The 121,842-nt window shown below is 41.1% G+C and overlaps 2 protein-coding genes and 1 long non-coding RNA gene across 4 annotated transcripts; 1 reads left to right on the top strand and 2 right to left on the bottom strand.

Annotated features, from left to right (window-relative positions):
• Window positions 1–13,680: 13,680 nt before the first annotated feature.
• Window positions 13,681–16,884, bottom strand: LOC100355021 (lithostathine-1-alpha-like). Of its 2 annotated transcripts, none has more exons than XM_070069504.2 (6): window positions 16,857–16,884; window positions 16,460–16,569; window positions 15,375–15,541; window positions 14,910–15,047; window positions 14,134–14,245; window positions 13,681–13,931 (listed from the first exon to the last, which is right to left on the bottom strand). In XM_070069504.2, the coding sequence occupies exons 2-6, from the start codon at window positions 16,521–16,523 to the stop codon at window positions 13,864–13,866; spliced, it is 549 nt and encodes a 182-aa protein (XP_069925605.2). In that variant the 5' UTR covers window positions 16,524–16,569; window positions 16,857–16,884; the 3' UTR covers window positions 13,681–13,863. The 2 variants fall into 2 exon arrangements, with proteins under 2 accessions (XP_069925605.2, XP_002709740.2); XM_002709694.3 differs by having other exon boundaries at window positions 15,375–15,493.
• A 7,410-nt stretch (window positions 16,885–24,294) lies between these two features.
• LOC149128047 (uncharacterized) lies at window positions 24,295–117,387 on the top strand. Its single transcript, XR_016229675.1, has 4 exons — window positions 24,295–24,823; window positions 24,920–26,093; window positions 26,757–26,804; window positions 117,264–117,387. It is a non-coding gene; the product is annotated as an uncharacterized LOC149128047 (long non-coding RNA).
• Window positions 33,910–36,615, bottom strand: LOC100344298 (regenerating islet-derived protein 3-alpha). Its single transcript, XM_070069689.2, has 6 exons — window positions 36,582–36,615; window positions 36,177–36,286; window positions 35,500–35,618; window positions 35,172–35,309; window positions 34,450–34,576; window positions 33,910–34,184 (listed from the first exon to the last, which is right to left on the bottom strand). Exons 2-6 carry the CDS (start codon window positions 36,238–36,240, stop codon window positions 34,117–34,119), a joined length of 516 nt encoding a protein of 171 aa, XP_069925790.1. The 5' UTR covers window positions 36,241–36,286; window positions 36,582–36,615; the 3' UTR covers window positions 33,910–34,116.
• Window positions 117,388–121,842: the final 4,455 nt, after the last annotated feature.

Below are 121,842 nucleotides of genomic sequence, written 5' to 3'. Positions count from 1 at the left end.
GCTCTCACAGGTCATAAACTTGGAGAGACACGTTGGCAAGGAGATGAGGAAAGCATCCAGCAAGCGACCAGCAAAGAACTGAGGCTTTCAGTCCACCAGCTCATGAGGAAATGAATCTTACAAAAAATCCCATGTCAATGAGAATATAATTGTATCTTTCTCCCATAAAACCATCAGATGAGACTGCAGTCCTGGATGACACCATGATCACAGCCTCATAGGAAACCGTGATGCTGAGAACAAAGCCAAGATAAGCCGAGTTCTTGACCTACAGAAATTAAGAAGCTCTGTTTGTTTTTAAGCTACTATGTTTGGGGTAATTTGTTATGACACATAAAAAACTAATACAACAGTTTCCTAGTATGAAAAAAGGGAAAACATGAATTATCCTGTTTGGTCTATTTGATCATGAAAACTGAGTATTTGTTGTTGCAGTTATTTGTTCCTGAACTTTGTTTTTCTTTTTAATTGAAAGATGTATCTGTATGTGGATTGTTGGTTTTGACTACCCTATGCCTGTTCGTTATGTTTTGTTCATTTATTTATAAAAGTGTTTTGTGTTCATGAGTGTGTGTGTGTGTGTGTGTTTGTGTGTATGAGAGAGAGAGAGAGAGAGAGAGAGAGAGAGAGAGAGAGACTCTTGTTCATAATGTTTGTCCAAGAATGTCAAAAGCTAATCCTCATTTAAAGCTACCAGTGAACAAAGACTGGATTGGAGCTGACCAAGTACTGTTCAAATCAAGAAATAACATCTCATGCAAACAGTGACCATTTTTAAAATATGTACTTATTTATTTGAAAGGCAGAGTTAAAGAAAGAGCAAGAGAGAGAGAGAGAGAGAAAATTTTCCATCCATTGATTCAATCCCAAGTGGGTTTCTACAGTACCCTCCCCTACTCCATTCTCATAAAGGAGTTGATGATGGAATGCATCTACCTCTTTTTTGTATATCCTCACTATGCTTCTTTGCAAGAAGGTGGAGGATGATAAGGCTTGAGCAGGAAAGGAAATGATGGCACATGGTACTGATTTGCTGATTATAACTGCAACTCACTAGAGAAGACTTAAGAATTCACTAAAGTACATAATAGCTTACCATTAAAACAACAAGAAGTGACAAAGCATATGCTTGTGACTTACAAAAACTGCTAATTAAACAAAATACACACATGCCAGCAGCTTACTAAATGTAGTATGTCATCACTTAGATTCCTGGCACCCACAACACCCCACCACCCCCATCTGCCAGCAAAATCAGAGCTCTGCAAACATATATCCCATCTGTTTTTGCATCCCAGCAGTGCCAGCTTTCCCTTGAGTAAAACTCAGGAATGCTCACCAAGAAAAAGATGTGGGAGATCTTTCCAGAAGACTCCAGCCCCTCTCTGGATCTCAGTATTCAGTGAGAACAGCTGGTGCAGATTCTTGCCAGCTTCATGTTGACATCTCCCAACACCATCAGGCTCCAAATGAACTGCCCTCTGACAGGGAAGAAGCAGTGATTGGAAGTGTTTCAAAGTCTACAAAGGCTGTTTATTTTTCCCAGATCTGAAAGCATCCACTTCCAGATGCCAAATTTCTAAGGTGTTTGAAAACTTACAGATTCTCTCAGGTAGAAAACTGGTTTCCCTACCAAACAAGACATTGGGAGCTTTGTTCCCCTCTTATTTCTGCATCTCAAGTGTTTTCATTATATTCTACCCTTCTCTTTCCTTCATTCTGCATCTTGCACCAGCAAAACATTCAGTTTAAACTTTTCCTCTTGAAACAAAAATTAAAACATCTTGTTTATGGCAAAAAGAGTCCAGGATTTGAAGCAGTTAGGGAATGGGTCAGGGTCAGGGTCAGAGAAAGAATCCTGAAATAGATTCCAGTAAATTCAGTGGACTCAGAGTACTACGATCCAAAGGTAGTGCTGTAATCTGACTTTTAGGAAAACAGAAATACTCAAAGATGAAGTTCTCTGTTTACCGAATGTTCTTGAAGTGGATCCCTCTCTCCAAGGGACCTTGCAGAAACCAGATTCAACAAGGGAGAAAATCTGTGATCTTGAAACACTTACAGCAGGTCCCATAATTCTACATGAACATCGGTGCAGCTCCTCCCCTAAGTTCTGCCTTTCAGGCCCAAAGTGTATTAAATCACAGAGGAAAAAGAAAAAGGCCTGTAATGTCGATGCTTTGTTCTTTGAAGACTGTGCAGCTATAGTTCTTATATCTCTAAAGGAAAATACTCAAGTAATCATTCATAAGAATTGTCCTAAAGCCTTTGCCTATAGACAAAGACCAACTTACATTCAGTCCTACCTCAATAGTTGTCCTATTGCAATTGCTGTGATTATCCTTGGAATGGATTGTCTCTCAGATTGTTTTCAACTTTGGAAACAGAAGACATAATTCATAATTTATGAAAAGGTGGCCATTTTTTATTACTTCAAAATGGACATTTCTCTTTCCTCAATAATAATAGTCAATATTTATTCAATGTTGAGCAGGTGCCAGACATGTTACATAGTCTCTACACTAACATAATTAAGCATCAAGCCCAACCCATGAAGCAAGTACTATGAATATTCTGATTTTATACATGATGGAACATGAAGGCATAACACAGTTAAGTAACTTTGCTAGATTATGAATATAGTAGTCTTGGATCTGATTCTGGATTATAAGATGAAGGAAGAAAGAACTCAAGATTACCTCAGGTTTATTTCTTTATTGAGTAGTCTTTAATAAATAAGCAAATTACACAGAAGGATCAGAATATTAATTTATAATGACTTTTGCCTGTAACATAAAAACCAAAGATTTTAGACAAAGGTAACAAATGTTAGTATTGCTTATGCTGACCAGCAGATTCATATGTGTTTGCTAAGTTAGCAGATTTTTTTTTTTAAATTTTTTTTGGATAGGCAGAGTGGACAGTGAGAGAGAGAGACAGAGAGAAAGGTCTTCCTTTTCCATTTGTTCACCCCCCAGTGGCCGCTCCGGCAGCGCGCTTTGGCCGGCGCACCGCGCTGATCCGAAGCCAGGAGCCAGGTGCTTCTCCTGGTCTCCCATGCAGGTGCAGAGTCCAAGGACTTGGGCCATCCTCCACTGCCTTCCCAGGCCATAGCAGAGAGCTGGACAGGAAGAGGGGCAACCGGGACAGAATCCGGCACCCCGACTGGGACTAGAACCCCGTGTGCCGGTGCCGCAGGCGGAGGATTAGCCTATTGAGCCGTGGCGCTGGCCTAAGTTAGCAGATTTCTAAATAAAGCAAATTAGCTAAAAATTGTTATGCATTCTTAAAAGTGTACACTGGGGAAATATGTCTCTTTTTTTCTTTAAATAAAAGATTCAGTCATTTTCTTCAAAGTTATCAAAGGGCACTGTAGGGAAGGGTACAGCATGCTTAGTACTATGACAACGTTATCTTGCTTAGAACAATTACTCAATTACCTTCTAAAAATTAAATGAACAAATACTTTGTGGCATATTTTTTCCAAAATATGAGCATTTTTCTTTACATAAAGGATATTTCCAGCAATCAAGGGCATTTCGATTAAAATATCCAATACTTTGTTAACATACGTAACAAAACAAACAGCAATAAGAGAGAGAAAGCGATTCTCTAAAGAATAATGATACTTGTTCAGGAATGGTAGAGCGTTGCAGTGGAAATCCGCATGCCATAATAAACTACAGGTATGCATACAGAAGCTGAAGCCCATGAAAGTTTAAAAGGCAGAAATGAGGTGAAATACACCAGGTATTTTGAAATAATAACTTTCGCTATAATAATTCACAAGCAACTGATGTTAGACAAACGTTGAACGACAGTCTCAGAGAGATGACTCTGTAGAAGTAGTTTTGGTATAAGATTTTATATGGTCTGCACTGTGAATATTGGTTCTGGTAGAGTGTTTTATGACAGTTACTATTACAAGAACTCTTTTAACATCTGGCTTTATTTATTTTTGTTAGAGTGGACCTGGCTGAACCTGTCATAGTCCTTCACAATTTTCAAATACATAATAAAATATGTTATAACTAGCAAGATATTAAAAAGATATGTAAAAATAACAATTGACACAAATCTCTCATAAGAATATTTATTGACCCAATAGCTACATATACACTAAGATAGTTACCCATTTTTTTTCATAAGTCGTCTATCAAATTCCACATGCATGGTGACAAAATTGAGGACCTTGGTGCTCTTTTTGAAGGAAACCACATTTACCAATCCTTGATGATTTACCTCCTTGTCCTTAGAATTCTCAAGATCCTGTCATCCAGCCTAGTTTTCCAATGATCCCACAAAGTCATTTCAGGCCTTTCCCATTAAACTCTCTTTGGAAGTCTTTTGACAGCAGAAAGAAATATCCTGGAAATCCAGTACTAACGTGCCCCCAGTGGAGCAGTTTCTTAACAATCTTCCAATAAGCCTTAGGAAATTTCAGTACTGTACCTGACTTTTAGTGGTATTGACCCTCTTCCAGTAGCTCTTCCCTGCTTTCCACACTTGTAATAGATTTTAGACTTATTATAAAGAAATCATCACATTCTTGTCTGGTTTTTGTTTTTAAAGATTTGTTTATTAGAAAGTCAGAGTTACACAGAGAGAGAAGGAGAGGCAGACAGAAAGAGAGAGAGAGACCTTATATCTGTTGGTTCACTCCCCAATTGGCCGCAATGGCTGGAATTGCACCAAAACGAAATGAGGAACCAGGAGCTTCTTCTGGGTCTCCCAAGTGGATGAAGGGACCCCAGGATTTGGGCCATCTTTTACTGCTTCCCCAGGCCACAGCGGAGAGCTGGACCAGAAGTAAAATAGCCAGGACTTGAACCAGTGCCCAAATGGGATGCCGGCACTGCAGGTGGCGGCTTTATTCACTATGCCACGGGGCCAACCCCCACCCTTCTTGTTTTAACTGTTGGCAGGGATGTTAATAATAGTTTGCAAAAATTGGATTGGATTGGAAAGAAAAGAAACTGAAGAAGTATGGGATGGACCAAGGACTTCTTATGGTCTATTTGTGCTCTGCAGATACAACAGAATCCATGTAGAACTTAACCTTTTCTGCTTCTAAAAAAAGCTTTGACTTGCTTAAACCAAGCTTTTGTGGCGTGCTGTATGTGTCAGTCACTGTTCTAAAAGCTGTACAGAATTTCCATGGTAATCTGATAATATAGGTGCTATCGGGAACCATACTCATACTTAACAGATGAAGAAACAGGTCAGAAAAGGACTGAGTAACTTAACCAAGATCCGAGAGCTGCTATGTATTGGAGCTTGATTCAACACAAGTGGTTTTGCTCCAGAGTCATTTCATTACCTTAACCAAACTTGCTGACTTCCTTCTATTTAATTATCTCTACATTTGTCTGGCCAAACTCTCTCAAGCCTGACAGATTTCAGTAAATAAGCACCTATTGATCACAGCTTTGGAGAAGAGCTTAAAAGGGGAAGTGAGTATAAGATACCAAATGTCCAATACTTAGCCTTCAATTGAATTTGTCTTTTACAAGCAGTAGAATCTCAAATATGTGCAAGATTTGGGGCAGAAAGTTCTTTACTCTCTTAGCATAGATTTGAGTAAGCCCTACCTGTGGTCACAAATACTTGGGATCAGATAATCTGAAATTTCGATGGAGTCTGAAGGACAGAGTAAGTCTGGGCCCCACCACCCTCTTCCCCATGTCTCAGCACATGTCTGTGGAAATAAAGGACACCAAACATCATCGAACAAAAGAGTTATTACAGAAAAACATCCATAACCTTTCCCTCCTCTGTATCTCACATCCTTGAATACTCAGAAACACATTTTCTACCAAGCCACCAGTTACCTGATAGAATTTTTGGGGTATGGAGTTCAGAAAACTGCACATTCCTCAAGTGCAGAAATGGAAGATATGTTTCAATTCCTAATCTCTAAAGAAATCCTTGAATTTTAATTCCAGGGAAGGTCAAGTGTGAAAACTCGGAAGCCCTCTAGAGGGCACTGACACAAAATAATTCAGGAAGAGCCTCTTCCTGGTACACCCTGGGAATCGTCGCAGGTGAAGTACCCTTCCCACAAACAGGTGGGCCAACTGCCCAAGTCCAAGATGGGCTTTGCCCTTCCCCAGAGCGAACAGGTGCCCAGTTCCCATGGCTCTGAGCAGCCCAGGAATGGGCAGAGACCTTCCAGGAATTGTGATGGCTGATATGACAGGGCAGCAGGAAGAGGACAGAGTATATGTGTGCTTGGAATCAGATAATCTGTTGGACACAGGGATGGGGACAGGGAAGGCGATAGTACTGGATATGGAGCATCCCACCTTGGAGCAGGGGAAAGAAGCAAACAGAATTTGTTGGCTTCCTGACATCATTCTCTGTGGAAGCCTCCTTTCCAGGCCAGACAAATTCTGAGGAGAGCCTGTGGAAAGAGAAATTCACTCAGAACAGCTGAACAGGACCTTGGTTATTACCTTACACCTCGCTGCCTCAAGTTAATAAACTCTAATATCACCTCAGAATTATTGCCAGATGTGACGGGGAGGAAGAAGAAAAGGAGAATGGGCATGATGACGATTTATTCACCTTAAACTCTTGAAATTTCTAACTTTCTGCTAAGCACTTGATATTGACTATGAAAGCCTAAACTATAATTCTCTATGTACTTGCATAACATCTTCAAATACACCATCTGCTACACTACAATATTTCTGTTATGCCATCCTATTAGAGCAAACACTTGCATTGTAATTTTCACATTCTGAGAAATATTTTAAGTGTGTTAAACATGCTAATTCCTTTTTAGTAGATATCTTATAAAAGAGATCTTAGGCAAAATATGGCACACTTTCCCAAGGTCACACGGTAATCACAGTAAGTGAAACAGCCAGAAATTGAGTCCAGAGAGTCTGACACCATGCTCTGCGCCCTTTGCCTACCTACACCACTTACCCTTATCAAAGCTATAAAATTCTGACATATCTGAAAAGAACGGAATGTTGTAAGTAGATGAGATCACATAATGTTCAACCCTTCCTCTCACAAGGAGACAAGTATTTAGATAATTTAAGTGACTTAATCATCAGCCAGTAGTGGAAATAAATAAGCTAAAACTCCCATCAACTGCCAAGCCCATGGTGTCTAGCACCACTCTGCTCTCTTTTTTCTCTGCACATTCCAGCAGTTTTTATTTTTGCTCCATGTGATTTATGAAAGTTTCCCATCCATACCAAGTCCCCATATTAACTTGCTCACATGTTCCCTAACCACCACACCACTTCTTCCATTTTTCCTCTGTCTTGTGGAAAGACTGCCTCAAGTTTCTCATATCTGGGTCATTAATTAAGCAGCTTAGGTTGCAGATGAGGTTATATTTCTTCCTTTGAGACTTCCAAGGAGAAATCATTCTGACAAGAACTACTATCAGATGTCCAACATATTTCTACATGTTTGTTTTGGATACACGGGAGCAAACTGCCAAAGGAAGAAGGTTCCACGGGACTGAAGAAAGAGACAGAAAAATCCAGGATTACATGTAGTGTAATTATTATGGGTTTATGGTTTATAGCATATCTTTGGTGATTGCAAGACAAAAGGACCCTTGAGCCATGAGACAGGAGAAAAAGGGTTTTATAGATAAAGGTGGCCTGAGGTCAACCAAAATGTACCTAGATTTTCTCAAAAAAAATATTAACATTTAATAAGAGACATTTTAAGCATCGGGTAAGAGCAGCAGGTTACTTTTTTTATCCCACAGGAATTGGGATGCTGTCCAGGAACACACAGAAGGCAAAATAGAAGTGACCCCAAGATGTCTCAGTCATGTCACGCTGGATCCTTACAGATTGGAGGGTCAGATTTGACTTGAGGAAAGATCCAACAATAATAAATTTCAAGTAAATTGCCATAGCTATGTTTAGAGCCATTTGCACACACACATTAAGATTAGTCACAGGAGCAACGGAAATATAAACTGCTCTAAGATCAGAGGCTTAGGAATATGGATGCGGTTTGGGGGTCCAGGCTAGGTTCCCTCTCATGTGAAAAGATCCTTTCCTTGGAGGAAGGACAGGAAATCCACAAATCCAGGATTTGGGTGCAGTGAACCTGATACCAGAGTTTGTGCCTTTTTTTTTTTTTTCTTTTTTGACAGGCAGAGTTAGAGAGAGACAGAATGAAAGGTCTTCCTTCTGTTGTTCACCCTCCAAATGGCCGCCACGGCCGGCACGCTGCTCCAATCCAAAGCCAGGAGCCAGGTGCTTCCTCCTGGTCTCCCATGTGGGTGCAGGACCCAAGCACTTGGGCCATCCTCCACTGCCTTCCCGGGCCACAGCAGAGAGCTGGACTGGAAGAGGAGCAACCTGGACAGAACCGGCACCCCAACCAAGATTAGAACCCAGAGTACCAGAGTTTGTGCTCTTTACCTGTATGGTCTACTACCCACCAAGTAAAACTATAAACTTGTGACATATCTGGAAAGAACAGAATGTTGTAGATAGATGGCATCTGAACCTCGGGGTATCTCTGGCTATGTAATAATGGAAAGAGAAAAAGAGTGTGCCAGATAATCATTTAACAAATAGCCATCGTGCTAATATAGGACGTGGATATCAACCAAGACTCAAATTATTCAAGAGGATAGGAGAATCAGGAGCAAACTATGTATAACCCCTCCAAAACTCATGGTAACATTTAATTGTCATGCAACAATGCTAAGAGGGGGGACCATGAAAATTAAGATATGAGGGCTCCACCCTCACGGGTAAGGACTAAGGTCATTGGTAAAAGGGCAAGCTCAGCTCCCTTTTGCTTTTTTGCCCTTCCATGCTTTGTCATGTGATGATGCAACAAACAGGTTCTCCCAGGTGCCAGCATCTTGAACTGACATTCTCAATCTCCAAAACTGTGAGAAAATGAATTTATATTTATACAAAATTGCCCAGTCTCTGGGGTTTTGTAATAAGAAATAATAGACTAAGATTAGTACCAAAAGTAGAGTTGTAACAATAAAAAATATTCAAAAATGTAGGAATGGCTTTAGAACTTGGACATGAGCAAAGACTAGAAGAGTTTGGAGGTGCAAGCTAGAAAAAGCCTACACAAAGAGCATAGGGCAATTCTGGTAAAGGATCAGAAGACAGCTGTAGAGAAAACCCAAACTATCTCAGCAAAGGTTTAAGTAATTGTGAGCAGAACGTTGGAAGAAATCAGAATGGTGAAGAGAGTTCTCACAAAGTCTAATATGGAAATGAGGAGCATGGTATTGCGTTCTGGATCTGAATTCGGCACCTCTGATACCTATTTTCTCATTATGTAGCCTGGTAGTAAGTTTTGAAATCTGCAAGTGTAAGTCCCCCAACACAGTTCTTTGTTAATACTGCATTGGCTATTCTGTATTAAGATTATTTGGGGTATTCTGAATTTTCACATGCATTTTAGGATCAGCTTAACAATATGTGCAAAGGAAAAGCTGGGACTATGAGGGAGGTTGTGATAAATCTATCAACTAGATTGGGAAGTATTTCAACTTTATTATCAAGTTTTCTAGCCCACAAGCATGATATATCTCATCATTTACTTAAGTCTTTTATAATGTCATTTAATTTTTTTAGTTTAGAAGTTTTTAGTATACAAGATTTTCGTTTCTTTTTAAAGATAAATTTTCTTTCTCTCTTTTTTTCTTCTCCTTTCTTTCTCATTTCTCCATTTATTTATTTGAGAATGGAGAGAGAGAGAGAGTTCCCATCATTAACTCATTCCCCAAATATCTACAATGGTTCCTGACTGAGGTTGATTCCTAGAGTCAGAAAATCAATCTATGTCTTCCATACGAGAAGCAGAAACTCACCTACTTGAGCCATCACTGCTGAATCCCAGGGTTTGCTATGCAGAAAGCTGAAATTGGGAGAGAGCCAGTACTCACACCAGGCTCTCTAATACGGGATATGGGTCCCAGTTCGTGCCTTAAATGCAAGGTAAAGCACTCATCCCAAAAATGAATTCTTAAAAATTTCATTATTTTTGATGTTGTCAAAAAGTCACCTTTTCCTAGCATTCTTTTTAATTCTTGATTGCTGGCACATGGTTCTTTGTATACTTGCAAATCATATTTTTCTGGCATTGGGTGAGCATTCTATAAATATCTGTTCTAATTGGAATATTTTGAAGTATTATGTTTCTATGTTTATTATCTAAATGTTTTACCCACTTTTGAAAGAGGAGTATTGAAGTCTCCAACTACTATTGTTGAATTATCTGCATTTGGACTATAATCCAAAAAAAAAATGTGATTCCTGAATGTTCTAATCCCAAATGTTGAAATCCTGAAAGAGCAAAAATCCTAAAAATGGCCTACATCACCCAGACCTCATAAGGCTGTTGCAGATAAAGAATAGAGCAAACAGAGTATGTATTCTGATGGTAAATGCAAGCAGGTGAGAACCTCAAACAGTATTGGCAGAGTGTTGCATGTACAGAAGGAAGAGTCCTGTCTGGTGTTTAATTGGATTTTTTGTGCTCTGCACTATTGCTATAACCAGTGCATTGTGCATTGAGACTTGAGATTGGAAAACTACTCTTAGATGTTATCTGAACATTAAACTAACTTTGGGCTTTGGTCTGACTGAGGAACAACTGGACACACTTCATGGGACCCCCAAGAACTGTGACCAGGAAGAGCTCCTGGGCGAGGAATTTGATGACTATAAAGAGGATGTTTGGAGCCTGGGGTGCCTCTATATACAATGGCGACTTGGTTTCTGCCCCTTATTTGGAAGACTTGCATTCATCTGGGAGACAACATCCACCTAGATGTTAAGGTCCCATTTTATATAAGCTTAGCACTTGAACATCATTAGAAAGGTTATTGACCTATGACCCCAAGGAAAAGCCCACAGTGGAAGAAACTGTGAGCCATGGGGTCCTGGGCTTTCCACTGTTGGGAGGGTCTTTATTACCGATTCAATTTCTGTGTGGCTACCTATCTGTTTAGGTTTTCTGTCTTCATGGTTCAGTTTTGGTAGACTGTATGTTTCTAGGAATCTATCCATTACTTTTAGATTTTTCAGTTGGATGGCATTTGGCTGTTTGTAGTAATTCTTGATGACTCTTTTTGTTTTTGTGATATCCATGCAGCATCCCTTTTTCATCTCTGATTTTATTAATTTGGTTCTTCTCACTTTTTTTGTTTAGTTGGGCCAATGTGTATTTTTTCAAAAAAACAGATCTTCATTTCACTGATCTGTTGTACCATTTTTTTTGTTTCGATTTTATTTGTTTCTGCTCTAATTTTAATTATTTCTTTCCATCTACTAATTTTTGGTTTGGTTTGTTCTTGTTTTGCTAGGTCCTTGAGATGCATTGTTAGATAATTTATTTGTTGCCTTTCCAATTTCTTGATGTAGGCACTGATTGTTATAAATTTCCATCTTAATGCTGTTTTTGCTGTACACCATAGATTTTTTTTATATTGTGTTGTGGTCTTCATTCATTTCTAGGAATTTCTTGATTTCTTCTTGGGATGGATAAAAAGCAGTCAATGTGCTCTCCCTTCATGGGTTTAGGTGGGCCCTTTGGCCTCCTGCTGGTGCTCCAGGCTGCCCTCAAAGTCTGTGTGGTTCAAAGGGTTCTCTCAGACAATATCACCAGCAACACTAGATGCTGCAGTCTCCTCTCATTTCTCTTTAAGAAGACGGCATCTCCGCCTGGTGCTGATTCTGATGCTGGTAGTAGCAGCACTGAGGAGTACTGCCCAGCTTTTCCTTGTCTAGTATGGACCGCTGCAGGAGTGGGGTTGGGGAAGAAGCAGGGCAGCTTCCCTGCTCCAGGCCAGGCAAGGGCTGGGACCCCAGTTTGGTCCCCAGGCAGGAGTGAAAGTCAGTGGGTGACTGTGGTGGTCTCTCTCAGCTAAACTGCCAGCAGGAGGGCATGCAGGCTGCACAGTGGTTTCTTCCTACCTGGTCGTGGTACGACAGTGGCTCACAGCCAGCAGCTGACTGAAGGATGCAGCTGGCTGCAGCGGTGTCCCTGTCCTCTCTTCTGTCCCATGGAGTCTGCTGCTTTTCCAGCTCTTTGCCAAAAATTTCCATCAGTCAGCTCCTTGGAAACATGGTCCACCTTTGTTGTTTTCATATCCCAGAGCAGCTGAAGTTAGTGTAGCTACACCATATATACCCATCTTGGATTTCTCTCTCTCTCTTCTTTTTCTTTAGTAAAATGTTTCACTGTAAATCTAGTATGTCTGATATTAGTGCAAACACTTCAGTTTGAGTTGCTGCATATGATGTACATTTTCCACCCTTTTTATTTCAATTTGTAACTCTGAATCTAAGTCATATCTCCTATAGTAAGCATATTTGTGGATTTTGTATTTGTTGTAATAATGTAAGCTTTCAACCTGTGCCTTTAGAATGTACTGTTTAATAAAGTCACATTGAATGATGTTAATGGTATATTTGTGGTGTTACGGCCTGAATTATGTCCACACAAAATTAATTTGTTAAAATTAAGTTGTTAAAAGTCCAGTTCTCAGAATTTGAATGTATCTGGAGCTAGGATCTTTAATGTGGTAATTATGTATGCTTGTATATTTTATTTATTATTGTATCTTTTGTTTACTCAAAGAGTGTCCTTTCACAAGCTTTGCTGGCCTATAGACCTCTAGGCAGTCTACCACCAAGTCTATGCCAGACTCAAGCTCTTACAATTCTCCTTAAGTGATCACTTCAGTCATGGCTTCAACTTGCATAACTGAGCACAGGTATGGCTCAGACCCTGAGGATGTGAACTCCTGTAGAAAATCAAATGCACCAGTCATATGTGGATCAATACTGCAATAATTTCCATAACTCATAGTGGGTCCAGGCAAGTATGTGGCTTGTGGTGAAACTTTTATCTTCAAAAAATGTTTATTTGAGAAGCAGAGAGAGAGAGTGAGGAGAGAATTTATTCCTCAAATGTGCACAGTGGAGGCTGGCTTTTGGAATAGTGACTTAAGTCACTGCTTGGAATGCCGCTTTCCCATTTTGGAGAGTTTGGTCTGAGTTTCAGATACTCCACTTCCAATGCAGTTAATATGCATCCTGGGAGGTAGCTGATGATGGCCCAAGTAATTAAGTCTTTTGCATGCATGTGGAAGATCTGGATGTAGTTCCACACTCCTGATTTTGTCTTTATGGGGCATTTGGGGGAATAAATTCGTGGATGGAAGATTTGTCGCTGTCTATGACTCACTACTTCTCAAGAAAAAGGAGAAAATTTTTGTTTTAATGTGCACAATGCCTACAGCAAGGCAAGGCTAAAGCTGGAATTCAGAAACTCAACCGAGGTTTCCCACATGGTTGTCAGGAGTCCAAATACAAGAGCCATGACTACTGCCTCACACTGTCTACATTAGTAGGAAGCTGGAATCAGGAGCCAGAATTCAGAGTGAACTCAGGCACTCAGATGTGGGAGTGTGGAATGCAGGCATCCTAACCAGCATCTTAACTGCTTGCCCAAACACCCACCACTTGTATCGGTTTAATCATCTCATAAACAAAGCCACTGTATATTCATAACTTCTGGAGTCTATCACACATGATTTGTGGTTAAAGTCTTAAAAAGTTACCTTGACCAAAACTAGCTCCAGTATTACAATCACTTCTATCCCAACCATACAGGCATCAACAGTGGAAATGATGGATACTAAAGACCACAGAACAAGGGAAAATGTTTTTATTTTCATTATTTTAAGGCTCCAGAAACAGAGTTGGTAAAGATACTGAAGGTCAATAATGAAAACTCAGTAGAGAAGAGAGTGTCTGGTTGAAGAAATGATTCATTTAATTTTTAACTCCATTTCAAATATAGGAACAATTCCAGACATTCATTTTTCAGCTGCCTCTAGTTTTTAAACTTGCAGACAAAGGATAACTTTATCTCACAAGACTCATCCTTCCATTTCTTGTATCCTACAAACCAATGAGAAGAGTCAGAGTTAGAGGACCCAAAAGTGTGTGTTCCCTCCTAGCTCTAGGACTCAGGTCCACAAGCAAAGGGAACCACTCATTTCCTGGATGAAGAGGTCCCATTCTCTATGCCCCCATCCTCTGGTCATCCCCAGAGCTAAACAGGAAATTAGGGCAACAGATGAGTGGACTTTCTAAGCCTCACCTGAGTCTGAAGACAAGATCACACAATAGCCAGGATTAGTAGTTCTTGGGTATCCAACTACCCAGGATCTGTAGGAGAAGAGGGAGCCACTGCTCCAACGCCAGCGGCGGTTCTAGAGCAGGAAGGACCAGAAATAGGGACAGAGGTTACTCAGGAAAAGACAGAAACACTTGGTCTGGATGACCACTCAGGGGCAACCCACCAAAAATGTACAGCAAAATAACCCTCACTGTCCTCCTGAATATCATCAATTCCTCTGTTTTTGGTCTAAGCTTCTCCATCCCTGGAATGCCAAGCCCTTTTTCTTGTCCTACCAAACAATAAGTCTTCTGAATTTCACTCAGAACTCCATACAATTTCATTATAGAAAGTGGGTCTTAATTTCTCTCTCTTCGGGCCATAACTCACAATCCAGCATTCCATTGGCTGTTCATGAGCCATTGATCTATTATTTAATGTAGCACCACATGCCCAAACACCAGGAGTATATTCAGTATACTCTCTTTTACTAGCTTGTTTTTCTAAATAGTCTCAAAGGGCTCTCTTTTAAGCTGAGAATAACACAGTCAGTAACTGGTTGCACAAAAAATTCACCAGGAAAGTCACCTTCAACTTTCTTTCCAAGCCTACAGGGAACCTCAGTACCCCACACGTTGAAGAATCCATAGAGAAGCAGCTTTCATAGGAATATTACAAAAACTGGCTTTTGAGGTGTGAGATCTCGGACTTCTGGGTCAAACCTGATGATAAGGGGATAATAGAGGATGCAGACTGACCTTGTTGGGATCATGAAGGCCAATCCACACCTTTAAGTCATTAGTGCCACTCTCCTTAATTAAGGAGGCCACAAAGTCACCCTCAGCCTGGTTGATCACAGACACCAAGTTTCCTGAATGCATATTCTGGCAGAAGAGCTGCAGTGGGGAAGAAAAGAGATGATTCAATAGAGGAGGAAGATTTGAGGAGCCTATTAGGTCTGTCCAGAGGATTGGGTCTATCCAGAGGATTTATCAGGATGAGGACAGAAGACACCGCTGACAATGGTCTCATTGGCCACCAGCAATTATGCTGGAAAGGTGCAAAATGGACAGGACAAATTAAAGGAGTAGGGTTTGGGTAAGTGATCAGACAGGCAAGTGATTAGACTTTGCTCACTGAAGCCACAGAGGACATTGGAAAATGACAGCTGTCCCTACTTTGTTATCTCTCCCTCCTCCACACTGCTCTCCTCACACACGTACATCTGCATCAACCCAGGTCTCGGGGTGTTGGTAAAAGAAGTAGCAGTAGGATCCATAAGCATTGGTGCCTTCTGGGCATCTGTTCTTGGGGGAGGGCTGCTGTGGTTGTTCCTCCTGGCCTGGAAAACGAGAGGGATTCAAAGGAGATCCATGGGGCAGGATAAATTCTGGAAAGTGAAGTAGGAGATTTTGAGATTCCTTTTTGGGAACATAGTAACACAGTTCAGTCCTTTCCTACTGCATACATGCTGTTCACTCTCAGACTTGCTTTACTCAAGATAAGACCACACGCCGGCGCCGCGGCTCACTAGGCTAATCCTCCGCCTAGCGGCGCCGGCACACCGGGTTCTAGTCCCGGTCGGGGCGCCGGATTCTGTCCCGGTTGCCCCTCTTCCAGGCCAGCCCTCTGCTGTGGCCAGGGAGTGCAGTGGAGGATGGCCCAGGTGCTTGGGCCCTGCACCCCATGGGAGACCAGGAAAAGCACCTGGCTCCTGGCTCCTGCCATCGGATCAGCGCGGTGCGCCGGCCGCAGCGCGCCGGCCGCGGCGGCCATTGGAGGGTGAACCAACGGCAAAGGAAGACCTTTCTCTCTGTCTCTCTCTCTCACTGTCCACTCTGCCTGTAAAAAATAAAAAAAATAAAAAAAAAAAAAGATAAGACCACACAATGAACAACTGATGAATGTACCAATTTATCTACCTCCACTATCCCATCTTTTCTGGAGCTCAGGCTACTACCTTTTCCAAGGCTTTCCTGGCGTTTCCTAAACAAGGCTTTCCTTGGTTCTAAATCCCATTAATTTCTACATATACATCTCCCCAAACCTACAGTCAGGTCTAGATTTAACCCAATGAACTAACTCCGATTGCAGTGTTCATGGACAAAGGGTAATTTTAAATTTCATCTGAAACCTTTTAAGGAGGTAAGGATATGTTTCAATGGGATTAGAGCAGCAGTAGTGACTAACAAACAATGCTAAAACAACCTCTGATGATGGCTGCCTTTTTGTGAGTGGATCAATATGCATAGGGATGGAGTGACAACTTGAGGGTTAGATTGTAATGGACATGGTGGGAAGATCTCACCTTGGCCCTGAGACAGACACATTAGGCAAGAGATGAGCATCAAGTATGAGGTGGTCTGCGCCATGCTGAGCAGCAGTGAATCTCTCCCGTAAGGAGCAGAGCAACAATCTCTATTGAAGAATACAGGCAAGAGAGTTGTGAGAGGGCAGAGTACCTGTAACCTTACTGATGGCCTGCTCTCTCACAGTTTCTAAGATCAGAAAGACATCTGTGCCCTCAAGTACTTCTCTGGAGAGTTGAAGAATCAGGCAGACCCAGTAATGCAAGGCAATTTTAGCTCTGCGGTGGCTTCATTACTGCTAGAAGACTTTAGACAGAAAATCACCCTGTATCTTCCCCCAAGACATAAGGGGACCAGTCCATTATAGAGGTGCCCTGCCCCTGTAATGCCTCTTACCTGTTGGCTGGTTCTGAGGTGGTTTGTCAGGTCAGGAAGTAGTAGGGCCTTTATAACACGGTGGCCCTCAGTGTTTGAGCAAGGGGAGGGGCAAAGAGTGAGATTCAAAATGCCTACACAGGGTACTGATACAAAAAAATTGGCATCAGGAGTAGCCTCTTCCTGGTAAAGCCTGGGAGCAATCACTTGAAGCCCCCTTCCAGCAAACAGGCTGGCAAATATCCCAAGTCAATGTCAGGCTTTGTCCTTCCACAAACACAACCAAATGCTTGGTTCCCATGGCCCTAAATAGTCCAGGAAGGAGCAGATACCTTCCAGGAATCATGATGGCTAAGGGGAAGGAGGAAGAGGTACAGAGCATAAAGGAGCCAGGAGCTGGGAACTCTGTGGGACAGAAGGACAAGTGAGGTGATTGGAAAGAGATGGAACATCTCTGGGAATATATGGAAAATGAATTAAAAACTAGATAATATTTTTGACTTTTTCAACATCAGACTTTGGAAAAAGTGAGGGGATCAAACTTAATTCTTTGCTCTTCCAATCTTTCGTTATCTCTTTGCTTCCACTTCTTTTTAACATGACATAGCTCTTGCTTTGGTCTCTGAACAGCTTCCACTTGTAGGTCCTGTTCAGTCCATGCTTTGTCAACCTTCACTCTGTTGTCAAGTTTCCTGACAGTACCTCACTGTGTTATGAGCTCCCTGTACTTCTTAAATCATTCATTGCTTTGAACTTTGACCTTCTCATAAGTAGCTGGAAAGCTCACGTTATTCTCCTGTTGAGCAGTTTAAGATCAATCAAGATCATGCTCCATCTGGCATGAAAGGACCCCCAGGACCCTTGTAAAAATCTCCCTATTTGGACCACCTGGCTTACACTCAGATCCTTCCATCTGGTAAATTTTCTTTCTTTCTTTCTTTTTTTTTTTTTTTTTTTTTTTTTGACAGGCAGAGTGGACAGTGAGAGAGAGAGAGAGAAAGGCCTTCCTTTGCAGTTGGTTCACCCTCCTATGGCCGCCGTGGCCGGCGCCTATGGCCGGCGCACCGCGCTGATCCGAAGCCAGGAGCCAGGTACTTCTCCTGGTCTCCCATGGGGTGCAGGGCCCAAGCACTTGGGCCATCCTCCACTGCACTCCCTGGCCACAGCAGAGAGCTGGCCTGGAAGAGGGGCAACCGGGACAGAATCCGGCGCCCCGATCGGGACTAGAACCCAGTGTGCAGGCGCCGCAAGGCGGAGGATTAGCCTAGTGAGCCGCGGCGCCGGCCCAGCATCTGGTAAATTTTCTATTGAGTCTTTTCAACATGGATGCTTTGTCTTATTTTTGACTTAAAGAATACAACAAGGTTGGACCTAGGAACCCTCATTCACATTGTTTCAACTCATTGTTACGAGTTGAAATGGGCTTAGGATACACCAGAAGATAGTGAGATCAATTAATTAAGAGTCTAAGGATATACAGTTATTGATTCTGAGAGAGGTAATTGTGATGCATAAGGGGGATTCCAGCCCAAGCCCCAAATAGGTATTCCCCTGTGAACACAGTGTATTAGATTAGCATTATTTTGTGATAAATTTGCATTTCTATTCAGATTGTTGACTGAATTCTCTCCCTTAAATTTGTAGAGTTGTAGCCTTTAGGCCACCATTTCCTTGCTAGATGTCACTTAGAGGTGTCACTCTCAGCTGCATTTTTTGACATGAGTACCCCTCCATCATCCAAGCCAGTATTGGAGCAATAAGTCACTTTCATTCTTTAAATTTCTTGACTTCCCCTTATGCTGTAAGTCAAAGAAATTGTCTTCTTTTAAATAGCTAATGTGGGCCAGCGCCACTGCTCAATAGGCTAATCCTCTGCACACCAGGTTCTAGTCCCGGTCAGGGCTCTGGATTCTGTCCCAGTTGCTCCTCTTCCTGTCCAGCTCTCTGCTATGGCCCAGGAAGGCAGTGGAGGATGGCCCAAGTGCTTGGGCCCTGCACCCATATGGGAGACCAAGGAGAGGCACCTGGCTCCTGGCTTCGGATCAGTACGGTGCACAGGCCACAGCGTGCCAGCCGCAGCAGCCATTGGGGGGTGAACCAATGGAAAAGGAAGACCTTTCTCTCTGTCTCTCTCTCTCTCACTGTCCACTCTGCCTGTAAAAAAAAAAAAAAAAAAAAAAGCTAATGTGATTAAATTGGACCCACCCAAATAATCTAGAAATCTCTGACACAAAGCCAGCTGATTAAAGATCTTAATTGCAACTTTAAGAATCTTTTCTGCCATATAACAGCATAATTTAGGGCTTCATATCAACTTGTATTTATAGCTCTGTCTGTACTCACATGAAGCATATTATATAAGGATCATTGGGGTTCATTATTTCCTGTGTTTCACAGTCCCTCTTTTTCAGATTTATGTTTCCCTGAGATAAACCTTTCTCAAACTTATTAATGGGAAAATAACTAATCTATTTCTCCAGTGCAAAAACTCAGAGAACTTGAGACCTAAGGAATTTCCTCTGACTTTGCATACTTGTTGATCCTTTAGCCATTCTCCCCTTTCCAAAATAACCCCCTCAAATAAGGACATTATCCTCTGGATGCTTCTCTCTACCTCTTTGGAGCAAATTCAAATTGCTCAAGTTATGGCTGCTAATCTGTAAGAACAATTCCTCTCTCCATAGTAGCTTAACCTCAACCTACATTCATATGCTAAAGCTCCAAGTCAGGATGGTTCTTAAGCATTTTATATAAAGGCTTATGCTAACGGGGCTCTGCTGGGTTTTATTCCAGGTTTTGATGCTCTGACTTGGGAAGGGCTAGTGGAATTAAATAATTCCACTACTTTCATGAAGTTAGTGACAGGTGCCCATTTTAGAGTCTCAGAACCTGTGTGCCTGAGAAAGGCCTCTCCTGAGTAGCATTTTACTCTCTTGGCACTGAAGAGCTATCTAATCTTTTACTCTCTCTCTCTCTGTTTCTCATTCTCTCTCTCTCTCTTGCCCATGGCCTAAATCTCCTGATTTGTTTCACTATTCATGCTTCCAAGGACATGTGGGATTGTAGAGCTAAGGATATCTGATATTTTTGTTTCTTTTCTTTTTTTCTTTTTTATTTATTTTATTTATTTGACAGAGTTAGACAGTGAGAGAGACACACACAGAGAAAGGTCTTCCTTCTGTTGGTTCACCCCCCAAATGGCCGCCACGGCCGGCGCTGCACTGTTCCGAAGCCCAGAGCCAGGTGCTTCTCCTGGTCTCCCATGCGGGTGCAGGAGCCCAAGGACTTGGGCCATCCTCCATTGCTCTCCTGGGCCACAGCAGAGAGCTGGACTGGAAGAGGAGCAACAGGGACTAGAACCCGGCGCCGCAGGCGGAGGATTAGCCAAGTAAGACACAGCACTGGCCCCTGTTTCTTTTCTTGTTCTCATTATTGAAATATGAGTAACTAACAATCATTCAATGAACTCCAGATTTATCCTCTGTCTTTAAACATAATCGAAGATTCTGGTGCCAATAGCACTAAACATTAGAAGCTATGCTAGGACCTTATCAGAAATTTAGAACTTTGGTGGTCACTTAGTGGAATCTGAGGGGTGAAAATTTTACCTCAAACAGTTAAGCTGCAGGCTCAGCTGCCACATCCCACTATGGAGTGCCTGTTTTGAGTCCTATTTCTGCTCCTCATTCCAGCTTCCTATTAATGCCCACCTTGGAGATAGTGGTGATGGCCCAAGTAGTTCAGTCCCTGCTACCCACATGGGAAACCCAGTTTGAGTGCCTGGCTCCTATATTTGGCATGGCCCAATACTGGCTTTTGAGGGCATGAGGGAAGTGAACCAGCAGGTGGGAATTCTTTTCTTTCTATCTAACACTATTTCTCTCCTTCTCCCAAATAAATACATAGAATTTTTTTTAAAGGTACTCTTCTGGGGCTGGCATTGTGGCATAGCCCGTAAAGCTGCCGTCTGTGAAACCAGCATTGGATATATGGCCACCAGTTCGTGTCCCAGCTGCTCCATTTCCAATCCAGTTTTCTGTCTCTCCCTCTCTGTCTTTGTTACTGATTTTCAAATAAACAAATCTTTTAGAAAGAAGAAGGTATTCTGTGTGGTATGTTACATGTTATGTTTAAAGACTTCAAATATCTGATAGCCAGCATTTTAAATATTGTTAGGCAGATGGCTTAAGATTGAAATACAAAAATAAAAAAAAAAAACTTCTAAAACAAAACAGTGAAGGTATAAAATGTTTTCCTTCAAGTATTATTGAGGATAGTCTAATAAACAGATAGAAAATTAGCCCAAAATCATAATGGTACTCTAATTGATTTTCTTATAAATTAATTTGTCTTTTATAAAAGTTGTAGGGGCCAGCATTATGACTCAATGGGTTAAGCCACAGCCTGCAATGCTAGCATCTCTTGGGAACTCTGGTTGAGTCCTGGCTGCTCCACTTCCAATCCAGCTCCCTGCTAATGCGCCTTGAAAAGCAGTAAAAGATAATCTAAGTGCGTGGGCCCCTGTCCAGTGACGGAGAGTCAGATGAAACCCTTGACTCCTGGCTTCAGTCTGGCTCAGCCCTGACTGTTGTGGCCATTTGGGGAGTGAACCAGCAGATGGAAGATATCTCTCTCTCTCTCTCTCTCTCTCTCTCTCTCTCTAACCCTGCATTTCAAATAAAAAAAGCTTTATTTTCATTTTTTTAAATTGAATTCTTAGTATAAATTCTTTAGCAAAATTATAAATGAGTGGGGCAGGCATTTGGAATAATAGTTAAATCACCACTTGGGATGGGCTTCAGTCTTGGCTCTGCTCCCAATTCTAGATTCCTACTAATGCACACCCTAGGATGGGTACCAAGTGATGAAGACTCAAGTGGGTGGATCCCTGCCACCCAAGTGGAGACTTGGATTGAATGCCTTCCTCCCAGCTTTGTCCTAGTCCAGCTCTGGCCATTATAGACATTTGACATTTAGGGAATGAACCAGCAGATGGTATTTTGTCTATGCATGTCTAGCTTTTAAAGAAATAAAGTATATAAAACATTTTAAATGGATTGATCTACATTCAAGCTACATTCCAAGCACAGTGAATTAAAAGTCAGAATCAAATGTTCTTTAAAAAAAAATAAGGACTAACAAAGGAGGCTTAGGTCACAAGTATGGATGGTGCAAAGAGAGTTACCATTGGAACATGGCATCTCATATAAAAAATAAATTGTTTTAAGAAATACATTGACTGATTTTCAGAAAGCTGTTTTAAAAAGTTTTCCATACTGGTATAGCATTTTACTATTTAGGTTGATGTTTATGTGCTTTGGTTGGGGATTTGGGGTGTATATCTATTGTATTATATTTTTAAAATATAAATAATGAAATATAAATTAGTCTGAAGTCAGGTCTTCATGGAATATCTTTAGTTAGATTTATTGGAAGAATTTCAATCAACTTTTACTTCTTTTTTGTCTTCCATCTGCTGATTCACTCCCCAAATGGCCACAATTGTTAGAACTGAGCTGATCTGAAGCCAGGAGTCAGGAGCTTCTTCTGGGTCTCCCATATAGGTTCAGGGGGGCCCAAGCACTTGGGCCATCTTCCACTGCTTTCCCAGGCCATAAGCAGAAAGCTTGATTAGAAGAGGAACAGCCAGGGTACAAACCGGCACCCACATGGGATGCTCCCACCATAGGTAGAGGCTTATCCTACTATGCCACAGCACCAGCCCATCAATCATCTCTTTACACATTCTTGTTATTGCTGGTGGATTATATATAGGCAAGTACCAGTCATTTGCATCAATTTGTGGACAAGAATAAAATCAATAAATGAGATAGACTTTCAGTTGGAAGAATACTTGGTCTACTGTTTTCTAAGCTTCTCTCGTCTGTGAATCTCTCTCCAGATGTCCTCAATATTCCCATACTTTTCCCTTATGGGCCACTTCATCACTTCCTTTTGCAGTCTCCTGCAGGATCTCTTCTTGTTCCCTCTGCTTCCCAAGCACATGAGAACTTGGCACCTGGGAGCACTCTGAAAGCAGGAATATTTCACGTTTGACTGATGGAAAGTTTCTTCTGATTGTGTAAATGATATCTTAGACTGGGCAGTCCCAGTCCCTGCCTGGAAGAGCACGTCACCATGCCAGGAATCTCTCTGAGTTCATTCACCTGTGCATTTTCTCAGTACCCTAGAATTGCTCTGCTCTCCCCCTCCTTCAGATACGTTGTGACTGAACTTCTCGTGTACCCTGGAAAAGCCATTCAAGCTGGCCAGTGAGTGAGGGGACATAAAAGGAAACTCTCCAATGTTTCCACCTCCTTCTCCCACAGTTTCTTAAATGCATCTGGTTTGTCGGATGTCTGTTTTAAGATTAATTTTAGAAAAGGTGAAAATGTTGGTCCATGTTGTGGTGTAGTACATAAAGCCTGCTGCAATGTCAGTATCCCATATGTGTGCTGGTTTGAGTCCCAGCTGCTCCACTTCTGATCCAGCTCTCTGCTAATGGCCTGGGAAAGTAGCAGAAGATGGCCCAAGTATTTGGATCCCTATCATCCATGTGGAAGACCTAGATGAAGCTCCTGGCTCCTGGCTTGGGTGTGGCCCAGACCTAGCCATTGTAGGCATTTGGGAGTGAACCAGTGGATGGAAGGTCCCTCTGTCTCTCCCTTTCTCTATTTAACTGACTTTCAAATTAAAAAAGAAAGAAGTAAAGAAAGAAAGAAGCAAAGAAAGAAAATGTAAAAATAACATGCTTTTAAATAAATTATTTTAAATTCCCACGATGTTTTGTAATAGTGGTGCTTTTTGTTTTTCATTTTGTTTTTGTTTTTTATTTTAAGAGACTCACATGACATTTCCTTCTGTTAAAGTGATTTACAGCCAAGGGTCAGTTACAGATTCTCTTCATTGTTAAGGAATCATTCAACAGTCACTTGGTTTATAGACCTAGAATGTGAATACTATATGATCTTATTGGAGTTTTAAGTAGATTAAGTATAATAATGCTGAACACATAGTTGCAAAAACAACAATGTGTTAAGCCTGATTTAGAGATAAAAACTTTAAAAATATTTAGCAAGACGTAATACCACAAAATTTACCATCTTCTCTTAATTCTCTGATCTTTTGTTACTCTGAGCAGTGGGCAGGATTTGATTTTATCTTCACTAGACAGGTTTTCTCCCATCTACATGTCTGAAATGTACATCACCAGCCTTATGTTTAGAAATTGTGTCCTCTAAACCTTAGCTGTCAGTGAGGCTGCTTACTTTCAGAGGGAGACTGGGAATAAACACAGCTCGTTTACATTATTTTTTGAGTAAAAAAGAAACTATAAAGGAGCATTGACAAAGTTGGCTTAGAGAACTGAAGAGGACCAACAAAGGCTATAAGGAAGAGTGAAAGTAATAATTTAAACATGTCAGATGTCGAGGGTAAACTGATGAGGAAGTGGCTCATTGCTGACGTGGGGACTCCTGAGTTATTAAAAGTCTCCAGGCATATTTGAACCTTGATTTTTTTTTTTTTTTTTTTTTTTAATCTCAGAAATACGGTGCTTGGTTGTCGAGAAAAAGCAGCCGTGTGGTTTCTGCTCTGGGCTCTTAAGTTTTTCCCTCTTTTACTCTTTGCACTTTGTACTCGGGTCTTGCAATTCCAGGTTTTCCTTCCTGCTGCTCTGCTGTGCTCACCCTCCCCACCCCCTCCACCCCCGCCCGGTCGTGCGTGGCTGGAGATTCTGAGGTAGTTACGGATCTCCATTAACTAAGGATTTCAACTGAAAGGGGAGTGAGGTATTCGTGGTGAGCTTTTTGTAGTAAGTTTTATTGGAAAGTCGGTTACAGAGAGGGAGGGGCAGACAGATCTGGTTCACTCCCCACATCGCTGCAACACCTGGGGCTGGGCAAAAGCAGGAGCCAGGAGCTCCATCCCGGCCTCCCACGTGGGTGCAGGGCCCGAGGCACGTGGACCATCCTCCTCTGCCTTCCCAGGTGCACTGGCAGGGGCCTGGATGGAGCGGCCCAGCCCGCAGCGCCACAGCGCCAGCCTCTGTGCTAAGTTTTCTTAACATCCGTCTTATTTTTCAGGACCGGGCAAGCGTTTGCCCTTGGTGCAGCTTGAGGAAGCTCTTCAGCTTGAGGAAACGTGCCCCTCAGGACCCCGTCAGCCTGTGGGACCCAGGCCACTTTCTGGCCGACGGAGGAGAGTGCCTCCATGTTTGGAGTGTCGCTGGTGAGGGGACGCGGAGAGAGGTGCGTCCCCGGAGGAGGCCGGGAACTGGGCCGTGCTGTGGCTCCCTGGCCTTGCACAGGTTCTCGGGGCAGAGCTGCTCAGCCCGAGGCACCCAGATGCCCACGCATTTCTCTGAGGTCCACGTGGAGAGTGCTACAACACTTGGGTGACCCCGGTGGGTGTCAGCGGCAGAGTTATTAGTGGCCGGAGTTTCTGAACCGCCCTGGGGTCTATTTGCTTAAAGCGATTTATTGGAGCCTGCGTGGTTGCGTGGTAAGTTCTGCCTGGGACACTGGCCGCCCCCGGGGTCTGCTTTCGCAGGGAGAGGGCCCCCCCACCCAGGTGGAAGGCAGCCCAGGTGGGCGTGATGATGGAGTCCGTCTGCGTGGGGAGCATGAAGAGCCACGCAGGTGCCGGTCGTGTGCAGCAGCTGGGAGGCGGGTGTGGCCACGCGGCCCTCTGCAGGCACAGCTGGGACATTGGCCCGCAAAATGGGAGCACTTGCCTTGCTCCGGACTGGAAAGTGCTTCCCTTTTGTGTCACTGCCAAGAAAGCCTCACCGGGAAATCCCATCTCCTCGCTGGCTGCTCAGCTGAGCATAACATACTGGGGTGGGGGCAGCTTCCTGGCCCTGCCTGTGCCGGGTGGGCGTCCCCTGCAGAGCTTACAGTGTAATACCAAGGTCTGGTCTGGTTTGGGTTGGGCAGGGGGGCCTGTCGTCCTGCCGTGCTGTGGGGGTCGCAGTACCCCAAAGGTGCTTTCCCAGGTCTTGGGAGGGTGGCTCAGTGACACTGCCAGCAGTGGGGCTACCAAGCCCACCCAGGTGTTTCTGTTAGAAGCCGGAAACTTGGGCCCGATGCTGAGGCCTGGTTGGTGGAAGGAGGTGGGAATTGAACCCAGTCACTCTGTGGGTGGAACTCTCTCAATGGAATGAGTTGATCTTAAGTACAGCTGATTTGTAGCTGGAGTGGGCAGAGAAACCACAAGCTGAGAGTGGAAGCCACTGGCACCGCCTCTTGAGTTCCTTGTGTAAGTTCCTGTCTACTTCTGTGTTCAAGCCTCCTGCTAATGCAGCCCTACTCCACCTCCTCCCCATGTCACCCACCTGGGATCAAACATTTCCCTCCCTCCTCCAGGGCTTTGGCCCTCCCTCTGCCCATTTTGGGCCTTTGGGGGTGGCACCAGCAGATGCGGGGCAGTCTCCTTTGAAATAAAAGTTTTAAAAGTAAACCAAAAAAAAAAGAGTGGGGACAGCACTGTGGCCTAGTGGGTAAAGCTACCACCTGCAGTGTGGGCATCCCATATGGGTTGGAGTCCTGGCTGCTCCACTTCCGATCCAGCTCTCTGCTATGGCCTGGGAAGGCAGTGGAGGATGGCCCAAGTCCTTGGGCCCCTGCATCCATGTGGGAGACCCGGAGGAAGCTTCTGGCTTTGAATGGGCACAGCTCAAGCCATTGCAGCCATCTGCTCTCTCTCTTTCTCTCTGCCTCTCTGTAACTCTGCCTTACAAATAAATAAATAAATCTTTTAAAAAAATGATGTTTGAGGTCATTAACAAAAGAGGCATGAATTAATTTTCATGCTCTTTAATTCTAATTATGATGTCAAGTCTTACCCACTTCTGATTCTTTGCCTAATGTGCAGGTGGAGATAACTCCCTGGCTTCATTGCTCTCCTCACTTTCTTTAACAGGACTTGGATGGTTCTCTGGGAAATCCAAGCCTCTTCATCCTCTTAAAAGTAAGCCTCCCTGAGTTTAGTTAATAATAACTGTACCTCAATGTCCTAAACAGCTTATAAGTCATATGACTCAACCTATGTAACATAGCCTCTTTGCTGTATGATGGTTCTAATAAATATAGGAATTTGAGGTGGGTGTTACGGAACAGCAGGTTAAGCCACCTCATAGGATGCCTGTATCTCATAACAGGGTGTTTAGTTAATGTTTTGGCTACTCCATTTCTGATCCAACTACTCGTTAATGTATCCTGGGAGGGGTTACTCAAGTATTTGGACACTTGAAACCCATGTGGGAGACCCAGGTGGAATTCCTAACACCTGGTTCTGGCCTGGCACAGACTAGTGCTGTTGGGGACATTTGGGAAGTGAATCAGCAAATGAAATTTTCTCTCTCTCTCTTTCTCGCTCTTTCCCTCCTTCTCTTTTATTCCGCCTTTCTAATAAATAAATTAAGTAAATCCTTTTTTAAAAAAGCAATAGAATTTCATTGGCCTTTCTATTTTTCTAGTCTATGTTTTTTTCTGCTGTTTTTATTTACTTACATCTACCAAATATGAACTTAGTTTTTTCCTCTTTTACAAGTTTCTTGAGTGGTAGAGTTAGGTTGTTTATTGAGCCTTTTTTAGGATGTTCTAACCAGAATACTCTGTGTGTACTTGAGAACAATGTGCATTCTGTTGGATCTGATGGAATGTTCTGAATACATCTGTTTGATACATATGTTCTAAACTTTAGTTCAAATTCTATTTTTTTTTTAATTTCTATCTGATGTAGTGCCTAGGTCTCTTATTCTTATTGTACATATTACATTATATGTCTCCTTTCATAGCCATTAATATTTGCTTTATATATTTAAGACTTACAGGATTGGGTACATATATATATATATAAAATTATTATATCCACTTGATAAATTGACCCGGTTTTACCTATGTAAAGATATCTTTTGTCTCTTTTTATGTTTTTGAATCTGTTTTATATGATATACCTATAACTACCTCTACTCTTTTCTGATTTCTTTGTACAGGGGATATTTTTTCTAATCTATCATGTTCAGCCCACGTTTGTCCTTAAAGCTAAATAGAGTTTCTTATATGCACTATCAATTCAGCAATTCTAAGTTTTAGTTAGATAATTTAAGACATGTACGTTGAAGTAAAGATTGATAAGAATTTAGTACTATCATTTTGTTAATAGTTTTCTAGTAGTTTTTTGGGGATCCTTTGTTCCTTTTTTCCATATTCCTTTTTAATTAGATGATTTCTCTTGTGATATGCTTTATTTTCTACATTTTATCCTTTGTGGATTTATTCTAGATTTTGCTTTGTGGTTACTATAAAATGTCTCATAGTGATAGCAGGCTTTTTTAAGCAGATAACAATTTGAAGTTGATTGCATTAAAAATTCTACACTCTTACTCTCCCCCAACATGCATTTGGTGTTTGAAGTTGAAATTTACTGCTTTTCATATTCTGTATTACTTGACTAATTGTTACAGCTTTGATGAATATAGTTGTATCTGTTGCCCTTCATATTAAACATATAAGTGATTTTTATACCACTACTAGAACATTAGAGTTTTCTGAATTTGACTATGTACTTTCTTATACAAGTGACTTTTGTAGTTTAGATGTTTTCATATTAATGATTTTTTTAATTTGAAGAATTATCATTAGCTTTTCTTGTCAAGCAGATCTATCAGTAATTAATCCCCCCAGCTTTTCTTTGTCTTGAAAATACTTATCCTTTCTGAATTTTGAAGGACAGCCTTGTTAGGTGTATTATTCTTGGCTAACAGAATATTTTTTTCATTCAATATTTTTGTTACATTATTCCACTCTCTCCTGACCTGAAAGGTTTCTTCTGAGAAATCTATTGATAATCCTATGTGCATTCCCTCATGTATTAATTATTCTCCATTGCTATAAAAAATTCCTGACAATGGGTAAAGTTTAACAAAAATGAGTTTATCAGCTTCCAGTTTTGGAGTTCCACGAGTGTGTCATTATCATGATAATCATGCAAGATGGAGGATCACATACTGAGACAAGAGCTTAGAAGAGGGAAGGGGCCAATATTTCTTGTACGTAACAATCTACTCTCATATGATCTACCAGATTCCATGAGAACTACATAATCCCTTCTGAGAGAGATATTTTCAATGACCTAATTACCTCACATTAAACTCTACCCCTTAATGGTTCTACACCTCCAAACATCATATTCTCTCTCTCTGTCTCCCTTGCTCTTTCAAATAAATAAATAAGTGAATGAATATTTGAAACAAATGTACCCATGGGGCACGAATCACATAGAAACCACAGCATTTGGTATGTGATAAGTTGCTCTTCACTTACTGCTTCAAAAATTTCATGTTTGTTTATGGAGAATTTGATGATGTTGAGTCTCAATGAAGATTTTCATATTTACTTCATTTGAGAGTCTGTTTTCTTTTATTGGTGTATTTTATTTATTATTTGAAAAACATAGAGACAGAGATCTCGCATCTGCTGCTTTACTCCTCAAATGCTTGTAACTCCAGTACTGAGCCAGGCTGAAGGCAGGGGACAAGAACTGGATCCATGTCTTTCCCACGTGGGTGACAGGAACCCATTTATTTGAGCTATCGCTTGCTAAATTTCCAAGGTGCTCATTAAAAGGAAGTTAGAATGAAAAGGATAGCCAGGACTCAAATCTAAATACTGTGATATTGGGATGCAGGCTTCCAAACAGTGGCTTAACCACTATGCTAAATGCCTGTCCCTATTTGGGATTTTCTAGACTTCTTATATCTGGATCATTTACTCTGCAGATTTGGGAATTTTTCTTCCATCATTCCCCTTATACATGTTTTATTCTACCTTGTCTCTTCCTAATCATTCTGTAACACCATAATACAAAAATGTGTTCATTTGATGATGTCCCACAATTCCCGTAGCCTTTCTTACTCTTCTTGATTCTTACTGCTTTTATGCCTCTGTGGATAATTTCAAGTAATCTTTTTTCAAACTAAATGATTCTTTCTTTTGCTTGACTAAATATGCTATTGAAGCTCTGTACACAATTTTTCTACTGATTCAGTATGTTCTTTTTAAAGCTCATTTATTTGAAAGTCAGAGTTACAGAGAGAGAGGGAGAGAGAGAGAGAGACAGGGAGAGAGAGAAAAACAGAAACGGAAAGTTTCCCATCTACTGGTTCATCCCCCAAGTGACCACAACAACCTGGGAAAGACCAGGTAGAAGCCAGGAGCTTCATCCAGGTCTCCCACTTGGGTGCAGGGGCCCCAAGACTTGAGCCATACTTTGCTGCTTTCCCAGGCACAGTAGTAGGGAACTGGATCAGAAATGGAGCATCTGGGAATCAAGCAGGCACCCATATGGGATGCTGGCCCTGCAGGTGGCGGCTTTACCCACTATGCCAGTATGTACTGCAGACCCAGAAATTCTCGGCAGTTATTTTTTCTTATTTTTAACTTTTATTTAATGAATATAAATTTCCAAAGTACAGCTTATGGATTACAATGGCTTCCCCCCCCCCCATAACGTCCCTCCCACCCGCAACCCTCCCCTTTCCCACTCCCTCTCCCCTTCCATTCACATCAAGATTCATTTTCGATTCTCTTTATATACAGAAGATCAGTTTAGCATACATTAAGTAAAGATTTTAACAGTTTGCTCCCACACAGAAACATAAAGTGAAAAATACTGTTTGAGTACTAGTTATAGCATTAAATCTCAATGTACAGCACATTAAGGACAGAGATCCTACATGAGGAGTAAGTGTACAGTGACTCCTGTTGTTGACTTAACAAATTGACACTCTTGTTTATGGCATCAGTAATCTCCCTATGCTCCAGTCATGAGTTTCCAAGGCTATGGAAGCCCCCTGAGTTCACCGACTCTGATCATATTTAGACAAGGCCATGGTCAAAGTGGAAGTTCTCTCCTCCCTTCAGAGAAAGGTACCTCCTTCTTTGATGACCCATTCTTTCCACTGGGATCTCACTCGTGGAGATCTTTCATTTAGTTTTTTTTTTTTTTTTTTTCCAGAGTGTCTTGGCTTTCCATGCCCGAAATACTCTCATGGGCTTTTCAGCCAGATCCACATGCCTTACGGGCTGATTCTGAGGCCAGAGTGCTGTTTAGGACATCTGCCATTCTATGGGTCTGCTGTGTATCTCACTTCCCATGTTGGATCGTTCTCTCCCTTTTTTATTCTATCAGCTAGTATTTGCAGACACTATTCTTGTTTATGTGATCCCTTTGGTTCTTAGTCCTATCATTATGATCAATTGTGAACTGAAATTGATCACTGGGACTAGTGAGATGGCATTGGTACATGCCACCTTGATGGGATTGGATTGGAATCCCCTGGTATGTTTCTAACTCCACCGTTTGAGGTAAGTCAGCTTGAGCATGTCCCGAATTGCACATCTCTTCCCTCTCTTATTCCCACCCTTTTATTTAACAGCGATCACTTTTCAGTTAAGTTTCAACACTTAAGAATAACTGTGTATTGATTACAGTATTCAAACAAAAGTATTAAGTAGAACAAACAAACAAAAATACTAAGAGGGATAACTTATTAAGTTGTTCATCAACAGTCAGGGTGAGGGCTGATCAAGTCGCTATTTCTCATTGTGTTCATTTCACTTTAACAGGTTTCCTTTTTGGTGCTCAGTTAGTTGTCACCTATCAGGGAGAACATATGGTATTTGTCCCTTTGGGATTGGCTTATTTCACTCAGAATAATGTTTTCCAAATTCCTAACAGGGATCACTTTTCAGTTAAAATTGAAACACCTAAGAATAATTGTGTGTTAATTACAGAGTTCAACCAATGGTACTAGAACAAAAAAATACTAAAATGGATAAAGTGTTACATTGTACATCAACGGTCAGGACAAGAGCTGATCAAGTCACTGTTTCTCATAGTGTCCATTTCACTTCAACAAGTTTCCCCTTTGGTGCTCAGTTAGTTGTCACCGATCAGGGAGAACATATGATATTTGTCCCTTTGGGACTGGCTTAATTCACTCAGCATGATGTTTTCCAGATTCCTCCATCTTGTTGCAAATGACCGGGTTTCGTTGTTTTTGACTGCTGTATAGTATTCTATAGAGTACATGTCCCATAATTTCTTTATCCAGTCTATTGTTGATGGGCATTTGGGTTGGTTCCAGGTCTTAGCTATTGTGAATTGAGCTGCAATAAACATTAATGTGCAGACAGCTTTTTTGTTTGCCAATTTAATTTCCTTTGGGTAAATTCCAAGGAGTGGGATGGTTGGGTTGAATGGTAGGGTTATATTCTGGTTACTGAGGAATCTCCAGACTGACTTCCATAGTGGCTTCACCAGTTTGCATTCCCACCAACAGTGGGTTAGTGTCCTTTTCCCCCACATCCTCTCCAGCATCTGTTGTTGGTAGATTTCTGAATGTGAGCCATTCTAACTGGGGTGAAGTGAAACCTCATTGTGGTTTTGATTTGCATTTCCCTGATTGCTAGTGATCTTGAACATTTCTTCATGTGTCTGTTGGCCATTTGGATTTCCTCTTTTGAAAAATGTCTATTGAGGTTCTTGGCCCATCTCTTAAGTGGGTTGTTTGTTTTGATGTTGTGGAGTTTCTTGATTTCTTTCTAGATTCTGGTTATCAACCCTTTATCAGTTGCATAGTTTGCAAATATATTTTCCCATTCTGTCAGTTGCCTCTTCACTTTCCTGACTGTTTCTTTTGTAGTACAGAAACTTCTCAATTTGATGCAATCCCAAATGTTAATTTTGGCTTTGACTGCCTGTGCTTCTGGGGTGTTTTCCAAGAAGTCATTGCCGGTACCTATATCTTGCAGGGTTTTTCCAATGCTCTCTAATAATTTGATGGTGTCAGCTCGTAGATTTTGTTGAGTGAATTTTTGTGTAAGGTGTAAGCTAGGGGTGTACGGACAGTCTATTCAATAAATGGTGTTGGGAAAATTGGATTTCCACGTGTAGAATCATGTAGTTATTTTTTAAGATTTCTAGCTAAGTTGAACTTCCTTTGCTTACTTTTATTTATTTTGTTTGTTTTCTTGATTTTGTGAGTGTCAATCTGGATTGTATTAAACTTCACTGAGTTTCTTTAAGGTAATCATTCTGAATTACTTGTCACAATTCACAGAACTTTCTTTGGGGTCGAGGGTCAGTTACTTATTTTGTTCTCTTGATAGTAGTGTATTTCCCTGGTGTTTCATGGGCCTTAAGGTCATATTTCGGTGTTTGAGCTCTACAACAAAGTAGGCATTTATTCCACTCTTAACAGACTAACTTCATCCAGAAGCCCACCAACCATCAGCCACACAGAGATTCTAGAATCTAGAATTCACTGTGACCTGTAAGCAGACTTGTTGCTGCAGTCCTCAGGGGGACTGCTCTGATGCCCAGAGGTTTGGCCTGGACCCTGGATCCCCCGGTGATCTCCTGGAATAGGCCTGGATCTTGGGTAGATGAATACAAGACTGGCACCAGAGTGTACTGGAATAGCCTGGGCCTGGGCCTGTGAGGGCAACTCTGGCTCTAGAGCAGTTCTTGGGCCTGCATTTTTGGAAGTCGAAGCACAGGGATAGAACTGATACCTAGTTACATGGGAATAGCCCTGGACTCTCTCCTATATACTTTAACAAATATCTTCTTAATTCTTGCCACACTTAGATACTGTAATTTCCTTCCTAAAAGTCCTTAGTTCTTCTGAATGCATTTTCATACATGGATGGTTTTCACATTGATATTGAAGTAAGAGGACCAAAGCCAAAAAGTCTTATTCTGCCAACTTGCTCATGTCACTTTCTGAGAAATAACATGGTAAACACCATCAGTGCCTCTTGAGACTGTCACAACACCATTGGATGGATTGGGAAATGCATGAGAAGTGAGTATGGGAGAGATGTGTTTTTGCCTGTTTCCAACACAAACCTTGTGTGAGCAAACCCTACACTCTCATCACATTATAGTAGAGTTATCACACTTTTCCCAGAGGTGTAGGTGAAATTAGGCGAAAGCAAGACCATCAGTTTCCTTGCTGAATTACTCCCCTTTAGGGTTTGACTATGACACTGTAGCGCACAACACATTCAAGTGCAAACTAAAAATTTTATTGCTCTCCAAAACTCAGGCCATGGAATGCATAGAAGTACCTGAAAAGAGTGAGGAGGAGAGAAGAGGAGATAAGATGAAAAAAAGAGGAGAAAAGAATGAATTGCTCAGGTATGGAGGATGTTGGGAGAATAGACTCCTCTTCCGTTCATCTTCAACAAGGTTCCACAGACTTCCCACCTGATTAGTACCTGAACTTGCAGACATAGGGAAGCTGCAAATCACAGTTAAAATCTCGCCACCTAAGAAATTCTGGAGAAACAAAAGAAACAAAGTGAATATGGCTAAGGAAGCTATGAACAAAATGAGTGAGCATCCCAGATTCTGATCTAGGTTATAAAGCATCTCCTTCATCCTTGCTAGTGTACTACTCAAGGAGAAAGTGATTCAAAGAAAGAGTGGGGGAAGACAAACCAACATTGCATTGGCAGCTCAGGATGGTTCCACGAAGGCTAGGCCTTGGAATGGGGGATGAAGGGTGGAAAGTTTGAGCAGAGGCGACTGCTCTGTTTCTTACTTGAGGCATACGTCAGGCTTCCACAGTAACCTCGATCCGTGGCAGTGGAAGGGTTTCTCTCCCAGGCAGTGTAATGCACCAAATCGTTACTACTCCACTCCCATCCTTCTCCACTGGACTCAGTGCCCTATAGTAGTTGGTGCAGCAGGGTAAGGGGAACGAATGGCAGAGGGAAGCTTGAAAAACTCCTCAGCTGTAACACTTGATTTCCTCACTGGCTTCGTGGAATTTGTTCTGCTTGTCCAGGGCTTTCCCATAGACTTCTGCACTGAGAAACTTCCTCATGAACTGATCTCTCCTATTTGTTTGCCAAATCCCAGAAAATAACCACAAGACCTTTGGAATGACTCAAATTAAAATGTCCCTACTGAAAAATAATTGGCAGTGCATTTTTTAACTGGACTCTTAGCATTAAATATAATATCTATTCCATGAGGAGCCAACATGCATCTTATCTTCATTTACAATTGCCTCAGAATATTGTGTGAGACTCTCCGAAGTCCTGAAAACTGATTTACAAGGCCTCCTGGGAAAATTGGGTAAACATCATGACATGAGGCAAATTAACTTCACCTTAAGACAAGGGGCCTCCACAGTAATCAGATAGTCAACTGTCCTCAAGAACTGTGCAGCTCCCTGATTTCCTTCCTGAGCAGGCACAGGGAAGTGGACCGGTAGGCAATAGCCTCTGGTGCTGAGGAGAGGAGAAGCTGGAGCCTCACCTGTGTGGGGTCGTGGAGCCCCATCCAGATGTTTCTTTGGGAGTTCCCAGTTCTCCGGATCAGGGAGGACACGAAGGATGCCTCGGCCGCGCTGTGAATAGACACGAGGCTACCCAAGGGCCTCTTCTGGCAGGCCAGCTGTGTGGAAGGAATGAAAGCAAATCTGATTCACCCCTTGGGGAAGGGCAGGGCAGAAGGAGGTAGAAGGAGAGTTGTGTTAAAGATAAGGGGGTTCGTTCTCATTCTGAAGGGACACAGTATTGGGGACTGACTGCCGTGGGACCCAGGTGTGCCTTTACCATCCCCAAGTCCACTTCAGCGCACTCACATCTGCATCCATCCAGGATTTTGGAGTAACAAAGACGGCATAGCAGTGGTAACCATAGGCCTTACTGCCCGGGGGACAGTTGATCCTTGGAGAGGCCACATCCTGTTGAACATCTTCACCTGTAGGGAAAAGAGATAAAACCTAGGAATGGGATGAGAGGAAGAGTGGGGGTTGAGGGAAGGTCACACGGGAACTGGCTGTGGACTCTGTCTTTGCAGAGGAAGACCTTATTCCTGACTATCACTCTTCTCATGCTTTCAAGAATTCTTGATTGCAAAGTTATGCTACAAAGGAGGGGAGCATCTCTGTTCATTTTAATCTTCCTCCTAATTCAGTAGTCCAACACTTCCCCACTCGGGGATGACTGTTTCTACACTGGGTCTTCCAGTTACTCTGTTTTTCATTGCCACTCGTTGGCCTTCCTTCTCTATCCACTAGCATAAATTACAAAATCTTGACAAAATGAGAAACCATCTCATTCCACTATTCCTGGTCCACGGTAGTGCCTCCCACCACAAGTTAACCTGTAGGAAAGCAGGATGATGCAGGAATCGCGGCCAAGCTCAATTGTGTGCAAGCTCAACCCTCCACTACTGCATGAGTCACACAGGAGCGTTCCTCCTATTACTGAATTTCAAATTTAATAGGAAGCCAACTGCTAAGGAAGATACTCTCACCTTGGACATGAGACAGTAGCATCAGGCAGGAGAGCAACATCCAGGACGTTCTTGGGAGGGCCATGGGAAGCAGAATGGTCTTAAGACTTGAGGAAATAATCAGAATTCACCTAAGGAAGGGTAGTTGCGGGCAGAAATGCAGAGAACTCACTGCCTCTTTTCTTTTGTCTAGTACCCCAGGAAAGCATCAGTCCATTAGTCTTGGTCACATCTATCCCCTTCTGTAATTGTGCAAGCAACTGAAGAATCTGTGCACCCTGTCACCCCTGAGACCTCCCAGGGTAGTATTAGCTTAGTCTCAGAAACCTTATGTTTTCCAAGGGCAGGTACCCTCCTATACCTCTCGTGGTAGGTGTCGGGCAAAGCCCCTGCCAGGGCAGTGATCCTCTCTCAGCTCCCCCTTACCTGTCGTGCAGGGATCTGTGATGGTTTGTCAGGCAAAGGAAGACTGGGCTTTTATAAGGGAATCTGAGGGAGGGGTACTGACAACATAACGGGAATGTATAGGCAGCACAGCTGTCGTGGGTAGGGCTTGGCATTGCTTCAAAGAGATTTCCACCATGGGGAAGAGACTCTTCCTGGAAAAATTGGGGTTTGCTACAGATGTTGCCTCTTTCCTTGTAGCAGGCCAGCTTGTTCAGATGGACAGGTGAAGGTGCTTTTTTCAACTTTTTCCCTGTTGGGGGCCTACAGCTTCAAATGTAGTGTTAAACTTTCAAAGGTAAACCTCCACACAAAGATTTCTTCTGATACGTCTCAAGAACCCACTTATTTGGGCAAGCATGTGTATTTATTTCTACCGTATCTAGTAAGAAAATTAAATGTCAATGTTAGTGAAGGTGACTACAGGAATAACAAGTAACACAAGTAGTTTAGGGCACAAAAGGAAGCTAACAGCAGGAGTGATAGTTCAGGGTTGCTACTTCAACATGGTGGTGAATAAAAAAAAAAAAAGGATGATCCAAAAAGTCAGCAGATCTTCTTAATGAAAATCAGTGTATACACTTGCATTGCCAAGCTCTCTGAGATGGAGCTTCCCTGATGTTTAGTGACAATGTGATAGCACAAGAGGCAGTGTAGGAACACAAATATCAGGTAAGAGAAAAACTGAATAATGATTAAGGAAGCATCCAAGAAGGCACTGTATGAAACCCTAAACACTGTCCTGTATTACATATGAGTCAGACTTCTACTTCCGCAATATGCTCACTGCCCTTCTGGTACCCATGAGCTCCTATGCAAGATATCCTTGTTCCAGTCGATTAAAAGCCATTTCCTTTATGTCCCAATCTGGAGAATGGCCAGCTTCACGTGGATATATGAGAACAAATGTTTTCAATCAGGTTTACTTCTGAGTTGTAATTTGGCAACTCTGAAAACCATATGTATTATATAGCTCATAATTATTCAGATTAATGTGTCCACTCCAGAAAAATGTTACACTGGGAACTTCCTCAGACCCTGATTCTCAGACTATTATGGTTATAGTTGAGTTTGTGCATGGATGTCTATAGTACAGATTTGTAATGTGGTCATGCAATTAATCTGATCATTAATTTAAGTGCTCATTACTGCAAGTCAACAGAACTCCTCAAACAATCAAATGAAAAAGGTAGCCAGCAGATTATATTGTTTAAAAGGAAGAAAAGGAATTTTTTTCTCAAAATTTCTATAAATATGTATAAATGTGAATTGATTACTTTAGTGAGTTCAATGGAAGCTTTCAAATGTAAAGAAACATAACAAAAATATGACAGTTAAGGTGTTATGGGATATACCTTCACTGATTAAAAGAAGTATTTAAAATCAAGTGAATAATAAGAATTACAATTCCATAGTGCAGTATGTCTCACACTCACAAAAAATAAATAAATAAACTTTAGATGAAAAGAACCTAAAGGGGTGAGCATTTGACCTGGTAGTTAAGACACAGGTTGAGACTCCTTCATCTCATATCAGGATGCCTAGGTTTGAGTCCTGGCTGTACTCCCAATTCTGGCTTCCTATGACTATACAGTCTGGGAGGCAGCAGGTGATGGCTAAATTAGTTGGGTCCCTGCCATCCACATGGAAACCTGGAGTTGAGTACTTGTCTCCCACCTTCAGCCCTACACAGTCCTACCCAGCCCTGGTTTTTGTAGGCATTTTGGGAATGAAGCAGCTAATGGAAGTCTCTCTCTCTCTTTCTCTCTCTCTTTCTCTCTCTCTCTCTCTCTCTCTCTCTCTCTGCTTCTCTCTCTAACTCTCTCTTTCCCCCTCTCCTTCCTGCCTCTCAAATAAATAAGTAAAATATAAAAATAATTTTAAAAGACCCTAAAGGCTGGTGCCACGGCTTAATCGGCTAATCCTCTGCCTGCGTCGCCGGCACTCCGGGTTCTAGTCCCGGTCGGGGTGCCGGATTCTGTCCTGGTTGCTCCTCTTCCAGTCCAGCTCTCTGCTGTGGCCCAGGAGTGCAGTGGAGGATGGCCCAAGTGCTTGGGCCCTGCACCTGCATGGGAGACCAGGAGAAGCACCTGGCTCCTGGCTTCGGATCAGGGCAGTGTGCAGGCCGCAGTGGTCATTGAGGGGTGAACCAACAGAAAAGGAAGACCTTTCTCTCTCTCTCTCACTGTACACTCTGCATAGCAAAACAAACAAAAAGGACTCTAAAGATGTCCAAAATTCAAATTTCGTTCACTGGATCTTGTTCAGTATAGCTCAACACCTAAAGAACAAATGGGGACATATGAGTATGGCCTGATATTTGGCTGTACCAGATTTTTAAATTTTCCTTCCTGTTAATGGAGTTATAATCAAGTAGAGAAATTTCCCATACTTTCGATACTTGTTGTGATGTCTTTGGGGAGGAAATACCTCAAAGTCTACAACTTTCAAATTATTGAAGAAAAATTGTGTGTGTGTGTAGAGAGAGAGAGAGGAGGAAAGCAAATATTTTGAAATAATAAACATTACTAAATCCAAGTGGAAGATATAATTTTATAAATCCAAATAAATATTAAAGTACTAATAATAATAAAATTAGAAGAGTTTTACTCTGAGGCCACTTCATATGACTGTGCAAATAGCAAATTAAAAACAAGGGTACGCAATGAGGTGCTCAATATTCTGTGTCCAAGCAAAAGTAAATCATGACTTCACAGTTAAAAAGCTGGGGCCAACACTGTGGTGTAGTAGGTTAAGCCTCCATCTGCAGCGCTGGCATCCCATATGGGCACTGGTTTGTGTCCCAGCTGCTCTGCTTCCGATCCAGCTCTCTGTTAATGGCCTGGGAAGGCAGCAGAAGTTGGCCTAAGTGCTTGGGCTCCTGCACCCACATGGGAGACTTGGAAGAAGCTCCTGGCTTTAGGCCCAGCTCCAGGTATTACAGCCATTCTGAGAGTGAACTAGCAGATGCAAGACCTCTCTCTCCATCTTTCCCTTTCTTTGTCTGTAACTCTGCCTCTCAAATAAATAAATTAATTAATATTTTTTTTTTTAACAAGAGAGTTAAAAAGCACAAGCAAGTCACCAATGTGTGTCTATCACAGAGCTTGAACAGTTTTGAGGGTGGAAAACTTGTGAGTCCTGTCTTTATCTGTAAGGTGGTCTGTTGCAGACCATATCAAGGAAGAGCCTTGTGTCTTCAAAGGTGGAAGTTGAGGTAGAGGTGGTTTGCCATCACCTCTGTTGTCCTTATCAAGCCATGCTTAGTTTGTTATCTTCCCAAATCTGGCCCACTTCCAGATAGAAGGTAGTCAAACTTAGGTCTTTCCAGGAGAGTTAATTATAACTGTGGTTTTTTTTTTTTGTTTGTTTTTAATTGAAATGGCATGGCATTTATAATAATCCTTCAGGTTATAATAACCCAAACTGCACTGTAAGACTTCTGTTTCATGTGCCAACCCACCAAATTCAGTTGTGTTGCTTTTGTTTTATTTGTGATTGTTCCTCTTACCAATCTTATTAACTCAGCACTTAGATGCATGTTCATATTCAATACTGCTGAAGCTGGTTTTGAGTTGTTTACAATCCATTCCTTGGTAATCAGGGATGAATCCTCAGAGTAACCAAGGCTGACTTTTGAGAAGTTTCCTTTGCCAAAACTGAAGTGACCAACTTGCACTTTTTAATCTCTATCACTTTCTGAGTGAAATAGTGTTTGCAGGTTAAGCCTTTGTATGGTTCTTCCTAGAATTTGTATGGGGGAAATGATCATATTGTGGGAGTCCACTCTGTTCCAGGGATGGAGAGATGTGGAGAGTTCCTTGAGGATCATTCAGCAGGAAAATTTTTCGTTCATGCCAAAAATAGCTTTGAAATGTATCTTTTTAAGATTGATCACTATAGCACCTCCCTTTGAAATATATTAACCATATGTCCAGGATATTATTTTGGTCCTTTCATCTTACTATAATCCTGTTACATGAATGAGAAAGATAAAATGAGGTTCTATGTACTTTGTAAAATATGACAAAGTGACAAAACTTCAAAAGCTCCTGACACCAAACAAGGAAGTTGTTAAGGAATTGAAAAGCCGACACCACAGCTCTTGAAATTTTGAAATTTGGCCAATCATCTGTAAACAATGAACATTAACTATGATATGACCTGTGCAGTTATTGGAAGCAATAACATCTTTATCAGAATATTCTGTCAATTTTTATTTGGTTTCAGACTTATACTGATCTTGGGCTATTGGCTACTTTATAAAGCCTACTGCTTGTTATTTATTTTTCTTTTAGATAAGCTACTCATAATACTAGGTATTCTCTAGTTAAGAAAAGGAATACAATTATGTTTGTAACTTATTATCATCAATTATATTCAAACAGCTTATGAATGAGAATCCTGCAAACCTGAACCTCATTTACAGAGTTCATATTCTTGATAGCAAATAAAAATAATGATATCATTCTTGATGGCAAATAAAAATAAATACCTTCATAGCCATGTGCTTCTCGTCTTGTTATATATTAATATTTTAATTGTGCAGAAAATATTAAATGTGTATAGAACTTTGACATCTTTCTTTTAATTTGGATTTTTAAAGAAACAAATATGCAAAAAGCAAAAAAAAAAAAACTATAATTCAGGCTGGCATTGTGGTGTAGCCGATTAAGCCACCAGCTGTGATGCTGGTATTCCAAATGGACAGCAGTTCCTGTTCTGGCTGCTGCACTTCCAACTCAGCTCCCTGATAATGGCCTGGGAAAAGCAGCAGAGGATGGTCCAAGTGTTTGGGCTCCTGCTGCCCATGTGAGAAACCAGGATGAAGCTCCTGGCTCTGGCTTCTGCCTGACTCAACCCTGGCTATTGTGGCCATCTGGGGAGTGAACCAGCGTATGGAAGGTATCTCCTTCTGTCTCTCCTTCTCTCTCTGTAATTGACTTTGAAAGGCAGAGATACAGAGAGAGAAAGAGAGAGAGAGGGAGAGAGAGAGAGAGAGAATTGGCGTGGACATTGCGACTGACCTAGACCTGGATGTTAGATTGGGGCCGCTGCTGTGAACCTGAAACTGATCTAGGCCATGTCCATTGTACATGCACTGAGAACTGATATTAAATACGGACACTGGAATTGGATCTTCAAACTCCTACTTTAACCATGGTGCATTAAAGTCAGGGTGTAGGTTCTAGAAACCATAGGTCCAAATTTCAGGTCTTATGTACAGTTTTAATACCCAAATTCATGTGACAAGTTCATTTTAATATGTAAGATCAAAAATCAAGATGTTGGTCAAGGTCTGAGATCCTACTCAGTCTGAAGTCTAAGTTTGACATCATGTATCAAGGTCAGTTTAAATATCTGCTTCAGGTTTGGGGAGCCAAATCCTGCTCAATCTATAACATTATGTCCCTGGTTCCTTAGAATTCATGCCCTTCTCACATGCAACAGACAGTCATGCCACCCTGCATGTTCCAAGGTTTTAACTTAATACAACACTAATTTAAATGTCCATAGTCCATGATCTCTTCTGCAAGTCAGGACAAACTCTCTTACCTGTGAACTCCTGTACAATCAAAGCAAGTTACTTACTTCCAAGATACAATGGTGGGACAGGAACAAGATGCACATTTCCACTCCAAACGGGAAATAGGGAAATAAGATTAACAGGAAGGGCCAAGGCAAGATGACAAATCAACAAGACAAAAATGAAGTCCTAAAGGTCCTTGGAAGCTTTGCTGGCCACAGTCCAATCTTCAGTTCTTGCAGGTTTAAGTCTCATCTCTGCAGCTGCTCATCTTTGCCCTACTAAGGCCTCTCTGTTGGAGCTCCAGCCCCATGTTTCTCCTTGTGTTTGCTGTAATAGAACCTTCCCAAGGTGACTCTGTCCCTGTAACTGATCACGGTCTGGGACCCAGTTTTTCCAAAACATCTACTGAAATCTAGGTGGAATTCTCCATGCCCACACAGCTCTCAGTCTGCTCCCACATGGCTGCTCTCTGAGGCTGCACAGTGATGTCTGTGGCTTTCCCAGGTTGGCCTGGCGTGCTGTTGCATCTTTCTTCAGCAGTTATATTATATCTTTCTCACATCCACTTTTTGGGGCGTTCCCTCTGCAGCTCCACTCTTACAGCTGCACTGTGCATTTCTCCATGCAAGTGCTCAAGTCCCACAGCATAACTCTTCAAGGCCTTCCTTTGAAATCTGGAAGGAAGCTGCCATGACTGTGCACTTGAATTTTTCCCACATGCAAACCCAGCACCAGGTGAACAATGCCTAGGTCTACCACCAGCAGGAGCTAGGCCTGAAGCTCCTTCCTGAAAGGAGTCTTCCCTGGAAGATCTTAGGAACACATTTGCACATCTGGGGCTAGCCTTGTGACACAGCTGGTTAAGCTTCCACCTGGGGCATCAGCATCCCATAGGAGTGCCAATTTGAGTTACAGCAGCTCCACCTCTGTTCCAGCTCCCTGCTAATGCACCTGAGAAAGCAGTAGAAAATGACCCAAGTTCTTGGGCCCCTGTTATCCACATAGGAGACCAGGTGGAGTTCTAGGTTCCTGGCTTCAGCTTTGCACTTTCCTGGCTGTTGTGCCCATTTGGAGAGTGAACTAGCAGATAGATTGATTCACCTCTCTCTCTCTCCCTCTCCCTCTCCCTCTCCCTTTCTCTCTGTCTCACTCTCTCTCACTTCCCCTCTCCCCCCCTCTCTTCCCCTCCCCTTCCTTTCATTCCTTCTCAGGCCAGGCTGAAAATTTTCAAAATCCTTTGGTACTGTTCCCTTTTGCTCCTGATTCTCACTATAAAACTTGCTAATAGCATAAAGGATATGATGGGGTGCTGGTGACTAAGGACACAGTAAGCCTTACTAGTCCTAGACTTTAGGGGAAATGGATCTCATTATGGCTAAGGAAACACTAGAACCTCGTAACATGATGCTTCCCCTCTTTCATAGGCCAACTAAATAATGCTTTGCAGCTCATGCTGTTACATCTTACCCATGTTAAAATCAAGCCATCAATTCTCCTTCAGCATGTTTCTCAAGAAGCTGAACTGATATTTAAGATTTATAAAAATAAGAATTTTTATATAATATATTTATATGATATAAATTTAAGATTTATAAAAATAGGATCCCATTATTGGACCCACAACCAGTTTCAGTGTTTGCCTGTTTCCTTCTGAACCCCTATGTCTACTTCTGACATGTTATTAGTTATATCCTCTTAAGCCCTTTTGAACCCCTTGAAAATCCTGAACCATCTCTACTCAGGAGTATGGTAGGTCTTTATATGTTCATCTGCTACATCTCATTCTCTTGAGAGAATCGACATTCTCTTTCCTTTATCCTCAAATCTTGTCTTCCTTATTCTGCTTTGGCACTGTTTACAAGGACTGTACTTTGGGTAACAACCGCAGCTAAGAACACTTACACTGCAGCACCAGTGCTACCTCAGACAAACCAGTACATCTCTCAAGTCAGCCTCACACATAGCCCTCGGACAGGGACACGGTGCAGGTAGGGCCCTTGCCGCAGGGTAGCAAGGGTGGTCTTTAGTCCAGTTCCCAGTACAATCCTCATTTTCATCCCAAACTTCACTGGCATGGCTTTTAGCATCTACATTTCTACTAGGATTTCAATTTCCTGAACCCGCATCAGAATTGCCCATGTTCTGCTTACAGCCAAATAAGCTTTTTCTAACCTCTTCCTCTAGGTTCTTCCAACTTTTCCCAGTAAAGAAATTCCAAAGGTTCCTCCACATTCTCAGGTATAGCTAAGAATAATGACCCCGTTTCTCAGTACCACTTTTCTGCATTAGATTTTTGTTGCTTTAACTTAAATATTCAAGAGGAGCTCCTTGGGAAGAATAAAGTTTATTCTGGCTAGTAATTTGGAGCTTCACAGCTCAGGATTGAAAAGACCCATAGTTGGGCCTCTGGTGAAAGCTAATCATGGTGGAGCAAGTGTGGAGGAATGACTTTATGTTGAACCACAAAGCAGAGAGAAAAGCCAGGCCAAACTTGGAGCAAACAACCAACTGCCTTGTGAGACCAGCCTTTGAGGATGTGTTCCCAGTGACCTAAAGACCTCCCACCAGACCCATCTCTCAGATACCATATTTATATCGAAGCTACACCTTTAATCTGCCAAGCCTTTAATATAATAAAGCAGAATATAAATATATGCCCAGCTTTGGCTGTTGTGGGCATTTGAGGAGGGAAATAGCGGATGGGAGCTATCTCTGTGTCTCTCAAAATACGTAAATAAACAAATAAATCATCACGGTATTCTTCCTTCCTTGTCAATTTTAGAGATCAGCCCCAGATTTCTAGATACTTTTAGTATTTTTTTATTTAATCTCACTCCTATTTTTAAACAATTCAGAAGAGAAAGCAGAGACTCAGGACAGTGAAGTGACCATGGCATTTAGCCATATAGTCCCTCTAGGCTTGCTGCCACCTTCCCTGCCAGGAAAGTCAGTGGGTGGGGTGTCGAGAGATTCTCTGTTTCTCTTTAAAATAGAGGTGGTTAGAGGCATAGCTCTATTTTATAATGAAAAACAACAATAACAAAAATGAGTTGAGATGAAACACTATCTAAAGCCGTAATTAAAGTAAAATATCATGATTTTATTTAAGGCTCTTAAGGAAAAAAATATCCTGCACCCAGATTTTCCTTTTATAAAACTGTAGCACATGTTCCCAAGCCAAACTTTCATACAAGAGAAGTTAGCAAGCTACATTTTCACACTACTGAATATCTAGTGTATATTGTCCAAATGGGAAACAATGTTAATCTGAGAGATCAAAAGGCATCTTTCCTATGGCCAGAAAGATGAGCACCTTTGTCTCTTCCACGTATAATACACTCATGGCAGCCTGGCCTTGAGGAGAGCAGCCTTATGGACAGGCTTGGGCAGTTGGGTGAGCTGAACTCTGATTATACCTCCTCCCCTCTGCCTGGATTCTGTCAAGCTGGAAAGTCCAGAGAGGTACAGAGCCACCCAGTCTGCTCACACAGTAAGCCAAAAGACATGATGAGTGTGAAAGTGACTAACCAATTTCTGGCCCAAAGTCAAAGCTCAGTAAAAGCTTGTGCCCATCCTCTTCAATTACAGACATAAATCTGTTTTCTTCTGCACAAGGAGCCATCATAATTGATGGCTACATTTTAAAGACATAACAGTATACTGGGCAAGTCTCCCCATCTGCTTCTCGTAATCCATGTATGCAATTTATGACCCTTCGAACTTATCATCACTCCAGGAATGTATTGATTTTTTTTAACCACATAGCTGACAACTGTGATGGCTGGCTTCAAATGGAACGGATATTTAAACAGAAAATTATTTGTGCTTTTACATTTGTAAGTGATCAGCGATTCCCATCATTTCATATCACTTTCTGCAAGCTTCCAGCTGTGAGATAATTATGATTTAGAGCATTTATATTGAAGGAACAAATCATCATTTCTGCAGTGTAGGAGCTCTGTTGAATATCGTGGTCAGAAAAATTCAATAGTTGCCCACCAAAAGACCTTTGGTTCCAAAAACACAGCCTTTGATGTGGCTGCCTCTGATGGCATCATTAAGGCATTCAATAACATGAAAATACACAAGTCGTCTACACCAGTAGAGATGAAGAGGCACAAGAAGACTGCTCTTCTGCCTGAGTGAAAACAAGAACATCCTCCCAGGGGAGAGCAAGGAAATGCTGTTAAGACATGCAGGCCAAACTGTTGACCCCTACGCTCTCTATCATGCACCCTGAGACCAAGGGAAACAAGGAGGACCTGGTCTTTACTGTCAGGGTCCCTAAATCTACCCTTAAAAGCAAGATGATGTATGCTAGTTCAAAGGATGCCAGCAAGAAGAAGCTGACAAGGATTAAGTATGAATTACAAACAAGCAGCTTGGAGGAAGCCAAGGACCACTGGGGGGCAGTATCCTTATCTCCCTCCAGGGCAAACCTTTGTGAGCCCCTTCCAGCCCCCTTGCCTGGAGCATCTGACAGCACCAGACCTGCCCTGTCTCCCCACTGCCAGACTAGAAGGGCTGGAGGTATACAGGGGAAGGACAAATGCTTTACTCCACTTCCCAAACAGCTTCCCTCCTACTCAGGTCTTCCTCTTCCCTCCGTCACTGACAGTTCTGGCCTTGCCCAGCTGCTTTTGATCTGATTCCTCTTGGGTTGAAGCAAATCAGGTCCTCGGCACAACACCATGGGCCCCAGTTTAAGGAGAATTGTTTCAACAACATCACCACCACTCACCTGTTGCTCTGCATTCAGATGCCGCCAACTTCTGACCACAACAGTGACTGTGCTTGTCAGTTGAGTTCTGTGACTAAATGGAATATTGTGGCAGTGATCCTTACCTGCCAGTGCTGGTCTCCTCTTTTTTTTTTTTTTTCCCCTTTGTCTCTGCCACTCATTGAGACAGGAACAAAAAAGAACCTTTAATGAAAGAAGAAGGGCAGGAAGGAAGGGAGAACGATAACAAAAAATAAATAAAATAAATGTGCTTCTCAAGAGTCCTGGGCCTTGGTGTATTCAGACAGATGTCAATTTAGGTACTGCCATGAAATAACTTTGTAAATATGATTAAGGTTAGTAATCACCTGAAAATAGGGAGATCATTTTGGAATATCTGAGTATATCCAATGCAGTTACAAAAGTCCTTGAAAGCAGAAGAGAAACGCAGAACTGTCCAGGCAGTGAGAGGTGGCAGAACAAGGCAGAAGAGATGAGACAAAAGGGGTGGAGAGAGAGACTTGATGGGTGAGGAGCATTTGACTTTTGTGGCTATCTCCAAAAATGGAAGAGGGACCTGAACTACAGAATGTTGTTACTCTAGAAGCTAACACCAGCACCTAGCTGAAAGACAGCCAGGCTGCAGGGACTACAGTCCCACTGCTACAAAGAACTGAATTTCATCAACATCCAAATTAACATGCTAGCAGATTCATCCTCAGAGCCTACAGAAAGAAATGCAGCCCTACCAGGCTTAGCCTGGACTTCTCACTGAGTTTCGATATAATAAAAGTGAATAAAGTCACTAACTTCATGGTTACCACTTATGGAACCTTTAGAAAAAAATATAAAAATGCCTAATTTTTTTTTTACATAGGCAGTACAATTTTTCTACAGAACATGATATGGTATAGGCCTCATTCAAGTTTCTGTGTCAGCCGCACCTACTTAGTCATCAACAACCTTACCTTGATCTGACTCTTTCTACTACTTATACCACAGAATTCTCATGATAAACTATGGTGCTACTATAGTTCCTGAATAAATGATTATCTGAGTTCTTAAGGAAGAATTAAGTCCTACTTATCTAATTAATTTTCATAGTATCTAGTGCAAAGCCTGCCACATAGGAAGTTTTCAATCACCATTTGTTGATTCCAAGTGATGATTTTTTTCCTGTGAATACCACCTGAATAGTTTGTTTCTGCAGTGTTTCCTCCTTCCTTTGTATCAACTGATGATAAAAAGAGTTAGTAACTGAGTAATGAGACACCCTAGTACTAATGGCACTGGTTAATGGTGATGCAACCAAACTCTTCCCTGCCCTATGATTCTATTGGCATATACTTGTGAAATGGGTTACTGCACTAATATTCAGGCTATGAGTGGGGAAATTCCTGAAAAATACAAAATTAGAGGTCTAGGTTTTTCCTATCGACCCAGAAATGTGCTTATGGTTCAGTATGTGGTTAGTACCAATGTCAATTTTCACTTATTCCTAGGGCAGAGTTCTAACCTAATTTGAGAAATTCAGCAAGATCTTCTGATTGTTTTCAGGACTTCTCCAGTGTTCACCCTGTGTAAGAATGACAAGTCTCTCCTAACTAATTCACTTTGCTGTTTCAGGAAAACCATTGATGTGACCTTACCTCTCAGAATAGGGAGAGAGAATTTGTGAGACGTGTGGGTGCCATCATTCATAACAAAATTGTAGTCTTGGGAAATTGCCTTGATAAAATGATAGCCTTGTAAGCAGGTACAAGATTATATAAAAGTTGCTGAGCTTTTGTAAGGCAGCAAAGTTCCATAGATTACTCTTACAAATTCTGGTATATGGTGTTTTACAAGACTTTTTGTTCCTCCCATGTTTTCTACAAAACCAACTCCCTTCTTTACACCATCAATAAAAACCCCCGATCATCCCCACTAAGCAGGATGGTAATTCTAGAGACACCAAAATCTGCCATTACCCTTCTCCATCAATGGAGTAAACGTTTTCTTTTCTTTTTCTTCAAACTTTGTCCTCATTATTTTGATTCAGCACTGATGACAGGAATTGAGCTTTTGGTAACAGCCTCCAAGTTCACAACTCAGAGACTGTAAAACACAAAGACTCACAAATAAAATTAAGATGTCCAAATCATGCAGTTGATTGAATCAATACACAGAGAAGAGGTAAATTAACCCTTAGAAAGGGGTACAACAGAGTGAAGGGAGCATACCACCTGATTTGGAGGCACACAATCATAATAGTAATCTATTACTGCACAACAAATTAAACCCAAGGCTAATAGACTAAAGCAAAAAGTCATGTTCTAGCACAGTATTGTGAATCAACAATACAGGAAAAATCCTGGAACAAAGTAAGTCATTAGGAAGAAATTGAGGAAATTGAATATTAACTTGGATTAAGCAAAAAGTGAACTGCTTTATTAATTCAAGTATATATTTATGGAAAGCATATAGGAGTGCTACAAATACCAATTCTTTCATCCTGTTATTTCAATCTAAAGGTGCTATCTTTGCTGGTTATAAAATAGACATCACACTCCAGCTTTTTGTGTCAGTATATCTTGCTTTCTGGACTCTAACATATTTTTAGTGGAAAAAAAGTAAAAATAACTTAGTTTCCTCCTTTTTGTAGAACATCTGACCTTTTTACCAGAATTCAGATAGCCCTTTATTTTTGTTTTTAGTAAATTATTTATTATTTTAGTTCTTCTCTGTGAAGTTTCAAGTATTTCCCAAGTCTGTTCTCAAAGTTAATGATTTTGCTTCTTTTTCACCTCAGGGGTTAGTGCTTCTTTAGTTTCACATCTGTGATAATTTTTTGTTTGTTTTTCTTCATTCTTAGTAAAAAGATGGCACATAAGTAATACAGACTACATAGACCAGAAGACTTATAACTAGTATAACTAGAGAAGAAAACAGAAGAAGGAGAGCAGAACAAGTAGTCCAAGAGTAATAAAACTTTAACATAAAGCCCTATCTGCATAAGAGCCTCCTGGGACTACTCTCGTGAAGGCATAAGGCTAGATGAATGAGCTTCAGCATAAGAAAAGAAAAAAATAGATATCATCATAACCTTTTCCTGAAATTATTCTGTTATCTTCCACCTTCAGGATTCTGTTCATTGATAGATCTTATTCTTTTGAGAATATAAAGAAATTTTTGCAAGCTGTCTTCTGCTTCCTGAGCATCAATTTTTCATGTGTATTTTTCACATGCTCTTTGTTCCTAATATCTACACACTTCTTTTTGCTTGACACAACATATTTATAGGAATCAAAGTCTAGATTGCCCATGCTTTTTATTCCCTTTTGAATAAAAGAAATTACATCTATATGATTTTTTTTTTACCCTAACCAAGTATTGGAGTATTCCACTCAATGACTCTCTTTGTTTCCCTGGATATTTTTCATTTGCTGCTTAGAACCTGAATTGAAAAGCTAAGTGTTGGTTTTGTAGTCTCTGTTAGATCTGGCGTTGCTTTGGCATGGAGGCAGCAACAGCAGTATCTAGAATAAACTGGCAAAACGAGCAGCTGGCAGCTTGTAACTCTAACTCCGGGAAACTCTCTCTTAGCCTTTGCCAAATTTGAAATACCATCTGCCTGAGGGCTGTGTGTGCTCCCTTGATTAGAAGTGTGGGGTTATTTCAGAGTCTGTCCCTTCCCCTGCTTTAAGGAGAGAGAGTAAGCAACAGTTTTTGAGGAAACCAGTTGACTGAAACCCCCTCAGCTCTCAAACTCTGTGTTGCATGATGAACTTGGCTTTTGTGTGAAATCACAAAACTCTACCTCAGCATATTTGTGACCAGTATTTTATGTCCTGCTTTATTTCCTATCATTTAGGACTCTTTACAAATGACAAAATCCAAACATATTTAGCAATAGGGCTTTTTTTTCTTTTATTGGGATTTTGTTTATATAAATAAAAATACTGAACCTATAGTAATTTTATATAAAGACTGACCCACTACCAAGGACAAAGTCTATCTTTAAATCTTCTTTGCCTGCTTTATTTATAATTTAATATAGTTATAACATGTGATTTATAACATTAATTTTTCTGTTTTTGTACATGCTTGAAATTTTCAGTGTAAACCAGAAAATGAAATTACATCAATGGGAAAACCTTTGTATTTCCTATCTTCATAACTTAAAAACAGAAGTATTTTCATGGTCCTGTACATTGTGCATGGGAAATAGTCTCCATATCTATTTTCCTTGGATTTCTGAAAATGATTTATTTATTTATATATTTATTCAAAAGACAGAGTGACAGAGAAAGAATTCATTTCTGCATATTGAAAATATTGATGGAATGGTTGTGTTTATAATGATATATGTCTAGAGGACCCAGAAAGACCAAGTCCATGTTTGATGAGCATTTATCTATATGTTTTTAACATTTTGTTATTTACTTATTTATATTCATTTTTCTTTTAAAAGCAGAGACAGAGAAAGAGAGAGAGATAACTTCCATCCACGGTTCACTCCCCAAATACCTACAATAGCTTTACTGGACAAGGACAAAGCAGGAGCCCAAAACTCAGTTTGAATCTCTCATGTGAGTGGCAGGAACCCAAGTACTTTAGTATCCCTCTGTTGCTTCCCATGGTGATCATTAGTAGAATGCTGGAATCAGCAGTGGAGCCAGGACTCGAACTCAGGCAGTCTGTCAGGGAATACACATAACCAAATAGCATCTTAACCACTGAGGCAAATGCCCTCACCTCTCCATAAGTTCTTAACAGAAGGATCAACAAAAAAGGGAAAATAATATCATGTTTTCATTAGTTCTTTATCCTGATACTTATTTTTCAATTTATAAATGTTTTGCCTTAAAGTTGTGTTGCATTTTCTCTTTATTCATGCATTTTTAAAAATCATACACTTTGGGGCCAGTGTTGTGGTGTAGTAAGTTAAGCCACTGTATGTGAGGCCATCATGTCGTAAGGGTACGCATTTGTGTACTGGCTGCTCCACTTTCCATCCTAATGTGCCTGGGAAAGCAGCAGCAGATGGTCCAGGTGCTTGGGCACCTGCATCCATGTGAGAGACCCAGAAGAAGCTCCTGGCTCCTGGTGCTTCCTAGCCTTGGCTGTTGTAGCCATTTGGTGAGTGAACCAGCAATGATCCCTCTCTCTGTGTCTCTCCTCTCTTTGTAACTCTGTCAAATAAATCTCTTAATATGGAGTACAGAGTGACAGTTCAATACATGTATACAATGTGTAATTATCAAATCATGTTAATTAGCATTTTCAACCCCTTTAAGATTTTTCTAGACTTTTGATTAACTTAATAACTGTATATTTGTGGGGTACCTGTGATATTTTAATAAATGGATAAAATTTGTACTGATTAAATAATTTTGTACATTTCAAATATATTTCATAACTAATAAAAGAAATTTGACAGAAAACTCGTGATGTAATAATCAGTCATGTATAAACTTAACAATAGGTAGCAGCTTTTTATTCAATCATTTGAGACATTTGCAATAGTAGCTTTTTTTTAAACTTGTTATGCATCCTTAATTGTGACTTCCATTGTTTTTAAAAGACTACACTAAAATCTCTGTAGCAAAAAAAAAATCATGATTTTACAAAAGGTTGCCTGTTAACACCAGGCAGTATGAAATGCTAAATATGGTGGATTACTTCACAGAGTATTCAAGAATTTCATGTAGGGAAGTTGTGATTGATTAGTGGCCCATGAAAGTCTGTCACACAAACATGATTCCTTTTTCAATTGAAATCCTTGACTAAATATTGAGAGATGCATGACTTATTAGGAATAAACAAGCTTAGCCAAAGAAACAAGGTTAACCAAATGTTAAATGCAAATGAAAACCTGATATTCTTCAACTGGCCTCAGACTTGAAGAAACTGAATAGATCAAGATCATAAGCATAGTTTGTAAAAAAGTAATTTGTCACTGTGATGATATCATAATTGCTCTAAAAGATATTCAAAAGATAGTTAAAATCCAGGCTCATTACTGAAGAAGAAAATGGTATGTAAGTGTATGGATGTATGTGTATTGTTATCTACATACTTTGTTTTTTAATATAATCATTAAATAGCGATTACTTTTCCCAAAGTGTAGACATGGTGTGTTTTGTAATGCATGGCATTTTAGCTTAGATGATATAAATTACTAAAGTTAGCTTTTGCCCCACATTCCAGTGAAGGAGTTTGAGTTTCTCAGCTGGGCTGTATTGAAAATCTTTTCTCTGAGCTGGTTGGGCTGAGATCCTTCTCTACTCCAACCTCCAATCACCAGAACTTGCTTTGGTTCTCATGACTCTCTGGGTTCATGATAGAAAGAGGCAGCAGTGCTGTCTGGGGCAGTACTCCTTTACAGCAACTGCTCCATCAGCACAGCAGTTCTATTGCCATGACCTAATCAATTGGAAAAATAGCATCTCCCTGAAAAAGGAGTGAGGGGGGAACTGCACAGTGGAGGCAGCAAGAGTTGGAGATAAATGTGAGGTGCATCCATGGACCAACAGGAAACACGCATATCCTTAGAGATGAGGAGCTTCACTGATGTGAGAAATAAATCTTGAGTCAGATTCTAGAGGGCAGGTTGGGTTCACATGTATGGAAAGGAAACAGGGAGTATTTTTTTTATTTAAATACTGTCTTTTTTAATTTAATGAATGCATTTTTACATAGATACAACTTTAAGAATATAGTGGTTCTTTCCCCCATGCCCCCCACCCCACTTCCATCCTACTTCCCACTCCCTCTCCCATTTCCTTCTTCATTATGGATCATTTTTAGTATGACTATATACAGAAGACCAACTCTATGCTAGTCATAGATTTCAACAATCTGCTCCCATGCCCACACAAAAGCATATAGAGCAGAGTTTGGGGAGAGAATTTGCAGTCGATTCTCATATTACAATTCAATAGGGACAGAGGTCTTACCTGGGGAGCAAGTGCACAGTGACTACTGTTGTTCCTTTTTTAAAAAATTTATTTGAAAGGTAGAGTTATAGACACTGAGAGAGAGAGAGTCAGAGAGAAAGGTCTTCCTTCCATTGGTTCACCCCCCATATGGCCGCTATGGCCGGCACACTACACCGATCCAAAGCCAGGATCCAGGTGCTTCCTCCTGGTCTCCCTATGTGGGTGCAGGGCCCAATCACTTAGGCCATCCTCCACTGCACTCCTGGGTCACAGCAGAGAGCTGGATTGGAAGAGGAGCAAGTGGGACTAGAGCCCAGCGCCCATATCGGATTCCGGCGCTGCAGGCAGAGGATTAGCCAAGTGAGCCACGGCACCGGCCCCCTACTGTTGTTCCTTTAACAATTAACACTCTTTTTTTTATGACATCAGTGATCATTTGAGCCTCTTGTCATGGTCTGCCAAGGCTATGGAAGCCTTCTGTGACCATAGACTCCGTTGTTATTTGGGCACGGCCATAAGCAAAGAGGGTGTTCTCCTCTCCCTTCAGAGAAGAGTGTCTCCTTTGATGACCCTTCCTTTCCTCTGAGGTCTCACAAAGATCCTCCATGTAGGATATTTTTAGTCACAGAGTCTTGTCTTTCCATGCCTGAGATGCTCTCTCAGCACTTTCAGGCTGACCAGGAAGCCTTAAGGGTTGCTTCTGAGGTCAGAGTGTTATTTACTGAGAAAGTCATTCTAGGAGTCTACTGTGCAGACTGCTTCCCATGTTGGTCCCTCCTTCCTTTTTAATTCTATTATTTTTACCGGGTACTTGATGTTATTTATATCGTTCCTTTTAAACTTAGACTGGTCTATCTGTTGCCTTTAACATTTAATATGATTATTTTAACAGTGAAGGTGGTGTTTATACCACCAATTCTTATGGTTTCAGAGCCCCGTGATTAGTTCTTAGGCTGTACCCTGAGAGTTAAGTCTATATTCCTGTGTGCATAACTATACTGTTTCACAGTTTTAGACTATCTCCTCCATCTCTCATTCCCTCTCTTATTTTTAACTGAGATCTTTTTCCAATTGCCTTAAAATACATATAATTAACTCTATTACATAGACTTTTGCATATAGTGTGAAGTAGAGAGATGAGAGAGAAAGAAAGAAAACAGAGGAAAAAACAGACAAAACAAAACAAAAAGGATATACACAGTAAAAAGTAACAATAGTTAACTGTCTCTCAACAATCAGGTCAAGGATTCTTGAAGACATTGGCTCTAAAAGTGACAATTTCACTTCTATAGCTTTCATTTCAGCTGCAATTTAATTCTCCCAAATCAGGGAGAACATATGGTGTTCATCTTTTTGGGACTGAGGTTTTCCAGCTTGCTCCATTTTGTTGCAAAGGACTGGATTTCATCCTTTTTTACTGATGTGTGGTATTCCATAGTGTACATATTCCACAATTTCTTTATCCAGTCTTCGGTTGATGGACATTTAGGTTGCTTCCATATCTTAGCTATTGTGAATTGAGCTGCAGTAAACATAGAGGTGCATATAGTTCTTTTGTTTACTGATTTCATTTCCCTTGGGTAAATTCCCAGTGGTGGAATGGCTGGGTCATATGGTAGGTTTATATTCAGGTTTTTGAGGTATCTCCATACTGTTTTCCACAGTGGCTTTACCAGTTTACATTCCCACCAACAGTGGGTTAGGGTGCCCTTTTTCCCCACATCCTCTCTAGCATTTGTTGTTTGTTGATTTCTGTATGAGGGCCACTCTAACTGGGGTGAGGTGAAACCTCATTGTGGTTTTGATTTGCATTTCTCTGACAGCTAGAGATCCTGAGCATTTTTGCATGTGTCTGCTGGCCATTTGGATTTCCTCTTTTGAAAAATGTCTGTTAAGGTCTTTGGCCCATCTTTTTATTGGGTTGTTTGTTTTGTTACTGTGGAGTTTCTTGATCATTGTATAGATTCTGGTTATTAATCTTTTATCAGTTGTGTAGTTTGCAAATAATTTCTCCCATTCTGTTGGTTGCCTCTTCACTTTCCTGTTTCTTTTGCTGTAAAGAAACTTCTCAATTTGAGGTAATCAATTTGTTCATTTTGGCTTTGACTACCTGTGCCTCTGGAGTCTTTTCCAGGAATTCTTTGCCCGTTCCAATGTCTTGAAGGGTTTCCCCTATGCTCTCAATTAATTTTCTGGTGTTGTGGTGTAGATTTAGATCTTTAACCCATGTTGAGTGGATTTTTGTTTATGGCATAAAATAGGGGTCTTGCTTCATACTTCGACATGTGGACATCCAGTTTTCCCAGCACCATTTGTTGAAGAGGCTGTCTTGTTCCAGGGGTTGGTTTTAGCTCCTTTGCCGAATATGAGTTGGTTGTAGATGTTTGGATTGATTTCCGGTGGGAAATGGGAAGTATTTTAAATACAGGGAGTAAATAGTGTAAGAAAAGTACAAATATGGAAAAGAGAAAAACCTCCTTGAGAGGGCCAGGTGGGAGGGTGAGTGATGGAAAAGATGCTCATGTTTGTTCAGAGGGGTAGTATATTCATTTAAGCTCTGGCAGTCAGAATTGGTCTATATCACTGACTAGTTCAGAGCTAAACTGTAAGATGGATGTGAGCAGGCACTGTCTATATTATTAAACGTGGAACAACCAGATCCAGTTAACACACCGTGTGACACAGAGCAGATGTTCCACAAATATTTGAACTTCCATCTGTGGAGGTCAAAGTCCAAACATCAAGATGGTGGTTAAGCCTACATTGCATTACACATGGTTATACTCAACAAGAAAGTTGAAAATTATCTCATGTTCATTCTTGACACTGTACACATAGAAAAGACATGACTTGGTATAAAAACAAATTGGCAAAATAGACACCTTCTCTTTCATGCTTGATCTTAATAACTTGGGATTTTTCCTTTTTATTCTTAATCAGGCTTTCTAGAGGTATGTCTGTTTTACTTTTTTTAAAAGATTTATTTACTTATTTGAAAGGCACAGTTACAGAGAAGCAGAGGCAGAGAGATCTGGTTCACTCCCCAAATGGCCACAACGGCCAGAGCTGGGTGGATCCAAAACCGGGAGCCAGGAACTTCTTCCAGGTCTCCTATTCAGGTGAAGAGTCCCAAGGACTTGGGCCATTTTCCATCGCTTTCCCAGACCATAGCAGAGAGCTGGATCAGAAGTGGAGCGGCCAGGACTCGAACATGCACCCACATGGGATGCCAGCACTGCAGGTGGCGGTTTTACCCGCTACACTACAGCACTGGTGCCTTGAATCAACTTTTTCAAATTATGGTCTTTGGGTTTGATGATTTCCTCTAGTATGCTTTTATTCTCTATTTCATTGTCATCTCATCTTCCCATATTATTTCTATTCTTTTCCTTTCTTGGGGTCTAACTTGTTATTTATTGTTTGTTATTTTAAATGGAATCAAAGAAAAATTTATACTGGAAAAGATGAGGAAACAGGGGTTGATTTATGCTGATAACATTGCCAGCAGCAGGGAGGCAAGCAGACAAAATGTCCATCAGCTCCCCTTCCCACACGTCCCTTGCTTGCGGTAGGCAATTTAACATCAGTCTGTGACTAAGGTATAAAGTGAAATCTCACAAAAGGATTAGTAAAAAAGTTAAGACTCAAGAGCAGAATCTTGCAAATCAAAACAAGTATTCATTGTTATGATCTTATTACTTCTTGTGGAAATCAAACCAAGACAGATTACACACCACGGCACTGGGTGTATAGAGACGATGGCCTAGGAATTACTTATTCAAAATGGAATTTATCTGACATCACTGAGATGCTTCCCCGAGGCAGTTGAAGACCAACTCCACTTGGTACATTTAAAGAGCTCAAACAAATTATGAGTGCACAATTTCACTGGCATCTGGCTGACAGCCCAGTCCAAAACTCTTCTCCCTCACACACCTCAGGGATGAATGCTGAGTTTGTACTTCTCGTGGGTGACTTCTCTGCAGCCTACTGTTAACCTCCAAGACAGGTACTTAAACTTGCAGGTCAGAACATCTCAAGATTTGGCAAACAGAAAGACCCCGTCCTACAAATGCAGCTCCACCTCCTCCAGCTATAACTGTATCCCCAGGCTGCCTATACTTCCCATCTTCTGAGAAATTCAGTGTCTGACAAAAATGTATAAAAATGTACAATTTGCTTATAAAAACACAACCATTTCAGAGAAACCTGCATGTTTTGCAGAGGATGTTGCTCACCTTCTGCAACTCAACAAGCTCCAACCTTTTGTGAAAGCTTTTTGTTCCTTAGGAATCTTTCAAGCCCTGCCAAGGGAACAAGGCCAACATAGCCATTTGGAGCTGTCACCTTGGGAAAGGAACTATGAATTGGTATGCATTAGTATTCAGGTTGATCTCTTTGAAGCACTCACAGACTCTGAGAAGTCTCTAATGCCAAATTGAGTGGCAACTACTTTCCTGCTTAAGATGCCTCTTGACCTATTCCTATTACTGGGGATACCCAATTGCTAAGCCTCTTCCCCATCATGCCAACACTTAATTAGTAATAGCATGTAATGCAGAAACAATGCCCTCTGCAAAAAACTCCAGAAGAACCGAAACCTTATAAAAATATTTCCTTTCTTACTCTTGGCCAGCATCATATACTTCTTTTGGTTGCCTTCCTTCACTGCATTCATTTTTTAAATCTGATTTCATTCAATTAAAAGAATGTCTCTGGTGGTCTGACTGACTTGGCTTTAAAAGCAACAAAGCCTTTGTAACCAGTATCCCCCACTCTCCCACTACAGGTAACCTTGTCCTTTCTCAGTTTTGTCCCCCTAACTGAAAAAGCTTGCAGTATTCCCCGGATATGCTGCATTTTGTTGTTGTTGTTGTTGTTATTGTTCTTCAGAGGCAAGAAGGAAGCCACCCACTGAATCAGAAGAACAATGAAAATTGGACCTTATAATACCAATAGGTCCATACAACACTTTTCCAGCTCAGAGAATTTCAATATGTTTATTCATACTCAATGTGTTTATTCATACGTTTGCTGTGGCTCATGTTTCTGAGTGGTACACTGAAGGGTGGGTAGTAAGGATGATCTGAGGAAAGAGCAGGTTTTGTCATTTCTGACTCCTGAGCACAGAAATCAAGGACCAGATAATCAATAAATATCACTTAGGGAAAATTACGGAGCCTTAAATATAAAAGGGGAATAGTAAGCTTTGGACAAGGGTACAGAAGTGGGATAGCAGTGGGGTGCCAGTCCCCTAATCATTATTTTACACCAAGTTCTTAAAAGACAATTTTCAGAAAATGACAGGATCATGGCTCTCATGTGCATACAGAGATTTATATAAAATTATATTTAATCTTATATAATAGAGTTGGTTCGAAATAAATGTCAGAGCCCACACTGTGGAATAGTAGGCTAAGCCTCTGCCTGCAGCATGGGTATCCCATATGGGCACCATTTCAAGTCCTAGATGCTCCACTTCTTGCCCAGCTCCCTGCTGATGGCCTGGGAAACCAGTGGAAGATGGCCCAAGTGCTTGGGTCCCAGCATCCATGTGGGAGACCAAGAAGAAGCTCCTGGCTACTGGCTTTGAATCGTCACAGCTCCAGTCATTGGCTGCCATTTGGGGTGTGAACCATCAGATGGAAGATTTGTTTCTCTGTCTCTACCTCTTTCTGTGACTCTGCCTCTCAAATTAAAAAAAAAAAAAACTTTTAAAAAACATGAAATGTCACAAATCACAATCATATAATGAAATCAAACTGTAAATGGAGATAACAGGACTTTGTAGAGTGGGAAGTAAAGTCATGGAAACTCGACTAGACAGGACAGGGTTTGCATATCCATCACCGACCTTTGATTTGAAGAGGAGCAAGAAAGTTGGAAGATAACAAATTGACTGCTCAGAAGGTTATGTTATAGACAAAGCATGGACTCTCAATGAAATACAAATTTTTGTCTAGATTTAGCTCACTCCACAATCATTAACCTGGCAGGCATTGCTGATCAAAGACTCGTCATGTCCCAGGGTTCTCCTTTTGCTAGTCTAAGCACTAACCACTGCTCATAAATTATATTTCAACTTAACTATAATCAACATGGGAGGGTTTATCTGAATACAAAAATTTATTTTTTACTATATTTTTCCAATGAAGGCCCACAAAAGTAATTCCTTTTTTTTCCCATCTAATCTGAATTATATAAAATATGCCAGCTATTTCTTCCCATTGTCATCTGAAGTAGAAGTGGCTGTCACCTCTGCTGACATCCTGGCCATGGTGTCTTCCATCATCAGTGATTCATCTCGACCGATTAACTGTTGGCACAGATGATATTAATAGCCAAGGGTTAAGACTTTTAATTTCTTGCCTGTTAAGGAAATGTTTCAGAACTTAAAGCAATAATAATGGGATTGCAGAATGTCAGAGCCAGAGGGGATCTTAGAAATTATCAGTTCAGATATCCTATTTTAAAAATGAGGACACAGAGGACCCAGAGTAGGAGTGACCTGCCAACCACGGTCAGTGTGGATGCTGGTGGCACATAGGGAACTGCAACTCAAGAATGCCACACTGGCATTCTGTGGATTTCACTTCTTGGCAGCCTTTCATGAACCACCCATTTTATTTTCTGTGATGTGCTCTTGCATGTCTTATCCCCTCCCCCTTACAGGGATTTTTTTCCTATTACTAATGTCCCTGGTACTTAATTCTCATGAATGTTCAGGAGGCTGAGACATTCAAAATCATCAGCAAGGTCAATCATCTAGTGAGGCCTGCATCCTGCTTCCAGGATGGCGCTTTGACTGTTGCATCTGTCTCAGAGGAGCACTTTGTCTTCACATGGCAGAAAAGCAGAAGATAGTTAACCCACTCCCAGAAGCCCTTTGGATAGCAGCACAGTTCCATTCATGAAGGAAGAGCCTGCATGGCCTAAACACCTCCAGTTACGCCCCACATCCCAACATTCCATACAGGAATTTCCAAAGAGAAACATCCAGACTATAACACCAGTCATCAATAAATGAAGCTTAATTTCCCTCTCTAGAGTATGGCCTTAAATAACTCAGTTCGAAAATATTAGAATGCAGTGGAAGTGACACTTCCAACTTATTAGACTCTCTCTAGGGACACCTGCTTTTGCAGGCCAGAGCTTTCGTATAAGAAGTGGGCTACCTTCCAGATGCCGTCCTAGAGAGAAACTGCAGAGATTCCTGAGGGTTCCAGCACTTCCAGCTTCTAAGTATTTCAATCCAGCTTGCTGCTAATGTGGCTTTGGATGCTGCAATGATGGCTCAAGAACTGGGTTACTGCTACCCACATGGTCCGAGTTCCTGGCTCCCACCTGTGGCCCAGCTAGTCCCTGGCCACTGCAGACATTTGGAGGGTGAACCAGCATGTGGGAATGTTGCTCTGTCTCTGTTTGTGTCCCTCTCTCTCTCTCTCTCTAATAAATAAATACAAATTTTTGAAAAAATAAAATGTCTTTAAAATGACTCCAATCCCTGAAGCAAGAATCACCTGTGTGAGCCTGGTCAGCTCTCAGAACTATAAAAGATGACAAAAATAAACCACTGTTTTTCTATGCTATTAAGCTTGCAGCAGTTTAATACTCAGCAATAGATAGCTAAAACAGTCCCTCTGAGAGGCAATGAAATATTTGGGCCCTGAAAATCTCCGAGTGTAGCCATAAACAAGACTGTTAAGGATCAGAGGAGTCTCTAGTTAACCAGAATGTTGTACCCAGTTTTTCAGTTTGCATGCATAAGAGCTCATTACAATAATACACCTTTCCATAAACAAACCTGAACTGATGATAAAACCTGGAGACTCTCTGAGTATGGTTCCCTGTTTCCCATGGCAACATTCACTGACAGCAAAGCTATCTCTCCAGTGCTTGGTGGAGTTTCACCTGGGAAAGGTACAATGAAACAGATGACATCTGCCTAGGAAAAATGTGCCCTAATGCAATTCCATGTGGCCTAAGAAGCCGAAGATTGTGTAATATTTGAAATAAAACCACATCAGTCATTTGGGAGATGGAAGCTGGTTCAGGGAGATGAAGTGATTTGTCTAAAGTCTCTCAAATATATTCACTGCACAGGGCTCCAAATGCCTATGCCTTTCTTGTTATTTTTTTTTTTTTCCATTAGACTTCAAAGGCACAAAGGCCTTTTAAGGTTTCCAAGAAGCTGAAAACCAGTAGAAAGTTTTAAATCTCTTTTGAAAAACTGTCTTTAAGTTGTACAAACAGCAATAAGAGTGAATATAGGGGCTGGCACTATGGTGCAGCGGGTTCACGCCCTGGCCTGAAGTGCTGGCATTCCATATGGGCGCCAGTTCAAGACCCGGCTGCTCCACTTCTGATCCAGCTCTCTGCTATGGCCTGAGAAAGCAGTTGAAAATGGCCCAAGTCCTTGGATCCCTGCACCCACATGGGAGACCTGGAAGAAGCTCCTGGCTCCTGCTTTGGATTGGCCCAGCTGTGGCTGTTGCAGCCAAATGGAGAGTGAACCATCAGATGGAAGACCTCTCTCTCTCTTTCTCTCTCTCTCTCTCTGCCTCTCCTCTCTCTGTGTAACTCTAGACTTTCAAGGAAAATAAATACATCTTTTAAAAAAATAGTGAATATAGTCTCCTCTACATTTTTAAAAATTTCTTTGATCATTCATTTACCAAACATTCATTTGGGTATTTTTAAAATTCATTTTTTATTTTTTGAATGGTACAGAGACTCAGAGAACAAGAGGCAGAGACAGCGAGAGAAAGTGAGAGAGCCTTCATTCACTGGTTCACTCCCTACAACAGCTGGGCCTGTCCTATAGCCTAAGCTGGGAGCCAGTAATTCGGTCCACTTCTCCCACGTGGGAGGTAAGAATCCAACTACCTGAGCCATCACCTGCTTTCTCTCAGGGTGCACAGTAGCAGGACATTAGAATTTGGAGCATAGCCATAACTTGAACCTAGGCACTCTGGTATAGGGCATAGACATCTTTTTTTTTTATTCATTTTTTTCATATATATATATATATATATATACACAGATAGAGTTATACAGTGAGAGAGAGGGACAGAGAGAAAGGTCTTCCTTCCGTTGGTTCACCCCACAAATGGCCACTACGGCTGGCGTGCTGCACCGATCCGAAGCCAGGAGCCAGGTGCTTCCTCCTGGTCTCCCATGCAGGTGCAGGGCCCAAGCACTTGGGCCATCCTCCACTGCCCTCCCGGGGCCACAGCAGAGAGCGGGACTAGAACCTGGGGTGCTGGCTTCGCAGGCAGAGGATTAGCCTAGAGAGCCGCGTCGCCGGCAGGGTGTAGACATCTTAACCAGTGTATCAATGGCTAGACAAAATATGCATGCCTTGCTTGTGTATTTTATAAACATTTCAAGAATCAAGCACCTCAGAACTATAAGCTTCATTCTGAAAGTACCTAGGCCTGTGGTAGGACCTAAAGAGCACCCAGTTTTTAGTGTAAATTCATTAATTAAGGATTTTTTTCTTTATTTTTTATTTTATTTTTTTTGACAGGCAGAGTGGACAGTGAGAGAGAGAGAGACAGGGAGAAAGATCTTCCTTTACCATTGGTTCACCCTCAAATGGCCGCTGCGGCCGGTGGGCTGTAGCCGGCGCACCACGCTGATCCAAAGCCAGGAACCAGGTGCTTCCTCCTGGTCTCCCCATGTGGGTGCAGGACCCAGGGACCTGGGCCATCCTCCACTGCACTCCCGGGCCACAGCAGAGAGCTGGACTGGAAGAGGGACAACCAGGACAGAATCCGGAGCCCCAACCGGGACTAGAACCTGGGGTGCCAGCACCGCAGGCAGAGGATTATCCTATTGAGCTGCGGCGCTGGCCAGGAATTTTTTTTCTTTACAATAATATTTTATAATATATTTTTTAATTTTTTGTTATTTGACAGAGTTAGTGAGAGAGAGAGAGATACTGAGAGAAAACTCTTCCCTCCGTTGGTTCACTCCCCAAATGGCCGCTATGGCAGGAGCTACACCGATCCGAAGCCAGGAGCCAGGTGTTTCTCCTGGTCTCCCAGGAGGTGCAGGGCCCAAGGACCTGGGCCATCCTCCACAGCACTCCTGGGCCACAGTAGAGAGCTGGACTGGAAGAGGAGCAACTGGGACTAGAACCCCATGCCAATATGGGATGCTGGCACCGCAGGCGGAGGATTAACCAAGTGAGCCATGGTGCCAGCCCCTACAATATTATTTTATAATAATAGTTAAGGAAAAAAATAACTTAAATAGGACTTGTAAGTATAGTAGGAAGCAAGCGTGTTGGGTATGGAACAACAGGGTCAGTATATTGTGTTGTGTTGACATTGCCATATTCAGAGGAAGACACACAGGTGCCAGTCTTCAGCTGAATTGTGCAGTCACTGTTAGTCCCTGCGTCCTCTTTATCCTTTATCTCTCACATTTCAGGCTTCTAAAACTTCCCTTCCCTTTTCCCCTCCTTTCACTGTCATTTTCATTATATACTGAATATTCATTTATTTCTGTTCTTTGTGTAGCTACTTTGTTATATGGGTGGTAATGATACATCCTAGCTTCAGAAGATCCTAAATAACTAAGTCGGCACTTGAATTCCCCCGACACAGAGATACATTCAGTGTTTTCCCATAATTGTGAACAAGATGTTGTGCCAGTGACTTTTACTACTCACTTTGTAAAGGCAACTGAAGGATGAAGCTAACATACTAAAAAGGTCAGAATCAAGAAAATCAAATAAAAATAAAGACAGAATCCTGATCAAACTACTTCTGAAGGTCACCCTAATCCCTAGATCTTTTAGTTACATGGCCAGTTACTGTGTCAGCTAATATGGGTTGTGTTTTCTCTTTCTAGAAACCAGAAGTATCTTGGCAGCCAATCTTTACCTTAAAGGGGTAGCTTTATAGAGTTCCATTCATAAAGAGGCAGGTGGTAGTCTCCTTACTATTAGGATAGGATAGACAGACAAGTGTATGCAGGGAGGCTTATATTGCATGAATCTTGATTTTACCTTTTTCTGAGAATTGCCTTTAACAATAACAAGAGCTGAAAACAGCAACACAGTATTAAGCAATACTTGGACCAGTGATATTTTCCTGTGTTTGTAGCTTCCGGAGGGTAAAACTCTGAACCAATCAAAATAGCTTACTTGTCAAAGCTAAATTATTGTTCCTAAAGGATCACTTAAGACCCTTCACCCACTAGCTCTGGAATTCACTGTTGTTAGTATCACAAGCTTCCCAAGTCCATCAGGTCCCTGCTGTTCTAGAATTCTATTAAAATCACCTACCTCAGGCTCTTGAAATCCTATATTTATACATCCTTTTCTAGATTTCTTCCATTAGGGATACCGCTAACGCTATTAAAGTAATGATCACCGTTGCTGCAGGAAATTTACAATCCCTCTTCTGTTTGATCAACAGGTTTTCTTAGTAGTTTGTGTATGCATGTGTGTGGCTGTGTGTGTGTGTGTTCTCTTGTTTATGTGCACTAGAGTTTCAGAGGTTGACAAAAGGAATAAAGACCATCAGCCACTCCTACCAGAAGACATGTATTATGTGCCCAATTTGAGATTATGTAGCCAAGCTGTCTTTCTGTTGTTTGGGGTTTTTTTATTTGTTTGTTTTAGCAGAAGTCAGATCAGTATTCATGCAAGTGATCTATGCCAGGATTTGTTGACAGCTAACAAAATGCTGCATCTGTATACATTAGGTGACCAAAAAGCATTTGAAAGCATTTGTAAATATTAACACATCATTTTGTTCCTAAAAAATAACTTGAAGTAAAAGCTTAAATGATAGAAAAAGACCAGGTAGTTATAGTTTTATATGACTAAAAATGTAACCATATATTACTATTGAACATGTATTCACTGTGTGTTATATTTTAAACATACAGAGGAAAATAGTGTAAAAGAAGAAAAAGCAAACAAAAACAACAAAGTTCTGAAAATCAAATTTATTTTTTTCCAACAGTTCTAACTGAATTAGCTTATTCTTGTTCTTGAATACCCTCATATCAACCACTGCACCCATCCTGCACCAAACACACACACACACACACACACACTCACTCACTCACTCACTCGCTCATGCATAGTATAGAGAAGAGGAGAGGAGAAAAATATTTGACCCAATCTATTAATCTTGGTTCACACTTCTAACTTGAATCTTAAATTTTCATTGACTCAATTCTTGTTCAGTTGGTGTTGTATGATATGGGAAGAGAGAATATTGTGGTTTTATGGCAATTGAAAGGAGATTTTTGCATTCCCTCTGGTCTCTTCCCTTTAATACAAATCTCAGTGTGTGTGAAGTTCTCCTTTTTCCTTTGAAGAGGAAAATGAGGCATTGTACCTATATGTCTTCAAGCTCTTTAGTTTCTCCACAGAGTTACCAGAATTCCTAGGTTCTGAATTCACTTCCTGCCCACCCAGGCCTTCTCAAATGTACAAAGATTGAACTCAAAACTGAGGATATACAAAAATTTTTCATTTATATATGTATAAATAGTATTCAGAAGAATAAATTTCCAGGTCTTCTATTTCTTGTAGGTACTCTTCTAATCTTAGCTGCCTGAGGAGGCATTTATTATTATTATTATTATTATTATTATTATTATTGAGAGAGAGAGAGAGACAACCAGCCAGCCAGCCAGCCAGAAAGAGCAGTCATCTGCTGGTTCACTCCCCAAATCACTCTTAGGGCGGGGCTGGCACAAGACTGAAGCCAGGAGCTAGGATCTCACTCCAGGTCTCCCACATGAGTGTCAGGGACCCATTACTTGAGCCACCAGTGCTGCCTCCCAGGATCAGGAGCCTGAGGTGGGTATCAAAACCAGACACTATCGTGTGGGAGGTAGGCAACTGGTATATGCATAGTTAGGGCAATTGTTAGCTCCCATGAAATTTTTTTAATCCCACCTGTCACAATCTTCCTTCTCATTTCAGTTACAAAAACCATTCATTTCCCCATCAGTAGTCATGCCATTGTACCGAGGTGTGAGTTGAACTAAGACTGTATTACAATTGAGAGCTGTAAAACACACTCTATTTGAGGAATTTTTAGGGTAATCCAAAAGGGGAAGACAGAAATAAAGACTCTAGGGTAAGGCAAAGCCTCTGACACCTCACCTCCAGCTACACAAACATTACACACGGCCTGACCACCTCAGCAGATCAGCATGAAACTTCATTCTACAGGCCTGTCTCAGTCCCTGTTTTCTCTCTCCCAGGTCTAGATGCAGACATTCATGAGGGCTGGCATTGATACCCTCTTTTACTCCAGCAAGTGGTACTACATATCAGTAACAGAGTAGGTGCTCAAAATATTTAATGAAAGCAGGAAAAAGGGGAATTTATTACAGTTGAACAAACCACTGCATGGTAGCTAATACCTAAGTTTCTTCCATGAGTCAGACATGTGACATTACCTGTTGCAATTTCATAACAAGCCCCTATGTTTTCCTCATTTCAGAGGTCAGAAAACTGAAACTCAGAGAGCATAAGGCTTACGGCCAGAAGTTGGTAAGGCTCAGAAGTCAGCCAAGTTTACCAGCTCTACCAGAGCAAGCTGCCTCCTCTGTCTGGGGCTTCCCTCAATCTGCCTGAAGGCAGGCAGTGGAGACAGAAGTGAGTCCAATTAAGTCCAAACTTCCTTTCCTAAGCCAAGTACTGGGTTCTTCAGGAATATTAACCAATTTCTGGAAAAGCCACAGAGAAAGGAGTGTTGTGGGTTAAAGAGTGACAATAGGTGCACAGAAGAGACCTGCATTTAGAAGATTTAGAACAATGTAAAATGCTCTGTGAATTTTTCCCCCTAATATTGGAGAACAGAATGTAACCCAGGTTTCAGGTGTTAACTTGTTCTAGCACTACAGGGAGAATCCAGCAGCCGTTCAGCTGCCCTCTAAGCCTGAGCAACAGACTACAAATTTCGGATTCTGAAAACTGCATTCATGACTGGAGCTATACAGATGGTTTATACATCTGAGCATATTTTACTTTGAAGTTTTTTAAGAAGTGAATTACCAGAATCTTCCAAAACTCACTGTAGCTCTTGCTCAAGTTCAAAAAGTTTTACAACACTTTTATGGCATAACCTTTATTGATGTGTGTGTGTGTGTGTGTGTGTGTGTGTGATCTTTGAAAGGCTGTAAATAATTGAACGTTCAAAGAAGGCAATAAAGTCATCTGCAATTCACCATGCACAGTTAACCATTGGTGATATTACCATCCCTTTCTTTCTATGCAAACTATGTACACGTGTGCTATGGTTTGTAATCCAAAGGTTCTTGTACAAGAAGTTTGAGCTCCAATGTAAGAATGTTGAGAGATAGTGGAACCTTAAGAAGCGGGGCCCAGTAGCCAAGGCATTAGGTCATGGGGCGTCATCCTCAGAAGGGATTGTGCTCATCTCCAGGGAGTGTGTTATGTTTCTTAGGACTGGATTAGTCACCATGACAGCAGGTGGTTATAAAGCAAGACCATGTCATGTTTGCCCCTTCCACACTGGCAGCTCGCCCCTCTCACACACACAGCCAGCCTGTGACACCATCCTCCATGTTACAGAGCTGCATGAGACACTCACCAATGTGGATGCCTCATCTTGAATTTCCCCACCTCCAGAGCCACAAGCTAAAAAAATCGATTTCTTTATAACTTAGCCTCAAGTATTTTGTTATAGCAAAGAAAGCAAACTAAAACAATGGGACTAGTATAAAATTGTCAAAGTTAGAATTATATCATACACTTCCATGTTCATGTCTGAAGCATATATATTTGGGATTTTGCTTCTTTTTCTGGTCTTAAATATACCATGAGCATTCCCCCACGTTCTAAGAAAATATTGGCTTTCAAAGCTATGTTATATTCCATTATATATTTATATCAGAATTCAAATAACCAGTATTTTATTACTTCACATATAAAATCTTTCTACTTTTTCAGTGTTACAGGTTTGGGAATGAATCAATTCTCTTTAAAGCCTCCACTATGTTTTATTTCATTTTTATTTTAATTTTAGTTAATTTTTAAGATTCAATATGACTTGTAGATACAAGTCTAAAAACATAATGATATTCCCTTCTTCCCTCCACTGCTCCCTCCCTCTCACTCTTCTTCCTTCTATCTTTCTTTCTTTCTAGCCTGAACTATGTTTTAATGGGAAAAAGCTATTTAAAAATTAATGGTACATTTTGGTGAATGGGAATGTATTGTGCACTGTCCCATAGAGTAGCCACTATCCCCATGTCTGTTGAATTTTTAATATGTGGTTGATGTTACTGAGGTATTACAATTTTCATTTTACTTAATTTTAATGACTTTAAGGTTAAATAGTCACCAACAGCTAATGACTAATTTATTGGTCACAGCAGAATTCGAGGACAGTGCACAGCTTTAAGAATGTTTGTATGAAGGAATAGCTCCATCTTGTGGCCTGTTACAGTATTGCCTCCAAAATTATTTGAAAGCAAAACGTACTTGCAACTAGTTTCATGATGTTCATGTATCATAAAAACCCAACTAGTGGTTTTCTTTTGTTTGTTTGCTTTGAGAGGCACAGAGTTGCAGAGAGCTCCCATCCTCTGGTTCACTCCCCAAATGCCCACAACAAAGTCCAGAGCCAGGAACTCAATCCAACTCTCTGATATGGGTTTCGGGAAACTGACTACCTGAGTCATGTCTTGCTGCCTCACATGGTCTGCATTAGCAGGAGGTTGGGATCAGGAGCCAGAGCCAACAATTAAATCCAGGTGCTGCAATGTGAAATAAGTGCATCATAACTGGTGTCTTCATTCCTGGGCCAAATGCCTATCCTCAAGTAGTGGTTTATACAAAGTGTATGTAAATTCAAAGATTAATTTTCTTAAAGGCCAGTCCACAGGGAAAATAAATTCAGCAGAGGGAGGGCAGTAAATGCCTAAGAAAACACTAAGAATAAGTGTGCTGGCTTTGCCATTTAGAATAGTGACCTTTGTGGTGCCCTTTATTTAATGCCTGAAATCTCTAGCCTACCGTGCTTACAGTTAAGTCTGTCTTCCTTGGTTCTGCTACTGGAAAGGACTCTTTGTTTTAAAATATTTGTTAAACCTTTGTCCTCTTAGGAATTTTTCCTCTTTGCTCTTTGTCTTTACTAGTCTACTGACATAACCTGCTATACAGAATCATTCATCATTTTTGTTACAAAGTCCACACTATATATTTTAATATACTTGTTCTATTTTCTGTCCTAGAGGTAGACCGGGGAGTACACATTGTGGGAAGCTGGTCCTAGATAGAAGGGGCAGATGGGGGCCGGAGGGAGGGCTGAAAGGATCTTCGCTGGATGGGAACCTCATGTGTGATAAGAGGTTAGGCATTCTGCTTCGGTAGAAAGAGTTAAACATTGATTGGACTGTGTTGGAAAAAAATTACTGCTCATAGAAACTGGAAAATTGAGAAAAATATTCACACTAATAGACATGAATAAATGATATTACCCACACTTTCAGCTGTGTGACAGAGTAATTTAAGCTTTACCTGAGAACTGTCAGAAAGAAAAACATGCATTTATTAATCTTTGCTTAACTCTGCACATCATTGTTCATCTTTCCCAACCAGAGGAGACCACAGATTAGGTAATTGTAATAAATGACTCTAAAAAAGAAAACAATAAATACCGAGATCGAACTCATTCTCTCAAAAGACTTGCTTTGGTGTGTCTGGGAGGCTTTGTAAATTCAGTAGAGGCTTTTAGCTCAAAACCATTGCATTATTAACTTGTTAGAAAGGGAACCAGTTACAATCTAAAGGGAAAACAAATCAATAATTGCATAACTGCATTATAGCAATAATGATAAGCTAGAACATACAATAGAAATATTTCATTCACAATAGTCATAAAAATCCAAAATTCTAATTCTAGGAATTTACACTGAGGGTATACATGCAGTAGCACTGAACAGTTTCTTCAGAAGATACTCATCACAGACATTTTTATAGCCATCCTCACCAAATGATGATCATAGAATTTTTTTAAATGCACTAACTTGGCAAGTTATTTTTACAAATCTGCCAACTCTGTATTGGCCCGTATATCAAAGACTCACGGGCCCATGAAACCATAAATCTGAAAAAAAATGTTATTAGATGTGCTAATAAGTCACTCCAGAGCTTGATATTAGAGATAATTGTTTGCATCCATGTGGATTGTAGGCAACCCAGGCAGAGATCGTCTTCTCTAGTGAGATGAGATGCCAAGATATTGACTTTGGCTTGAGTCACTGACTGGGAGACCCCACTGCCAACACTGCAGCAGGGTGCCTGAGGACACTGTTGTCATGGAAGATACCACCTCTCAGAAGTGAGTGTGGTACATGCTGCATGGCGTTGTAGTTCTACTGTTTAAAAAACGATTTCGTCGTGACTTTTTGTGTCAGGAGATTAAATGGAAAAGCTGCCCGGCTCTTGGCGTGAATCCGTGTGGAAAGAGGGAAATAGTGCTGGGTTCTGAGTACTGGCTGTGTATCTCCTGAAAATGTCAGTTTCAGAGACTCATAATTGGTAGTCAAAGCATGGTACTTCTTCAGTTAAACCAAGCACCACTAGACACGTAACACAGAGGTTTGTATCAGGCTGGGTACAAAATGGATATTGTTAGCCATGAAATGTGTGCTGTCAAATGAACTGCTTCTGAGAGTGGGATTTGGTCCACTGGGCGGCCAGTTTGTGACCCAAGACTGAGGTAGTGAGTTAATCCTTTGTCACAGGATGTGTGTAGGAATCTGTTCCAGGTAAGTATTCACTCTGCACAAGGTGCTTAGCGCCTCTCATGGCTGTGAAGAACAGGGCAAGTGTGACCTCATACAACTCTCTGGAAAAACTGGATTTTCTGGTAGTAGCACAGATGCCCAAGCTGGTCAATTAACCTGGACATCCTAGAACAATACTTATGCATTCTTGCATTTGAAGCATTCATTCGTTCACTTTCAAAGTCCCTTCCTTCCTTCTTTCCACCCTCCCTCTTCTTCCTTGGATTTTTCTCCTCTCCCTCTCCGATATGTACTGAATATTTGTGTTGCTTCAATTCTGATGTTAACATTGTAACCCCCAATGGTATCAGGAGATGGAGGCTTTCAGGAATAATTAGGTCTTGAGGGTGGAATACTCTCGAATGGGATCAGTGCACTTATAAAAAACGCCCCCAGAGAGCTTTCTCTCTGACGTGTGACAGTGTAACGAGCAGTAGGTGATGCTCTGCAAAGCAGAAGAGGTCCCTCAGAAAACCTAATGACACTGGCACCCTGATTTCAGACTTCCAGTCTCCAAAACTATCGGAAATAAATTCTGTTGTTTTTAAATGACCCACTCAAGGTGCTTAGTTATAGCAGCCTAATAGGTTTAAGACAGCCCAATCCTTCAGCAGGGATGTACTGTGAAATTTCGGTCTCAGAGAGGACACTTAGCTGAGTGGAGGAGAGTGTCTTCCTAATTACACAGGGTAGTAATTGAACACAGCAATTTAATTCCTCTCATTAGTCTAACTACTTCCCATAAGCAGGTGCTGTCACACAGTGGTCAGGGACCACTCCAAGGAGAGAAATCTTTCTACTAAGCGCCCCTGTATTAATCAATGGTTTCTCTTCTTACTATTCTCATCTGCCACCACACCCCCTCCAACTTTTCCATACCAGAGATATGAATGCAGTCATCGACTGACTGGTAAATGAGCTAAACTGACAGTTGGTGGCACTGCTTCTCAACCAAAATCCTGAATTCATAAGTATAGGGAATTTTATTTCTTTATTGAACATAGGCTATGTTCTAAGCTCTAGGGATATAAGCATTTCTTGACCGAGATTTCCAGACACAACTGCTTAGAGACTAAAAGAGTTGGTCACGGAATCAAATATTTAGAAAATTATTCCAAGTGATTCCAATGCAAGTGGTTTGCAAATTATAAGACTATAATTCTGAAGGGAAGATATGTTGTGACAGGGCTTTGAATGCAAGAAAAATTTGAAATAAAATTTTTCTTTGAGCATTTCTTTCTGATATGAGAGATTCGCCAATGTTTTCCATGGTAATTGTGCTTCTATCAATGTTGCTTTAATTTTCTAGTAGGTTTTACAATCTGTATCTATCTATGTAAATACATATAAATATAAGTGTGTTTATATATTTTTGTTGGCACATAAGTGTTTCTATCTACTGATTGTCATAACAGTCTCAAATTGTTTAGAGATTTGTTTTCCATGCATGAGTAATATCAAAATTAATCTATTAATCCCAGCAATTCAATGAATACATATCAGTATATGTATATATGTTTATTGACTTTGTTTTCAACATTTTATATTAACATTCTCAATTACGTCAAAAGCAGAAAAAATTTTACCATGAACTCCCAAATAACTGCCATCTAGATTCTACAATTAACTTTTGCTCTCCTTGTTTCATCCATTATTTGTATATCCACCAGTCTATTTTATTTTTGATAAATTTCAGTGTGAGAGACTTCCATACACATACTTCACAATGCTTCTCATTATTAAAATTTGTTTATAGTTTTAGTTCAAAATGATATCCAATGAAAAGCATTTCATCCTTTGGATACCATTCAGTGAGTTGAGATAAACACACATACCCGGGCCACCTCTATTCCAATGAAGACAAAGAATATTATCATCAGCCCTGGAAGTTTCTTCACAAGCTGTGCCATCCCCATGGGTAACCATTGTTCCAATTATTTTTCCACTATAAAAGAATATATTTTTATTTATTTTGAGCAAATAACTCACAGTAGAATTTCTAGATAACTAAGTAGGTACATGTGTGGTTTTTTTTTAAAAGATTATTTATTTATTTAAGAGGTAAAGTTACAGAGAATGAGAGGGAAAGACAGAGAGAAAGGTCTTTTATCCGCTGGTTCATCCCCCAAATGACTGCAGTGGCCAGAGCTGGACCTCTCAGAAACCAGGAGCCAGGAACTTCTTCCGGGTCTCCCATGTGGGTGCAGGGGCCTAAGCACTTGGGCCATCTTCTACTGCTTTCCCAGGCCATAGCAGAGTACTGGATCAGAAGAGCAGTCAGGACTAGAACCGGTGCCTATATGGGATGCTGGTGCCACAGGCAGAGGATATACCTACTGCACCATAGTGCCGGCCCCACATGAATAATTTTATAAAATATTGTCAGAGACATTTTTATGAAATACTTGTACTATTTAAACCATCTTGCACTCGTGGTCAAAATTTATTTGAGTTTTAATTGCTCTGTGTCCTTGCCAACACTTAGTGCTGTCAATCTTTTTACTTTTAGTCTATGATATGTGTATAGTTATATCTGGGATGGGATAATTGACATAATTGTCATCTCTTCTTCAAATGAATCTAGTAGCTCATTTTTACAGTCAGAGACATTTGGAAATAATTTCTCAAAACACGTTTGAGTCTCTAACGTGTAGAACTACTAGGAAATATGTGAAAGTTGAGAGAAAAGGAAAAATGACTGCTTGTCTTCAGGAGCTTTATACTTAAGATTTATAATATTTGACAGTAAACTTTAAGATCTTTGCAACTAAGCCTGATTTGCAGCACTGCAAGATTTGAATTAAGATGGTCATTGCCAAGAGCCAACTGCCACAGAAGGCATTAAGCAATAGTTTGAAGAATGAGTGCTATTTGAATCACAGGAAAGATTTCAGTGAGGAATGGAGTTGGCCTCCACTGAGAAAATATCCAGAATGAGATTGTAGGCTCAGAACAAGAGGATCAATGAACATGAGAGCAAACTGGTCTTGCAAACCATCATACAGACGTTTGCAACATTCAGAAAAGTGTTGCGGATAAATAAACACCACTAGATCCCATGGCACGATTCATTTGTCCAATCATCTTTCTTGTTGTTTACAATTATTTCTCTGTTTAAAATTTTTTAATGTTTTACCTATTTAATTATTTGAGAGAGAGAGAGAGAGAGAGAGAGAGAGAAAGAGAGAGAGAGAAAGAGAGAAAGAGAGAAAGAGAGAGGAACTACCATCTCCTAGGTTAGGCTGGAGCTGAGAGCTGAGAATTCAATCCAGGTCTCTGACATGGGTTGCAGGGACCCTATCACTTGAGCCATCACGTCTTGTTACTCTGGGTGAATATTTACAGAAAGCTGGTATCAAGAGCATAGCCAAGACTGAAACCCAGGCACTAGGTTATAAGACAGACATCCCAGCCAGCATCTTAACAAAATTCAGTTCAATATGTCAGTATCCCAGTGAGTTATACAGCATTTGCCTTACAAAGGAAATCAACTGAACACCAAAAATTTGCATACTTCCTATTTTTGTGTACTTGGAAGAACCATAGAGGAACTGGTGCTGTGGCACAGCTGGTTAAAGCCCTGGCCTGCAGTGCTGGCATCCCATATGGGCACTGGTTCAAGTCCCAGATGCTCCACTTCATATCCAGTTCCCTGCTAATGCACCTGGGAAAGCAGCAGAGGATGGCCCAAGTGCTTGGGCCTCTGCACCTACATGGGAGACCTGGAAGAAGCTCCTGGCTCCGGGTTTTGGATTGACTCAGCACGGTCCATTGCAGCCATTTGGAAAGTGAATCAGCAGATGGAAGACCTCTCCCTCTGTCTCTACATCCCTCTGTATCTGTCTTTCAAATAAAATAAATCTTAAAAAAAAAAAAAAACTATAGACACTTCTCCAATTTTGGATGTTGCATTTTGAAAAGATTGCAATTTCATTTTTGTTCTTTTTTTTTCTTTTCAACTTTTATTTAATAAATATAAATTTCCAAAGTACAACTTTTAAATTATAGCAGCATTTTCCCCCATAACCTCCTTCCCACCCACAACCATCCCATCTCCCACTCCCTCTCCCATCCCATTCTTCATCATGATTCATTTTCAATTATCTTTATATACAGAAGATCAACTTAGTATATACTAAGTAAAGATTTCAACAGACTGCACCCACAAAGATGCACAAAGTATAGAATACTGTTTGAGTAGTAGTTTTACCATTAATTCTCAGTACAACACATTATGGGCAGAGGTCCTACATGGGGAGCAGGTGCACAGTGACTCCTGTTGTTGATTTAACAATTGACACTCTTATTTATGACATCAGTAATTATCCGAGGCTCTTGTCATGAAGCTGCCAAGGCTATGAAAGCCTCTTGGGTTCACAAGTTCCTCTAGATTTCGGTCCATTCCCAAAAAGAGAACACAGTTATTTTGGTTGGGGCATAGCAAGAATCATGGTAAAATGTGTGCAAAGGATCTATGGTTAGACCTTAGGGGCAGAAGATGTAGATTTAATTTTTTGGTGTCATTTTGTGTCAGTGTCAACATGTAAAGTCTTCAAGCTCCTGGAACATAATTGTTTTTGTGTATGCGATAGGAATATTAATTTCTGTTCTTTAAAACAATATTCATGAAAGCTCTCTGGAAACCAAAAGAATGTCCAAGAAGCATATAGGTTGTGATATTAGAAATACAGTGAACCTAGTAAAAGTAAAAGTGAACCTAGTAAAAATGAACCTAGATTCTATTAAAGACTTGAAGACCCATACCCCATAACCATGTTAGTGAGAATTAAATAACACAATATACATGAAAGTTCTCTGGAAACCAAAAGGATGTCCAAATAAGCAATGTTACTTTCTTTGTTATTATTGCTAATCTAGAACTTTAGGCAGAAAGTTTCTATTGAACGATTGAAAACACATAAGCATAAAAAAGAAATGTTTGTGAAGTAAATATTTACTTTACTATTAACTTACTTAAAGTCATAAGATTTTGCTGTTTTGTCAAAATTGTTATCTTTACAAAAAAACTGTGACTTAGGCAGAGTGGGTATATCTATGTGCATTTTTGAGATTACGACCTGAAAGTAGGCATATGTCAGTCATTCGTTGCAACACCTTTTGTTTTCTCTGTATAACACTGCTGGCTGAATAACCTGGACAGTGTCTAGAACCTGAAACTGAAAACAAAATGCAAGGAAACAAGACTGAATTTTTCTTTTTTGAGGCCAAAGGAAGAAGGAAGATTTGTGTGGTAATAAGAGTAGCTACAGCAGAGCTGACACAACACGGTTACAAAGTGAAACCACGTAACCCACTGTTCTACACTCACCATTAGGGAGAGCAGTGTTGAAACATATAGGTTGTGATATTAGCAATCCAGCCTCAGTGAAGGGACTGTAAAAGAGAACCTAGATTCTATTAAAGGCTTGAAGACCCATAGCCCAGACAATAGCGCACTCTGAAACAGAATACCAGACATGGAGAAAGAAGCAAAATAGTATTATAACACCAGCCAGGTTTGTGGAGGATACCACATAGCATGGTAACTCAATTTTCAGAGTTTTTCTTTTTGTTTACTACCAGTTGATCAGCTGATCAAAAGATTAACACACATCCCTTTTTATAGATGATGATATTTCTTAACTTATTCTGTGCAAGGAAGGGACATGAGGTAAGGACAATGAATAAAGAAAGTAGCTTGACAACTCAGTGAACAATGATACTCAATGAGTGTCGGTGCCCAAAGTCCACAGGTAATGCAGTTTCTGAGGGGTTCCCTGAATCCTATCCAAGACAGTCCCAGAGTCTGAGGTGGCTTCAAATGACCCCAAATGCACTTATCACTATGTGAAGATGGCTCTGTAGGTCTGGAAGGTTTTTGACTCACTCTCTCTCTCTCTCTCTCTCTCTCTCTCTCTCTCTCTCATTTCTCCCCTGGTCATTGGATGTCTCTTGTGCTCTACTTTGAACCTCATCTTGATATTTTCCCAACTTGCCCATTCCTTAATTTTCTGGGCATCAGCCAGCTTACTCCCTTTTGCTGAGGATTTTTTTTTCTGAATAATAGACCCATTCCTCATTCGCAGCAGGATTTCAGAATTTCACACACTGTGAACTAATCTCACAGAAAACTCAGATTGATGAAGGATGCTGAGATAAATGCTAATAAACCCCATAAGACAATTGAGGAAACCAAAGCAGCAAGGACAAAGGTATCAGAAGCAAAATGACAACGTGGGAATGACATCACGCTAAGGAGATTGTGATAATGCTGAAAAACAGAGTGGGGCTGAAAAAAATTATACTCCGTAATTTGTCTAGGCAGAATGCTGTCAAACTGGAGTGAGTTCTAGAGAGAACAAATCAAGTTGGTGAAAGGATCTGAAAAGCAATTTATTTGAGGAAAACTAAAAGAACTAAAAATAGCTCACCTGTAAGATTTGGGAGAAATAGGTGTTAGTTTTCAAATAACTAAAGGTTTCCATATGGAGGGAAGGATTCTACTTGTTCAGGGTATTCTAGAAAGTAGATCAAGAACTGGATATTAGAGATAGATTTTAATATAATGAAAAAATTTCTAGTCATTTGAATTTTCTGAAGACAAAATATTCTGCTTCATTAATTCATGCTCTTTATCATTAAAGTATACAAAACATGGCTAGGTGACTTCTTGATCTGTAATTTGTAAAGCGTTTTCTTGCATGGGGTAGAGAACTGAATCAGTTCACTATTTCCAAATATGCAAGGTTAGGTCACATGGACATTTATGCAAAAGAGCATTGAATAACATTATGAAATTTCCTTTCTTATTTTCTGCCATTTTTCTTATTTTAATCAAGAATAAAAAGGTCTTATTGATAGCTGTATATTGCAAATATTTTAATAATTATTTGGTATTGTTTCATTACATTTTATTTCTTGAAGTACCAATTTTTCTGTTTGTTGCATCTTTTTAGTCTGCTTCCTGGGTTATTATTTCCTTGTGTAGTTGGGAGATTCTTTGCTGTGCTATTATCTTTGGGAAGATGTGGCCTCTCTGAGAAGTGATCATGACTCTCCAAGAATGCTTGGAGGATTTCTCTTGCTGTATCACAAAGGGGTTTCTCAGTGGGGAGCACATATGGAGTAAGATGAGGGTATGGGTTATAAGTGTATGATTCATGCACTATGTAGTCCTATAATGTAAATCCAGACCTCACCCATAGATAGTGGAGGACTGGGGTTCTGGTTTCTTCACGATGTCATCTTTTTCATTATGTGAAGAAAACTTTCCTTGCCGTTGGACCATGCCAACAGCCAGGCCTTTTTAGAATATGACAATAGGAAACCAGGTGAGATTCCAAAGTTTAAACTGATAATTGACTTCTAGGTTTTTATTCTCCTAGGATGCCAAACAACTCCTGAGGTCCTGTATCTTGCAAATCTGTGAGCTTCTCTTGTATCTCTTTCATTTTGCTTTAATAATCATCTGTGGAGCTCTTATTTTCTTGGTTTAACTAAATAATAAACTTTTCAAAGCATACTTTTTTTTTTTAATAGATGATTTTTTTTAATGATGATGAAATCAGATCAGACCTATTGTCATGTTTAATCCCAGTGAGAGTCAAGTTGGGAGTTGATAGTTTCTTTTCTTTTCTTTTTTTTTTTTTTTTTTTTTTTTTTTTTTTTACAGAGGATCAGTTTAGTATGCATTAAGTAAAGATTTCAACAGTTTGCACCCCCATAGAAACACAAAGTGAAATATATTATTTGAGTACTCGTTATAGCATTAAATCTCAATGCACAGCACATTAAGGACAGAGATCCTACATGAGGAGTAAGTGCACAGTGACTCCTGTTGTTGACTTTACCAATTGACACTCCTGTCTATGGCATCAGTAATCTCCCTATGCTCCTTAATGCAAGGTTCTAATGCATTTTTAAGAAAGTAGGCACTATAGATTCTTATGGAAGGTCATTGAAATGTCTTTTCTTTTATATTTTAGATTTATTTATTTATTTATTAGAAAGCCAGAATTACTGATAGAGAGGGAGAGACAGAGAGAATGAAAGATCTTCCAACTGCTGTTTCACTCCCCAGGTGGCAACAACTTCCAGGGCTGAGCCAGGAGTTTCATCCGCGTCTCTCACATGGGTGGCAGGGGCCCAAACACCTGGACCATCTCCCATTGTTTTCACCAGGCTGTTAGCAGGGAGATGGATTACAAGTGGAGCAGCCAGGATTTGAACCAATGCCCATATGGGATGCTGATGTCACAGGATGCAGCTTTATCCACTATGCCACAATGCCAGCCCCTATTGAAATTTTTATTTCTAGCTATATTGCCATTTACTAAAAGAAGGCTTTTAGGACTTTTACAAAGATCATGCATTTTGGTGTGGAATAAATTATTTCTAAAAAAATAATAATGCCATTTTTATTTATTTTACAGTATATTTTCATTAGTGAAATATATGTTCTTTTTAAAATATTTTCAACTACTTGAAAGAGAGAGAAGGTGGGAGACAATGTGGGGTGGGGGAGTCACTCCCCTACGGTCCACAATAGCCAGGATTGGGCCAAGCTGAAACTTGGAGCCAGGAACTCCATCCAAATGTCCCAAGAGTGTGGCAGAAATCCAAGCATGCAAACCATTATTCAGTACCTCCCTGGACGTGCTAGCAGGAAGCTGGATTGGAAATGCAGGTGCCGAGATCAAAACTAGCACCTGCAACCAGTATGGGATGTGGGCATTGCATTCAGTGGCTGCTTAACCCACTGCACTGCAATGCCTGCCCCTAGTTCTTTGTTGTAGTAGCTTTACTAGGAGATAACTCACATACATATAACTCATGTAAATTTAAAATACACAGTTCAGTGGTTTTTAGCATATTCACAGTGTTTTGCAAACACTGCTGCAATGAATTTTAGAACATTTCATCATTCCAGAAAGAAGCCCTGTATACATTAACAGTTACTTTCCTCTTTCCATCCTCCCCGGCCTTAAGCAGACACAAATCTACTTTCTGCCTCTGTAGATTTTCTTGCTCTGTAGATTTCATATAAATGGAACCATGTAGCCTGTGGTATTTTGTGAATGACTTCTTTCATTTAGCTTAATTTGAGGTGTTCATGATTCATGCATATTGTAGCATGTACCAATACTTCATTTCATTCATTTCATGTACTTCATTTCATGTACCAATACTTAATTTCATTCATTCCCATATGGGTGCCGGTTCTAGTCCTGGCTGCTCCTCTTCTGATCCAGCTCTCTGCTATGGCCTGGGAGAGCAGTGGAAGATGGCCCAAGTCCTTGGGCCCCTGCACTCGCATGGGAGACCCGGAAGAAGCTCCTAGCTCCTGGCTTCAAATCAGCTCAGCTCCGGCCATTGCGGCCATCTGAGGAGTGAACCAGTGGAAGAAAGACCTCTCTATCTCTACCTCTCTCTGTGGCTTTGTCTTTCAAATAAAATAAATATAAAAAAAAGAAAATAGACTAATGCAGTATGTTTTTACTTTTTGTGGGTGGAAAACCTAGAAGTGAAACTGCTGGGTCAAATGGTAACTGTTTAATGATTTGGGCAACTGCTGGATAGCCATCTAAAGAGGATGCACTATTTTACATTCTTACCAATAATGTACAATGGTTCCAATTTCTCCACATCTGTAGCAATATTTACTACTGTCTAGCTATCATAGTGAGTGTGAGGTGGTATCTCTGTGGGATTTGCATTTACCTGATGCTAATGTGTAAAGTTTCTATGAGAATCTCTTTATGTGCTTTTTCACCACTTGTATATCATCTTTAGAAATATATCTAGCCGGTGCCGCAGCTCACTAGGCTAATCCTCCGCCTTGCGGCGCCGGCACACCGGGTTCTAGTCCCGGTCGGAGTGCCGGATTCTGTCCTGGTTGCCCCTCTTCCAGGCCAGCTCTCTGCTGTGGCCAGGGAGTGCAGTGGAGGATGGCCCAAGTGCTTGGGCCCTGCACCCCATGGGAGACCAGGAGAAGCACCTGGCTCCTGCCTTCGGATCAGCGCGGTGCACCGGCCGCAGCGCGCCGGCCGGCCGTGGCGGCCATTGGAGGGTGAACCAATGGCAAAGAAGGGAGACCTTTCTCTCTGTCTCTCTCTCTCACTGTCCACTCTGTCTGTCAAAAAAAAAAAAAAAAAAAAAAAGAAAGAAAGAAAGAAATATATCTAGTCAGGCCTTTGTCTATTTTTAAAAATTGAAATATTTCTCTTTTTGTTACTGAATTGTATGTATCTTTTTTTTTTTTTTTTTTTTTTGGACAGGCAGAGTTAGACAGTGAGAGAAAGAGCAGAGAGACTGAGAGAAAGGTCTTCCAGCTAGCGCTGTGGCTCACTTGGCTAATCCTCTGCCTTGCGGCGCTGGCACACTGGGTTCTAGTCCCGGTTGGGGCGCTGGATTCTGTCCTGGTTGCCCCTCTTCCAGTCCAGCTCTCTGCTGTGGCCCAGGAGTGCAGTAGAGGATGGCCCAAGTGCTTGGGCCCTGCAACCGCACAGGAGACCAGGAGAAGCACCTGGCTCCTGGCTTTGGATCAGCACGGTGCGCCGGCCGCAGCAGCCATTGGAGGGTAACCAACGGCAAAAGGAAGACTTTTCTCTCTGTCTCTCTCTCTCTCTCTCTCACTGTCCACTCTGCCTGTCAAAAAAAAAAAAAAGAAAAAGAAAAGAAAGGTCTTCCTTTTCCGTTGGTTCACCCCCCCCAAATGGCCACTGCGGCCTGCGGTGCTGCTGATCCGAAACCAGGAGCCAGCTGCTTCCTCCTGCTCTCCCATGTGGGTGCAGAGCCCAATGACCTGGGCCATCCTCCACTGTCTTTCCAGCCACAGCAGAGAGCTGGACTGGAAGAGGAGCAATTGGGACAGAATCCGGCGCCCCAACCAGGACTAGAACCCAGGGTACCGGCACCACAGGCGGAGGATTAGTCAAGTGAGCTGCTGCAATGGCCGTATGTATTCCTTATATACTCTACATATTAGGCCCTTATAGCACCCATAATTTGCAGTGTCATTTCTCCTTCTATGGCTTGTTTTTTTTTTCTCTTTAATGGTAACATTCTTTGTTCTTCACAAGTTTTTTTTTAAGTTTAATGAAGTATAACTATCTAGTTTTTCTTTAGTTTGTTATTGGTGTTGTATACATGAAATGATTGGCAAATCCAAAGTCATGAAGTTATACTCCTATGTTTTTTCTAAGGGCTTTATAGTTTTAGCTGTTGAATTTAGGTCAATGATTCATTTTGAGTGAATTTCTATATATGGTATGAGGTGGGGATGTAAAGTGGGATTGGATAAATTATTTTAAATATGATATTATTTAAGCAAACTTTGAGGGAGATTTAAAGAAAAATAACAAATAATAGTGTGGGGCGCAACTCGGAATAGACTAAGTTACTGGAATTAAGACTTATTCTATGCATCTGCTCTCCCACAATATGGTGCTGAAAGGGAGTAAACAACTTCTATGCAGCTGCCTCTCGCCAACTTGACTGATGAGCTGCAGGAGCTGATCCTGCTCCTGACTGGAGGAGAGCAGCATATTCGGCGTGTGGGTAGCAGAGTTGGGATTGGTGGAAGAGGACTATAAAGGAGGAGAGAGACAACATGCACCAGAAACATCCGGATAACATCTGAGCAGCCCCCGAGAGAGCCGGCCGGCGGTGTGCCACTCCCCCGCGGAAGTGGGGAAAGTGGCAGGGGGAACTGCCCCTCCACGGAGGTGGAGGGGTCTGCAGCCAACCCGGGAAGAACCAGCAGCAAACCCGGGAAGGGCCGAGCAGACAAAAGAACAGTGCAGGGTCCTGTGTCATTCCTCCATGAAGAGGGGGAGCGACAAATAGTACTTGGATATAAATATGACAATGATTGTGAGGAAATGTACAGATAACTGAACTAATGATCTCTTAGATTCCATCTCACACCTAATGATATTAAATTATACTCTGAATGGGACAATAGTCATAAATCAGACATTTTTAAGCTTCTTGTTTTGAAAATTTTATCTATAGAAAAATTTTTAAGAATAATACAACAAATATTCCAATTATTTTTCCTAAATTTTCCAGTGATTAACCCTTCACCACATTTCATTTATCTTTCTGGGTAGTCAATAACCTCTAAAGAGAGGTCTGACCTTTATTCTGGACCCTTGGAGATAACCTCAAACCCTCAGAATTTCATGAGGGATGAACATTTCTTTGTTACTAATGGTAGTTCCTTAGATCTACACCTGCTAATTTATGCTCAAAATGTGACTTAGTTTAGAGGCCAAACACATCAAAAAGGCTAACCATGTCAGTAGAGCATGACACTTTGGGCCATGTGATATCAGTCCTACCTCTAGAGACTGAATTCAATCGCCCTGGCAATGAATGAATCTTGCATATATAATGAAGTCCCAATAAAACTCAGGACGTGAAAGTTTGGGTAAGCATCTCTGGTTGACAGTCCTTTTTGTTTACTGTCATACATTAACTCCAGGACAGTACTGTTTTCTAAGGATGACAGGACTTTTACTTCAGAACCCTCCAATATCATATCCTAAGCATTTTTTGCTTTGGCTATGTATCAGAGTTCTCCAAAGAAAACAGAATTAATAGTATACTGATAAATATACAAAAATATTTAATAACTGGCTAACACTATCATGAGACTAAGAAGTCCCATGACATTCTATCCACAAGCTAGAAACTAGGTAATCTGGTAATTCAGTCTGAGTCCAAAGGACCAGGAGAGATGATGGTGTTATTCCTAGTTCAAAGCTATAAGCTTAGGAAACATGGGAGCAGCTGGTGTCAGTTTTGGAGATTGAAGTCCAAAGAGCTGGACCTTCAAAATCTAAGGATGGGATTTATGCCTAATCATGGCTCTGCTGTTTTGTCCCTGTCCCTCTTCATTTTGGGGACTTTCTCACTGGCTCTGAACTTCACCTTCTAAACAGACATTGGAGACTATTTTGCTTTTCCTATTGTCTGTGAGTACACTGTTTCAATGCAAGTTATATATTTACCCATTTTATTTCCTCCTAAGAACTTCCACCAGAACTCCATCCTCACTTTATCACTACTTCTTCTGGTCTGTATCAGTTTTCCTTCTGTTTTGTAAGGAAAGGTTTTCTCACGTTCATACTGTCAACAACCGTTGAGTGCAGCATTTGATCCACCACAGAAATCTTCTGTTGAGTGCTAATCACACACACACACACACACACACACACAGACACATACACATACACACTTCACTTTGATTTTATTTTGGTTTTGGTTTTGGTTTTTATTATGCTTTTTGGCATGTGTTTTGCTTGGCTAGTTTGATCAAGCACAGGCACTAGTTTGTGTAAATTTATTTTGAAGGTGTTTGTCCAATGACCAAGATAGGTTGTTGGAAGGAAAAGAAATCCTAGCGTAGTAAACACATAGAAAGCAGTCATGTGCAATCACAGAGCTCATGCAAGGCTGTCAATTCCAACAGATGCGAGACATTTAAAAGGCAAGCTCCACAATAGTTGGAATTTCATTGATTTCATTTGCTGCTGCCTCTTGCAGATACAGCAATGCTCATCATGTTACAGTTGTTCAATAAATATTTGTTGATAAGTGAGTAAATAACTTGTAGCAATAAATATTAGAGAAATTAGCAAAGAAATCAGTGTGCAAATTGTATAGGATTTCTTTCCCTAAAGACATGTATCAGATACCAGCATATATTTTTTTTTTTTTGACAGGCAGAGTGGACAGTGAGAGAGAGAGACAGAGAGAAAGGTCTTCCTTTGCCGTTGGTTCACCCTCCAATGGCCGCCACGGCCGGCGCGCTGCGGCCGGCGCACCGCGCTGATCTGGTGGCAGGAGCCAGGAGCCAGGAGCCAGGTGCTTTTCCTGGTCTCCCATGGGGTGCAGGGCCCAAGCACTTGGGCCATCCTCCACTGCACTCCTGGACCACAGCAGAGAGCTGGCCTGGAAGAGGGGCAACCAGGACAGAATCCGGCGCCCCAACTGGGACTAGAACCCGGTGTGCCGGCGCCGCAAGGCGGAGGATTAGCCTACTGAGCCGCGGCGCCGGCCCGATACCAGCATATATTATTAACTGCTTGCAATGAGTATGTGAGATTTGTACCCTTTCAGAGATAAGCCTCGGCTCAAAACTTCCCAGGAAGTTCTACTATGAGGATCGTTCAAGGACAGAGTTTAGTTTTTTGGTGGCATATTTGAGTCAGATTCAAAGTGCTTTCATCCCTAGAAATGAAAAGTTGGCTGACTGTTCTTTTTAGCTCCATTGGCTTGTGCCACTGAACATGGCATGGAAATAACCAATAATTGTGTCTACCTGCTGAGTGACATCTTTGATGTTGGGAGACACTCCTGGGTTGGCTAATCCCAGCCCCAGAAGTGTTTGGCTTCAAGTGCAAACCTTGGTCTTGGTGCCCTATCCCTTCTCTCTGCAATTGGGGGTGGCAGGGCCTCACCCCAGAACCCAGGAACTCAACTGGGCAAACTTTGAGGCTTTTCGGAGCTCAGACAGGCAAGCACCCCAGTCTGCTTCTTGATGCTGTTCTGCAGACTCAATTTTAGGTTGTTTCCTAGCATCTATCCGCAAGCTGAAGTTAAGTTATCCTTAAGCTTATTATTGCTTTATGGGGATAAGTTATTTTTTCCAAACTTTATTTTGTCTAAAACTCGATTCTGATATGATTGCAGTACTGCAAAAAGTGAATCTAGGGGCTCAGTGCCAGCACTGTACTTCTGGGTCAAGTCTTCTACCATTGATGGGTGTCATTCTCTCCATTTGTTTGAGGGTGTGGACAAGATGGTCTCAAAAGTTTCTTCTGGCCCAAATGCACTATGGGTCTGTTTGAACCCTAGGAAGTCCAAGCCATTCCATTTTTTTTTTATTGCTAGGAAAAAATGACTCTTTTTTCACATTGGTGTTTAATTTATCCACCGTCCTAAATCTCTTTCATTTTCTGTGATTCACAGCTGAATTTCTATGCCAGACATTGTCTGCATCTGAAATGTTTATTTTTTTAATTGCCACCCATCACAATGTCATACACATCTTTGAGATTTAGCTAACAGTGCTTTCCTCCCTTCTGTTAACACCTCTGTTCCCTGGAATGGAACTAGAGGCCTTAGTGCTCAAGACTGGGAGTGAAAATGACAAAAGGGAAGAGCAAAGGGAAGATCCTGTAAACATCAAAGTTGCTGTTTCAGGTGATAATTGTGTTTCAAGCAAGATTACATATAAACACGCTAATGGTTTGATTTCAGAAAATTAAGGAGTAATGTTAAGTGTCACTCTAAATACTGATTTTCCTTTTTGAATAGAGAAAAAATCATAATTGATCCCATGAGCTAAAGGAGAAGGCAGTGTTTATCATTTCCTTGGCACTGTACTCACTAGTTCTAATTACTCAAGTTCCAACTGAGATAGAAGCAAAAGGTGGACAATATCTAGACAGATGAAAGAAGAAAGCAAAGATTCCATGGCTGAGAATTTTACATTACAGCATCCCAGGGCCAGAATGCTAAGGCACCTGGGCTTTTGGTGGGGAACAGATCACTCACGAGGTAGAGCCTTCTGTCAGCCCTGGATGCTCCTGCAGAGACAGGCATCAGGCATGGAAAAGGGATGAGGCAAAGGGAAATGAGGCAAGACTCTGTTTCCTACCAAGGTTCTGGGCTTGCCAAGGTGAGATCATTGTGTCTCCTTGCATTGCTCACTATCTTTTATTGAGCTGATAAAGCTTTCAGGAAGTACTTGTGGAATTGGTAGATTTGTAAATCAAGAGTCATAAGACCACAGTGTGGTTTCCCAGTAACTTAACACACAATCTCACACAACTCACTTTAGAACCATAGTTTTGCCCCCAGCCCAACCTGCCTTACAGGATTATTTTCCCTACTTAAAAACATGTTTATTTTTTGTCTGAAGGAGAGAGAAAGAGGGAGAGAAAGAAAGAGGAAGAAGTGCTACCATCTGCTGGTATTCTCCCTAAATGACTCCAATAGCTGAAGAGTAGGCCAGGCTGAAGCCAGGACTCAGAAATTCAATTCAGGTCTCTTCATGGGTAGCAGGGACCAACCTAATAGAGCTATTACCTACTGCCTTCCGGGAAGTGTGTTAGTGGGAAGTTGGAATCAGAATGTAACTGGGACTCAAACCTAGGCGCTCACCTGTGGGATATGGACATCTTAAATGGTGGCCTAACTGCTAGGCCAAATGACTGTCCTAATTTTCCCCACTTTTAACTTTTAGTCTAAACAATTTCAAACTTATCAAAGAGTTGGTAGTCTCATGTTATTTTTCAAGTGTATGAGTTAAATTTAGAAATATTTGAAGCATTTGAAAGTATTTTATCCAAGTTGCTCTTGAATTGGCTTCTGTTCCCCCCATAAATACGTGAAAATCTTCATTAGAGTACTGATTTTGAAGCATTACATCATTTATTTATGTATTTTCTACTTTAATAATAAAATAGGACCATACGTTATTTATTTATTTACCTCTAATTCCTTCTATCAAAGCACCTCCCAAATAATAGTTGATCATGGAAAAGATTAGTAGAATGAGAAATTTATGGTAACCTAGAATGATTTGAAGGATCATTCTAGGAATACAACATGATTAATCAATTTTGTTGTTTATCATCGATAGTAACATTTTTAAGGCAAAGCAACTTTGCAAGTACTATTAAATTAAGATTCTTGAGATACAGAGGTTATTCTGGATTATCCGGGTTGGCTTCAAATGCAATCATGCAGGTTCTTAGAAGTGTACAGAGACCAGAACAGCAATAAGGCAATGTGACAAAGGCAGACAGTGATTTAAAGATGTCATGTTTCTGGCCTTGATGATACAGGAAGAAGGCAAAGAAATACTGTATGTTCTAGAAGCTGAAAAAGGCAAGGAAATGAATTCTCCCTTAGAGCCTCTAAAGGGAGCAGGGCCCTGTCCATACCTGTACAATAACCCAGTTTGGGCCTCCAGATGTGTGCAAGAATAAATTGTCTTGTTTCTAACCACATTTGTAATAATTTTTCACAGCAGCCAGAAGAAACTAATACAGGGCAGCCTACAGGTATAAGGAAGAGGCTTCTGTTTATTACTACCCAGAGCAACACTAGAAAATCATCGAATCTCTCAGAGCCTTGTCTTCCTCATTTGTAAATTATAGTTATGAATTTACTTGTAGCATCTTGTAGGCCTTTAAAAGACAATTTTTATCCAGTGTTACACATTAGTAATATAATGCAGGATACAAATAAGAGTCATGTATGTAATTTTTTAGTATACATACTAAAAATGATGAAATCCATTTTGATAACTTGTAATTTAACATAATGTATCCAAAATATCATCATTTCTACATGCAATCAATATAAAAGTTACACATGAGGAATTTATATTCTTTTTCTCACAGGTCTTCAACATCTATTTTGTCTTTTATATTTATAGCACAACTCAGTTTGTTCTAGCTCCATTTCTAGAGCTATATTGAACTATATAGTTCTCAAAAGTGTTTTGTAGTGGTTGTGATCCATATTCTGTTTTTGTTGGATAAACACTATTATCAGGAAATTGGGAATAATACCACTAACATCACAGGATTGCTGTGAACACTAAAAATTAAATGAGATAATACATGAGAAGGACTTAACAAAATGACTTGTATACTCCCAGAACAGTAGTGTGCATGTGTGTGTGTGTGTGTGTGTGTGTGTGTGAATTCCCACCTAGATGACTGATACTTAAGGAGCTCAGATCTCTGGGAGCTTTAATTTCACCTTGTTCTTATTCGACCTGGAGTCCAGTGCCTGCTGCCAGCAGAGATACTGCTCTCTCTTGCCAATCAGTCAACAGCTACTCTATAATGTACATTTCCTGACTGTATCCACTAACCTGGACCTTTGCAATCCTATCTGAATCCAGGTGTGCACCAGGCCTGGACTTTTTTTTTATCAGCCAATGCCTCAGGCAGTAGTAGATAATGATAGATTCAAGAAGTAGGTACCAATAATGGAATTATACCAAAAAGTTCCTACCTTGCAAGAATACAGCAACACTGTGTGTTTATGAAAGGATAGCATCGCCTTGGGGTTTTCCCTTTTCTTCTCTTTTAAATGTGTTCATCTTTTAGTTATTTTAACATTTTGTCTATAGTGTTCAAATCAGTTTTTTAACATAGACTCACTTAGCTTGCCTGGACCTGGAACATTGCAGGAAACCAATGAACTCCCCAGTCAAATGTGAACCACATTTCATAGACTCTGGAGTTAGTCAAATTTGAAGTCTTATCTCTTCCAACAAGCTATGAGTACTTGGAATATATACTTACACTTTTCAGGATTAAGTATATTTTTCTGTGAAATGATAATAATACTATAGTGATGGGAATTATATAAAACTACACAAACAACTCCTGACACATAGTCAACATGCGAATAAAATTATTTTCCATCACTGTTATTTTGTTTTAAATTAATAAATCAGGTTTTTCATTCCTATATCCTTCAGGCTAGTTATCAGTCTCTACCATCTCTGCCATTTTCCAAATATACTAACTTTCCAGGAGTGCTTGAAGTTCTTCCTCCAGCTAGTCTTATTTGTTGGGCTATGAATTTGGAATAAGAGGTGACCTCAGAACCTATCATGTCACCTGATATTAATCAAAGTGTAGGCTTTCTTGGCTGTATTGTAACACACATCTTCAGAGAGATTACCAACTTTCCTTGGCTTCCCTCTGGAGCTTCCACAATAGATGGGAACTCCTGGCTGAATTCTGTCTTTCAGTCTTCCTCAGCCCTTAGCCTCTTCCCCAGGACCTTCCCCATGTGTTCCCCACTGTGGATTTTGACCCTCTACCAAACAATTAACTTCAATTTACTTGAGGCAGTGGGTTGAAGCATTAGTTTGTAGGAGACCTTGGAGTCAGAGGGTTGATCCAACCCAGTCCCACAAGCTTTGGTTCCCTGTGTGTTACTCAATTAGATCCTCTTTTCCAATGGTTTTTCTTTTTGTTTGTTTTGTTGTGTTTTATTTATTTATTTTTTTGTTTGTTTTTGTTTTTGACAGGAAGAGTTAGACAGTGAGAGAGAGACAGAGAGAAAGGTCTTCCTTCTGTTGGGTCACCCCCCAAATGGCCGCTACGGCCGGCGCACTGCACCGATCCAAAGCCAGGAGCCAGGTGCTTCCTCCTGGTCTCCCATGTGGGTGCAGGGCCCAAGCACTTGGGCCATCCTCCACTGCCTTCCTGGGCCACAGCAGAGAGCTGGACTGGAAGAGGAGCAACCGGGACAGAATCCGGCGCCCGAACTGGGACTAGTACCCGGGGTGCGGGCGCCACAGGCGGAGGATTACCCTAGTAAGCTGTGGCACCAGCCTCTTTTCCAATGGTTTCTAACAGCTTTTTCCATTTCGATCTTTAGCCCCCTTTCTGGGACTAGGAGTTCACCTCACCAACTACCTATTGGTCTGGGTTCCTGACACCTCCCTAACTTTTGAGATCCCTTCTTTGCTAGAGTTGCTACTTCATCCCCATCCCTGGTCTTTTGCCTAGGTATCTGCACCTATGTAGGTATTACTGGAACTTGTAGAGACCTGGATCCTAAGTTTTCTGATCAGCTACATTTGCCACTGATCTATTCCATTACCCAAGCTTCTATGGTTTGGATAAGATTTGAATGTTCCCTGTAAGAGTTCACATCCTGGAGGCTTGGTCCTCACTATGGTAATGTTGGAGGTGATATAATCTTTAAGTAGTAGAGTCTAGTGCGAGATAACTAGGTCATTGGAGCCCTTGTCCTTTGAAGAGGTTAAGTAGTTCCCATAGGACAACAGTTAGTTTCCACAAGAGTGAGTTGGTGTAAAGGAGAGAGCCTCTGAATTCTCTGCCTCTGCGGTGTGATCTCATTTCCGCTATGATGCGACCAGCCATCCAATGCAGCCAATGGGATCTAACTGAGGCAGATTTGATAGGGCTACCTGATCTTGGACTTTGAAACATGGAAATTTTCAACTAAATAAACCTCTTTTCTTGATAAAGTATCAAGCCTCACGTAGTTTGCTCCAGGAATGGGGAAATGGACTAATATATAGGTTAATGATTAAATTCCTCCTGAACATACTATGTCTAGCTGACCGCGGTGGTATCAACCGTGTGGTTAGAAAGCTGCCTAAGACCCCCATAACCTGCCTAACACTGTCTCCTGTTACTGTTATATAATTAAAGTTACATATGTCATCCTTGAGCCTAAGTCACTTTAGTAGTGACTGACAGGTTTCATTTCTTATTGCCTATTTAGGTTTCCCTATTGTTCAAGTAAGTAAAAGGTCTAGGAACATCCTCCTGCCCCCCTAAATAAGCTCCTTCTTTGCATTTGTCTCCATGTTGGGCTCTAGCACATTCTCCAAGGTGAGGACATAGTCTTCTCACAGGCCTGAGAAACCACCTGGTCAGAGGACTTAATAAGCAGAGGGTCCAGGACCAGACATAGCACTGGGGTTTTTAAGCTTCATTTATGCAGAGTCATAAACAGGGTTAGAAGGTCTAAGTTCTAGCCACAGCTCCCTCTACACCGAGCAACATGTCATTTTTCTGAAACCGCATGAGGCTGGGCCTATCTCCATAGCACTGCTGTGGAGTCACTGAGCTATCTGGTTGTTACCTGGTCTTTGAATTTCATTTTACCTCCAAGCTTGTGGGCTCCCATTTTGGCAACCTTTAGACAATACACAGCCCAAAGAAATATTTTATTTGGCATGCCCATTGTTTAGCTGTGAATTGCATTTGGATGCTTTAGGTAGGCATGCCTTTCTGTAACCTCACAGTCCCTACCACCCTGTGAAACATACTCAACCCCAGAGACATTTGAAATTCGGGCTTCAGGTCTAATGTATGGAAACATAGCTCCATCAGGTTAATGAAAATGAAAGCAACCACCCCAGCATCATTTTCCAAATGAAAATGAGTTTATTTGTGAAAAACAAAAAAGATTTACTCTGAGATCAAAGTACTATGTATATATAGCAGTGATTAAAATCAGTCACTTTTACAAGCTCTGTTCAATGCCATTTGTTTTATTATCAACAAACCACAAGTTAACCCAGCTCAGCTCTGCTCTCTGCAGCACTACCCAGGCCCTAAATGCCAATTTCTAGGATATGGTCAGCAAGGGGAGTGTTCAGATTTTACAGAACTGCCTTGTATTTATGTTTCTGAGGCAGAAGGCAACCAGTTGCAGTTTGTGCTCAATGACTGATAGAGGATTTTGAAACCCTGCTGTTCCTGCTGCAGGGTTTCCCTACTTGCCTGTAGAGAAGTACACCCTGGCTCAGGGAAAGCAGACGGTGGGCACTCAGGGGAAGAGGCTATTGTTAGGAAGTCTCAGCGATGACCCTACTGATGCCAGCTGCCTGGAATTCACACCCCTGTGTGCCCCCTTCCCTTTAACTACAAACTGGATTCCGTAACTCATAACAAATTACATAGGGCAATATGTACCACCTCCCTTCTCAGTTGGTCAGGTGTCAGAGAACAGAGAAGAGACATCAGAAATTCAATTCACTGGAAAGGGTCTCTGCCCAGCTTGGGAGCCTATCTCTTCATTTCTCTCTATCCAGGTGGATTCTTCATGTCATATCTTTTGCCTGAAGCACATTCAACTCTCTCTGAATACACAGCTGGTGATGTGAACACCTTGGAGATAAATAGCCAAAGATAAAAGGACAGCTTCACTTCTGATTAGGTTTGAAATTGCCCACCACATTGAGACAGCCTGCTTACAACAGATTTTTTTAACTGTAGTAGTTAAAGTTTCTCTATAACAAAATCTCTCATCCTTTCCATTTGTCTAATAACTTTATGCTTGAACATTTTCCCCACCCAAAGATTCAATAACTGTTCGCTTCTAATTATTGTAGTTTTCTAAATGGCTTCAATTTCAGTATTAAAGTTACTGACATAAACCTAATTTTAATGTCTCATGTGACATATAGATATATCTTGATTTTTATTCCCACCTAGCTGGTTTTCTAGCACCATTTCCTGGGTGATTCTAGCTTCATCATTTGTCTTGTAGATCAGGATTCTCCTAAGATTAGCTGCACATTATTTTCCTGTTGCACAGAAACTAGCTGTAGATCCCTGAGCCAACACCATTCTGTTTCGATTTTTGCATTGTCAAGTTTGTCGCACATTTTTTAATTGATATGTGAATGTGTCCCCACCAGTTCCAGTCCTGAAAAAATTTTTTAGCTATTAGCAACTGTTTATTTTTTAATGGACTTAAATTTGGCTGAGAGATGGCAGAGGAAATGAGGTCAGTTTGATTGATAAGCCTCATGTTTTTAATCACTATAAAATATTATTAATACTAACTCCTTGTTCTCTTTTGGAATTTAACAGAGAATGTAAGGCAGGTCAACCATATCAGCTTAGAAAAATAAATATTTTAGAGTCTTCCTTTAGCGCCATAGCCAGAGAAATAACTTATTTGGTTATTCTGGAAGCCCATGTTCCAAGAGTGTAAATTTTGGCAACTTAGCTTCTCCATCCCAATTTATCATTCTATAAACGTAAGTGAGTGGCCAGATGATTTGTAAGGATCCTCTTGTGTCTAATATACTCTATTATTAGTCATATCCATGAATAGAAGGCAGGGAGATAATGTATTCTTGGATTTGGCATGGTCAAAAGTGGACAGTCAGTCTGTATGTAGGGTAGGATTATTTACTGAAATCAATGAGAAATGAGTTCTGAATACATTGAAGGATAGAGAATTTTTATTTACTTATGAAAGTTCTAATTAGCATGGACAAACAAGAAATAACTGTCCAGGGAAAGGCTGCTGCTTGTTTTCTCTCACTAGTACATATTAATGATCAAAATATTATTTGCAAACAGGCTTATATCTATCTTCCAAGGTTATAATGTAATTTTGTGGGCTTTCAAATGGCTTGACGTGTATGATTGTGCTGGCTGGCTTCCAGAACTCCCAAATCAGCTCAGTAGGGTCTAGTGATTTGATACCTGATGTTAACAAATTAATGGTACATCGTGAGTGATGAAAATAAAGCAGTGGCCCTCCTTTTGTTGCTCCAATAATAAGCAAAAGTGAAACAGATAAGACAACTATAATACGGCAAAATTATATTTGAAATATATATACATATATATGTGTGTGTATATATACATATATATTTATAAATGTATATATGTATATACACACATTTGCATATAAACATATATATTTATATATATAATTTATATAAATACAAAATTTATATAAATATACATATTTAAATACATATAAATATAAAATTTATATATATATATATAAATTGGGTAATGGCACAAAGATAGGGTGGGGTCATAGCCCAGATAGTGATCAGAGAAGAAATAGGGAAAGGCTAATTTTGGAAAATGGATATCTAGGAAGAAGTAGAAACAGCCTAGTACATTCGGGAACCCATAAGTCTAACTATTCTAATATCTTATAAGTGAAAATCTGACACACATAAATATCATGAGATCTGACAGTTGATAATGTCCATATAATTGAACAAAGAGAGTTTCTTAGCTTCACTCTGCATTCTATGAAGGGTTTTGAATCTAACAGGGATCAAAGTCAAGAGCCAATTAATGTCCCGGTTGCTCCTCTTCCAGTCCAGCTCTCTGCTGTGGCTCGTGAGTGCAGTGGAGGATGGCCCAGGTCCTTGGACCCTGCACCCACATGGGAGACCAGGAGAAGCACTTGGCTCCTGGCTTCGGATCAGTGCAGTGCACTGCTAACAGCGTGCCGGCCGCAGCGGCCACTGAGGGGTGAACCAACGGAAAAGGAAGACCTTTCTCTCTGTCTCTCTCTTTCACTGTCCGCTCTGCCTGTCAAAAAAAAAAAAAAAAAAAAAAAAAAAAAGAGCCAATTAATTTGCCACACACTTGTCTGTCTTGTGTTCTATTGGTTGAGAGGGAAGTCTCTAGAGACAAACTGTTGAGTCAGGAATTCTGTTACATTAAACTCTGTCTATCACAGAAACATAAACTGTGAAATATAAAGTTATCTTATGGAGTTACAATAAAAATTAAATAAGTATAACACGGAAATTGAAAAAGAGACTGCCACATCAGCCCCTAGAACTATTAGTGTGTGTTGTGAAGAGGAGGGAAATGAGATGAACGATAGAGAAGAGGGTCCATGTCACTGCATGTCTGATAGCCTGACATATGGGAGAAGGAAGGCACGTATCATCAGTTATGTGGCACTCTATTGAACCACCGCACCCTCCTGTCCTGACTACACAGGAAAACATTGACCTGTGCACAATGGCAAGACTTGGAAAGTTCTAGATGGGCCGGCGCCGCGGCTCACTAGGCTAATCCTCCGCCTAGCGGCGCCGGCACACCGGGTTCTAGTCCCGGTCGGGGCGCCGGATTCTGTCCCAGTTGCCCCTCTTCCAGGCCAGCTCTCTGCTGTGGCCAGGGAGTGCAGTGGAGGATGGCCCAGGTGCTTGGGCCCTGCACCCCATGGGAGACCAGGAAAAGCACCTGGCTCCTGGCTCCTGCCATTGGATCAGCGCAGTGTGCCGGCCGCAGCGCGCTGGCCGCGGCGGCCATTGGAGGGTGAACCAACGGCAAAGGAAGACCTTTCTCTCTGTCTCTCTCTCTCACTGTCCACTCTGCCTGTCAAAAAAAAAAAAAAATTAAAAAAAAAAAAGAAAGTTCTAGATGAACAGATAACTCAGACCCTCCTCCTGCTCAGGGGCTGTCCTTAGAATTAAGGGTTAGGGTTAGGGTTAGGGCTAGGTATCCACAATGCCTAACTCATGACAGTCACTAACAGTTATGAATTGAATAAACTAATTAGTTATTGAGTTAAACAGCAACATTCTATATGTACGACAATTACATTGCATCAGAGAAGAAAAGTAAAAAAAGCACACTATTTAATTTTGTATGAAAGCTAATTTTTTGATGTACATGCTTTGACCCATCTGATATGAAAGTAATATTCGAGCAAGTTGTTATAGATCCCATCTACCAGCTGCTTGATAAAATGTTCCTGTCAGTTACTCTTTGGAGTTGCTGAGCCAGCTTCTTATGATATCCTAGAAGCCAATAGCTTTATGATATCCTAGAAGGAGTTTGAGGATTTGAGACATAATATTTTACAGAGTGCTTGGCACAGAATTTGTACTCAGAAAATATTAATTGATTCAATATCATTTTATCTTTTATATGTCATTTATATAAAAAGCACAGAAACTATATAAAGACCAAACAAGGCACACATGAAATAGGATGCTTTTAACACTGCATAGACATTGGGTAAGATAAGGAAGTATATTTTTTTTGTTAGGACTTGTAATGATATCATGTTAGTATCTTTATGAAAAACCCAATAATGGCTGAGGATATACACTGAAATGGTTAATGATGGAATGATATGATGGCTTGGATCTATTTCAAAATAATCTGACTTGAGAGGATAGGCAGAGATGACAAGAGAATGGCCATAATTTAGATTGCTTCAGCATTGGCAGGCATTGGACCCAGCAGTTAAGAAGCACATGTTCCACATCATAGTACTGGGGTTTGATAACCAGCTCCAGCTCTGACTCCAGCTTCTTACCAGCACAGATAGTAGGAGGCAGCAGTGATGCCTGAGGTGGCTGGTTTTCCATCATCCCCCTGGAGACAAGCTCCCAGCTTTGGTTTGGCCCAGCCAGTATTTGTGGGCATTTGCAAAGTGAAGTAATCTATGGGTCCTACCTCTGACTTACTCTCTTTCACTCTAAATCTCAAATAAGTAAATACATAGATTAATTGAGCAACTCATATGCAGATATTAATTTTACTGTATATTTCCTTGTATTTGCATACGTTTAAAAGATTGAAAAGAATAATTGATGTGACACACATACACAAAAACAAAAAGAAGGTAATGAAGTTTCTGGTTCCTAATCAATTCAATTCAACTAGACTTTACTTTTTTCTACCTATTTCACAGCTGGTACTGTGTTCAATCAACACCACAAGATAGAGAACTGGAACAAACAACGCCTGAAAGATAACCCATGTTTCATTTGTTTGTTTGCTTGTTGTTTTGAGAAAACAGAAGTACACAAGTATTTGAATCCCAATTTTGATCACAATTATCATAAGTGCCTTGATAATAGAAAAATGATAAGCAATGGCAGAAGAGAGGAATGTCAGGTAGAGAAATCTTTACAAGGACAGTGAAATTTAAATAAAGAAAGTGAAAACTAGGTAGGATTTCAAATAAGTCACTGGCAAAAGTCAAATAGGAAAAAGGGATTAACCATCCAATCCAAGAGTATATCAGAGTGTGTATCAAAAGGTTAAAGCAGATTTAAGAAGATTAAAAGACCAGTGACTGAGAAGAAAAGAAGAATATGAAGTGAATCAAATTATCCTGAATTGTCACAGGGAGAATCTTGTATAATGTCTGTCTGAGTTTCCCAAGGCTACCGTAATGAATTACCTCAAACAACAGAAATGCAGTCATGCTATTCTGCAAGGCTAGAAATCCAAAATCAAGATGTTAGCTAAGGCCTGCACTCTTGAAAACTGGCAGAACCCTTCCTTGCCTCTTCTTATCTAGTGTTTCCCTGGCAATTCTTGGAATTCCCTGGTTGGTACACATGTAACGCAATTTCTGCCTTTGTAAAGTTCACATGGATATCTTCTAAAGAGAATGGTAGTCTTTTTGGAGTAAAAGGGGCCCCTCACCTGTATCTGAAATCATCAAAAATTAACTAATCACAACTGTAACAACTCTATTTCAAAATTACATTATGTTCTGTTGTGATTTTTAACGTCTTTATTTAGGGTGTTGGGGAGAAGATAACCCAACTCATAACAATGCCAAAGCAGAAATATTTTCTTTTTTTTAAAAGATATATTTTATTTATCTGAGAGAGAGAGATTTTCCATCTGCTGGTTTACTCCCCAAATGGCTGCATATGGCCAGCACTGGGCCAGGCAGACAGAGAGACAGATTTTCCATCTGCTGGTTTACTCCCCAAATGGCTGTATATGGCCAGCACGGGGCCAGGCTGAAGCCAGGAGCCAGGAACTCCACCTAGTCTCTCACATGGGTGGAAGGGTCCTGAGTACTTGGGCCATCTTCCACCACCTTCCCAGGCACATTATTAGGGAGCTAGCTGGACAGTGGAGAAGCTGGGACTCCAACTGGCTCTCCTGTGTAGGGTGCTGGCATCTTGAGTGGTAGCTTCAACCAACTGCACCACAATGCTGACTCCACTAGAAATATTTTCAAGGGAAGGGGTGTGAAGCATGCAGTTCTATTATAGAACTAGTCTCCAGAAGCCATGGAAATATTTTGTTATATTCTTACTTTGGCCAATACTTCTATAGGTGACCTTAGGAAGTTCTCCTCCAGTCCTCTGAGCTGTGAAACAAGGTTACCTACTGAATACAAGTGACAGAATACTTGGAGATTGAAATAACGTGATGGTGTGAAAGCACTTTGAAAATCTCAGAGCTCTGGACCTGAACACCGTCAAGTACTCTTGTTCCTGATCCTTCCACCTGCATGTCATTCAGTGGCTGCACCGATAAAACTGAAAGCCTCAGTGATGGGGGCCAGTTTCTGTGTATGAAACTTTATCTCTAGACTATCCTTGATAAAATATAAAGATGTTTTTTAGATACTATTGATTGCTTAATGGAGGGTGTCAAGTAGTGTCAATCCAGGAGGCTTGAAGAAAAAAAAAAATAGGACAGAGCACAATGCTGTTGATAAGTCCAATATTTCTCCTTCAAATCTCCCAGTTCCCATAGATGAGAGACTCAGGTACATTTAGGGGATGACCTGGAAGTTCCCTTTCATGCTCAGTCCAGTGTCTCTACAAAACAGCATTAACCTGATTGGTTGAAGTTGTGGGCAATAAATTTCAGTTGCTAGTGGATAAAAAGATAATTTAGACCTATATTTTGATCTTCTATTTTGTCCACTCTGCCAATGTCAAGTGTGAAAGTCATGACCTTCACAGATTTCTGGGTAATTCAGAGTCCCCCAGACAACCCAGCTATCCAAATAGACAAGTGCTATCTTTAAGAATAGGGCAGATTTATCAGACTCCCACCTCAAGGAAATCAGCTACCATATTGTATCACTGTTTTACCTTCACTGGCAAGGAATTAAAGCTAATGCACTGATCCCCATTTCATCATGTGCTCGTGGTGCTTATCTCTCTATTGTTTAAATCCCTGAGGAGAGGAGGTATGACTACTATCTGGCTTCAGTTCTGCAACTCCTCCTTACACACATCTACTTCCTCAACTTTCAAATAGTAGAAATTGTTTTGTACTTGATGTGGTTTGAATGTGCCCCCACCCCTTTCCCTCATCCCACTCCTGACTTTGTGTGTTAGAACTATAATATCCCAATTCATATGCTAATTGTATCTGATGGTGGTGATTGGAAAATGAAGACTCTACCCTCATAAATGGCTTAATCTGCTTATGGATTAACGTGTTCAGGAGGAATGGCTTTTTTTTTCTTTAATAAGAAACAGCTCTACCTGGCATGCTTTCTCTGTCTAGCCATGTGATACCCTCTGCCACATTGTATTGTTATATCAGATAACAATTAGATGTCAGAACCATGCTCTTAGACTTTTAAGCCTTCAGAATTGCAAACTAAATGAATAATCTTTATATATTACCCAGTCTGTAGTATTTAGTTGTAGCATTAGAAAATGGACTGAGGCAAAGCTATGGAATAAAGCTCAAGACTATAGTGCTCAATTCAACTAGGGAGAGATGACACTTCAAGAATGAATCAATATGAGGAATGCATTCTAAAGCACCCAGGAAAAGGGTCTGAGATGAGTCAGCTGATGTCTCAGGAACATGTTTATCCTGAAGAAGTACAAAACACACTCTCTGTAACTTTCAACCCATACACACCTAGGGATGCTTTTATTTCCAAGATTGTCCAAGACCCTGAAGGAGGTAAGATATAGGAAAGATAAGCTGAGAGCCCAAGTGGGAGGGAGACGGTGCCGAGAAAAGGGAGAAGGCTGAGCGGAGGCTGTGCTGGTGTCTACCTGTAGCATCTCTCACACCACTGGTTTTCAGGGGTATCCAGTGAGGACAACTTTAGTTAAGGCTGTTGTGGGGAGCTGGAAAGGAACACTGCAAAAGCGTGCATGCACCCACACACTCTGGGAACAGCTTTGACACATCTGCCAAGGGATGGCTGGGTCCCAGCCCGCAGAGACAGACAAGAAATAGACATTTAAGTAATATTTTTACTTGGCAGTTTTGGGGCAAGAAACTATTCCATCAGGATTAATGCATTTTTCAAAATGAGAAATAAAAATAGGAGATGATACCTGGGAGTTTCTCCACTTACCAATAGCACTGGTAGATGTCCCACTTAATCATTTTTCCCTAATAACTTAGCTCCCCAGAGTCTACCAGACAACAAGCCAAGCCCTCACCAGATCCTGTCTTCCCCTGGAAGCTGGCCTGCTGGCTCTGGGTGTTGTGTGGAAGGCATTCTGATTGACTGTTGCTGAATCTGGCAGACAAGGAAGGCAGCACCCACTCTCCTTCATTCCTCTCAGCTGGAGGAAATGTGTTCCTGCAGTCTCCCACTCAGCGGCTCCCTTCTGCCTTTCACCCTCCACACTATGAAGCAAATCTGTTCGTCGTCTATGCAAGGCCATAACAAGTGAGCCATTTGTAAAACAAGTGGGTGTTATCTTCAGGCAAAGCGGATTCTTCTGACTCTGCTGGATATTAGTCTGATTTCTCCAGAAGTGTCTGGAGAAATTTGAGTTTTCTGTCTGTCTTGCTTGCTCATTTTCTCTTTATTTTTAACATTTATTTGAAAGGTAGGGAGGCAGAGAGAGACAGATGGAGAGACACAGACAGAAAGAGATCCTCGGGTTTACTCCCCAATTGCCTGCAACAACTGGGGCTGGATCAGCCTGCAGATGGGATTCAATCCTGGTCACTCAGGTGGGGCCGTGCTCCCAGGATCTGCATTAGAAGGAAGCTGGAATTGGGAACAGAGCTGAGCTTCAAACCCAGGCTCTCTGATACGGAATACAGGAGTCCTGCTATGCTAAATGCCTGCTCTGCTTACTCACTTTTTCTTAGTCACTGGGGTTTGGTAGGCTGAGATAGCTCCTACATAACAACCAAGACTAGAACTCTGATGACATTTTTAAGTCATCCAAGATGATCTCAGAGTCACAAGTTGTGAAGGAATTTGAACTGTTTTGTCACTAAACAGCAATTTGTGGCCTCCAACAAAAGCATGAAACAGAATCTCCCATTCCAGGTCTTAATTTGAAGGCATTTTTGGTCCTCTCTGTGATTAGAGTTGAAGGTAGTAAGTTCAGTTTCATCATGGCTTATAGTGATTACCAGTGTTAGTCAGTATCTGGCCATAAGCCCCACAAACTGACCTCCATCCCCAACTCTCCCCCTAGTCACAAATGAGCCTTAACTGTCCACTCCAGACTGAACTCCAATGCTAGTCCAAAGGAGAGAGGGGACAGTCAACTTACGATGGTAGTTGCTTTGCATATACCTATTCCTCTACATTTGCTAGCAACATCTATGAGAACATGTCAAAGGAGGAGTGCTCGCACTGGTAATGCAAATATGGAGGGAAAAGTTACTCTAACCACAGGTTGAAAGTAGCATTGAGAAAAGGGAGCATGGTCACCGGCTGCTTTGGAGAGAATTAGTACTTCAGGGCAATCAAGGCTGTCTCCTCCTTCCCATTGTACTCCCAATCCCACCGATGCTTCTCATCTTGCATTGGAAATTCAACAGTGGAGAGAAAGGCACCTGGCTGACGCTCATTGCATAATAAGATGTTTCAGTACCAATAAGGAAAGTGGAGATCCCAGGACATGCATCATACTTTAAGAAGTGATGCTAGCTGACAGCTGGAGTGGCAATTTGGAGCATGTGTCACATATTAAGATGCAAAGCTAGTGTATTAATCTGCTACCCACAGATATCACAGACTGGATGGCTTAAACAACAGACATTTATTTTTTCACAGTTCTGGAAGCTAGAAGTCCAAGATCAAAGGGCCAGCAGGCTTGTTTTCTGGTGATAATCTCTTTCCTTAGCTTGCAGATGGCACCTTCCCACAGTGTCCTCACATGGCCTTGTTTTCTGGATGAGGAAGTGAAGTGTGAAGGGGAGGGGGAAAGAGGAGGATGAAGATAGGAAAGAGAGAGGAAAAGGGAGAGCGTTCTGGTGTCTCTTCCTTTTTTCTATAAGAACTCCAGTTCTATCGGATCAGGGCTCCAACCTCAAGATCTTGTTTAATATTAATTACCTCCTTTAAGACTGTCTCTCTAAATACAGTTATACTGAGGATTCAGGCTTCAACTTATGAATTTTGGGGGGTGGGGGAACACAATTCAGTTCATAGCAGTTAACAAAAGCTAAAAGCAGAGAGGAGAAAGTGTGGAAACTGCTCAGCTGATTCATTTTTCACATACAACCCTGCTAAAACACAGTTGTCTCAAATTTTCAGCTATCCATGAACATCCTCACACTCAGACAGTGGCTGGCCATGGGAGCAGACTCTGTTCCTGCCCCTGCCTAATATCTTCCCATGTGGAGAGCATGCCTAGGACTGGGCATATTATTTGTCCTTCTAGGATAGGATTAACCACCAGAGTTTTAAAATCACTCAGTTGGTCAGAGAGTAAAGGCACTGTTATTGGACACTATTGGGCCTGATTAGAGGTACTCTTGCTTAGAAGTGAAAAACACAGAAAAACAATGAAGGGAAAGTGTAATTTTGAGATGTGTCTTAAAACAACCTTTAGATAGGTTTTCCTTTCTAAGTGAAATTCTAGAAAACAGACTAGAATATGAAAGAGGAGATCAATTAACACCAGATTGAAATTTTAATTTAACATTAATACCAATAAAGTGGATCCCAAACCCCACTGATGGAAAAAAGATTAGAGAATTTCAAATTGTACAAAGTACTTCCCTTTAACAAGCAAAAGGCAGAGGTTGGCATAAGTGCTCAGGCCCATGTACCTATGTGGGAGACCTGGAAGAAGCTCCTGGCTCCTGGCTTTGGCCTGGCCCAGTCCTGGCTGCTGTGGCCATCTGGGCAGTGAATCAGTGGATGGAAAACTTCTCTGTATCTCCTCTAACTCAGCCTTTCAAGTAAGTAAAAATTAATCTTTTTTTAAAAAAATAAAGAGCTAAAAATAAAGAGCTGAGGTTAGAGTAAGCACAACTAAATATTCCGTTTCTTTCATACCACTAGTGGTGCAGATGATGGAACATGTATTTTTTTTAAAGATTTATTTATTTGAGAGGTAGAGTTACAGACAGAAAAGTCTTCCATCTACTGGTTCACTCTCCAAATGATCACCATGGCCAGGGCTGTGCTGATCAATAAAGCCAGGAGCCAGGAGCTTCTTCTACGTCTCCCACATGGGTGCAGGGGCCAAAGGACTTGGGCCATCTTCTACTGCTTTCCCAGGCCATAGCAGAGAACTAGGGGGCAGCTGGGGCTAGAACCAGTGTCCACATACGATGTTTACCCCAGGTGTCAGCTTTACTTGCTACATCACCACTCCAGCCCCCAGCCCCGAAACATACATTTTTAAAGGTGTATTGATTTTATTTTTTTAAGATTTATTTATTTATTTGAAAGGCAGAGTTACAGAGGCAGAGAGAAATAGAGAGAGAGAGAGAGAGAGAGAGAGAGAGAGAGAGAGAGAGAGGCAGGCCTTCAATCTGCAGGTTCACTCGCCAGATGGCCGCAATGACCGGAGCTGCACCGATCTGAAACCAAAATCCTCTTCTGGGTCTCCCACATGGGTGCAGGAGCCAAAGACTCGGGCCAACTTCTACTCTTTACCCACACTATAGCAGAGAGATCAGAAGTAGAGCAGCCAGGACTCGAACCAGCACCCATATGGGATGATAGCACTGCAGATGGCGGCTTTACCCGCTGTGCCACAGAGCCAGCCCCAAGGCATATTGACTTTATTGGGAATTGCAATGAGTGTAGAAAACCTACATAGTTTTTATAGATATTACTGTTTAGGATAAGGCTATATTTAAAAAAAAACATAATGTAAACAAACTGCTGAGCAAATAATAGTACATGTCTTATGTCTCCTCTTGAATAGATCACCAGATAGAAAAGATGCATTTTTCAAGTGAAATTTAAAGGATGACCTTTTGGCCTAAGCATGAAGATACCAGTTAGGAAGCCTGTGTTCCATGGCAGAGTGCCAGCATTAGATAGCCAGTTCCACCTTCTAACTCTAGCTTCCTACTAATGCAGGCCCTGGGAAGCACAAGTGATGATGGAAGCAATTGGGTAATTGGCTACCTGCCACTCACACCATGGGGTGTCTGGATTGAGTTTCTGGCTCCTGGCTTCAGATTAGCCCAGTCCCAGCTGCTGTGTGTATTTAGGGAGAAAAGTGGATAAATTTCCCTCTTTCACTCTGTCTCTTAAATAAACCCTGCAACCATATGGGAGACCGAGAAAAAGATCCTGGCTCTTGGCTTCAGTCTGACCCAGCCCTGGCCATTGTGACTATCTGGGGAGTGAACCAGCAGATAGAAGACCTCTCTCTCCCTCTCTATCTCAAACCGTGCCTTTCAAATAGATAAAGTAAATCTTTGGGGAAAAAAAAAAAACCTGAAGTTTAAGCAACACTATGATAACTGAGCTGATTGAATGACTGGACTGAGTGGAGTTAATCCATTTTCACATTTAGTTTTTTAAGAATATAGCATTAAATGTGCCATTATAATCTTCTCAGGAGTCAGAATGGTGACTTTTTTAGAAACCATTAGGAGCACAGGAACCCTAGACCTCTTACTTTCTATTGTATTGTAACCTATTTTTGCTTTAAAATTAGCAACATGTTGCGTTCTATGTTCACCTGCTTAACAACACAGCTGTGAAGAGAAGGTAGTTCTAAGGAGAGGATTTGGAGCTGTTATAGCCTCTCAGGTACAGCCCTGGTAAGCCATGGAGAGGAATCCCTAACAGCTTCCCAGCAGACATGCCTCACCTTGGGAAATACTCTCTTTTACATACAATGCAGAGCTCTGTCTCACTCCTCTTTCCCATCTGCTCTGCTGCCATGCAGCCCTCACACTGCATTTTTTCATTAGCTTTTTAAAGGATCTATGATGATGGGATAAGGAGGACTTAGCCTCCCATCCATATTAAAGTGCTCGAAGCACAGCAGCACCAAACTCTGGGGAATTGTTGAAAGGCAGAGTCACAGTCGCAGTTTTAACTCACATCTACTTAGTTCTTCTCTGCCCCAAATTGCCAGTTGGAAAGAGATTCATCAGTCACCACAAATATTAGCGACAGATAACATAAAACATAAGGCGGAAAGCCAGAATATTCACAAATTTGAGTCAGACAACTCCAGTGATTAGTGAAACATGATGTATTTTCATGCTGGAGCTGAGCTGGAGTGAGATACTCAAGGAGGGAAACTAGAAAGCAGTTCCATATGGTGCCAGACAGCCTGTGGGGCTGATGAAGGGATGGAGCCTCCCCATCCAGAAACCACTGGATCAGAGAATGTCACGCTGGGGGAGGAATTTAGAACCATCTTGAAAATGAGGACACTGTGGTCAATGCCTTGCTAAAATTAAAGACACTCCTAGATCCCAGAAAAGTTTCCTTTCTGTCTTCTACTGAATACTGGTATTCATTTGGGGGAAAATTGCATATATATAAAATTCTACAAGCCTTGAGGCAGACAAATTATTCCAAAGCAAGTATTTGGCTGCACATATAGGATTCTAAGATCTAAAGTGCTTAAAGTATGACCCAATCATCAGAGATAATAAGAGGAAAAATGATTTCAGCAGTCATGACTAATTCAATTTTTGTTGTTTATATGATTATTACAATAGTAAATCAAGGAGATGTTATAGTTTAGATTCCAATGATCTCTTAGGATATCCTTGCAGAAAAAAGGAATCAAAGTAGAATAAGTAGAGATATAGTTAATGGGTGTAATTCTTAGGTAAATAACCAGAGACAAAGGATACAGTTTAGTTGGTTAGTAGTCTAGAGAACTAGAAAGGTTTGCCTTAAGGTTTTGAACTTAGCCTGGTCATAAATAAGGATTTTTAACTGACAAAATGATTAAGCACATCAAAGTCACTAACTATACCTATGGTAGATGCTGCTGGTGCCTTGCCTACACCATCTCCCCTAACAGCTTTGATGTGTGCCAGCCCAACTTTCACTGTCAGCTTTGCTTTCTTTGCTTCATGGGTTCCTAGTTTGATTTCACCATCTCCAAGGCTGCAGTTCTAGGGAATTAACACTTCATAAGTACAGCTCTAAAGCAATTACTTTCAGGATTTGGAGAATAAATACTATAACTCCTTCCTCAGTGGACACAACTCTGAGGTGCATTTCTACACTGGCCCTGTGGGCTCCAACTTCAATTACCCACATTGGTAATACATTTGATAGTAAATCCTTCTTGATTTCCTTCCCTTCCTTGTCTCGATTCATTACCCATCCACCAGTACTTCCCAAGATCCCACCCTGAGTAAAATGCCTGACTCACATATTCCTTTCAGAATGTGCTTCTGGGAGTGTCTAAAGTACTGCAATTAGAGCTGGATGTGGTTCCAGGAAGATTCTCAGAGTGCAATCTTGAAATGGAATCCTTTTCAGAACAGTTGACAGCAATGATCCTTTGGATGGTGGTCAGAGAGAGTGGAAATGGGTACTGGCATGGTATCATATCAAGAGTGCTAAGAGTACTTCCTGTGATGAATTGAGTGGTAGAAGATACAGTCATATCCTTAATATCTACCCCTGGCATTTGAGAGATATGAAGATGTGATTATTACACCTTGAGGAAGAAAATGCAGGCTGAGATCAGACAACTCAGGTCCTTGCATGGAGAAAGCAGGAGTTCATGGTAGCATACACAAGGAAGGATACCTCAAAAAGTTCATGGGAACATGGAGTTAGAAGATATCTATTTTCTTGCCAAAAATATTTGAATCCTTTCTTTTTTATACTATGCATTTTCTATAAGCTTTTTCAAGATCCCTGAATTTAAAAATGTTTGCCCCCAAATAAATGTGTCTTTTTCAAAGAATTTTTGAAGGAGAGAGAGAGTGCACCCATCTACTCATTCACTATCAGACACCCACAACAGCCAGGACCAGGGTCCCAGGAATTCAATCAGAGTCTCCCATGTGGGTGGCAGGAACCCAATTACTTGAGTTATCACTGCTGCTCCTCTGGGTCTGAACTACCAGGAAGCTGGAGTTCAGAGCTGGAGCCAGGAATCAAACCCAAGTACTCCAGTATGGAATAAGGGTGTCTTAGTCAGTAGGCTAAACACTTACTCCCTAAACTTACTTTTTAATTCCATTTATCTGTAAATGTCTTGAAGTACTGTCATATATAGGCCCTCATTTCCTATTAAATAGAATATACAGGGCTGGCATTGTGGCATAGTGCACAAAGTCGCCACCTGTGATGCCAGCATTCCATATATGTGTCAGTTTCAAGTCCCAACTGCTCCACATCCACCAGTTCCCTGTTAATGATCTGAGAAAGCAGTGGAAGATGGCCCAAGTACCTGGGCGCCTATATCCACATGGAAGGCCCAGGCGGAGCTTCTAGTTTCAGCCTGGCCCAGCCATGGGTGTTAGAGCAATTTGAGAGTGAACCAATGGATGGAAATTTTGCACTCTTGCTTGCTCTATCTCTCTCTCCTTCTCTCTCTCTATCTCTGCCTTTCTACTGAATTGATAAACCTTTTTTTTTTTAAAAAAAAAAAACAATGTACAGAAAACCAGGCTTAATATTGGAGTCTAATATCTGATTTTGAGAGATACTGGATTATAAAGAAGGCTAATTTATAGCCCCAAGAAATCTCTAACGTACATTAAAATCAAAGTCTGTGGGGAAGGAATAGTCACGGGCCTGGGAGGAGGATATCTGATAGATTTCCCTGAGAATCTTGAACCTCCAGATTCCCCTGATGGAGCCAAGCAGCCTTTCCTTGTTTGGTGAGGCCCCGGGAAAAGACTTCATTGAATTAAATGCTACAACAAAGTACCACAAATTGGGTGGCAGAAGTTTACTTGGAGGCTAGAAATTCTAAGATCAAGACAATGGGAGATTCAACATATGGTGAGGACCCACTTTCTGGCTCCTAGAGCACATCTTCTCACTGTTTTTTCGCATGCTAGCAGGATAAGTCAGCTTTCTGGGGTCTGTTTTAGCATATTCATGGAAGATCATCCCTCATGGCCTGATCACTCCCAAAGACATGTTTAATATCATCACATTTGTGATTGGGTTTTCACATATGAATTTTGGAGAGACTCAAAGGTTTCAACAATAGCAGATGACTTACAATATAATAGTAAAGTGAAGCTTCTCATGATAGACCAATAGCTGTGGTCAAGGTTTAGCTTGGCATACTCTGTTCAGTGCAACACTTTGGAAAACACTTTGGAACGGATTTTGATTGTGCTGGACCAGTGATGGAGGTAGAATATAAAATTGAATAATAGAACACAATATTGAGGTTCATGTTTAAATGTCCTGGAAAGTCCTTGGATACAATATCTGTGTTTTGTTTTCTTATTTTTTATTTTTTCCATTTTTAGTCTTTTTTCCTCATTTTCTATGGATATAATCTTAACATGCATTTGAGATGGCTCCTTAGAATTTGGAAAGAAAGATAGCCAATAGTATTTTAGATAGAAATGTATAAATTTCCCTCACAGAATATAAAGTGGTTCATAAGTCTCAGATAGGTAAGCAAACTGGAATGTATTTATTATCAAAGACCAGAGAATCTGCTTATCATGCTCCTCAGAAAGCCTGGAGGGGACTCCTTTGTCCAGAGCACTGACAAATTAATGAGGCAGTGACAGCATTATTAAGCAGTTTGGGGGGACTCAAAGGCCTGCAATAGTGGTAGGGAATTCTGCTATGAACTGGTTTAGCTGCTATCAATGATGGTGATAGGATTCTGGATTCTCAATTCTTGACTATCAGAGGCACAGAGTACATAATTGCTGTAATAAGTAGCAGAGTCAGAATGGCAGATGGGAATCTAATCCTCAGGGATCTGTACAATGGCTAAGGGGCCTTGGTGTTCCCAGCAATGAGACAGATAGGCAGCCATCAGGAGTATTGGCTGACCTATTTCGCCAAAACTTGATCAATAGCTGGTAAGCAAGAGGTTAATGCTGAATGCCTCACTGAAAGTCAAAAATCCTTCCTCTCCAAATGCCAGCCAGTTCTTACTCAGTCCGTCAGAGGAAAGGTTGTTTGAGGATCTTGGAGAAATAACTTTATAAGGCACAGACACAACACAGTAAGGATTCCAGCAATACTTTCCTGAAGGGACCATCAACCATTAAGCAGTGTAACTGGGAAAAGGGTTCTTAAAGGGCTGTTGGACCTAAGATTTAACTATCATAATATCAGTACATGTATAGAGACCAGGTAATAAGTAGAGTCCAATTAAAAGGCTATCTCATAGTGGATCAAAGACACACATTGTATTGAAATCAAGTGGCCGAAAGCATTACTGTGTCCCCCCAGCACTCAACAGAGTTGGGGGGACTGAAATGGGATGGTAATGGCAGAGCGTATCTGGAACACATAGAATTTATTGAGAAACCTCTCCATGTTTCTTTGTTTGATGATAACAATATGGACAACTGCAGTGTTCACAGCTTATCAGGGGCCTTAGTGCTCTCGACGACAAGGGTCTGGCTATTCTGAATAAGAAGCTGAACTAGTTGAAGTACAGTCTGAGAATAGAGGGACAAGAGAATTCTAGAATGGGTTGTAGAAGAACATACTAGATGTCTATTACAGTTGGCATTCAGTACATTTGTACCAACTCCAGAAAACTCAGTAGGAATTGTAACTTTTCCCACTAATCATCCGTATTTTATATGATATTTATACATGCACACATATATACACATACATGTATATATACATTCTCCCTTTTTTCTCAGTTACACGAGGATACCTCAAGAAGTTCATGGAAATTAATTAAAAGATGAGTTTATTTTGAGGTAAAAATTTCTGAAATCTGTGCATGGTTTTTTCATAATATTCATTTTCTGTGAAATTTTACAAGCCTGTGTTTCAGTGCATTTCTGTGTGTCTTTATATACATAAAAGAAAGAAAGATAGAGAGATTTAACTTTTTATTTCTGGTATCTTGGAAAATACACAATTAAAAATTGCAGGGTCTTAATGAGCCAACTCATTGGACCAATCATTTTTTTTCCAAGCAAATGGAATATAGTTATCCATGTCAGAAAGGGGTCTTCAGTACAACCAGATAACTTTGAATCTCCCTGTGTTGGAGTTAGTTCCTCCAGTGTTTGGGAGCAGAATGGGAGCATAACAAGCCATCTTGGAGACTGTACCCTTACTGTGGCTCCACTCACACAGTAGCTTAGAAATTGATGCTAAATTGCTCAGAATAGAAAAACAATGCTCCTGAGGCTCACTCAGCTCCTGTAGTATAAAAGGTATCCACAGCATCCAGGACTCTCCCCGGGGATACCAGCCAATAACTTAGTCACCTGATTAAACAAGGAATCATGTGACAGCAAAGTGTATAGAACATAGACTAAGCCAGGAACTAAGAGAGGCAAGGGCTGGGAGGTGGTATGTGCACCACCAAGCAGAAGAGAGACTAAGCCAACAAGAAATTGTTTCTGGAGACAATCGGGATTGAAGAAACAGCCCCAGATCCAACAGCCTCAGACTCCAATCCCAGTCATCAACAATGCTCTGAGAGACCAAAGGAGGCAAGGGACAGTTCCTAGAATATGTCACTCATCATAACATTCCAGTGTGTACCATTTCCTTTCCACTTCCTACCATCTAATCCTCTGCCTCATGTGGATTTTGCCTTCTACGCAGATTTTCCAAATGTGGTCCTCAGACTACCTGTAGCAGGATCATCTGGGAATGATCAGGAAGTAAAGACCCTCAAGCCTGTCCCACCATGGAATCAGAATTTAAAGAGGCATAGCCTGGAATCTGCACTTTTTTTTTTTTTTTAATTTGACAGAGTTATAGACAGAGAGGCAGAGAGAAAGGTCTTCCCTCCACTGGTTCACTCCCCAGATGGCCACTATGGCCAGCAGTGCGCCAATCGGAACCCAGAAGCCAGGTGCTTCTCCTGGTCTCCCATGCGGGTGCAGGGCCCAAGCACTTGGCCATCTTCCACTGCCCTCTGGGGCCACAGCAGAGAGCCAGACTGGAAGAGGAGCAACCAGAACCAGAACCTGGTGCTCATAAGGGATGCCGGTGCTGCAGGTGGAGGATTAACCAAGTGAACCCCGGTGCTGGCTCCGGAATCTGCACTTTTAAAAGCAAGTTGCTGAAGTTATTGTTCTAGCAATCATTAAAAACCATTGCAGTGTTTTTGGAAAACATTTGTCCCCTTCTTTCTTTTCCTAATTAATTGCCACTTATTCTTCAACTTAAAGCATGTCTATTCTAAGAAGCTTTCCCTTTAGCTGGGAAAGTGTCCATCTTCAATACAGAGGATGCAATGCAAGGCCACTCTTTTATTGTACTCACTACTGGTATTACCCTGTACCTGTCACTTACTCTATGATTCCAGTCCCTAGAAGGCAGGAACCATGTCTTCTTCATACTAATTTCTCCTTCATCTGGGTCAACTAAACCTGGAAGGGAATGCTCTCAGGGAGATAAAACCCCTGATGTCGATTTCATTAATGGGTCAAGGTTTAGAATCCAGGTGTGGGGGCCAGCGCTGTGGCTCAGCAGGTTAACACCCTGGCCCAAAGTGCCTGCATCCCATATGGGTGCCAGTTTTAGTCCCAGCTGCTCCTCTTCTGATCCAACTCTCTGCTGTGGTCTGGGAAAGCAATACAAAATGGCCCTTGCACCCACGTGGGAGACCAGGAGGAAGCTCCTGGCTCCTGGCTCCTGGCTTATGGTTTCCGATTGGCGCAGCTCTGGCTGTTGTAGCCATCTGGGGAGTGAACCATAGGATGGAAGACCTCTCTCTCTGTCTCTACCTCTCTCTGTAACTCTGTCTTTCAAATAAATAAAAATAAATATTTAAAAAAAAAAAGAATCCAGGTGTTGATGGACACTGAGGGTAGGGAGGATTAAGGTAAGGAGAGTCTGTCTTTGTTGCTCTCCTCATTTGTTGTCTGTGACTTTTCTACCATAGAGCATCTCTCTCTTGCATCCAGTGTTCCTTCCAGCATGCAGGACTTCCTGGTTCTCTTATCATGTTAGACTCATCCCAGGCAATCTGGGGGATACTTCTAATTTCACAAGAAACCACACTGAACCTGTCACTCTAAATGGATCTATTTTGTGGAGCTTGAACTAAATCTCATGAAAATTGCAAAAAAAAAAAAAATAACCATGAGTAACCCTGGGGTGCAGTCAATGCCAAGGTCTTGGGAACTTGTCTCTGGGTTTCTGTGCCTGAAGTTTTCTCCTTGTTTTGTTTCCCTTTCCTGATGCCCAGTGTGCTTCCTTTGTTATGTCAGCCCTCACATTCTCATCTGTGGAGGCCTCTTGTACGGTTTCTAACCTCCCCCTTGTCTGACCAGGAGTAACTGAGCTCACCTGCCCCATCCCCATGCACAGGACTCTGATTCCCACCTCCCTAACTCTTACCTGGCAGCACCCACACAGTCACAGGGGCACATCGCCCCCTGCCGTGTATTTACCTGCTACCCTCTACACAGCTCCCTTCTCTCAGGCCCCCGGGGCTCTGGGGTTGTTAGGAATGTCCTCAGGTGACACCCAAGGTGAATTTCACTTACTCTGCCACTCCCTGGGTAAATGCACTGTAAGTCAGAGTTCCTCTGTCAGCAACTGCAAGACAGAGGAGTGATTTGGCGGAACATAGAAGAATAAAAGAAAATTACTCCATTCAAAGCATTTTCCATCTACTCCTAACTGCTCCTTTTCACTTCCCACCCAGTTGCTGCTTCATCTTAGGCTCATCATTCTCTGCAGGAGTGAAGTGGAGGTGCCATAAGAAGTGGAGAACCAGGAAAACTGGGATATGCCAGAAGGCTACATGTTTTAAAATCTAAGCTGCAGAGGGCAGGAGTCCAGGTGGCCTGACTTTTGGACCATGGAATGAAGCAAGAGTCAGATTTTGGCAATGCTTGGATGTGTGAAACACAAGAGTGAGGAAGATGGGAAAGGAAAGAGTTATATAAAATATCTCGGTCATTCTCCATTTGGTTATTTTTCTAGTAAGTAATTCATACCTCTGAATTATTTTGCCTATAGAATTTTTTGTTGTTGCAACATCATGATAAGGGAGCCATGAGAAAGGGTGACTTCTATATGGGTTTCAGGAGCACATGGAGATCCTGAAGCTGCTGTTCCCAGGAGGTAGCCTCCTGGGAGCACATGCAGGTCCCTAAACCCATGCAAAAGCTTTTTGACTAACAGATAAGGAAAACAGAGAATTCCTGGGGAGACAGAAAGAGAGCGAGCCCTTTACAGACTACGGCACAGAGAGAGAAGAGGAGGAAATCAAAGTGGAAAGGAAATAACAATTTATTCCTTATGAAGTGGCTAATGTGATTAGCTTTTCAGTATGTGCGCGTGGAGAGGCGAGCAGCTGGAGACAGCCTTTTGATCTCAGGCTGCGTAGCTGGAGGATCACACCAGTGGGTGCAGCCTGCTTTCAGATCTCGGGCTCAGGGTATAAAGCCTGCCCTTTGAAGTGCTTCCCTCTCTACCTTTCCTGCTAACAGATGGTGAAGAAGGAGGCCATGTCCCTAAGGCAGGTTGGGAGGACTTGAAGTTTCCCCAGTCTGAGAAGTTACAGCAGATGACCATGGGCACAGCTGCAAAGTAGATGGAGCTGCATTTGAACAATGTCACAATCGCTGCTTGGCTCCATTCCCATCCCAGGTGAATGGCAGGAATATTTTTCTGCTGCTTCTGATCACGGACGTCTCCTCTCTGGAGCTCTGATCATTCCATGCCATAGCCTTCCTCTTCTTTTTCCAAAACTGTTCTGAACCCATTCTGTGAGGCCCTTGGTGTGAACCAAATTCATACTGGGATCCAATGACTTACAGTAATAATATGTTATACTATCAAGAAGAAATAGCACCAGGTCTTCTTTTAAGGCTTTACTTCTAATACCTTTTCTAAGACTTACAGTAATCCTATTGTGAAGTTGGCAATATTGCTTGCACAAGTTACTTAATGGAGATGATTGACTATTGTGCCAAAGATAAGACCCAAGAAAAGACTCATTTGGTGATCAGGAGAAAAATACAGCCTAATAATTCCTTGAAATAACAATCCTGCCTTTTTCAAGATCTCAGATCACTTTCTGAAACTTCTTTTAAAATTCTCACATACTGCAACAATAAAGCATTGGTTAAATTTTACTAAATCCATGCAATATATAATTTCTTTGGACAGAGCTATGCTCTGAGTGTCCTCCCGAAAGACAAATTAGTGCCTCTTCCTTTACCACGAGTGAAGAGAGAGGGATACCAATGGGACCACCTTGAATGCTTGAGTTATTTACCTGAAGAAAGGGTGAATTAAGACCAGCACCTAGGCATGAGCACATGACAGATGGCTGTGTTACAAGGCCAATAATCTAGGATGTGGCAGGACAAAGTATGATGACATACAGATCGTACCCAGAAGAACTGCTCAAGGTTAACATCCTGTCCAACAGGATCAACTGGAAGAGCACTAACACCCCCACAACGAGCCCATCAGTCAGGGGTGGGGGGCTGCCATGGGAATGGAAAGACAGACAAAAATATACTAGTGCATCACAAAAAGTAAAGATGAACATCTTCACTCAGAGCCCCTGGGAATTCATGAGAGCCCTAAACAGAAGATGTGAACTTAAACATCTGCCAAGTTCAGTGTCAGGCAATCTTATAGCAGTACCAGTCTACTCAGACTTGCTCTGCCTTATTTATTTTCTTCCTGATCTCTGCTTTTGTCGCTCCCCCACTCACAGAGGAACGACACCGGACCCTGCGCTGTTCTCTTTGCCCGGCCCTTCCCGGGTTTGCTGCCACCCACCCCCCCACCTCCGCAGAGGGGCAGCACACTGCCGGCTGGCTCTCTCAGGGGTTCCTCAGATGTTCCTCAGATGTTCCTGGTGCATGTTGTCTCTCTCCTCCTTTATAGTCCTCTTCCACCAACCCCAACTCTGCTGCCCACACGCCGAGCACGCTGCTCTCCTCCAACCAGGAGCAGGATCAGCTCCTGCAGCTTGTTAGTCGAATTGGTGAGGCAGCTGTGTAGAAGTTGTTTACTCTCTCTCAGCGCCATATGGTGGGAGATCAGATGCATAGAATTAGTCCTAGCAGTTCCAGTAATTTAGTCTAGTCTCGGTTGCTCCCCACAACTTTGACTCTGATGGGGTCAGAAATCATAATTACCAGAAAAAAAGAAAGGACTGGGCTTTCCTTCCCCAGCTTCCCAACTGCATGTGGCCTCAGCTGGGAGAAGGATGGATTTGACTTCAAAACAAATTGAAATTTGGATTATGACATAGGATAGAATATTCTCAGTACTGTACTAAAATTCTCTTAAAGTGAACACTGAACATGTTATTATCAGCATGAGCCAAAGTTTGATGTAAATTTCCAGTTTTTCATTCAAAGCTAAGCATGAAATGAATATTTGAACATGGAGAGAGACAACCTTGAGGTGTTTTCTGATTATATTTGATGAATCATATAAATTCATTCTGTTAGCAACATGATTTTTTCCTATTTAAAAAATTTGTGCAGCTCTTCATGTGGACCCAGAATTTCTTGAAGTTTAGCTTTTCAGGCACAGAACATACAAGATATGAAAGATTTTTAATATGTATTTTAAATTTTGCTGATTTTCTTACTAGATTTTCTTTAGACCCATCTTATTCTTTATGATTTTTAAGAGTTTTTATACACTAAGGTACCAACATTAGACTCTCAAATTTTTAAAATATCTAATACCAATTTTTATTTATACAAGAAATATTTGCAAATATGCCTTTTTATCAGTATACTCACCTATATGAGCATTTTTAAGTGGTCATTCTTATACTGAAGTATTATAGAATACTTGTTTTAGTTCAAATTTGTTTAGTAATATTTAAGTTGCCAATTCTGATTTTCTCACTAGATTTTCTTTAGATCCCATTTTATTCTTAATGATTTGTAAGAGCTTTTTATATGCTAAGGATACCAACATTACACTGTCTACTATACTGCAATATTTTTGCAATAAAAATTTCCATCTTTTAATATTTATTGTTAATGTTTTCTCATGTATTTTTTTAGATTTAGACAGGTCTATCCATTCTTTTTGATTGCTTTATAAATAGAAAGTCCTTCCTTCTATACTTTTATATAAAGATAACTATAATTTATACTAATGTCTCATTTTAATGTTTTTTAAAGATTGATTGATTGATTTGAAATGTAGGGTTATAGAGAGAGAGGGAGAGACTGAGAGATCTGTCTTCTATCCACTGGTTCACTCCTCAAATGAAATGGCCAGGGCTGGGCAATGCTGAAGTCAGAAGCTTCTTCCTGGTCTCCCCCGTGGGTGCAGGGGCCCAACACTTGGGACATCCTCTGTTGTCTTCCCAGGCACATCAGCAGAGAGCTGGATTGGAAGTGGAGCAGCTGGGAGTCTGTTTGGGATGCAGGTGTCACAGGCAGAGACTATCCACTGTGCCACAATACTGGCCTCATATCTTAATGTTCTTACATGTAAGTATTGAATTCATCTTCAACCAACCTTAGTATAAGTTAGGGGTTTTTATGTCTTTGTTTGGTTTCCTTTGCTTTTTTCTTTCTTTTTTTTTTTTTTTCATAAAACGAAGCTGCCTTCCAAAAACAATTTATTGAGCAGCACTTTGAAAACAGATTAGAAATACCACTAAACTCTTATATACAATTGACGCACATTCTGAACACTGTTCTATTTCTTCGAAGCAAGTGTGCGTTTCTGAACAAAGCATTGTGGTCATATTTCTTTATTTACTTGATTCTTCTTGATGTCTCTCAGTAATATCTTTTGGATTAACAGCCATCTTGTAACGACTGGATCTCCACAGTCTCCTCTCAGCCTATCCTATTATTTCCAGAAGCTCTACATAGGTGTCACACATGTAATCCAATCACTATGTGGCATTACAATATCTGCCCTGTTTTCTCCATATTTATATTCCCTCTTCTATGTTAACATTCCCGCTCTGCAAAACCACTTGGAGTAGCCTCAAGGCTGCTGCTGAGTATCTTGATTCCTGAAGGGTGCAGTTGTGAATGCTCACAGGGCTAAACTCAGGTTCATTAGCATAAACTGACAGGGCCTGAGAACCTTATCTCTCAGACTCTACCACTTTAGTATGCATCCAGTTACCAGTATCTGCTTCTGTGGAACAAGCATCCATAGGGCAGAAGTCCTGGGGCAAATAAATATCTTCAGGAGCAGACTTCCACTGATGACTGAATGGAGCTGGTCTATCAGTACCCCAGCTTCCTTTTTCCTGGAGTGGAATGCAGTTTTCCATAGTTTCCCTTTGGCATTCAGCTCCCATGGCTGAGTCTTAATGCCAGGCAAGCAATGCACCTGTGATTGGCTGCTTCCCTGTTGCATGATTTCCCACTTGCCCCTCCATTGCTGGTACCTCTTGAACCTCTCAAATAAACTCTTTATTTTAAGAGTCTGTGTCTAAAGACGCTAAACTGTTTTGGCAAGGGGATATATCCTAAAACTATTTTGTCTGATATTGTTATTCTAATGTTGTGTTAGTATTTAAAATGCAGCCATATGGCATAATAACTGCATTATATCAAGGTGTTATTCATTATCTGATGTACTCATCCATTTTTGGAAGTATGTGAAATCAAATATTGCTTACTCAATAATTTATTGAGTTCCTGCTATATGTCAAGCATTAGAGATTCAGCAATAAACAAATTAAAATCTCTGCCTTAAGAAAATTTATATTCAGAGGGTAGGGGCAGACAACAACAACAAAAAGGCAAAAAGGCAAATTCATAGTATTTTAGGTGTGAACAATGCTAAGGAAGAATGAAGTACAGAAGTGGGCAGGGAGCATCAGAGTGGATGTAGGTTTCAGTTTAGCCTGGGTAAGGCAGGTCAGACAGGATAAAGAACTAAAGGTGAGTGAATGAACCTCGCAGATATTCAGCGTGTGTTCCAGGAAGAGGGAACAGAATGTGCACCGATGCTGGTGCACAAAGCTGTGCAGAAGCAAGTAAAAAGATGTGAGGTCAGAGAAGCGGTTGGGAGAAGGGAGCATATCAAGGAGAGCATTCTAGGTCATTACAAGAATTTTACTTCAAATGGCTTATTTTGTCGATTATTGAATGCAAGTCAGTCCTCTGCAGCCTCACTTACATATTTACTTTTTATTTCATCTCTTCATTCTGTTCTATCTCTGTAAGTTTGAAACAGTTGTGCTAACATAGTCCCCTAATGTTATTATTTTGTTGACTTTTGAATTTTTCAATAAGTTTTGCTTTCATTGCAATTTTATTGAGCATCTAAGAATAAATTAATACACTTTCATGAAGCTTATATCTTTGAATACAAAGAGATAAATTCTTTGGCCCACTGTAATGTTTTTCATCTGAATTCCATTTTGCCTGATACTAATATTGCCAATCATGTTTCCTTTTTGTTTGCTTCTTACTGATCTGAAAATCACATTCTTAATTTTTTATTTGATTACTTTTGTTGATTAATGTATTTTTGTGTATTTATAATTTTTACTAATGTTTTTCTTAGTTTTTAGTGCTTTTCTAATGTTTTTCTCTTAGTGTTTGGAATCCACGTGTTCTTCCCTTCTTTACTAGTGATTTCTCAGTTTACATAAAATGTGGCCTCTACAGTTATAGTCCACCTATCAAGAGACATCAGTGGCCAGCGCCCCGGCTCCCTAGGCTAATCCTCTGCCTTGCGGCGCCGGCACACCGGGTTCTAGTCCCGGTCGGAGTGCCGGATTCTGTCCCTGTTGCCCCTCTTACAGGCCAGCTCTCTGCTGTGGCCAGGGAATGCAGTGGAGGATGGCCCAAGTCCTTGGGCCCTGCACCCCATGGGAGACCAGGAGAAGCACCTGGCTCCTGCCATCGGATCAGCGCGGCGCCGCGGCCATTGGAGGGTGAACCAACAGTAAAAGGAAGACCTTTCTCTCTGTCTCTCTCTCTCTCACTGTCCACTCTGCCTGTCAAAAAAAAAAAAAAAAAAAAAAAAAAAAAAAGAGAGAGAGACATCAGTGCTGACCAGGCAGGATGAGGCATTTTTCCTGTTCTTAACTTTTACACTGTGGTCATCACAAGCCAGGTTCATAGACTAACCATCGAAGCCTGCATACTCACATGCATGCAGGTGTGTGCAAATGTGTATACAGCAAAAAGTAAACAGCAAAGTCATTTGTTCTCCTAAATCCTCAGTTTCTTGGATGACACTTTATACTTATTCTCCCACCTCTGCTTGCAGCAGCAGCAGCCTGGAGAGATGTCAAACAGCTTAGAGGAAATTGTATGCAGCAGAATGTTCTATTTTTTTTAATTAAAAACTATTTATCTTTCTTATCTTTTTGAATAAACAGCTGCTTCTGGCTTACCTCTCAGAACCTACACAGTTCATTGAATCTCTGTCTCATTGCACTTATTTAAGAAAACTTAACTCCAATACCAGCCTCTGGTGAACCCTACACCACAGGTACTCATGTCAAGAGATCAGAAGGTCAAAATGTGGCCTGTGGGCAGGAACCCATCTCAGCCTTTGGGTCTGGATGCCTGGAAATCCCCTCATTTGAAGCTTTTGTAAAGGGACAAGAAGTTCATGTCTTTCTCTGGGCCGACTCCTGTGCCTGTGTTGTCCCATTTTATTACCACCAAAGCCCCGTGACATGGGTGTTATCATCCTCAACTTATGTATTAAGACATTGAATCCCCAAAACACTTGATTCCAATCCATTGGAGGAGATCCAGGATTCATGTCTGTGTATATTTGACCCTAAAACTTACACTCTTTCCTCATGATTCTTTCATTAGTGGAGAGGAAGTGGTGGACAGGTCTGAGTGGCCATAGGCATTCAGTTTGAGGATTTACATGCATTTATTTATTTTCTTTACTACTGTACCCCCTCCTCCCTCCACTTGAAGAGGACCCTCAGAATTGAAAGTGAAACACTAAGTTTCTATGGCTTATATGCTTTGTGATTTTGAGTAAGTTAACAAGACTTCTGTATATCTTTTTCTTCTGTGTATTGAGTTTTGTCCCAATCAGTATTTTTCAAATTTTGCCCTGTAGCCTTCAAGAGGAAGAAAGTATGAGTGAGGGACAACGAAGATGGCCTGTCCTGGGCTGTCACTGCTCCTTGACTTGTTTGCCAAAGCCCCTGCAGATGAAATATCACTTGCAAACACCTGTCTATGGTGGAGAAGTGTAGAGGGAGAAGAGGATCTAGGAGGAGCCAAGAAAGGTCAGCAATCATAGAACCAGGACAACCCCAGCTCAAGCTCCTACTACACGAGGTGGCCCTAGGTGCAAGGCAGACAACCTGGATGGGAAAATAAGTCAGTGGAGGGAAATTTTATAGGAACTGGAAAAAATGAGAAGCAAAATCATTTCTAAGCAGCAGCCCCAGGGCAATTGTCAATGAAATCCCAACTTGAGTAAGGTAAATCCCACTTAGTCCTTATCTGTATTAACAGGGAGAGAGAGGGGAGGAAGAGATAGGCAAAGGCACTATTTTGTAAGTAGAGAATAATAGGAACTGCTAAACATATTCAACTGAGCAATAGACAGAGAGCCTATGTCTGCCTCAAAATCCAAAATAATGTGCCCAAGCCCACACTGAAAAAAACAAAGTGTAATTGTCAGAACTTTAGAAAATACTTTACATTTGTTTGCAAATTGAAGTGCAACCCCAGTTGCACTTGTTTAGAGACACTGTTAAATCACAATCTTTTTGTCTCGATCAAGAATAAAATCCAAGAAAAAAAATCTCAGCTCCATCCCATTGAGAGGACTCCCTCTACCTCTGTGGTGAATGCCTTCACTAAATTCTGTTTCCTTGTCCTATGCCAAAGAGGATGTTTAGCCAGGGATGGCTGAGTTACTCAAACTGAAGCTCTCAGGCAATATGCCAGAGAAGAGAAGATAAAGAGGGCCAGCTCTTCTGTTGTG

This window comes from Oryctolagus cuniculus, chromosome 2 (genome assembly GCF_051225735.1).
Source record: "Oryctolagus cuniculus isolate XC-2025 breed Fujian yellow rabbit chromosome 2, ASM5122573v1, whole genome shotgun sequence".
NCBI classification, from domain to species: Eukaryota; Metazoa; Chordata; class Mammalia; order Lagomorpha; family Leporidae; genus Oryctolagus; species Oryctolagus cuniculus.
The sequence above is the reverse complement of the archived record's forward strand: the minus strand, read 5'-3'. Positions and strand labels throughout refer to the sequence as shown.

Bases quoted from the DNA above. Each gene is read 5' to 3' on its own strand.
- LOC100355021 (XM_070069504.2), bottom strand. From the start codon at position 16,523: ATGGCGCAGACCACCTCATACTTGATGCTCATCTCTTGCCTAATGTGT. The intron at 15,542-16,459 runs GTGAGATCTTCC...TTCACTTTCCAG, and splicing joins GTGTCTGTCTCAGGGCCAAG to AATTTATCCTGCCCCATGGA. The intron at 13,932-14,133 runs GTGAGGCTTAGA...ATTGGTTTGTAG, and splicing joins GATCTTGTCTTCAGACTCAG to GATACAAGAAATGGAAGGAT.
- LOC100344298 (XM_070069689.2), bottom strand. From the start codon at position 36,240: ATGGCCCTCCCAAGAACGTCCTGGATGTTGCTCTCCTGCCTGATGCTA. The intron at 34,577-35,171 runs GTGAGGCTCCAG...CAACTACTATAG, and splicing joins GGCTCCACGACCCCACACAG to GGCACTGAGTCCAGTGGAGA. The intron at 34,185-34,449 runs GTAAGAAACAGA...TTGTTTCTCCAG, and splicing joins AAGCCTGACGTATGCCTCAA to AATTTCTTAGGTGGCGAGAT.